The 144,179-nt window shown below is 33.4% G+C and overlaps 2 protein-coding genes across 2 annotated transcripts; one reads left to right on the top strand and one right to left on the bottom strand.

The window, feature by feature from the left end:
* Positions 1-22,462: 22,462 nt before the first annotated feature.
* Positions 22,463-35,451, bottom strand: LOC134274515 (uncharacterized). Its single transcript, XM_062756798.1, has 13 exons — positions 35,442-35,451; positions 33,698-33,813; positions 33,546-33,593; positions 32,755-32,914; positions 32,566-32,633; positions 32,266-32,419; positions 31,996-32,165; positions 31,794-31,905; positions 28,147-28,345; positions 27,957-28,026; positions 27,608-27,831; positions 23,493-23,631; positions 22,463-23,180 (listed from the first exon to the last, which is right to left on the bottom strand). Exons 1-13 carry the CDS (start codon positions 35,449-35,451, stop codon positions 22,929-22,931), a joined length of 1,722 nt encoding a protein of 573 aa, XP_062612782.1. The 3' UTR covers positions 22,463-22,928.
* Positions 35,452-76,344: 40,893 nt separating this feature from the next.
* Positions 76,345-136,295, top strand: LOC134274513 (beta-1,4-N-acetylgalactosaminyltransferase bre-4-like). Its single transcript, XM_062756797.1, has 7 exons — positions 76,345-76,420; positions 127,181-127,325; positions 128,402-128,631; positions 131,518-131,702; positions 134,047-134,169; positions 135,382-135,477; positions 135,587-136,295. Exons 2-7 carry the CDS (start codon positions 127,184-127,186, stop codon positions 135,708-135,710), a joined length of 900 nt encoding a protein of 299 aa, XP_062612781.1. The 5' UTR covers positions 76,345-76,420; positions 127,181-127,183; the 3' UTR covers positions 135,711-136,295.
* The last annotated feature ends 7,884 nt before the right edge of the window (positions 136,296-144,179 follow it).

Here is a 144,179-nt window from a genome sequence, read left to right as displayed (position 1 = left end):
ATTTTGTACATCAGAAGGGGGACCAGATGTCACCTTATATCGTACATCAGTAAAGAGATCAGAGGCCACTATATATTGCACATCAGTAGGGGGACCAGAGGTCACCGTATATTGTACATCAGTAGGGAGACTAGAGGTCACCTAATATTGTACATCAGTAGGGGGACCAGAGGACACCTGATATTGTACATCGGTAGGTCACCTTATACAAGGGTCATTTAATAAATAATGTCTTCGGTGCTCGGAAAGAATTAAAAGTCGATTTTCAATAATTTAGTTATAATGAGTTAACCTAAAATTATCTTTTCATTAAAACACATGTAAGTAACATTTTTTTTTTATCCATTTCTGATTCATTTTCAATTGTTTTTTGAACTCATTTTCTGGTATGAACCTTTGTATACTGGATTATTGCAGAACCTATGATTTCCTGGACTTGTTTCTTCCTTCTGAAAGGCGTTTTCTTAAGTTTGGCAAATGGAACAAGTCAAAAGGCGAAAGATCTGGCGAATATTGTTAATGTGAATGAACATTAACTTTAAATTTGTTTATCCCCAAGACTCTTTTACTCTTCAGGGCTTTCGGGTTTGGACGCTGTCATGAAAAAAATCTAATGTTGTGGATTCCTTATTCTCATTAACCTTTTGATTTTTTTGCCAAAAAATTGCTTTCTACATTCCTCCAGAAATTAAACTGCATCCCCGAATACGAATTTGAACAATAAGACCACTAATATTTAAGAAAATTGCCTATAAATCTATCTTTGTGCTCTTGCAATTCTCTGCTCTTCTCAGACCTTTGATGTTTATGTAAAGTACGTCTTATTGTAAATTTTGTTTTGAGGGTTTTAAGCAATAGATTCAAGTTTCATTATCTGTTTGAAATTCAAATAAACGTGGATAACTACAATTACTGATATTTTTAATAATTGTTCATACATTCTTATACGCAGTCGTTTTCACTCATTTTTTTAAAGGGTTACTTTTGAGTACTAAGCTTTTTTTTCTGTCAAACGTTTTTAAAACAGTGTGAACTACTCCCGAAATGATGTCTATTTTGAAAGAGGGCGTATAAGGCGTGTACAATCCCCCTCTCTGAGACAAAATGTTTTTCAATTTTCAAAATCCACAAAAAAGCTATATTTTTCTAAAATCATGTTCTCAGTAATGTCATCTTCAAAATATTTTATTATTTTTTTTTCTGAACGACTTATCATTTGATAATATTTATTTCAAAGTTGACAGTTAAGCATATTTAGTGGAAAATGGGTTTAATAGAGCTATAAAAAACGTTAACAGTTTTGAATTTTATAACACGAATGGGTCAAGTCTCTGTGTATCATTCTTCGTGAACGCTCAAATGATGGAAATGTAAATGTGAAATCTATTTCACATATCAAAAAAATGGAATCTGAACCCATTCTATATGAAAATCGAACTTTTCTGAAAAAAAAAATTCCGCTTCAACAAACCTGTCCATTTAAATCACACTAAAAGACGCCAACAGTGCATATACTTCGGAGCATAGTGGTTAAAGCGGTTGGTCTTGGACTAAAGCTGAGCTATGAAGAGAGTTCGAATCATACATGAAGCTTTTTCTATAACTGGGCACACAAGTAGCTTTTAAGATACATAATTCTTTTCTTTTTTTCAAATGTCTTAAAACATGAATAAAAAATAAATTATTCATAACTTATTAAAACAATGAAATACAGAATTTGATATGTAAAAGATGATATAAACCATAAAATTTTGAAAAAATACTACTTTTCGAATTGAGAAATATCTTTTTTCAGAGCGATGGGTGTTGCCTCGCCTTGCACGCCTCCATTCTTTGCTATAATGTCACACAAGTATAGTCAATCATACGTTTTTGATCAGTGATTATTTGTTGAAATTTGGCAAACAGTACATTATTTTTTTAATTTTTGTAACTTGCAAGTACGGTATCCATTTTTGATGCCCAATATATATTTTTATCATTGAAATCCACCTGCTCAATTGTCTTTAAAACAAACATTGATTGCAATATTTTTACTAGGGATGTCAATTTTACTCGGACAGCTTAGTCGAATAGTTGGATGCTTTAGTCGAACGATAGTCGAATATTCGTTAAATTTTAATTATTTTTTCGTAACAGTGTCACTTTTTTCACTGTTTGTCTTTTACCAGACAGGTTTACAATATTTAACCTACGCTATCACTATATCATTATACTAGTACAACGAATTTCTGAATTGTAAACATGTACTCAGTGCAATAAAAACTGTACATCAATGTGTATCCAATGTATTTATTTTCAAAATTAATAAATTAGCTGCACGTTTCATCTAAATGCAGGATATCAAACGCCCTTATTTGTTCTTTCTTTACTTAACGGTAGTACATGTACCCCACAATTGAAGCCAATTATTAAGTTCCGCTCTGAGACAAAATGTTTTTCAATTTTCACAGGTAAACAATTAAAGCGCGTCTCTAATGTCATAAAAATTTTTTTAATTTTACTGAGAAAGATTATATTTATTTCAAAGTTGACAGTTAAGCATATGTGGATAAATTTAAATAATGAAATTTTGTGCAAACAATCAATGATTGTATAACATTAATATCAGAAAAAGAAAACACGTTAAATTACTCTCATATTAACTGACCCCGATTTACATGTATTTACGATTTTGTATTAGCTGTTTACTAGTAATTAATATTCTTTCTGAATGGAGTATGAAAGATGTATTTAAGTATGTAAAAATAACCTCATGTTACATTAATGTAAATGTATAAACTACTTTGTTAAATTTACTTATAGATTCCAAGGCTCCCCAACCTTGGCTATAAGGACACACACATATACATGTACTATTTGTAAATAAAAAAATATTAAAAAATATATATATAGATATATTCTTTCTGAATAGACATGTTTGCCGAACATACATCGACGTACATATAATTTCCTTTGAACAGTTATACGATACCCTTAACTTTACATATGAAAATATTGAGCTTCTCACAGTAAATAAACTATGGGCAAATATAAATTCATTGCCTTGAATTCAAAATTACTTTGATGAAACACATCTTTAACGTATAACCGACTAAAGAAATTTTATTGAACAGCCCTCGGTATGATCGAACGATAGTCGAGTACTCGAATATTCGTTGACATCCCTAATTTTTACATATTTCAGTGAGTATTTCTTTGGGATTCTTAACAAGTTTTACAGCAGCTTTAAACACTGGAACCTCTCGTTTAATTTTACTTTTTAAATACTTGAAACAAGTTCTTTACAATTCATTTTAATGCAGTTTCTCGAATACCCTTGTTTTCCAGCTTCTCACAGATAAACTATGTGGTGAAAAGTAGTCACATCAATTGTTATAAATTCATTAAAGATGTAATAATGCGAGAAATTCAAGCTTAGTATTGTATGTCATACAGTTCAGGACATTATTTATTAAACAGCCCTCGTAATTTGTACATCAGTAGGGGGGCAAGAGGTCACATTATATTGTACATCATTAAAACTAATGATAACACTATTTTGAACGACAATGAAGAAACCGGAAGACACAGATATTTTACATCAATAAGAAGACCAGAGGTCATCTTATAATATTATATAGTGAGTCAACAGGGAGACCAGAAGACACCTAATATTTTACATAAATATTGAGACCAAAGGACTCCTTATTTGGTCACCTGAATCAACGCATGTGACTTATTGCTATCAGTTTTTTTTTTCTGGCGTCGTGCGCTGTGCATTGTGCGTTAACATTCGAACATTTTCAGCTTTTCTCTTTAATCCCTCAACCATTTACAACCAATTTTGGCATAAAGCATCTATGGGTGAAGGGGAGATTTTTTAATTCATGGTCCCTGTTCTCCAACCCCTAAGACAAGAAAGTTTGGGCGAAATTACTACAATTTATGAAATCTTTAAAAATCTTCTTTACTCATTAACATCAAGCCGTCGAACTGTTGGCATAATTATTATAAGCATTGACTTCATACCAAAATTGTGAAATTCATTGTCCCAGGGTCAGGGGCCCTGGGGTTAGGACAGGGCTATAAAATTTATATTGATTGATATTCTCCCTCACTTCGTTTGTCCGAATATAAATTAATTATACTTTTTATTCTGTATTGAAAGAATAATCAACTCATATGTATGGAATGCTGCTCGTCAGAACGTTTATTACAAATTTAACACATTTGTATTCATTTCAACACACGTTATTTTTAATCATTAAATAATACTTATATACATACATATATATGTGTGTGTGTGCCTAATTTACTGGTTTCCATTCCTTACACGTTCTATACGAGCGGTAGAGTAACTTTTTAAGCACGCAACTGCTATTTATATGACCATGTCACGTGACATAAAAACCACACAGATCCACCACTCTGTTCACACAGGAAATACCCATAACGACAATAATAATAATTATGAAATGCATATATTCTTTGAAAATATTTCCCTCTGCCCCTGGATATTAAACAAACTAACTACATGCAAAGTTGTGATGAGGAAGGGTATTCTCTCCAAAGTTTTGAAATTCGTGACCCAAAGATCAGGGGTTTTGATGTTACGGTGGGTCTATATAAACTGTAAAGTTTAAATTCATTAAAGAGGCTGAGGGGTGGCAGCCATTTTCAGACTATTTTGATCTCCTTTTTAAGAATAGCTCCATATAAAGATATACAAAAATAATCAAATTTTAAAACCAAAAATGGTATGAAATTTTTCTTTGCCAAATGATAGTTGACAGTTTATGATACCGTATCTAAAAAATAAGTTAAAACTGATGGTTAATTTGTGGTTAATTTGTTGACCCCCAGCCTCCTTAATTCTTTAAAAAAAATCTTCCTCTCTGCTCCTGGATATTAATTAAACTAACTACATATAGTTATGATAAGCAAGGAAGCGTCTTCTAGAATTATAAATTTCAAGGCCCCTGGCTCATTGGTACCATGTTATTTATTTGTAGACAATACTGTAATTGAATTAATGCTTTGAAATTTGTTCTTTGGTATAAACCAATTTTTTTTATGAACAATGGTCCTTTTTTTCAAAATTGTGAAATGTATGACCTCAGGATGAGGGTTTTTGTGGCCAATGAGCACTACTAATTATTGCTAATTATTACCGATTATTTCAAATGAAAGTTTTTAAAGTTTTACAAGATGTTCAGATGACCTATAAGATCCATAGGCCTCTTGTCGTGTTCTTAAGTGAACCTCTAGCATCTCGTTAATATGCATTTTATCTGTGCCCTCTGGTTCGCCCTTGGTTTCTTTTAAGTTGTCTGTTGGTTAAGACGGGTCTAGAATCGTTGATGCTTTATCTCTCTGCATTCATATGATTGTTTTATGTCTGATTTCTTTAAAAATGTACAACAAAGGGGACCACTGGTCTCAATATTTATGTACAATACAAGGTGACCTCTGGTCCCCCTTGTGATGTAAAATATAGAGTGACCTAAGGTCCTCATAATGATCTACAACATAGGGTAACCTCTGACCCCCTATTGATGTATAAGGTGACCTCCGTTTCCCCTTATGATGTACAATATAATCTGACGTCTGCTCTTGTACAGTATAATGTGACCTATGGTCCCCTTTCTGTTGTACAATATAAAGATGACCATTAGTCTCCATAATGAAATGACTTATAAGGTGACCTTTGGTCAACTTATTGATTTACAATATTAGTTTACCTCTGGTCCACCTAGTAACGAACGTTAAAACTGAACTCAAAGCTCTGTCCCCCTACTGATGTACAATATAAGGTGACCTCTGGTCCCCCTACTGTTATCCCCTACTGATGTACAATATAAGGTGACCCCTGGTCACCCTACTTATGTACAATATGAGGTGACCTCTGTTCCCCCTTCTGATGTACATAAAAGGTGTCCTATGGTCCCACTACTGATGTACAATAAAAGGTGACCTCTGGTCACTCTACTGGTGTACAAAATAAGATGACCCCTGGTCCCCCTACTGATGTACAATATAAGGTGTCCTCTGGTCCCCCTACTGATGTCCCCAACTTATGAACAATATAAGATGTCCCCTGGTCACCCTGCTGTTGTACAATATAAGGTGTCCTATGGTCCCCCTACTGATGTAAAATATAAGATGACCCCTGATCCCCCTGCTGATGTATAACATAAGGTGTTCTCTGGTCTCCCTACTGATGTACAATATAAGGTGACCCCTGGTCCCCCTACTGATGTACAATATAAGATGTCCCCTGGTCACCCTACTGATGTACAATATAAGATGTCCCCTGGTCACCCTGCTGCTGTACAATATAAGATGTCCCCTGGTCACCCTGCTGCTGTACAATATAAGGTGTCCTATGGTCCCCCTACTGATGTACAATATAAGATGACCCCTGGTCCCCCTGCTAATGTATAATATAAGGTGTCCTCTGGTCCCCCTACTGATATCCTCTACCAATGTACAATATAAGATGTCCCCTGGTCACCTTGCTGTTGTATAATATAAGGTGCCCTATGGTCCCCCTACTGATGTACAATATAAGATGACGCCTGGTCCCCCTGCTGATGTATGATATACAGTGTCCTCTGGTCCCCCTACTGATGTATAATATAAGGTGCTCTCAGGTCCCCCTACTGATGTACATAATAAGGTGTCCTCTAGTCCCCCTACTGGTGAACAATATAAGGTGACCTCTGGTCCAGTTACTGATGTACAATACAGGGTTACCTCTGGTCCTCCTATTTATGTAAAGTGTTATATATAATGTCCTCAGGTCCCCTACTGATGTTCAATATAAGGTGACCCCTAGTCCCCCTACCAATGTACGATTTATGGTGTCCTCTGGTCCCCCTACTGATGTACAATATAAGGTTACTTCTGGTCCCCCTATTTATATACAATATAAGGTGACCTCTAGTCCCCCTACTGATGTCCCCTACTGATGTACAATATAAGGTGCCCTCTGGTCCCCCTATTGATCTATAGTGTAATATTAGGTGTCCTCTGGTCCCCCTACTGATGTACAATATAAGGTGACCTCTGGTCGCCATACTGATGGTTACCTCTGGCCCCCCTATTGATGTAAAGTGTAATATTAAGTGTCCTCTGGCCCCCTACTGATGTTCAATATAAGTTGACCACAGTTCCCCTACTGATGTACAATATAAGGTGACCTCTGGTCCCCCTACTGATGTACAATATAGTGTCCTCTGGGTCCCCTACTGATGTACAATATAAGGTGCCCTCTGGTCCCCCTATCGATCTAAAGTGTAATATTAAGTGTCCTCTGGCCCCCTACTGATGTTCAATATAAGTTGACCACAGTTCCCCTACTGATGTACAATATAAGGTGACCTCTGGTCCCCCTACTGATGTACAATATAGTGTCCTCTGGGTCCCCTACAGATGTACAATATAAGGTGCCCTCTGGTCCCCCTTTTGATTTAAAGTGTAATATTAGGTGTCCTTTGGTCCCCCTACTGATGTTCAATATAAGGTTACCTCTGGTCCCCATAATGTACAATACAGGGTATCTGGTTCCCCTATTGATCTAAAGTGTAATATTAGGTGTCCTCTGGTCCCCTACTGATGTTCAATATAAGGTGACCACAGGTCCCCCTACTGATGTACTATTTAAGGTGACCTCTGGTCCCCCTACTGATGTCCCCTACTGATGTACAATATAAGGTGTCCTCTGGGCCCCCTACAGATGTACAAATAAGATGATTACTGGTCTCCCTACTGATTTAGAGTATAAATCTTATGTAAAGTGCATTATAAGGTTTCCTCTGGTCCCCCTACTGTTATTCAATTTAAGGTGACCTCTGGTCCCCCTACTTATGTACAATATAAGGTGATCCCTGGTCCCCCTACTGATGTACAATATAAGGTTACCTCTGGTCCCCCTACTGATGTACAAAATAAGGTGGCCTCTGGTCCCCCACATGATGTAGAACAGAAGATGACATCTGGTCTTCCTTTTGATATACAACATAAGGTGACCTATGGTCGCCCTAAAGATGTACGATATAAAGTGACCTCTGGTCTTATTAACTTTTTATTACCTCTGGTATTCGCATAAAGATTATGGAAACAAGCGGAAGTCTTATATTGTCCATCAATAAGGATTTCATACTTCACAAATTGTAGTATATGAATGAGACAAAGGTAATCTTATGTTGTACATTATTACGATGTTATTGAAAGTTGTAAGTAGGCAATAATTTAAAATCATGGTATGTGTAGAATTATTTTTCAAATCCTCTCAAAAAAAGAATTGCGACCCTAATTTTTTGACCGAGGAAAAAGTGCACAATTTCTCCGAATTCTCTAAATGTACATGTATGTAATTGGAATTTGGAGGATTAGTCAACTTGCTTGTCTTCAAATACAGTATATGTATCCCAAAGTTAAATAACAATTGGTGCATTTTTAAAATTTTATTTCCTTTTTTTAATGTAGTTTTGATGGGTTTATGAATTTGATGTGTTAATTCCAGGGAAAGGGGAGGAGAACTCCATGCAGCCCCAAACTTTGTAATACAGGGTGTACATTTTCTTTGTAAGATAAATAAAAATCAGGGATTTCCGGCAAAGAGTGTTAAAGTGATGAGGTCGCCTATTTAACATGACCTCATAAGGAAGACAAAAGAGACATTAAATAATTTATTAACAAATAATTATTCCATTATGTTAAAGGATTGGTGAAAAGTCCGAGCGAAATGAAAAGGGGATGGTAGGGGGCAAAATCTTCACACACACCCCCCCCACGCTTGTTAGAGATCTGCGAATGCAGACGTACGTCGTTTACTCTGAGTCGCTTACTATTAGCTATAGTAAGGAGATCAGAGGTTAGGCACTGTGTTATATAGATACTATAACCTTGCATGGAATAATAAAATCATAGGGGAGACCACAGGTCACCCAACATAATCCATAAATGTTAAACTCTATAGTTAATAGGCTATATCATATAATATTGCAGTTAATGTTGCTCAGCAACCGCCCTCCCCCTCTTTGTTTTCTAATACCCACCACAGATGGTTATTCCCTTGACAAAAATAAATTTTCTGTTTTTTTTTTTTACACTGAAAAGGCTTCACAGTATTACGATTTATTCTATTTTCACTTTACGTAAGCAACGCACTACATTTTGTAGCGGAGTAAACAGACCCGATAGACTTAAACCTGACATAAAACTAAGACAATTCTTCTAAATGATGTGTCTGTGACTTATCTCAGTCTTAATCAAGATACCTCGTAAATATGCCCCCGTTTTTTAAATGAACGAAAATCTGATCATATGCTTATTGTGCAACGCGGGAGAGCAGACTGAATTCAAAAGTCACTTAAGGTTGTAGAAACATATGTTTGATAACGTAGTGTAGGAATATTAGACAGAGTTGTTTTAAAACGAAAGACACAACTATGCGGTTCCATTGCGAAAGAAGATTTTGATAGCTTTGTAATATCTAACTTCAATTGATTTTCACTTTCTATCGATTACCTTTGCTCATGAGAAGTTAACTGTATTGAAATTCGTTCATGAAGTGGTTTATGTTAAAAAAGTAAATCGATTCCCTAAATGTTAAAGAGGAAGTTTTAAGTTTATGAATGGTATTTATTCACTTCCCTTAAATAATAGACGCTATCGACGGTACAACTTGCAGATTCTGGCACCATTAAAAAAAAAAAAGAAAAATCGCAAGTTGCTATTCGATGGTTATGGAGGCCGTTTCAAATCAGATAATGATTGTCCTGGAAAAGCTCAAGATGCCAGAATATTAAAACATTCATTTATTTGTTAAATTATATTAAACTTTTTATCGCAACTTTCTTCATAAATACTGTGAACGTACCATCTTATTGGGGACGCTGCATATCCATTATCAAATTTTCTAATGACACTTTTTAAAAGGAAATCATGGTCAAGTACATGGTCCAGTACAAACTCAATACCGGGTATAATTACAAACATTCAAGCACGAATGGTTATTGAAAGTACTTTTGGGCGACCAACATCTAGATGGAGAAAATTATCCAAAAGATTTCATGGAAAACTTCCGTTTTTAGTAGTCGTTGTCAAAGCATGTTGTGTATTAAATCATTTGACTGAACTAGGACAGGCAGCTTAGAGGGTATTGAAGATTGGACAAGGACAATCCAGATAAACCATAACATGTTTTGGAGACGTATCGCATAATGCAAACACAGGGGCTTTGCCGCATACTTGTAGTCCTTTGTAAAAGTATTATAGACATGTATAGTGATGTAGTAAATTTCTTATAACATGCACTTGCTGGTTTTTAAATAGTTGCATGGTTGTTATATGGTGTTTGAAAGCCGCAAAGACAGTACGTAGCAACGTTAGATAGCAAAGTCTCTTATGCATTTCCGACTGTCGTTGATGTCCATGGCATGCCATACAAGCTAATCAGTGATATCTTATATAACATTGATTAACTAAATGAATTCAATTTGTAAATATAGATGAAGGGCTTCAATATATAAATGGTGCCTGTTTTGGAGGGTAACATCTCCAAAACAGGCACCATTTATTTTATTATACTGAATGTCTTATTGATTAAGGACGTCAGCAAAAAAAAAAAACCGTCGATCGTCTTTACGTTCATGTATAGAAAGATTTCACATTCACCGGTTCACTAATCTCTTTATTGTTTGTTTGATACTCGAATTAGAGTCATTTATCATATAAAGCTTCGTTATTTCTGGCTCGCAAGCATGTTTCTTACACTCGCAAGCATGTATCGTCTGTCGTTTGTTGTTTTCAAGTAAGCTATATCGGACGCAAGCTTTTATTGACGTCAAGTTAATTCCGGTTCTTTCAAACGCGCGACTGACGTTTTGAGAATTCTACGGTGAACCGTACGCGCATAATTTCTACGCATGTGGCATTACCGTTGTGTTACCCGTTGTCACGTGTGTTGCTAAGGCTCAGGGTAATCGAACGGATTGTTAACTGCGTCTAAACCAATCAGATTTTAGTATTTAACATGAAAGTATAATAATATAAATTATTGTATGAAGCATTCCAGTTTGCCGACTGACATAGACCTAGCAACAGTCAAGAGATTAAGAACTTGACCTTCATGTATATAGCAAAATTTACATTCAGTTATAATTATCAAGGAATCAAAGGCACCTAAAGGCTCTCAAAGAGCCATCACAGGGAATACCACATCTGAACTCAAGCCATTTAGCCAATAACAAATTACGCATGGACAATGTCTTTAACTGCCATAATTAGTTTCATATTCTAAGTAAAAAGGAAGTCCGTAAACTATGTTACAGTGAATTACGTAGATCATGATTTTTATTGATTATGATCAATATACTTGAAATAGTCAAAGAATCTTATCGAGGTGTAAAATTAACATGGATCATGACTTACTGACACCGCTTATCATAGGGGCACGTATAGAAAGGAAGTGGACGCGCGAGGATGATTTAGACTACTGTTGTGGCGTAAACAATGCAATCAACTAAACCGTGAATATGCTTATTTCTGAATGAGTAAAACTATTTCATCGTTAATAATGTTACATTTATATTGAAATCCTATTTTAAATTGAAACTTCGTTCAAGGTCACTGCACATCCATTGACCAGTGGCACTCTGTTAGTGAACTATGAGTCACAATGGACTAAGGGGAGAGAAGATATCCTCCGGACAAGGATTTTTCAGCTATGACCTTAATCTTAGACCTAAAACATGGTTCAAGGTCACTGCACACCATTTACCCAAAGGCACACTGTGGGTGAAGCATGAGTCACAATGAACCAAAGAGAGAGAAGATATGCTCCGGACATGGATTTTTCATATAATCCTGCTATGGCCTTGACCTTAAACCGGGAAGCATGGTTCAAAGTCACTGCACACCCTTTTCCCAAAGATATTGTGGGAGAAGTATGAGCGACATTTGGCCAAGGAGAGAGATGACATGCTCCAGACAAGAGTTTGCAGATGGACAGACTGACGATTTTATGTTGTTTTACGTCCCATTCAAGAATTTTTCACTCATGTAGAGACGTCACCATATACCAGTGAAGGGCTTCATGTTTTGACCTTTACTCGGCAGTCAGGGTCATTGAGAATTCTTTATCGTGCCAACGCCTTCAGTGACACGGGACCAAGGTCTCATCCGAAGAACCTGCAACTTTCACTACAAGTGCCGACCGCATGGCGAAGGAACAGTTGCTACCAGATTTTTATCGACTTGGATCAGTCGCGGCCGAGATTTAAACTCACGACCTCCCGTTCACGGAGCGAGCTCTCTACCAACTGAGCTACCGTGGACGGTTGATGGACAGACGAACAGACTGATCACTATAGGGCACCCGCAGAGCGAGGCCCCATTAAGTAGTAATTCGGAATACACTATATATAGTTTTGCCTCATCAAATCACACCTAGTTAATTTTGGTCCACTGAAAACTATCTATAGGGAAGATATTTTCCTTTCCCAGGAACATATTACATCCAATTCCATTTGGATTTTATCGAAGAAAGTGTTTAATTCCCGTATAGTAGAATCACCCCTACTAATGTTATTGTGATTTAAATTCAAGACACGTGGTTTGGATTTACCTATTCAAAGGTTATAGGGTAGAACCGGTTTTATAAATAAAATTGGTAGTAAACAGGAAATTGCTACAGTCTGCTTCTTCTGAAAGCATGTCCTGTGAAAAATGTGTTTCCACATCTTTCCGAAAGACTTTCATGATTTTCAACAGAAATGGGTGGCTTAAGGAGAGGGGGGGGGGGATAAATAACAATTGATACATCTTATTATAGTTTACTGAAATAATTGCAGCTCATTAGCGACCGATACGCTGGTAAAAAAAATGTGAAATATCATCTACACTGGCAAACCTTTGTTTGCCTTATATGGCTATTTCTTTTGATGCGCACAGGGGAACTTACCACGAGCAACTGAACAATTGTTGATTGAATACGTTTACGCCAAATACGTGTTTACATGTTATTATACTTCGAACACGTGGTTCAGGTCAATCTATGATCAATACCAGAACCCCTGACCCTGGGGCCATAAAATTCACAATTTTGGAAGTGGCACTCTTGCTCATCATGACTATGTACTTAGTTTATTTAATACCCAAAAGCAGAGAAGAAGATTTTCAAGGAATAATGCATTTTCACTATATTATCAATAGAGCTCCACCCTAACGCTAGAACCCCTGACCATGGGGCCATAAAATTCACAATTTTGGAAGAGGCACTCTTGCTCATCATAACTATGTGCTTATTTAGTTTATTTAATACCCAGAATCAGAGAAAAAGATTTTCAAGGAATAAATGCATTTTCACCATATCATAAATAGAGCCCCGCCCTAACATCAGAACTCCTGACCCTGGGGCCATAAAATTCACAATTTTGGAAGAAGCACTCTTTCTCATCATAACTATGTGCTTAGTTAGTATATTTAATACCTAGGAGCAGAGAAGAAGACTTTCAAAGAATTAATGCATTTTCACTATATGATCAATAGAGCCCCGCCCTAACACCAGAACCCCTGACCCTGGGGCCATAAAATTCACAATTTTGGAAGAGGCACTCTTGCTCATCATAACTATGTGCTTATTTAGTTTATTTAATACCCAAGAGCAGAGAAGAAGATTTTCAAAGAAATAATGCATTTTCACTATATAATCTATATAGCCCCGCCCTAACACCAGGACCCCTGACCCTGGGACCATAAAATTCACAATTTCGGAAGAGGCACTCTTGCTCATTATAACTATGTGCTTATTTAGTTTATTTAATACCTAGAAGCAGAGAAGACGATTTTCAAAGAATTAATACATTTTCACTATATCATCAATAGAGCCCCTCACTAACACCAGTACCCCTGACCCTGGGGCCATAAAATTCACAATTTTGGAAGAGGCACTCTTTTTCATTATAATTATGTATTTAGTTAGTTTACTAAATACCCAAGAGCAGAGAAGAAGATTTTCAAAGAAATAATGCATTTTGACTATATAATCTATATAGCCCCGCCCTAGCACAAGAACCCCTGACCCTGGGGCAATGAATTTCACAATTTAGGTAGAGGACTCAATGCTCATTATATTCATGCCAACAATTTGTCTGCTTGATGTCCAGGAGTAAAGAAGAAGATTTTTAAAGATTGTAATAATTTTGGTGGTTTTAGCCCCACCCCTCAGGCCTCAGGGGGGCGGGGACCATAAAATTCACAATTTATGTTCCCCTTCACCCATAGATGCTGTATACCAAATTTGGTTGAAATTGGTTCAGTGGTTTCAGAGAAGAAGCTGAAAATGTTCAAATGTTAACACACGACACACGGACGAAAACGGATAGCAATAGGTCACCTGAGTTACTCAGGTGACCTAAAAAGCTTTCTTGCCATAAATGAACACAATGCCACTGAGAACACAGAAGTGAAAGATTGCCCACTCAATAATAACTGTCACAGGGCCGCCCAAAAGTACTTATATTAATCAGACCTCAGTGATTTCCCAGACGCACTCGTCAGTTTCCGCAAGATGTCCAAAAGCAATACCACCAATTCAGGTTCCAACAACTTCCGTTGTACAGGAGGTTCTGCCATTGTTGACAGCAAGTGCAAGGCAATCCATTGCACCAGCCACCCCAAGAACACTAATTTCAACTTCCTCAAATGTCAGCACCACTCCTGTTCCTATCCTATGAATCCATATGATTGGTATGCATTTTAATAGTGCAATTGAGCAACGCATTATTTATATAATAGTGTTGTGTTTTGCGTGCACTATGCCTAAATAGTAGTCAGGGTTTGACACATAGTGTCCGGCTCGTGCACTATGTGTCAAACCCTGACTACTATTTAGGCATAGTGCACGCTCCGGCTCGTGCACTATGTGCCAAACCCTGACTACTATTTAGGCATAGTGCACGCAAAACACAACACTATTGTTATTATTATGCTGACTGTTGTTACTGTATAAAAACGGCAATATTTTCTTCGTTCCCAATGTTTCATTACCTGTAACACTCGTCTACTCTATTATGACGTCACCTTGTGCAACATGTACGTCATACTCTTTTTCTTTAATTTTGAACGTATAATCTACAGATAGTTTTATGCCCTGTTCACACGGAGAGTTTAATTCGCAGTAAATTAATGCGAAGTAAACTAATGCGAATCAAACTAATGCGAATTAAATTGCGTTCACACGACAGCTAATGCGAAGTAAACTAATGCGAATTAAAAAATTTTACTTCTGCAGCCCGGCGTCAGCACGGTTATTATGACGTCATTTGCAAATCACGTCACTTTCTGCAGAAGCAGATCCATTTGACATAATGTCACAATGTTGTACACACATTTTAATGATTAACAAAATTATCCTTACTCAAATATAGCACTAATACCTATAGCTGACCATCGACAATTGGTATTTGACTAAACTTTGCCATTACGCATGCGTCAGAATTTAATTCGAATTAGCTTCGCTTAGCGTTCACACGGAGCTAATGCGAAGTAATTTAATGCGTAGTAAACTAATTCGAATTAAACTAATCCGCATTAAATTCTCCGTGTGAACGCAAAGCGAAGCTAATTCGCAGTATCTTTACGTTTAATTCGAATTAAACTCTCCCGTGTGAACAGGGCATTAGAGAATATTATTTGAGTGAAGGAAGGGGAGTTGCAAGAAACTATTTTAGAAGAATTATTTTGTTTATTTTTAATCGAAAGTGTGAAATATTTGAAACTAAGTTTATATAGATAACGGCGTCTGTGGCGTAATCAGTAGCGCGTCGGACTGATAATCTCGGGGTCGTGAGTTCGCTCCCCGGTATGGGCGTTGACGGACGTTGTCGGATTTTCCGGGGCTATATCATGGAAGAAGTACGATACTTGGTTTAGGCTGCGTAAAGAGGGAAATTCTGTTTCTTCCCTGGGTGAAGTTGACTCAGAAGTATGGTTTATGTATATGAATTCTGGTCCAGCTTATAATGCAACAAATTCACCCAAACCAAATAACGGTAAATTTTACATTACAATTTCATGGGTTCTTGTACATGTAGAAGCACAGGTGTATTCGTTGTTGGGGTACCAATCCAATGATACATTGCATCACAACAGTCCCAAGCACTGTGACCGCTCTAACATTTCGCCCACAAAATACGGTCAGTTCCAAATTAAAATTGTGATTGTTATTGATAACATTATTCTGAACATCTTTTTTTGATATTGCTTATCAAAATATTTCTCCTTTTGGAGATACAATGCCTCAAATATTTGATATCCTGACCCCTTTATACGTAATATATGATGGAAGGTTTAGTTAGACGTTGTGCGACAAACTCGGATGACGTCATCAATTGTTGGTGTTCTTCAACATCATGAGGTCAAATCCAAAGTGTAGCTACAAGTTTAAAACGTGTACAAGCGCGGATCCAGGAATTGAAGTTAGAGGGGGCGCCAAATATAGGCAGGGGGTCTGGAGGCCGCCTTGAGGCCCCCAGTGGGTCCAGGGCAAAGCCCTGGTGGGGGCCCAGGGTGGGGAACCCCGGAAGCTCCTGGATTCTAGAGATTTGGTAGGGTAAAAAAGAGGTGTACCAAGTAGACATATTAACATTTTCTAGACGAAACTGATTTACCCTAACTTTGATAATTTGAGGGGGGGGGGGGCGCCCCCCTAAATCCGCCACTGGTGTAATAAGCAATCTACACGTACGACATAAACGAGTAAAGTTACCGATTCAATTCTTTATAAAGCCTCGTCGGATAGAAATCGACCTTATGGCAAAATTTATCGATTTTGAGATTTTTGTGTTTTTCAATGGTCCATGTAAAACCATTACAAAACCTGAAAACGGAATCAAAATATCTTCATTTATAAGAAAGTTATTACATTTTGAAATTGGTATGTTTGCAAAATTAACTCTGAGCATATCGTGTTTTTTTCACGATTCAATTGTGACGTCATGGTTTATTCTCCGTTGTTCGGTAGGGCACCTGTCAACGCGTAGCAATTCAACGGTCATCATGTCTAAGTTAAAAGAATTGCTTAATAAATGACAAAAACACATGATCATGATGTACATCCCAAAAACTGTGTTAACTGTATTTTAAATCCTTTAAAAAGCGAATACTCAACACCCCCCCCCCCCGATCTTTAATTTCTACTATTCTGTCTTTCGTACCGACAGCTTTGTCTCTATGAATAACTGAACTTACAATAAACAAAATATAGATCTACACTATGCTACTTTTACGTTTGATAAAGCCTTTATCCTCAAAGCTTAAGCATGCAAGTTAGTTAAAACAGTATGTTCGATTTTACGTAATCACCATGTAAAGGAAAAGGGAACCAATGAGATCGAGTCAAATTTTACAGGGATTCGAATTCGATCTCAGAAATACCTAGTTTCTTACAGAAAACACATGAACCATGCGGCCAATAAAATCACAACTTCAATCATGCTACAATAATTATTCTTAAGTTAAATTTTAAAAAACACATCCATCTGTATATACATCGTTGTTACGTGAAATCAAACATGGTGTGATACTAGCCCTGTGTCTAAAAGCAAGTGCATTTTATTAGGATTTTTCCCCAAAAACCGTTTCTACTGCAGCCACATTCACCTTCAGATAGCTAGTTCATATTATATACACCCTCTTTTCCACCACAACATTCTCGCTTGGTTGTAATTGGACGACGGATAGCTCGATAAAAAATTAGCCACTATGTCTTTACATTATTACCCCCCCCCCCCCCCCCTGCCCCCTCCTAGTAAAAACCCAATCGTCTTTTCATCAAATGTATATTATCCATAATGTAGAAAAATAAATAGGTAAATATACATGTACAAATTAATGATTGATTGATTTTACTTAGCGCCGATTCTGCAAGATTTCAGCAATTATCGGCGGGAAATTCTCATCTGTTGCATGCAAAATACATGTAGTTGATAACCTTAATATAGGGAACTAATTAACAATCCATCCTACGGACTATAATTTCAAAAATATGTTAATTTCTCTCTGTGTTTATCAACAAAATATCTCATAATGTACAAAATTTTACTTTAAAACTCAATTTGATGTAAATATTCTAAACTTCATTGTAAAATAAAATAATAATCATCCATCGTTCGTACATTTTTAATTAACTTCGTATGTGAGAGACCCCACCTTAATTTAGAAGAATAAGATTTATAGTTACATGTAGCGGAAAGTCGCGGGAAACATAATCGTATACCCATTGACTGAAATTCTCGACTCAATAAGTATGCATGCATTATTTTTGGAAAATGATTTTTAATTTCTTTTGTTCTTTATAGCATATAGTTTATTATCATCGGATAGCCAAGGATGATCTCATCTTTACTCATCACCGGGTGATAAGTAAAGACGAGATCACTCGTGGATTTCCGACGATGATAGTTAATTTGTTACGCAACATTCTAATGCATTTGAAAAAGAGATTTACATAACGTAATAACAAAATATCTTTATCAACAGAAAAAAATGAAGGGATATCAATATGAATTTCAGAAATGCAAAAATTATAATTTCTTTGTTACCTGGAGTATTAGAAATGCATGCATCGAGGGACAGAAAAATAAAAATAAAAGATATGTTTAATTACGATATAAAACCATGTGCCAGAACATTTTCTTTCTTTTTCAATTCAATTAACAGACTGTTTTGAGAATGTCTTAAGAAATATTTTATTAGGAAATGCCCTGAAACCAATTTTAAAAAAAAGAATAAATAATGCAGCTATGAATTGGATAGTCGGATTCAGCTGGGTGCGTAGTATTCTAAAATAAATTATATCATATTTAGCAAGCGAGGTAGCTTTATATACATGTATGCCGACTTAAAGACCCCCTCCCCCCGGCAAAAAAAACAAAAAAACAAACAAAACATTAACTAGCCTTTTGAAAAAAATAATATGTATGAAGGCACGCGGCGTACGCATCGACAACATTCTGATATCCCTTTCCGACCCAGTCCAACACAACACTTATAAAATTAAAGACATTTCATATTTATTTGTTTTATGATTTTGTAAATAAAAAAAAAATAAAATAAAAAAATTGAGATTTGTAATTAAGTTATCTGTGTTGGGTATCCACCCTCTCTTAAAAAAAGGAGAATTGTAGAAGAATTTCATAATGTAGAGAACGTTTTGATGTTATAAATGAAAGTCTTAGTACAAAACGAAACCATATTCCTGTTATTCACGAACAGGTGAAATCCTGCTCAACATGATTTTTTTTCGGAGAAAAGTAATGGTATTAACGGGGTTCAAAATACTAAACATTATGCTGAATATTAAGAATACCTTTCACAAAACTATTGTTTTTTTTACATCCGACTTTAGAGCAATTTTTTTGGTTTACAAGTATTTAAAATATTAATGACGTAGAGGGATATGTTTTACAAACAGGGTCCATCTTATATTTTCGCTAGCCAAGTTAAAAAAAAAAAAAAAAAATCATAGATAATCCATCGTCCGTATTTTTATAAACTTGCAAAATAAGGAGTGAAATATTTAAGAAAATTAACTTAAAATCTGGTAATGGAAGAGAGACAAATGTTAAGATAGAGAGAAAAAACATCTCTTTTTTAAGGAAATGATTCCCTGTGTTGAGCCTCTTTTTGCGTCAAAGGGAAGCAACTTGCACAATTTACTAGTATCGTATCCAGTCGCTTCGGACAATACGTATTTCCGTTTGAGAATTACTGATATATGAAGAAATTGCCTTAAAAAATACCAGTATTACTTGTTTCTTGATATCTCTTAATATTGTAGTTAGAAAAATGCGTTTTAAAAGATGTTGAATCGTGGCCTTTGTACATTTTGTACTGACTCGATATGCCTAGCTGTTTGTTTTGTTTTGGTTGGTTGGTTGGTTGGTTAATTTCTGTGATAAATTCGAAAATACACGTAAATTCATTCAAAGACATGAAACACTAAAGTATATCTAATATAATATTGCGAATTTAATCGTGAATGATCGAATACATGTGCACACGCTGATAGTAAATGAAGTTGACACACTAGGCTATTACTGCATGCGATTTTCTGTGCCAGATTACGTCTCCTCTGGCTAAAATTTATACTCTTAACTACAATAAAAAATATATTCTGCACTTCCTCAGTAATGCACCATGCCATTTTTTCTTCGTTATATGTCTACCAACTTATTATTTATCTGTTGTTAGAAATGGCCTTACATCTTCTGCTGTTTGAAAAAAAAAATAAGTGTAGATCGGACTCGGCATTCCTCTGGCTTATGTTTACATTGATCCATGGTAACAATAAAAAAAATAAGGCTCTACGAAGGGGAATGCATTTAAAATTTGTTTATTTTATTAGTACATATTTAAAATAAAATGATCCGTTTTTTGTTTTTAAAGAAAAAATCTTTGAACTGAAGTTAACGATGTCTAAAACATTCCTTAACGTGAAAAGCATGTGTAGTAAAAACAGGCACGTAGTATCAGGGGGGGCCTGGACCCCCCACTTTTTCTCCCAACATTACCTTTACTATAGAAAATGTCTATTGTAAAGGTGGTTGGCCCCCCCACTCTCTACAACAGTATATACATTGAAAGAAAATATAGGAAAAAATTGGAAGTGAAAGTAATTTTTTCTTGAAAAAAGTTGGCCACTACCCCCCCCCCTCCCCCCCCCCCACGAAATAGGATTTTTGAGTTTGGGAAATTTATTAATTTTTTTTTTTTTTTTTTTTTTTTTTTTTTTTTGCTTGTCAACTTTTTTTAGGTAAGTAAAAAAAATTTTCTCAGGTTGGCCCCCCCACTTTCAAAAACGATGCTACGTGCCTGAAAAATACCGGGAAATCTTTCTCAACTTTATTCGCTTTTTTCTCATGACGTTGCAAACGATAAGGTCGATTTCTATCCGACGAGGCTCAATTATATTGATTCAATTGAATAAAACAAGAACATTGTAAAATTTTTAACGAATGATGATTTGATGACGACGTCGACGTCCATGTATACTTAGCAATGAAAACTGATACCGATATGTAGTTCCCAATCATTAAGATAAACATTTAAGTCAGTAATTTTCAACAAATTATTGATCGTTAAGAATTTTTTAGTCCCTCTAAGCCCTGAACTTGAGGGACAAGTCCCATTTCATTATATCAAATGAAAGCTCTTTTAATTTTGCACAGCTTCTAGTATAAATGTTTTGACCATACGGTCAGTTGTATTGGCAGTCAAGTTCTCGTCCACAGACCACATGTGCAAATGTCAACTACAAGGGGTAATCTGTTCCAACAACAGTATCCTGCACCAAACCTACTCAAGACCAAGAATCCACAGCCCCCAGTCTATGGCGTCTTGGCTCAACGCCATTAATATTCATGCCCTTTGAAACTATCTCGTCCATTATCCAAACAAAATTGTAGCAAATAGATTAATTAATGGATTCTCGCAAGGGCTTAAACTTCGTTATCATAGGCCTAAATTACTAACTCATAGTAAACTTTTTGTCACAAGTGACCTACATAGTGACGTCATTTTCACATTGTGACGTCACAAACAAGGAGCCTTATACTAGTTCTATAAATAGCATATGCTGAATAAAGTATTTATCTATGTGTGTACCAAATTTTTTTTCTAATCTGAATCGTGGTTTGTAGATATAGAGACAGTTCGCGAACTTTTTGATCACCCCTCGTACAATCAATCTACTTTTTTGCAGTGGGCTTCTTTCTATACAGCATCCTAAAGTATCAACTAACTTGATGAATTTCTATTTGCTGGAAGGGATGCCCATTCTTGTCAGGAACTTATGCCAAATTTTTAAGCCGTGTGCGATGAAGTAAATGTTCCTATTGCCCCCACGGGTCATGATTTGAACACTATGTAATAAAGATTTAACAATAAGTTTCCACTTTTCTGGTCTTTGGGTTTTTAGAAGAAAGTTTCTAAAAAGGGTGTCAAATTTCACCAATTCTTATATTTTCTTCCCTTTAAAGAGAACTGGGCTTTTCATTGGAACAGCCTTAAATTCATTTTACACAAGGATGCTTTGTGGCAAGTAAAATTTGGTCCAGTAGTTCTTTTGCAGAAGTTAATATAAAGAAAAGTTTACAGACAGACAGGCTAAATGAGATCAGAAAGCTTACTTGGGCTTTCAGCTTGTGTGATATTTTAAAGCTCACTTGAGCTTCTAGCTCAGCTAGACGAGCTAAAAAATATAATTATCTAAAAACATACGAATAAAATTAAATGATTTTTATTGCGAGTCAAGATACACTAACATTTAATTTTTGTTTAAACAAGATTATGTTTAAGACAAATAATTAAGGAATGAATTTAATAGCTACCCATTTTATACGGTATAAACTGGGTTGGGGCAGTTTACGCTTTATAAACCGCGACGCTGTTTATAAAAAAGCTGTTCCAACCCAGTTTATACCGTATAAAATGGGTAGCTATTAAATTCATTACTTATAGTTTAATTTTCATTCATTTGATGTTAGAAAAAAAGATGACTGTTCTAACAAAATGACTTTAATTTGTACAAAATTTCAATGTAACATCAGGCGGATTGATACGTTTTTGACGCAAGTCATTGTGACGTAGGCAACCCATTTTATACGATAGAAAGTAAATTTTTTATCCAATCAAATACAGCGTTACAACCAGAATTAAACTATATAAAAATATCTTGCGAGCGATCTTGAGAAATAAATGCATGAGAAACAAAAATGAGGTAACGTCAAAAATTCTGATATAACTTCGGTTCTAATTTACAAACAAGGAAAGTAAAGGGATACGGAGAAAATGACATCAGTCACTGAGAAAATTGTAGATTCAGAAACTAATTTCTACTTCTCTGGCAGAACTTTGATAGGACGTTTTTTGTAGATTCAGTAACCAATTTCTACTTCTCTGGCAGTATTTGGATATGACGATTTTTCTAAGTTTTTAAAGTGTGTATTTTTTATTTTTTCGGATCGAGTAACAAATGAATGACTGATGTCATCGACCTTGTATGTCTTTGAATTAAATATGTGCTTAAGTTTCAGAAATACAGACACAGAGACGATGACTATTCCAGCTATTGCACCCCCAACTGCTCCACCAATGATGGCCAAATCCTGGGAACTCGGTAAAGAACTCTGCAACAAATTAATCTTTATACAAGTTCAGTAAACAGTTAAGTAAAAATCACATGAACCTTTCCTTAAGCATATATGAAATATTCAATTCTATAGCATTTTTGGTTGTTAGTATATGGAAATGAATGTTGTAGTTGTTGCCGAAAAAGAGATAAGGCACACAACATTTTACCACTATTTTGGTCTCTGGCAATTTGAACTAAGCAGTATACTTATAATTTACACTGTAATGGACCCTATTCAATAAAGGTTTCTCGAATATGCGTTCCAATTATTTGGTACAAGGATAACATTCGTGACTAGCATACAAACCTCCTGCATAATGGGATTTATGGAATCCATTACGATGTTGTCAGATGAGACCTCTGAATACAAGGTAAATCTACATTGAGAGATGAAGCCCTCACCATCAATAGCACTGAGAACAACTGATGGGGTACAGCAATCTCCTCTGAAATTTTTTTTTTAATTTACTCATGTAAGTAGAGATTCTTGGTGTATCACAACATAGGACGACTGTTAAGAAATTAAGACATTTAATGTCGACAATGTGGAACAGTGAATGAAATGGAAATGGTCTCGCCTCGTTCTAGACCTGTAACAGAAGATGCCGGCACAAAATATATCTATCTTTGCAAAAATTGTTTTAAGGTGCCAAGTGCAGGATTTTAATTTTATTTAATTAAATTATACTGGGTGTTTCATAATGTCTGTAGATTACTCTTGGAAAGTGAAGGGTACATGTATAGTGATTTGGATGTCCATCCGTCTATTACGCTTTTGGGTACCCATCTCTTATCCGCAATTCCTCATATACCAATGAATGAAATTTAATTATCTTTGTTAAATAGAACCATTGTGCACCCTCTGTTTTACTTTTGTCCTCCGCTTTCGCGAAAGCGAGGGGACATTGAATCTCATTCGTCCGTCATAAAAACTTAAACCTTGGTCATATCTTTTGAATGAGAAGAGATGGGGCTTTCATATTACATATGTATATAAGCTGTGACAAGTCCTTTCTAAATAATTATGATTTTTGACCCTGTGACCTTGACTGAAAGTTTGACCTACTTAAAAAAAAAATAAACATTACTTTGAATTGGCCAAAGCTTTTGAAAGAGAACAGAAAGGGTTTCTAAATTATATTTCATATTAATTATGTATATTACCTGTGACGAGGCCTTTATAACTACACTATGATTTTTTTACCTCTTGACCTTGAATTTGACCCACTTTTCAAAACATTGAACCTTGGTCATAACTTTTGAATGAGAGGAGATAAGGCTTTTATATTAGACCTGTGTTTTGCCTGTGACAAGACCTTATAAATACACTATGATTTTTGACCTCGTGACTGACTTACTTTACAAAAAATGAAAGACTTAAAATTGGCCATAACTTTTGAATGAGAAGGGATAAGGGGCTTTCATACTAAATCTGTATTTTAGCCGTGGCAAGACCTTTCTAAAATTTGATTTTTTTTACCTCGTGACCTTGAAGTTGGACCCACTTTTCAAAAACTTGAAACTTGCTTATGACTTGTGAATGAAAAGACACAGGACTTTCTTATTTGCTTTCTAAATACACTGGTTTTTTGATCTAGTGACCTTGTCCTTGAACTTTGACCAAATTTTTAAAACATGTTAATTTATCCTTTTAACTTTTGATTGAGAAGAGATGGGTTTTCATATTTGACACATGCATTTTCTGTGACAAGATATCTCCGAGCATGCTATGATTTCTGACCCCTTTACCTGAATCTTCACAATTGACTTTTTGTAAAACAAGAGGCCCAAGGGTCACAACGCTTACCTGAGCAACTAGCTAGGTAAAAGAAAAATCAGTTCAGTATTAAAAAGTTTAAATATAATATAAAAGTGGGCTCGAGGAAGGAAGGGGGGGCTTAAATCTACACTTCCTAAGAATGCTTTTGAATTAATACGACACATAATGGCTTTGTTGTTTATTCCATTGTATTTCTATGTAAAACTCGGATACCAAATTTTGGCCCCACTCTACCCTTGGGGGTCATGATTTGAACAAACTTGAATCTACACTACAGCTTAACGCACTTTTTAAGCTCACATGGTTTTTCTCACAAATTAAGGTCACATTTTTGTTATAAAAATTACCATTTTCTAACTTCAGTACGATGAAACAGCCCTACGTAATATTACATATATAATGTCAAGGACATAAGTCCTTTAGAATCATTATCTTAAGTTTCTGAAGTGGATGTATTAAAAGGGAATTAATCAATAAATGGTACGATGTTTCTACTATAGGATTCCACCATAGGTTTTTACAAATTAAATAAAACAAGCTTTTATTGATATTATGTAGTTGAAAATTTTTGATTTTCTTCTTAAAGGTGAGTATTTTTCAAAATTCTTTGTTATTTACCATACTCCTCCTGGTTTTGTCGAAATGCAGCGCCGAAAAATGATAACATTGCAGAAAGAAACCACACTTAAGGGTAGGATATTGAAGTATTGTTAATTTTTTTAAAATAGTATATTCTTTCTATGAAAAGGAAAATTCTATTGCATTTACGGTTTGACCCGTTAAAATTTTGCATTGGGATTAATCTTTCACGATTCTAGATTTTAGAGGGTAACTCTGAAAAATGCCACCTTTTTAGCACACAAATCAGTCAAACAGATGAAAAATACTATTATCATCCCGCGCTAAAGAGTCAGAATATACAGAAAATACAAGTTATACAAGCTGTGTTGTGCCCGTGTCTACGTTTCTGAAAAGAGATACTGCTTTCAAAAGAACGGAGAAAACGACAGCTACAATTGGCAAGGAAGAACAAAAAATCAAATGGGAATAGTTGCTATTTTTCAACCATGAATATATCAAAGTTTTATTAACTTATTTGTGTAAATTATGTTAATGTAAATGAAATAAAACTCAAATAATGTAAACAAGTACCTTTAAAATGCATTTTGTTGTCTCTCTACTCAACATTTTATTATGGCAATGTGACCTTAATCAGTGCGAAAAACCATGTGAGCTTAAAAAGTGCGTTGAGCTGTACTTGAGGATGCTTCCATAAAACTATGACCAATGACAACTTTGCTGTTCTCAAGAAGAAGAATTTTAAAGATTTTTTTCTATGTAATCCTATTTTGATCACCCATGATGGCCCCACCCTTGCTTCAGGGGTCATGATTGAACAAACTTGAATCTTCTCTACCAGAGGATGCTTCCATATACATGTAACTATGACCAATCATGGCTTTGCTGTTCTTGAGAAGATTTTTAAAGATTTTTCCCATGTATTCCTATTTTAACTTTGTGCCCCACTAACCCAGAGGGTCATGATTTGAACAAACTTGAATCTACACTTTGGGAGTATGCTTCCATATAACTATGACCAATGACGGCTTTTCTGTCTTTGAGAAAAAGATTTTTAAAGATTTTTCCTACGTATTCCTATGTTAAACTTTCATACCCCATTATGGATCCACCCTACCGGGTCATGATTTGAACAAACTTGAATCTATACTACCAGAGGTTGCTTCTACCTGAGTTTCATCTTTCCTGGCCCACAGGGTTTTGAGAAGATTTTTAAAAGATACCATAAATTTATCAGTAATTCATAATTATCCCCCCTTAGAAGAAGGCCTAGTCCTTCATTGGAACAAACTTGAATCCCCTTTACCCAAGGATACTTTGTGGCAAGTTCGATTGAAATTGGCCCAGTGGTTCTTGAGAAGAAGATGAAAATGTGAAAAGTTTACGACGACGACGACAGACAACGGACACATTTTGATCAGAAAAGCTCACTTGAGCCTTCGGCTCAGGTGAGCTAAAAAATCAACTTCGGTGATAACTTTAGAATGACATATAAAAAGGACGTTCATATTTGACACAATACTCCATAAAAATGACATTTCACCCACAAAGACACCGAAAGCGAGGGACCACAATTCTTTGAATTTGCTTGTTGATCCAGCAATTATTTTGGGTTTCCCATAACAAAACTTTGGACACTTCCATTCTTTCTATGATATTGAAGGGTATCCATTTCTTATAAACCACTCCTCCTATAACAGTAAATAGAGTTTAATGAACATTTTACGGATTCTTTATTACATAATTCCATTGTGACCCCCTTTTTTACCTCTAGACGTGACATTTATTTTTCAGATCAAAACATGGACTTATTATAGTAATAGGGGATATCATTTAGTGAGTTCAGTTCACAGTACCTCTAATTTTTGTAGGTCTATCTATAACCTACAGGAGAGAGGGAGAAGGGGGTAAAAAGAAATACCTAGCAATCCCCAAAGCTGGTTGTGAAGATAAACATGACATTAATATCGTGCAAGAATTATTTTACTCGCGTTTTGTTTTTGAGGTGATTTAAATCTTATAAAATGACTTGTTTTAAATATTTAAAAAAATTAAAAGTATACCTTAGTGAAGCATCCACAGGACCAGAAAAAACTAGGAGTGAACTGTGTGTCAAATTAAAAGAAGAACTGGACACAGACATAGAACTTAAACCTGTTCCGGAAAAATTAAATTCAGCTTTCCCTTGCCACACAACATCGCCACAACTACTGTCGTTAAAAGGTTGATTTCTGCATGTATCTTCATTTAAAGTCACAAAACACGATGGACGTGTGGCAGATGATACCTTAAAATGTTATGATTAAAGTTTCAGTTCCAATACCGATTTCCCCATTTTTGTTCTGGTAAGCATTGATATAATATATACTACTAGTATTTGAAAAGCAGAATGGTGTTTATACATATATCTACCATCATTTTCTTGGTAACAGATTGGAGCTCTGCTGACGTTTCCTTGTCCTGCACCGATATCTGTAAAGTACTATTCAAAAGGGAAGATTTTAGTCATCTCTTTCTATTGTTATTGCTCTCTCCCCTTTTAGTTGTGATGAGATATTATGGTAAATAAAAGAAATAAATCGATTAAAAAGAGATACATTACACAATAGTCGAAGGGATTGTTCCTCTTATATTAAACGATTCCTCTGTAATTTCTCCTGGCTGAATAACCAATGTTAAGGATCTATTTCCAACAATAAAACCCCGGTCATCAGACACTGTCACAACAATAGTCTTGTTGGCTGCACCATGGTTGGTGATTGTGTATGGAATTTTTTCCAATTTTGAAAGCGACAGATCTCCTAAAAATTTAGCATAATAGTATCAATAAGTCAGAAATAGAGAATAGACATTAGTGCTAGTTGTATAAATAAATTGTTTCACTCTTTTTCAGACTTTGTAAAACCAGAAGTCTCTGTCGAGACTGAAGCTCTACTGGTTTGTACTTATAGCAAAGGAAGAGAAAAGTTCTTAAGCAGTTGGGAATTGAAACTTTACCACAGCAATAAAAAGAATAATGATCCTTGATTAAGTCTCTTTATGTTCTTAGTATAGTCTATTTGCATGCCACATTATATTATAATCAGACTTAATCTGCAGGAGGAGTAGCATTTTGAGAGTTTTTAACAGAAATTTCTATTTTTAGTTACCATGGCAACACCGTTCATCGAAATCAAAAACCGATATACAGAATTATGTATCTTAGTGAAGTCTACTTGTGTGCCAAGTTATATTGAAATCAGACCAAAACTGTAGGAGGAATAGCATTTTGAAAGAATTTCACAGAAATTTCTATTTTTAGTAACAACGGCAACACCGTTCATCGAAATCAAAAACTGATATACAGAATCATGTATCTTAGTGTAGTCTACTTGTATGCCAAGTTATATTGAAATCAGACCAAAACTGTAGGAGGAATAGCATTTTGAAAGAATTTCATAGAAATTTCTATTTTTAGTAACCACGGCAACACCGTTCATCGAAATCAAAAACCGATACACAGAATTATGTATCTTAGTGTAGTCTACTTGTGTGCTAAGTTATATTGAAATCAGACCAAAAATGTAGAAGGAGTAGTATTTTGAAATAATTTCACAGAAATTTCTATTTTTAGTAACCATGGCAACACCGTTCATCGAAATCAAAAACCGATACACAGAATTATGTATCTTAGTGAAGTCTACTTGTGTGCCAAGTTATATTGAAATCAGACCAAAACTGTAGGAGGAGTAGCATTTTGAAAGAATTTCACAGAAATTTCTATTTTTAGTAACAACGGCAAAACCGTTCATCGAAATCAAAAACTGATATACAGAATTATGTATCTTAGTGTAGTCTACTTGTATGCCAAGTTATATTTAAATCAGACCAAAACTGTAGGAGGAGTAGCATTTTGAAAGAATTTCATAGAAATTTCTATTTTTAGTAACCACGGCAACACCGTTCATCGAAATCAAAAACCGATAAACAGAATTATGTATCTTAGTGTAGTCTACTTGTGTGCCAAGTTATATTGAAATCAGACCAAAACTGTACGAGGAGTAGCATTTTGAAAGAATTTCACAGAAATTTCTATTTTTAGCAACAACGGCAACACCGTTCATCGAAATCAAAAACCGATACACAGAATTATGTATCTTAGTGTAGTCTACTTGTGTGCCAAGTTATATTGAAATCAGACCAAAACTGTAGGAGGAGTAGCATTTTGAAAGAATTTCACAGAAATTTCTATTTTTAGCAACAACGGCAACACCGTTCATCGAAATCAAAAACCGATACACAGAATTATGTATCTTAGTGTAGTCTACTTGTGTGCCAAGTTATATTGAAATCATACCAAAACTGTACGAGGAGTAGCATTTTGAAAGAATTTCACAGAAATTTCTATTTTTAGCAACAACGGCAACACCGTTCATCGAAATCAAAAACCGATGCACAGAATTATGTATCTTAGTGTAGTCTACTTGTGTGCCAAGTTATATTGAAATCAGACCAAAACTGTAGGAGGAGTAGCATTTTGAAATTCACAGAAATTTCTATTTTTAGCAACAACGGCAACACCGTTAATCGAAATCAAAAACCGATATACAGAATTATGTATCTTAGTGTAGTCTACTTGTGTGCCAAGTTATATTGAAATCAGACCAAAACTGTAGGAAGAGTAGCATTTTGAAAGATTGTTTACAGACAGACAGACGGACAGACAGACAGACGGACGGACGACGGACGCATTACTATCGCATAAGCTCTTCTGGTCTCTGACCAGTAGAGCTAATAAGAGAAAAGACAAGGAGCTGATCAAGGAGTGTTTGTAATATTCAGGCCTACTGGCAAAGCTTATGTAAGAATTGACTCACTCGAAACAGAAATGAGAGTGAATAAACTCGTAGAAAAAGGGTGTACTTCCTTTCCACAAAACAGGCACGTAGCAACAGGGGTGGGGGCACTTTTTTCCCAACAATTCTATGTACATTGTTCATTGAAACGTTAATTGGCCCCCTCACTTTATAGTACAGGAAAATATCAGGGAAATGTAGTATTGAATGCGAAAAAATTGGTTATCCCTTGTCAACTTTTTCAGGCAAGTCAAAAAAAATTCCCTGGCTGCCCCCCCCCCCCCCCCCCCCCCCCCCCTTTTAAAAACGATGCTACGTGGCTGCGCTCATAGAACAAGAACTGTCTAAAAGGGACAAATGCCCCCCCCCCCTTTCCGGTAGGAGAAGATGTCAAGTCACTTATACCGGTATTGGTCATCACAATCTTTTTTAAACTTTTAGAATGAAAAAACTAATTATTGATCTTTATATATCTTTTAAAAATGAAACTATGAGTAGCCTAATAAAACATCAATACTAATGATAGGGACACGATTTATAAGTTTCTCTTTTAATCACCTTGAACTTGAACAAATGATCTTTGGTCAAAGTCGTGACACATCCTCGGGTCATAAGCTATCTTTGTATAAAATAGGAACCCACCAATTTCCTCCATAAAAAAGGATATGGAGCAGACACAGACTATGGACTTTTTAGAGACTTTGAACTTGCATATATGACTCTTGTCAAGGTCATGAAACACACTCAGTTCATAAGCAATCTTTGTATGAAGTGGATTCATGTTTTCTGCTTAAGGAAGATATGGACGAAATATGAATTTTAAAACTTTCTCTGTGATAATGAACTTGCACAAATAACCTTGGGTTAAGGTCATGACATATTCTCAGTTCATAAGCAAAATCTTTGTGCAAAATTGAAACTCACCAAGTTATGTTAATACGTAAGAAAAGTATGGACCAGTCAAGTAAGAAATTTTTCTTTCAGTGACTTGCCCAAATGACCTTGGGTCAAGGTCATGACACAACCTTAGGCATCTTTGATTCTAATGCCCTTCATAAGAAAGATGTGGACCGGGCGCGTTTGCACATACATACGAACAGACAGAACAAGTAGATTCCTATATACCCCCCACCCCCACCCCCACCACGCAAAGTTCATTTGTAGGAGTATAAAAATGTTTGAATCTCATAATAAATACAATAAGCAGTATCCGTTTAACATTTAATAATGGATTCACATATGCATATTATGTGTCGGTGGATTGTTAACAGATTGGCCTGTTGGCTGCGTCATGCGTGCAAATGGTTACATCTGCCAAATGCCTTACATGGAATCAACTGTGATCGGCGCTATCCTCTTTTAATTTTGATCAACTCTAAGCAAAATTTCTAAATAAAAGATAAAAAGTACTTACCGACAAAAGGGCGCATTGTGAGGGATACGTCTACAGAAGTGATGACATGTCTAACGGAGCGAACGAAAGGATGACCAATAGAATCTGTACCATGTAACTGAATTCCTGATACCTAAATGTTAAGGATTTATGTGAAACCTTGTAAATAACTATCTAGTAGATATTTATAATCAACTCAACAATGATAGAAATACAATAGAACCTGTTGGACAATCTTGGTTTTGGCATAATACTGGAGGCTTGGTGAGGAGCTGAGAAGACTGGCATTCATTTCTCGGATGGTCCTTCCTGCTTCGTCCACTAACGTAAGGGAGGTCACAGTATAGTTTGTAGGGGGATTTTGTAGTGATGTAACAACTAAATACTCCTTGCCTAGAAGATATGATTTTGCTTCAGATTAAAACTCAATTCTTTATTATTTAAGTTCATTTCGGAAATTACATTAAACAATCAATACATGACGAATTTATACCCGATAAAGGGTTTCCCTTCACTGGGAAAGGGATGCCTTCCATTGACATCTCAAGTAAAGATGATGTAATATCAAACGAGCTATTAGATGTGATAGTCACATTCCACTGATTATTACTAACTTTCTTCAGATTCCAATTTCCCTTTTCTGGGGACTGAAAGTATAAATTGACATTATATACTTTGTCTTTGCATCAATTAAAACTTTAATCGGAATCAAAGCAGTCGTTAAAATTAGAATTTTAGATCATTATTAATTTAGAGGGGAATACGGTTTATTTAAATTTAACGAGATTCATACCTGAATTGATATCAGTAACCCTGTTTGTTGTACATTTTTGTCGATAGATCCAAGTAAAACCAATGTACCTGTTGAAATATATCATTTAAAATTCTGTTTTTTGAAGTATCTGACGTAGTAAATTAGCATAGTAATAAACTGTTTTAATAAGATATTTTCACTTTTAAACATTAGGGATTTTTTACTTACTGTTTGGATTGCTCAGTTGTATATCACTTGAATTTGTTGTTCCATTAATTTCAATATACAGAGAATATACTGAATTATCAACTTCTATTGTGAAATTGCCATTGTCATCTTGGTCGATGGTTCCCCATTTGATTATAGATGTAGATGATGGTAGGTTACCCTGTTTGTTTGCAGATAATTTGTCATGCAGAGAAACCAAATATTTTACATGTAAGTGTCTTACTATGTAGAATATTTTTAACCTGTACTATTTACTCATTTAATTAGTTTTAAATATTGAGAAATTTTCAAAAATCAAACCACATACGTGCGCGATAAGCAAAATTTAAAACATTAAATTATGATTGATTCACGAGTCCATTGAATAGGACAAGAATTTAAAAAGTTGTGAATTTTGTTTGATTAGGTAGATGGAACTTTCCGCAGTTAATTCAATATACATGTATACATATATACATAAACAAAAGCAATAACAATTGGATCCATACAAGTCAGCCATAGTACGACCCAATGATATGTAACATATGCTGACAAGGCCTTAAAATGCCGACTTTAAACGATGATTTTGAAATCCATGTAACTTCAACTTTCATGCGCTGAAGTTCCAACAAAAATATTGTTTCTGCTAGATTTCAAACTCAATTTTTAAAATTTCTATTCAGAGTTGTACAGTTATGAGAAGAAATAAGAGTCCCTCAAATCTAATTATGTAAAACATGTACTAGTAAGCAAATTTACCTTGAACTGAATGTTTAAATATTTTTTTACACTTTCTATATACAAATACTTACCGTGTTCAAGGTTTCGGTGGAGTTACTTTGGATAATATTCAAATCGTTCTAAACATAAAACAAGAAATTGTGTACTTTCATATTATTATACAAACGAATGTTTGTCTAATTCGGAAAAAAATATTCACATGTTGAAACTGTAAAAGAATTACCAGTAAATCTTCTTCAACTTTTGAAGCCAACTCTGACGACGATGAAAACCTTTGAACATCGCCACCCGTGGTTTGTGCTATACGATCATACACAGAGGACTGACGCTTATATCTTTCTGTAAGAGATCAGATCAAAACGTATATTTTGGGATGCTCACTCCTCCATGGCAACTGATCCCAAATCTAATGTTTCTGAAGTCCGCGTTTGCTCTGCTCCTATTTTGTATTGTTTTTTTTGGACTTTTTATCTTGAATACTGTTCGTTTTCTCCATATGTTTCATTTAATTAACACCAGTAGATGTATCAAATATAAGTAGTATAAGGGGTCCCGATAGATACTGCATTCTGATTGGCTGAGAGAAATCACGTGATCAGTTTTGATTGGTTGAGGGGATAGGTGGGTCAACTGAGTGCAGTCCTAACCCTAACCCCTCTAACCCTAGCCCCCTAACCCTAACCCTAGCCCCTTAACCCTAATTAACCCTAAACCCCTAACCCTAACCCCCTAGCCCTAACTAACCCTAACCCTAACCCCCTAACCCTAACTAACCCTCACCCCCTAGCCCTAACTAACCCTAACCCCCTACCCCTAACTAACCCTAACCCCCTACCCCTAACTAACCCTAACCCTAACCCCCCCAGCCCTAACTAACCCTATCCCCCTTAGCCCTAACCCCTTTTTAACCCTAACATATTCCCTTAAATACGGGGTTGTTTACATTGTGTTTTTTACATTGGTACGTTGGTACTACGTTTTGTTTATGGACACAGGTAAATACTTGGCAGCGACTCAAAAAAAGAATGTGATTATGACGTCACGCTTCACAGTCTAGACAGCCCTATAACCGGTTTGAACTGGATTTCCTCAAAACACTAACAAAAGACAAAACAAAGAACACAGATTTTATTCAATTTTTTACATCTCTTCTGATGATGATGATGATGATCTATCCTCAATCACTCAGTTTAACACCCCCATGTCCTTACTGTTCCATCATTTCTTTAATCTGGGTAAAGGGGATGCGACAAAATAGATACTGTGTATAATTTTCTTCTTCTTTCTTGGTCCTCATTAAATCTTCAATGCACTCTTCTAAATTCATGTACCAGAGACCTTTATCCAGAGTTCCAAGATCATTTTGGATCTCCCAATTGTATTGCTGATAATGATGCTTTGTTTTCACCCTCACTCTAGATCCTGTTAGGCGGCATGGGATTTTCACTCTTTTTTCCAGCCACACTATTTTTTCTGGAAAGATTTTTACAAGAAATCCCTGGTTAGCCAATGATTCTTTCCTGAAATCCTTCATGAATTGTCCTGGATGATTTTAAAAGTAATCCATGGCCACTCCCAGTTTAGTTTTCATCCAAGATCCACTCTTGTCAGTATAATCCTCAATAAACCAGCGATACCTTGTTTCCATACCTCCGACTTGATCACTGAAACTTTTTTTTTACCTGTGTTCACTTCCAAGTACTCACACAGAATGATCCTTCATATCCAGCTCTGGTTTATATAGCATGGATTTTATTTTAGGGGCCGTGTGCAAAAGAAATATACGTTTTACCTGCGTTTTCTTATATACCTGTTTCCATCATCTATAAAGTGCCGTGTGCAAAAATACTTTTTTTACCTGCGTTTTCTTATATATACCTGTTTCCATCACCTATAAAGTGCCGTGTGCAAAAACTGAGGGTCGTGTGCAAAAGAAATATACCTTTTACCTGCGTTTTCTTATATACCTGTTTCCATCACCTATAAAGTGCCGTGTGCAAAAACTTACCTGTGCATTATGACGTCATCCACTGTATAAATACGGTTTTTCTTTCACTCTGGGTTCATTTTACCTTCAGAGCCATCAGCTGATAGACATGGATTCTACTAGAGAAAAACAGGTACAGGCTAAACGAATATTGAAACGAAAAAGTACCGAGAGAGAAATAGATTTACCACCTAAACCCATTTCTGAGTATTATCATATGAGACTAGCTCAAAAAAGGACCTCTCCAAAATTTAAAGCGCATGAAAATAGATATATCGTTCATTTCGATGAATTTCCAGAAGAAGAAGAAAACACAGCTTTCCTTCGGCGATTATTCACAAACATGTTACAAGACTTCAAATCGAAAATGCAGTGTAATCCTAACGATTACCTCCGTCTGAACCTTCATCACCATTCTCTGGAATCAGACATTTCGTACGAGTTCATGCAATGTAAAGATTTAAACGAAGACGTCATTTAAAAAAAAATACAAGACGTGCAACAATCCAAAAAGGAGTTCAAACTGAGCGACGGCTCCACGGAATTCGATCTGCTTCATATCGAGAATCCCCAGGGGAGTGGTGGAAACAGAAACAAACATTTACAAGTGGATAAAGAAACTTTCAAGAACAATAAACGATCCATCGTTCGGATCGTCAATCCCCATGATAAATTTTGTTTGGCTAGAGCCATCGTCGTCACTCGATTACACAGTCAGAAACCCGAACATCCAGACCCGGAATGGGAAAAACGTTGGCTCCCTATGAGATTAGGAGATAGACAATCCTTGGATCAGAAGAACCAAGCCATAGCCCTCATGGAACAGGCCGGATGTGATATCACTCAAGCTTGTGGATATACAGAGTGGACGAAATTACAACAGGTATTAGCTCCTCAGTATCGACTGAAAATATTTCAATTCAAATCTACTTCCACTAAACTCTGTTTAGAGCGCATCTTCAAAGGCTGGGGAGATGGAACTTGTTTGAACATATTGTTAGACAACCGTCATTGCGATGCCATCATATCGATGCCGGGAGTGACGGGGAACCCCTATTACTGTGATCATTGCGACGTGGGGTACAGGAATGTCACAGACCATCGGTCCAAGTGCCCTCATCGCTGTACCTTTTGTTTAGGACAACACCCTAATTGTCCCGATGAAGGGATCGAGATTAAATGTCGGGAATGCCAAGGAATGTTTAAGAACAGGACCTGCTACGAAAATCATTTAAGACCTCATGGTAAGAAAACCACTACTACTGTCTGCAATTTAATTACACTCAACCACTTGCAATATTTATTATATTATACTGAATGTTTTATACAAATACATATAACAGTGAACCGTGCGCGCATAAATTCTGCGAAGTCGCTATTTTTTTGGAATATCACCCGTCGTCAAGCACTATTGACTGTTGCTACGCTGGAGGGCGTAGCTTCATTATTCAGTGGGTAATAGTGTTTTCTAGCAAATGTTTGACCAATCAGTTTCAACTTATTTAAAGAAAGTATAATATATATGAATGTTTATCTCTTCTTCAGTCTGTGATCGTAAACATGTAAACTATCAAAAGATTAAGGTATTTTACCAGGCATTTGTGCAAGATACTAGGTGATTGTGTTTCATACCAGGGGTATAAAATACCTTTGAAATATCTTGAATTTCCAATATAAGGAAAATTGCATTTTGAGTTTTCTTGACAGATTAATTGATTGTATATTGTTTAACGTCCCATTCGAGAATTTTTCACTCATACAGAGACGTCAACGTGTGCCGGTGAGAGGTTTCAAATTTAGACCTATACTCGGCACTCAGGGTCATTGAGCAGTGACGGTCACGGGACCTACGATTTTAAGGTCATATCTGAAAGACCTGTGACTTTCACTTCTAGTGCCGAGCGCTTGGCGAAGGAACAGTCAATCCCTATGTTTACTCTTTTGTTTGACGCGCCTCCTCGAACGAGAATAGAACCCGGGCCTCCCAATTAGAAAGCAAATGCTCTACCCCTATGCACCCGTGAGCAGTTTTCGAGAAAGAAAGACTGCTCTTCGCGATGTGTTTTGGGTCTTTTTCGGTTGCTACTGTTGCTTTTAAATCTTAACCTAATTTCACTTTTGTACATTTACTACAGGCGTATGTCAATTTGACATCCAATTTAAATGTTAAAATTAATTTAAGACTATAATGACAATAGACAATAATGAAATTCATATTGTTGTCCTTTCGGTTTTCCAAATACAGATAATTTACATTTACCTGCTCTTGATTGAACATTATGTATCTATGAGAGGAGGAGTTAACATCTTAAGGATGGATCTAAAAGTAAACTTGATGAATAGCAGTGACTTGCATTTAAAAATACGAGATTACTGTTTTCTATCTTCCTATTTTTCTGTATGGTACAAGTACATTATTTACAAAGGTTTTAAACTTCTGAACCAATCCATGTAAGTAAAGAGTATTTTAAATCGATGGTTGACCATTTAACGTGTTCGAGCAAGGTGTTTTAGTAAGCACAAAACATGCTACCAGTAAGTCAACTGACGGATTTAGTATTCACAAAATTACTTGAGGAAAGAGTGAGATGTGTATTGTTTCATTATGTATATAATTAGTAACATTAAGTTTCTTGAACATTCCAGAGTGGTCGACATGTTCGGTCATTTGATCTAGAACATTCTTAAATTTTGAGTATGTCCAGATTGTTCCAGTAATATCATGTTTTAATAATTTCTAGAATATTCTAGATTTATGATACTATATAAATACCCTGTCAATTCGATGTATATACAATACTTTGTCGTATAAGCACTCATTGAGATATAAATGGGATATATATTTTCACTGGGACATTGTGTGCAGAAACGGACACTCTGATGTATGTATTTTTAGATTCTTGCTAAGTTTGTACTTTATGTTTGATATATTTATTATATATTACTGTAAATAAATTATTGTTAAGTTTAAATTGTGTTATTGATCTTTGCTGGCATTTCGGGTAATTCTGACCCATAACAGAATTGGGGGCTCGTCCGGGATATAGAATTTCTTGCACTTTTGCAGTTCATTGTCAGAATTTTGTTAATTAAATTGTTAAATTTGATTATAAGCCAGCAGAAATCAACATGGTGTTTTCGGTCACAGACTTTCTTAGTTCACCAAGTGTTCAGGTTTTTGATACGTTAAAAAAGGATGACTTAATCGCATTAGGTTTGCATTTTGGGTTAGATGTTAAATCCTCTCAGAAAAAGCAAGACATTAGAATTAAGGTTGCAAACAAACTAGTAGAAGAAAACATCTTTGAAAAATACGATCTTCCAGAATATACAGTTAAATCAGAGTTAGGCTCTTATAAAATGGCAGAATATCAGTTTCAATTAGAGTTAGAGAAAATGCGATTTGAAAGAGAAAAATTAGAAAAGAGAAAAGAGAAGAACGAGAGAGTGAACGAAAATTTGAATTAGACAAATTAGAAAGACAAGAGCGAGAAAGAGAGCGTGAAATGAACTTTGAATTAGAGAAATTAAAATTACAGAACCAACCAGAACCGTCAGTTGTCAAAACTGAATTTGATGCAGCAAAAAATATCAGATTAGTTCCAAAATTTCAAGAAAAATCTGTAGACAAATATTTTCCACAATTCGAAAAGGTAGCAGAGAATCTTAAATGGCCACGAAATGTTTGGTCAACAATGTTACAAAGTGTACTGATTGGAAAAGCAGCTGAGGTATACTCTGCACTAGGGGTAGTTGAAAACTTGATAAAACTTTTGCTAATTTGCGCCAAGTCATCCTGGTAGAAGAGTTTAAGGAATGTGTTCCTCAAGATTTGAAAACACATTTAGAAGATAAGAATGTGAAAACTCTTGAAGAGGCAGCAGTCATATCTGATACTTATGCTCTGTCTCATAAAAAGAATTTTGTTTCAAGATCTCAGACTAGCAGTAATTCTACCAATTCAGACACATATAAAAAGAGTGGTTCAGGGTCTCAGTCTTTCACAAGTTCCCAGTCTCCATCCCAAGGTGGTTTTAAGTCCGGTTCAGGACGTGTTGAAGGATCGTCTGGAATAGGGTCGCTTCCTACTTGTAGTTATTGTAAGAAAAAGGGTCATCTGATCAGTGAATGCTTTAAACTTAAGAGAAAAAATGATTTTGATAAAACTCAACCACATGCTTGTGCGGCAGTTAGAGGTGATAGAGAAGCCTTAGTTTCGATTTGTTCTGACACTCCTGATGTCCAGGGTTCACAGTCCAGTTCTATTGATTCTATGGAGGATTATAAGCCCTTTATGTCTCAGGGATTTGTTTCACTCGGTGACTCTAGCGAAATAAAACCTGTCCAGATTTTGAGAGATACTGGTGCTGCACAGACGTTATTGTTAGAGGGCGTGCTTCCTTTGTCTGAGCAGACTTCTACTGGTGGGTCAGTTTTATTACAGGGTGTGGAGCTAGGCGTCATTGATGTTCCCCTGCATAGAATTAGTTTGAAGTCAGATTTAGTTACTGGACCTGTTATCGTAGGTGTTCGACCTACTCTTCCCGTTCCAGGCATTTCTTTGTTGTTAGGCAACGATCTAGCTGGTGGAAAAGTTGTACCAGATCCTATAGTTTGTGAGAAGATCACTCCAGATGTCATGTATAATGATGAAGATGATGACATTTATCCAGCCTGTGCTGTTACTAGAGCGATGGCCAGAAGACGAGAAATGGAGGCAGACCATACTCAAGCCTTTGACGAGACGAATTCCTCTGTTGATATTGATTTGAATGACACTTTCTTATCTGACCTTAATGGCACTCAAACAAACATGGAACCACACAATATCAAGAAGCAAGAGAAGAAAGAACTGTTACCAAAATTTGGTGGTGAGGATGATGAGTTGCATCCACTAGTTAGCAAAGGCAAGGACATCCTCAGCCGAGAACGTTTACTCTCTGAACAACATAAAGACCCAGATATCATTCAACTTAGTAAGAGGGCACTTCCACCAGAAGAGGCTACTAAAGTTGGAGAATGCTTCTATATGAAAGATGGCATCCTTATGCGAAAATGGCGACCACCTGATGCTTCTCCAGATGAAGTGTGGCGTGTTGTTCACCAGATAGTGGTCCCAGCTGCTTATCGTCGAGATGTCATGAGTTTAGCTCACGATACACCTATGGCTGGTCATTTAGGTATCAATAAGACTTATAATAGGATTTTGAGTCATTTTTATTGGCCTAAGCTAAGAAAGGATGTTTCGAAGTTTTGCAAGTCATGCCATGTCTGTCAGATGGTAGGTAAACCAAATCAGAAGATACCATCTGCTCCTCTCCAACCCATTCCAGCTTTTGAAGAACCGTTTAGTCGAGTATTAGTGGATTGTGTAGGACCTTTGCCTAGGACCAGATCTGGAAACCAGTATTTACTTACCATTATGTGTACATCCACTCGATTTCCTGAAGCCATACCTCTAAGGAATATAAAGGCAAAGAGCATAGTTAAGGCCCTAACCAAGTTTTTCAGTTTTGTAGGAGCACCCAAGGCAATTCAGTCGGATCAAGGCTCAAATTTTATGTCGGGGTTGTTCCAGCAAGTCATGCATGAGTTGGGTATAAGGCAATATAGATCAACTGCTTATCATCCTGAGTCCCAGGGAGCGCTAGAACGTTTTCATCAAACCCTAAAAACAATGCTGAAGACCTATTGTTACCAATATGAAAAAGACTGGGACGAAGGGGTTCATCTTGTGCTATTTGCTGCACGAGAAGCAGTCCAGGAGTCTCTTGGGTTCAGTCCTTTTGAATTGGTGTTCGGACATACAGTTAGAGGTCCTTTGAAATTGTTGAAGGAAAAGTGGCTGACTGAGACTAGTGATCTTAATCTTTTAGATTATGTGTCTGATTTCAAAGAAAAACTTTACAATGCTTGTAAATTAGCACAAGAAAATTTGAAGAATTCTCAGATGAAAATGAAAATGTGGTATGACAAAGATGCCAGAAATAGGGTGTTTAAGCCAGGTGATAAGGTTCTTGTATTTTTACCTATTCCTGGTCATCCTTTACAGGCCAGATTTTATGGCCCTTATGAAATTGAAAGCAAGATCAGTGATGTAAACTATGTAGTTAAGACACCAGGTCGACGTAAAGAGAAACGGGTTTGTCACATTAACATGTTAAAAGAGTATTTTGAAAGGTGTGACCGAAATTCTGTAAAACCAGTTTCCACTTTAGCCAATGCTAAGACTGTTCAAAATTATATTGAAAGTGATACGAGTGTAGAAATGAATGAGAAAGATTGTAATCAGAGTGTTCGTTTGAAAAACTCAGAAATTTTGGCTGATTTTGATGCCAAACTTGGACATTTGAACATTCACCAAAAAGAACAAGTTAAAAACTTGATGAATGAGTATCATCAAATCTTCTCGGATGTTCCAAAGAAAACTAATGCAGCTTGTCATGATGTTATAGTTGGCGACGCTCTGCCTATCAAACAACATCCGTACCGTCTGAATCCAATAAAATTGCAGTACCTAAGAAGGGAAGTGCAGTACATGTTGGACAATGACATTGTTGAACCTAGTAAAAGTGATTGGAGCTCACCGTGTATTCTTGTACCAAAACAGGACGGTTCTTACCGATTATGTACAGACTTTAGAAAGGTGAATTCTGTTACCAAAACTGATTCATATCCAATACCTAGAATCGATGACTGTATTGACAACATTGGAAATGCGAAATTTGTCAGTAAATTTGACCTGTTGAAAGGCTACTGGCAAGTACCGTTAACAGAAAGAGCAAAAGAAATATCTGCTTTTGCTACACCAGATGGACTTTACCAGTATAAAGTAATGCCTTTTGGCATGAAAAACGCACCGGCTACATTCCAAAGGATGATTCACTCCCTTCTTCAAGACCTTGAGGGATGCGAGGCCTACATTGATGATGTCGTCATATATAGCAACACATGGGACGAACATCTCCGAATCATGCGTGCTTTATTTGACATTTTAGCTAAAGCAAACTTAACTGTGAATCTTGAGAAGAACGAATTTTGTCATGCTTATGTAGAGTATTTAGGTCATAAAGTAGGTCAAGGTTATGTTACACCCATAATGGCTAAAGTGGAAGCTATTGCAAAGTTCCCGATTCCTACAAACAAGAAAGAATTAATGAGGTTTTTGGGCATGGCTGGGTTTTACAGAAAATTTTGTCCAAATTTTTCCTCAGTAGTTAGTCCACTTACAAATCTTTTACAAAAGAGGGTTAACTTTGAATGGACAAAGGACTGTGAAAAATCCTTTCATAAAATCAAATCTGTCCTTATGAGCAACCCAGTTCTGTCAACTCCAGATTTTTCTAAGCAATTTAAGCTTACTGTTGATGCTAGTGATGTTGGAATCGGGGCAGCTTTGTTTCAAGAACATAGTGATAATGTAGATAGAGTTGTTTCTTATTTTTCAAAGAAACTTACAAAATGTCAACGAAATTATTCTACTATTGAAAAAGAATGCCTTGCTTTGTTGTTAGCCTTACAGCATTTTGATGTTTATTTGAATGTTACTTTGCATCCAATTCTTGTATATACTGATCACAACCCCCTGACATTTTTGCATAAATTGTCAAACAAGAATCAAAGACTGACTAGATGGAGTTTGTTGTTACAAGAATACAACATAACAATTAAGCATATCAAAGGCAAAGACAATGTTATTGCAGACGCCTTGTCAAGAGTATCGTAAACATACTAGATTTTGTATTAATGTACATGTTTTACAATTTAAGTTTTTCATTGACATTCAAACTTTTTAAGGGGGGAGGTGTTGTGAGATGTGTATTGTTTCATTATGTATATAATTAGTAACATTAAGTTTCTTGAACATTCCAGAGTGGTCAACATGTTTGGTCATTTTATCTAGAACATTCTTAAATTTTGTGTATGTCCAGATTGTTCCAGTAATATCATGTTTTAACAATTTCTAGAATATTCTAGATTTATATTACTGTATAAATACCCTGTCAATTCGATGTATAATAATACTTTGTCGTATAAGCACTCATTGAGATATAAATGGGATATATTTTCACTGGGACATTGTGTGCAGCAACGGACACTCTGATGTATGTATTTTTAAAAGTTTGTACTTTATGTTTGATATATTTATTATATAACATGTAAATAAATTATTGTTAAGTTTAAATTGTGTTAAAAAGTGGGTGACCTCATTATCGAATGAAAATGAAGAAATTGTTATGACCCCGCCTTAAAAACAGATGAGTTCATCGTTAATACACACTTTTATTTATTGTAATTAAGTAAGAATGTAGAATAAATGTTTCATATATTCTGCAATTAAAAGAAAAATGTCAGTTTTGAAAGTTTATTTTGACACATTTTCGCATATCTTTAAATGCAGTCATCTTTTATAGATAACGAAAACATACAAACCAAATACCCGAGGAACGTATATCTCTGACCTTAATATGTAATATGTCTATTTTAAAGACACATGAATGGGATAAGATAATTTAATGAGCATTAAAAATTTAATAATATAACTTTGATTTCATTTTTTTTTTTCAGTAGGAAGAATCAATCCAAATATCACCCCTGTATCATATATGGAGGTAGCCCAAAAATATTTATGGCTCAGCAATGGGGGACACTACAAGCCAAACTGTACTATTTTGCAAAATGTGGCTATAATTATTCCATTTCGAAACAGAGAGGCCCAGCTTTCTATATTTTTGAATAATATCCATCCTGTTTTATACCGTCAACAAATTGAATATACTGTTTATGTTGTAGAGCAGGTGAGTTCATGTTTAGATGAATTGGTGTTTTATATCTTTGGTCAAGATACCCCTGATTTTGTTTAGTTCTACTTGTTAGGCTACAAAGACCTTTTAACAAAGCAAAATGATAATTTAAAACCAAGGAAATAATAAAATGTTTAAAGTAAAAATTTTAATGATTTTTTAAATTTTCATTTATTTCCTTTTTATTTCCTTTTTTTTTTTTTTTTATAGTTTTTATGGTTTAATAATGAAACGATTATTGAAAACGAGAAACTCGAATTAATCAACCTGTACAATTTCAAGAAAACAATTCGGATGTAGAAAAAAGTATTCACATGCATATAAAAATGCTTTGATCAAAATAGCTGTTTAATTGGTTCACATGTTTGTTCCTGAAATAAAGTTTTAATTAAGCAACATTGACACTAAGCAAATTTGTTTCCTCCATCAAAATGGTTGTTGGTGGAATCTTTAGGGGAATCTTTGACTTAATGGAATATATTTATTAGTGAAACTCCATGTACTAGCATCCTTGGTTACTTCTTACCAAAATCATATAATCAATCAATTGAGTTTATAATTCTAAATTCGCGAGAAAATTTTAACACTCCAGGTATGAGAAAAATTGAAGTGTATAAAGTACACATCTTTAGAGAAAAATTCCCATTTATAAGAAAATTTTGTGCTTTGAAACATACTCAAAATTGAAGGATAATCAATTAAAATGTAGCAATTTAATTTTAAAACTATTAAAAGAAGATGCATTAGAAAGATTACCTTAAAACATCTACCTTATTAATTAAATATATTTTGTAGAATTTGTATGGACCGGGAATCAATAGTCTAACGCCCCCTTTAATCAAGTTCACTAGAAAAATTATTGGGAGTTAAATTCAATTAGATAGAACTTTTTGATCAGCTCTCGTATTTTGCAGGGATTTTTGTGAAAATGCTAGAATGTACGGACGACAATATGAACAGCCCCGTGTTTCCTCTTTATCTGAAGATTAGAAGTTAAACATATTGAAGAAAATTGATTTGATATAATTTAAGAGATATTTTTATAAATAACTAACACTTTACTTTCAACAGATGTTCAATTGCCTCCTTAGGTTGGACAATTTGCAATATTAAATAATCCTCGTGGTAGTTATTTATGCTATATACGCTGTTATAAATATTCTAAACAGCATATGATAATGCTTTTAAGACACGAAGTTGATATCCAAGAAATGTGCTTATTTTCCTACTAGCGAATTAAACAGAAATAATGATTACACGAATAATAATCACGATTATGTACAGAAGCCCATATTTGACATATCAACTCTTTTCCTTTAAATCCAATGTTTTATGATTCGAGTATTTTGTAAAAATGGTTTGAATTCTTTTAACGTTTTTTTTTTTTTTTTTTTTTTTTGAAATCGTTATAACGAATAAAATTTGTTATTGGAGATTTCTTGAATTCGTTTTAACGATTCTAAATTCTAGATTCGTTATGTTTAAATTTGTTATAATGAGTTATTTTAAATTCAATTCGTTCTAGCTAATTTGACAATTCGTTTTATTGGATTAGGCTGATAACAGAGGGTTTAATAAAGGGAAGCTATACAATGTCGGATATACCGAAGCAGCAAAGCGCAACCATGACTGTTTTGTATTTCATGACGTCGATCTTATTCCAGAAAATGATAATATTTTATATGGATGCATAAGAAGTCCTATGCACCTTTCTCGAGCAATAGATAAATTTAACTACAGGTAAGTTTATGAAGTTAAAATTAATTTTAAAATTCAGGCTTTCAAGAATGCAATGCTTAAAAATGAACAGACAATACTTTCAATCTCTAGTTGATGAAATTAAAAAGAAATTACCAAATATTCATAAAAACCGTTTAGTTTTTAGAGTGTCCAGCCAAGTCAAGTGTCATTTGGACAATGATAAGGCACTATTCCCAACAATTTCAATTTCTTATTATGTTCAAAATATATAACAAAATGTTTCACTTTTCATGCCACTGGGACAATGAATTCATGGAATAATTTACAAACAGTTTTCAAGACTGAACCTAAAATATTTCACGAACAACAAAAAGTTTCTTGTTTTGTTTTCCTAATTTTCCCTATTTTATATATATATATATATATATATATATATATATATATATATATATATATATATATATATATATATATATATATATATATATATATATATATATATATATATATATATATATATATATATATATATATATATATTCAAAAATTATTTTTCCTTGGTATAGGGATAAAATAAAATCCAAATTCAAATGATAAACTCAAACTTTTATCTAAAGCGCTTTCGCCCCATGCCGGCTCATCAGTAGATTTGAAATTGTAAACAAGTTACATTATGACGTCATTCTCGTGACGTTATGTAGGCAACGTTAAACATAATGACTGTGACGTAATAGTAATCACAGTTAAATGAGGCGCACAGATAAAGTTTTACAGTTCATCTGATCAAAGTTAAGCGCCTATTATAAATGTACAATAATGGAGACATTTTATATAAAATGTACATAATAAAATAATTTGATATAAATTCCTTTTAACAGTTCAATTTTGGTTTAAACAGATTTATAAAATATTGTTCTTTGGCTTTCCGTAATTGTTCATTTTCCTCTTTTATTTTGTAAAAAGGAAATATATAAAAATGTCCTTTGCCACAAGAATCAAAGTGTTCACTACATGGCGTGTTTCGTATGGTCGGATCCTTAATCTGTTGTTTGTGCACGCGAACACGGTCGGCTAATTTGGTTCCGGTTTGTCCTATATAATTTTCCTCACATGTAGGACACGTCATACAGTATATAAGGTTTTTAGATTTACACGTCATAGAAGATTTAACGTCAAATTTCATTCTGTTTTTAAAAATAATGGTTTGTCCGGTTTTTAAAACTTGACAGGTTCCGCATCGTGGATCCTCGCACTTAGAAACCATCGGTTTCTCGGGGTTCGATGTAAATTTAGCAGTGGTAAGAATCTTTTTCAAATTGGGAGGTTGACGCCTGCTGTGTAGTATATCCTTTGGTTTAATAAGGTCCCTTAATGTTTCTGATTGTTGAATAATAGGGAAAAATTGTTTGGCAGTTTTAAAGATGTTGTGATTTCTTGGGTTGTGGGTTAGAACAAAAGGGATCTTTTCGTTGTTCTCCTCTTCGTGATGTCTAATAGTACGTAATTCGTTAATGGGTATTTCCTTTGCCTTTTGTATAGCAGCCTCAATTAATTTTGATGGATATTTTTGTCTAGAAAGAAAAATTCTTAGTTCACACAGTCTTGTATTTCTGCGATCCTCATCAATAACAATAGTACAAATTCGCCTGGCCATATTGAATGGGATGTTTCGTTTAGTATGGGAGGGATGGCATGAGTTGAAAATCAAATATTGATGGGAGTCTGTGCTCTTGTAATACAGATCCGTTATGATTTTTCTTCCCTCTTTTATAATAAGAATGTCTAAAAATGGCAATTTGTTTTCACTGATTTCCATTGTAAAATGCATACTTTCATGGAGCCGATTTAGAATGCTGTTAAACTGTTGTAGATCTTGTAGAGATTTTGTCCAAAAAATAAAACAGTCATCTAAATAACGAATGAAGGCCATGGCAGCACTACAATTTTCAGGAAATTACATTTAGTTACTGGTTATAATCGTAACAAAGGTTACCGAACTAAAAAAATTGGGCGATTTTGGCAACCCAAATGGCAAATGGCAAATACATGTAAATGAAAATCATAATAAAATGGGCAAATACATTGGGCGAATTTGACAACCCAAATGGCAAATGGCAAATACATGTAAATGAAAATCATCAGGAAATAGGCAAATATAGAAATGAATATGAAATAGACAAATATACAAATAAAGCTGTTAAGCAACCTACTGGCAAATAATACATTGCAAATGTTTCATCCTGTCTGACACAAATAAGCAAATTGAAATTTCACACATATTGAAAATAATTATGTACATTAGTAGCGAGTCCTGGGAACAGATGCTCACTAAATATAACCCTATTTAAGTTCAGCTAAAGATTGCGGCAATGGACACTATGTGTCCACCGCCACAATGGCGGTAGCTGAACGCTTATGATTACCCCCCCCCCCCCCCCAATAAATTAACATTGCATACCAAGACAAATGAGTATAAAACAATTGCATTAGCTACATCTATTGTGTGTCTATTTTAGTGTGCTTTACATTATTTAGTCATTGAAATAGAGTGCCATTGCCATTAAAGCCCACCCTTGGCATTATAAAAATTATGCAATGCTTTCCTCAAAGTTTCAACAAATATCTCATTGCCTTGCTCTAACAAGTGCACCCCATCCTCTTAAAGTAGAGTATGATCAATTAAAGGGAACTCTGGGCAACAAATATAACCCCCTTGATGTGCCAACAACAAAGCTATAAACTCGAAACCCGACTTTAGTAAGAGCAGGGTTGTCCCTAGCATTACGCCAAATCAATCTAGGTAATATCTGAGACCAAATAATTTTCAATAATTGGTGTTTGGTAACAGAACTAAAATTGAATCAAAAGACTTATTTATGCTATAATGCAAAACACATAACGGAATTTGACCAATGTCGTTGCCATCGCAATGTAGAACCAGATTATAATTGTGGGATATCTTCATACCTTAATATTAATTTGATTTTTGGGAGGAGATGTCACCATCTCATGCCGCCTTTTCCCTGCCACCAGATATTAGCTTTCAATGTGGATAACCCAAAATTGGACCCCCCATTTTCTCTAGCATAACCAAAGTCTCTGTCGAGACTGTAGCTCTACTGGTTTATACTTAAAACAAAGGAAGAGAAAAGTAGCAGTTGGGACTTGAAATCTTAAAACAACAATGAATAAAAAATTATCCTTGCCACTCATCAATATATGAAAACCGATGCACAGAATTATGTATCCCAGCACAGTCCACCCGTGTGCCAAGCTACCTCGAAACCGGACCTAACCGCAGGAGGAGCAACATTTTGAAAGAATTTCACAGAAATTTCTATTCTTTGTAACCACGGCAGCACCATTCATCTTAATCCCAAAATCATGCCATAACATTAACGATCCAAATACATATTCTTACACCCTCTGAAATATTTGTGAACAAAAATGATCATATTTAAAATAAGATTTTGCATAAATGTATTAGAAAAGCTATCAAGCTATACTGCTTGAGATGTTTAAGAAGTAATACAACCAATTGAGTCTTTAGCCATCAATGAATTTGAGGTTGGTATTCTTATTTATCTCTTGTAAGCTTTTGATCCCCAACGACCTAATTCTTGATATAATTGGCAATCTAGCATCTAAAGAACTTTGCAATCTTGACATGCCTACCACCATCTTTTTCATAACAAAGTCTCAAGTACCATCAAATTTACATTTAAAGCTTTGTACCTGACATGTTCTTACCGTAGAATGTGACAGATACTTTAATGGTCAACTAGCCATAAATTTTATTACCTATTTTTCATCAGGATGCCAAATCGAATGTGACCTACAAGATAATAAGACAAGCCTTGAACTGTATATTGTTTAAACTGGAACAAGCTAAAAAATGTGATGTCCCTGATTACTTCAGTACCAACCCATTCACTTGGCCTCTTAAAATACAACCAATGATTCTTAAAGAAAGCACCACAACCTAATTCTGAATTCCATGCACTATCAGTAAATAATTGGAGTTGATCATCATCTACTCAGTCAATTTGTGGAAAGTAACAGCAGCCATTGAACAAATCTAAAAAAAGTAAGCCACACTTTCAAGTCCTCCTTAACCCCCACAGAAACCCTGATAAAGATATGTGGTTTACAGACCCCTTGCATGATGTCATAAATTATGCCTAGTGAATGCCCGGCCCAACAGAGTGACACACAAACAAAAATTCAACAAACCTGCAAGAGCCTTAAATTCCCTTAGAGTAGCCTTCTTTCTTGACATAAAACTGTTGACCAAATCCTTTAAACTATTATACTTATCAACTGGGATTCTTAACATCATTTCAACCGAATCTAACTCAAAACCCAAAAAGGTCAGGGGAGTGGAAGGCCACACTGTTTTATCACCAGCTATTGAGGGGACACCTACCTGCTCGCATAGCCCAACAAAGAATGACATGAGTTCATCACATGTATTCCTACCTGCCTTACCAGGAAACAAAAAATCATCTAAGTAATGCACCACAGATTTCTGTTCAGAGTGTTGCTTCAATATCCATTCCAAAAATGATGAAAATTCCTCAAAAGACTACAAGACACCACAAAATATTTATTTAAAACCTAAAAGCTCAAAGATCTGTCGGGTAAACAGGAAGCAACCTAAAGACTTGAACATATGACTTAAAGACTTGAGGTCCATTTTACCCATCAAGGCCCCTTTACACAACAAACTTTGTTACCTAACCGCATCATCTAATGAGGAATAATTGACTGAGGAGAAAGATGGCTCAATAAAGGAATTAACACTCAAGTTTTCCGGTTAAGATAAATGATGAATCAACTTAAATGTTCAATTTTTTTTCTGTACTAAACCTACAGGTGAATTAAAGCCTAAGACTTGGAAAGGGTCTTGAAAGGAATGGGCCAGTAACTCTTCCAGCATTAATTTTTAAAACTTTTTTTCAGAATTCCAAGCTCATTATCTCTAGCTGACTTTAAATTAAAACAATTAGTAACTACCCTTTGTACCATTGTAATTTAGAAACCTTCATAAAACCCCTTTGGCAAAATTTCTGAATCCTTCCTATTATAATCAGAGTTTTGTAAATAAGCTGCAAGAACTTCTACTTTAACTGGGGAATAACATAGGTCCTGCAGATTGTTGTGCACTAGGGAATCATGCTCAAGGCTGGGGTGGTCTTGATGAAGGTCCCTGGTTACTGTATTATAATGGGTATCTTTGACCTGAAAAATCTCTAGAAGCATATTGATATTTAGCAGACGGACCTTTTTACATGGATGAGGCCCGCTACAGTTCAAACATTTATGTAATTTATGGCACTGATGTTTTACACAAACCCGATAATTGTTATAGTCAAAGCATTTAACACCCCCCCCCCCCCCCGGAAGGTTTTTGCATCGGACCAATAAACGATGGTACCATGTACAGTACCTGAAGCTCCTGATCAACTATTCTTCATGAAACACTTGCATTTCTTGCAATTCTCATTTGAAATTGCTCATTATAAAACTCCCACCTAGTATCTGACAGCCTACCTGCTAGCCCCTAGGCAAACAGTGTAGATGTATTTAAACAAGCCAAGAAAGAAATTCTGTGGGGTGTACTGTGGCATATACTGAAGAGAAAATTAAAAATGCATCAGTCCACTGCTGTACATTTGTAACTTTAACTGTAACCCTTTCAGTTCAATAACTACTTGACCATTAGAGACTGTTAGTGTTTGCTTATCAACCCTCGGGACCGGATTGGATAGAAGCTGTCCTAAATCAATGTATTCGCCCTTAACATTTTTTGATTTATTCTGTAGCATTTTCCCCCAAACTACCGCACATACCATCGATCTCATTACCTATTGTATCAACATGATTGGCAGTCTCTACACTGACATCAGATTCATTGCTGGAACTAGTGGAAAAAGTAACCACACTTGTAGTAACCATGGTAAAAATAATGTCTGTACAGGGTATGTTTTCCTCTGACGAAACTTCTGTAGATTCGACTGATCCCACTTTTTGGTTTAGGCCCGCTCGTAGGTGCTGATTTCCGCTTCGCCGGCTTGGCAGCGGGTTTAACTCTAGGCATTTTCTGAAACTACCGACTTTGGAATAAGAAATACAATATAGAAATAGGCCTAACAATAAAGTTATTATTATTATTATTATTATTTTCAATATTGTCTCGGCGTTACGACTTAGACAATTTTTTGTAATAAAATCATTATTATTATATTTTGCTCAAATATTGACTAAGCGTTACGACTTTTCTGTTTTATATTACGCATGTGGTTTTTCAAAATCGAAAAACATCCGAAAAGTCATGTACATAATTATGCAAATACACACGAAAATAAAAAATTGCTAGAAACGTTCTCCTTAAATTTCATGCATGACATGAATTTTTTAACACAATATAAAATAAATAAACAAATTTTTATCTTAAGATGCAGGATATGTCTGCCCCCTTCATTCTCTAACGGAAAAGGAAGTCCCAAGTATTCGACTAAAATACCAAAAGTTGAAAGAACGGGGAAATACTAATGACCCGATAACCCTGAATAAGGGCCTCTCTAATAACGCGATTTAATTTTCAGCAATTAAATCGAATTATTTCTGAAGTGCGCGTGTATTGTTTTTTTTTTTCAGTTTATTACTATGCAATGTAGTTTTTCAAGTGATGTTTAAATCACTACAAGGAATTTACTTATAAATAACTTGACGTCCATTTCCACCTTATTCGAGAAAAGAAGAAAAACAAATCACCAGCACAATAAATGTTCACATATTGTGACTATAGTCGGACGAGTTTTTGGAATTCTTACTGAACTACAACTTTCTGATTCGATGTTATATAGATTAAGTTTTTTTTTTTTTACACACAATTACATTTTACACAGTATTTTCAATTTCACGTTAACAAATTAATTTAAATAAATCCTTGTGCTTTCTTAAAATAGTTTCATCTACATTAATGAATAAAAATGTTCAATAGATGTTTAAATTTTCCTCCGTTTACGTTGGGCTTAGCAACAGAGTTAACATAACGCTCAGAATATTGACTGACAGACTAAATAAAGTCTACGAAAAAATCAAATACAAAAAAAATAAAAAAAATAAAAAAAAAAAAAAAAAAATAGAGTATATACGAATAAAAAAGTACACCATATTCCTTTCTCCAGCTTAAATATTTGAACACAGTTCAGGAACAAAAGAATAGAAATTGAAATAAAGGATAACTGCACTTAAGGATATGCGAAATATGCGTCAAAATAAACTTTCAGAACAGACATTTTTCTTCTAATTGCAGGAATGATCAACATCTAATCTACAACTTTACTTAATTACAATGAATGAAATTATGTATTTACGATGTACGAATCTGTTTTCTAAGGCAAGGGTCATCACAATTTCTTCAATCTCCATTAGATAATGAGGACGCCCACATTTTTTACTGATTCTATACATAGTCAGCGCATGTTTGTCTATTGTTCTCCTTTTCACAGTAGTTGTATATTTGCATGAGTAATGTTGTGTTAAAAGGAGATTTATAGACAAACATGCGCTCATGGTTTTAAAGAGAAAAAAACTGCTTCTTCTTACACTCGCTCTCTCTGTTCTTACCAAGGGCTGTGATATGTTGAATATTATAATTCATCACGAGACATCTTTCCTCCAGTAATTTTGTGAATACTAAATTCCGTCACGTGACTTATACGTAGCATGTTTTTGAATACCAGCCTATCTAGGACACTGTGTTCGATGACGTTAAATAGTCAACAATCCATTCAAAATATTCTTTACTTACATGGAAGGCCTCATACGTTTTAAACCTTTGTAAATAATGAACATGTACGATACAGAATAAATAGGAGGATGGAAAATAGTGGTCTCGTATTTTTAATACATGTTTTTGTTATTCATCAAGTCTAATTTTAGATCCATTCCTACGATGTTAGCTCCTCCTCTCATACATACACAATGTTTAATCAAGGGCAGGTAAATGTAAATTCTCTGTATTTGGAAAACACTAAGGTCAAAAACATGGAATTAGTTTATTGTACTACAGTCTAAAATTATTTCAATCATTTAAATTCGGCTCCAAATTGATAGACCTCTATAGTAAATATACAAAAGTGAAATTAATATAAAATTTAAAAGCAACAGAAACGATTGAAAAAGACCCAAAACACAGCCTTAAGTGTAGTCATCCTTTAATAAAAAAAACCATAGATTTTTGCAAAGTGTACTATAAAAAAAACAACTAAAGTGGATCTTTCAAATCTAATTCTATGTCATTTATATCTTACTATAAAGGGCTAAAACTTTAAATAATTATAAAGGAACATGAAGTGCATTAAAAGGATATATTCGTTACTTAAATAAATCAATAAAATAATTTATTATTATACTTCGTCGAATTCAAAGATTAATAGTCTTGTTATTTTTAGGAACTAGATGATCTTTTCAATACACACTTTGGGTTGGAATCAGCTGCCAATTCACACTCAGATTTTGAGGAAAATCGTTCAACAAGCAATCAGGATGAAACACCCTTTGATCCCAATAGATTAGACAGAATACGCAATTTTGTTCTCTCTCAATCAGAAAATGAATCGTCTGACTGTGAAAGAGAGAGTGAAAATGAAAATGACATGCCTTCAGAACTGAATGGCATTGAACGAAATTGTAAATGTGGTCAGCGTTGCTTTTCAAAGTTTGAGAATGCCGTAATTGTTAGAGAAATGGAAAAAGATGTTAAAGGTTTATACATCATGGGTTCTATTAGCATTACCGGGTCTTCTGTCACTCGAAAAGGATCAAGATCTCGAAATTCGTACCACTACAGTTTTAGAAATGTGGAAATTTGTAGATCGACTTTCTAGTTTTTGTTTGATGTGGGGAAAAAGTCTCTCTCTAATATCTTGAAACATTATTCAGCAAATTGGGCCGTCCCTAGACGACATGGAAATCAGGGTAGAAAGCCAAAGCATGCTGTCAATTTTGATGATGTACAGAGAGTGGTAAATTTCATTTTGGGTTACGCCGAGGACCAAGGCCTCCCTCTGCCCGCCGCCCCCAGAGGTCGGGATGATGAGCCTCCCATTTTTCGTCCTTGTAATTCTTACAAAGAAAGGCATTCATGGCCAGTACAAGTGGGCAGGTGATTCAGATGATGTAAGGAAAGTAGAATACCACACTTTTACAAATATATGGAACTCCTGTTGTTCTCTGTATTAATATATGCAGTCCTCGTTTTGATGTATGTCATCAACGTGAACTGCCGAGAAAGAGGGTACTTGATGCAAGATCAGAAGAAGAGAAGTTAGAGGCCTGAACAAAATTTCAAAGTCACATCGATTTGGCACAGAAAGAAAGAAATCTCTACAAAAACCTGGTTAAGGAATCGCTGAAAGAATTGCAAGGTATCAATCGCCAGGAACATCACAACCAATCGCTATCCTCAGACTTAACCAAAGTGCACTATACATTCGATTTTAGCCAGAGTGTTGCTTTGCCTCATCATGCACGTCAAATGGGACAATTATTTGTTCGGGGAAAACGAAGAGTTTTTGATCATTCTTCAATAACAAACAAAGGTATTCTCTACGACAACGGAAGAGAGTCTACATGGAAATACTATGACTGGAAAGAGTTTTTGGGCCGTTTCTTCACCTCGTTACCTGGTATTTTAAAATACCACTCTTTCCGATTTCATGCGGACTTTCAAGGATTTGTATTTGTAAAAGAAAATACTGATTCGATTGAGAAAAAAATCAAAATATCAAAACCAGATGGACTTGAGCAGATTCTAGGAAATTTTCCTACGGAACTTGCACCCCTCGGAATGTCTAGAGAAAGAATTCAATATCTTTATAAGAGGGTCAGACCATATGTACGTCCAAGATGTCAAGATAATTTATGCCCTCCAGCCCAGACTGAAGAATAGCTTACCTAGGCTATTTATATTATTTGTTATTAATAACACAATATTTATTGATTGTTAAACTTTATTTTTTGAAAATAAAATTAATGCAAAAGAAAAACAATTTATGTTTAATACAACAGGATCTCAGCGGGGTTGATGCGTGACGTTTTTGATGTCAAAATACAGGATTCCAACGTTTTCGCCATTTTGTACTCCCTTTTGTAATCATAAAATGAAGCACTTATTAATAAGATATACAAATAATATTTATGCCTTCCATATGATAAAAGTGCAAATTTAAAACCAAGTTTCCCGCAGCTCTGTTATTTTTCAGATTGAATGAAAAGCAAGAATGAGTATTGTTGTAAATACATGTATGTCATTTATTAATGACACAGATGAAACACATGAAATTTGGGAGATCCTATGACTTTCTACAAATTGTATCTACACCTTGTTATGGATCTCCCAAAACTTAAAATAACATCATGACAATACAAAAAACACAAATATATCAAACATTTAAGCTGAAAAATAAGGTGGCAACAAACAATAGGCCACCAAAAATCCAACTACATTGGATTTCCGCCAACCAAGGGAAACAACTCGTGTACATGGACAACATAGGAGAAAAAACTTAATAACCTTAACATATATGTTTAAGAAAAGATTATAGCTCTGTATACCTGAATAATAAATGATGACCAGCAACCCCTGTAGTATAACTTACCACATTTTAATTGCATTTATATAAATCACGATAAATGATAAACAATATTTCTAGTACAAAGGTTTAAAATATTTGTATTTATGTAATAAAACAACATATCAGCAACGGTTAACTACAATTGATTAATTACATTGCAAACAGTAAAATAGACTATACAAATGCTTTGCAGTAAACATTCCAAATGCCTGAGTCCTTTATTTCATGCTCCAATTTGTTATTTACTCTCTAATCATCCATTGCATATGACTGAAAGTAACTCAGTGGTTATAAATTGTAGGGGGAAGGGGATGACAGACCTCATCTGAACCATCTAAATCTGACCTAAGGACAACCTACATGAACATATGTTTACAGCTTATCTGGGGACAACTTACATGAACATGTCAGACATAATCTGACCCATTTACAGCTTATCTGGGGACAACCTACATGAACATGTCAGACATAATTTGACCCATTTACAGCTTATCATGGGACAACTTACATGAACATGACCGACATAATCTGACCCATTTACAGCTTATCTTAGGACAACGGGTCAACCTACATGAACCTGACAGGCATAATCTGACCCATTTATAGTTAATTAAGGGACAGCCTACATGAAGCCTACATGAAGATGACAAGATTAATTTGACTAATACAAAATTGATTGCAGGACGACCTTTATAAGCAGATGTTTTGTGTTGTACTGTTATCATTAGGAGAGGGTGGTAGACCATACCTTATCAATTCAATCAATCGTGGAAAAAGAAAACCAAACTACTTGAGAGAAAGAGTAAAGGATCCTGTCCTTCTATATCTCTTGACTGCATCAGATTTCCATCTACCCATACGTTGAAATGCATTTTTAGAAGAACCCAACCTAGCTGCATGAGTTGCTGCCCCAATACAAAAAGCATAACCTTTATAATTTTTTTATTCAAACCCATGAATGTAATACTTGCTTCTAAATGTTTTGAATCAAATGACTGTGAAACTGGAGTGCCATCAATAAACTGAAAAAGGGGTCCCCTTTGAATGTTTAAATTGGCACATATACTCAAAAAGGGCAAACACAGGAAAGAGTTCTTTTCAGATTGGGCCTCTAGGTAGATGGTAACTGACTGACCAGATTGATAGTTTTTGTGTGTGACATAAAATTAAACTTACAATTTTCAATTTTCCTTTCTCAGTTTCAAAATGTATGTTTGACCTTAAAAACACTTGATTCATAGATTGCAGTGTCCTAACAAATAATTCTCCCAATCTAAATTTTTTTTTAAATACTGTAAGAAACAATGCTCTTAAAAGAATTCGGTTATTCCAAATAGAGCTTCTAAGACGTATAGCTTCTATAACTTTTGTAGGAATTTCCCTCATTATTTGGAGTCTTGAGGCTGTTCCTTGGCATAATTTTTGACACCTTAACAATTTCTGAACAAAAAAAAATTCTGAGATGGGTCTGGCAAATTCAAAATTTTAAGAAAAATTAAATGGCCGAAACACGTGATGCCAATGTGCTTGGTGAATAATAATTGAGAAAGTCTGTCAGCGAGTACATTAGATTTTATTGAAACATGATAAGCTCTAAAGTGAATATTGCACTGCATTGCCACTAGTACAAGCCGACATAATAATTTCATGAGGTTATGTTCTCCAGATGTTTATTTATGACCTCTATTACTGCTTTATTGTCAAATAAGAAAAGTATTTTTTGTTTTGAAGCTTGTGCCCACATAATTCTAAATGCAATAACAATTGGAAAAAGTTCTTTGATGCATATTTGACATTGTATAAGGGCATCAGGCCATCTATCCGCAAACCATTTTGAACCCAAAACTACAGCAAAACTGTGTGACCCTGAGGCATTAGTAGGCAGATTTAGATGTTCTGAGGACATCCATTCTTTATTTAGGAGGACAGATTTTTCATGAAAATGATTTATGGTATATGACCAGGAAATATGACCAGGTAGCTAAGTCAGCTCTCGCTTCCCCGCTATCTTAGCATATCGTTTAGAATCATCAAAACCACATGTGAGATTGATTAAACGCCTTAAGAAGGCCCTACCAGGTACTACGACCCTCACATGCGAAGTTAAGAAGACTTATGTGCTGACTGTAATTCTTTCAATGAGACCTTTTTGCACTTTTTAAAAAAAAATTTCATATGGATGTCTGTATTCCATTATCCCAGTATCTACTTCTATCCAATAGATAATTATTTTAGTTGTAGGTGTCTGCATTTATTGCATCTTAAAAGGAACCTAATTTGCCTACATAAGAATATAAACTGGCTAGAACATACCTACACTTTGATGAATTTGGTGGGCCCAAAAAGGAAAAATTGTCCAGGATATGAGAGACCCCTGCTGCTTTAAAAATGTTTCCATTGTCCACTATAGTGCACAATTTAATGTTTCAAAATTTGACAACTGCTACTTGCTCCCATTGGTTCACATATATCATAATATTAAAATGAATTTTTTCAATGAAAACCTAATAGATGGTGATCTAGAGGGTGAATTGGAACTATTTGATGTCAGACTTTGGCATTAAAATATCTTGACCAAATTTTTTAACCAAACCTCCAACATTAATCCAATCACAGTGTACAGCAGAGAGCTCTTTTGGAATATTGGCATCATGGACTGGTCTTTTGGACAAGACAGGTCATGAATTATTCCGAAATTACCTGAATTACCTTTTGACAATAAACTTAGGGCCACAGTAGGGGTGATATAATAAAGTGATCTAATGGGGGTGCAAGTAATGGTCCAGCAATTTACCTTTTGCAGACCTGTTTCTGTGTGATCATTGATAATATTTGGGTGCTCCCTTGCTGATTTATGATTACTTAACATATCGGATATGATGGGGTCTGCAACACAACCCAGGCGAAAATCCTATTTAAAACCCTGCACTAAATAATTTGAAAAGAATCTATCATAATGAACTAGAAATTCACTTAATTTGTTTGGGTTGACTGGTGTTGGAAGTCAAAGACCCCCCAGTGGTTGTTGACGCTTTGGTTGTTGAATGCATTTTATGCATTTTGCTCATGAAAAAACAATATTTTAACAAATTTTGGGCTTCACTTGGGGATTTTTCCAAATAGATTGTTGTGAATATCAAAATCAAAGACGCATCTGTCCACTGATTAATGGACAGAGACGCCCTCGCCTTTGTTGCATTTAACTGTATTGTAACTGATCCGGCAGCAGTGTTAAAAAGATACTGGATCCTCTCACTGCTGCAGCAGCACACGCAAATCTAAATACTGATCTTCCCAGATTTTTTGTTTCATGCGTTGTGCTACTGCCGCACCAAGCGAAATCCCATCAATGTTGATATGCTATGTGCCATTTTTTGAGGTTGCTGGCTCACCTGAACTTAATAACTGATTGAGTAATTCTGATATATTGCTTGTAGCATCTTAAGAAGGTTCCTTCCACCAGGTTTGACACTTCACTCTGATTTTTTAGACTCTTTCCTCTTCTCCAGGTTTCATCTGGCCGTCTCTTTGGCATAATTAAAGCTGAAAGAATTCCATCTAGAATATAATTCATGACTATATATTTTAAGCAAACTACTTCATGTTTTTTCTGCTGTTATGTTGAAAGGTATCACCAACATTTTAGGTAATGACCTTTCATAATTGCATCCTTTGATAATAAAATGATGAAGATTTCAACAACAGTGGCTTCATAACTGTTACATTTTACTGATAAATCAAGGCATGGCTTTTTTTTATAAAGACTTGCTTTTGATCTTGTATTGAATAGATAACAGTTTAGTTATACCTTGAGACAGCCACATGACTTACCCAGTACTCACTGAGAACCAACTTTGATACAGCAACATGGAAAACTTTGACAACATGTATACTGCTAGTTCACATAGCGAACCAATAACTTTGAGACAGTAAAATGGAAAACTTTGACATCATGTATACTGCTAGTTCACATAGCGAACCAATAACTTTGAGACAGTAAAATGGAAAACTTTGACATCACGTATACTGCTAGTTCACATTGCAAACCAATAACTTTGAGACAGTAACATGGAAAACTTTGACATCATGTATACTGCTAGTTCACATTGCGAACCAATAACTTTAATACAGCAATTAACATGGAAAACTTTGACATATGTATACTGTAAGTTTATCCTGCGAACAATAACTTTGAGACATTAGCATGGAAAATTTTGACATCATGTTCTGCAGGTTTTCATGTAGTAATATATATCTAAAAGAAGTATATAATATTTTTTTTTACTTGAATGTGTAGAACAGAAATCTTTCTAAATATCTTACTAGACATTTGACTCTTGTCCTATACATATGCATCCATTAATTTCCATGATTTATGCTCATATATCATGTATATCATTATATCAAACTTCAAATTAATTTATACTGGCCTTCGCCTCCTGCAAGAGTTGACCACCGCATCTTTGATACTATTGAGGTTTTGGCCATAGGTACTGGATCGGTACTGCATGATTTTGTAGATAGGTGAACTCCATCAGGCACTGTAGGTTAGTCCCAGAACTCTTACAATCTTTGTGGGGGGTCGAAGAAAAGTTCATTACCTCCGTTTTGAAAAAGGCAAATGTCAGGGGCTGTGGAGAAAGTACAAAGTGTTCACAATGTCGCCAAACCCTTAACAATTAACCCACATTGGCCACGGATCAACAATGAGAATCCATTTCGGTCAAAACAAAGATTTTTGTATCACATATTGTCTTTCATATACTTGTCCATCCTTCTAATGTACGAATGGCCGATTAGCGCAACCCTCGTCGTGTCCGCTATTTTAAAACACCCCCCATGTACCCAGGCTCCGATGGAGTCGAAAAACAGTCACAAAGCGAATCCGAAATATCATCACTTACATATGATATCAACTGTGCATAAAGTCCTATGCACTGCTAATCTACTGATTCTTAAGCATTGATCAAGATGAATAATCCGAAATCGTTATGTTTTTCTTACAGAAAAAGGTGTGTACAAACACTTGCAGCATCCACCAGCGATAACAATCGCGTGATATCTCTGAAGTTAGCTAACGACTAATCAACGCAAAGCCCCAAAACCTGAGACTATGGATTACATAACGTCCTATCTCTGAAACCTGATATATACATAAAATATACTACAATCACTACATTCTAACCACAGAAATGGAAAATTACATATATATGCATAAATCATATTATTATCAATAATATTACATTATATATTCTGATTCCTTGCGTTTTCTTCTACCGGAATCAGCAAAAATCTGAATTTGTGATTTTTATGTCATAAGACCCCTTTTTTCATACACTGGCTCAGATGATGTCGTCAGTTTCATTTGTCGAAATTCCGAGATAGGAAAAATCAAGGAAATAAATTATACATGTGAACTCACGTCGAATGTACAGTTGAATTTTGGAAAATTTATTAATGTTCTCCCTAAAGTCACTGTTTTCATGTACAGTGTAAATACATGTATATCGATCGCTGCATAAACAACAATGATCGATCCCCAATCTTATTACTTTATTGGAATATACAAGGGTCGGGGCTTATGGCGGCGAGATTAAAGCGGGGTCCGCTTCACGCATCAGTGCGTAAATCGGTCCCAGAAAGCGAACGCCGGGTTCGCTCTAGCGGACCCAGAGCTGACCCCCGAGCCAACGCGGAGCGAACCGGGAGCGCACCCAAGGTGCACCCAGAGCGGTCCCAAAATTCTGAAAGCGAACCCGAAGCGGACCCCGAGCGAACCTGGGGTCCGCTCCGGGTTCGCTCTGGTGTTAGGTTGTGTCCGGTCGATACTGTATGTCTTCCCAGAGGGGTTTTTGTTTAGCTTTGACCAATCTTATTACTTCCGTTAGATCTGAGTCTTTATTTTTAAAGCCTTAATACTATTCACTGGTTTGTCATTTTCTAGAAGTATTCTATTTTCTTCTTGTCTTGAAGGGCTTATCCCAGTGGGTGGAGAGTTTCCCCGAGACCTTTTAGTAATAGCAGAGTTTCCAGGTACAAAACTATTTATGTTAGGACTAGCAGTTAGATCATTTTGTTTGATTACAGAAATCATTTCCCTATTTACTTGGCTTTGGTTTCCATTGGGAGGTTCATTTTGCAAGTGTTGATCGAATGAAAATTTGTCTTCTGCTTTACTACAATGCTTATAGTCTAAATCTCCCATGAGACAAGGTCTGCGGGACAAAGCGTCCGCATTATTATGAGTGCGACCTATCCTGTATTCAATTTTGAAATTGCATGAAGACAAAAATTCGAACCAACGTGCTATTTTGCCCTCTGTTTTTTCGAAATTTAACAACCAAGTTAAGAACCCATGATCCTTTCTTACTTTGAATGTCTTCCCATATAAATAGTGGTGAAAGTGCTTTATTGAGTTTACACTAGCTACATGTAGTAATTCCCTTCTAGTGACACAATAACGACGTTCAGCAGCGCTGAATGTCTTGCTGTAATAACTAATGACTTTTTCTGCTCACCCCTGCTCTTGGGAAAGAACGGTTCCCAAACCTATGTTAGAGGCATCAGTATATCTAAAATGAAAAGCCTTCTTCATTAGGATAGGAAGGAATGGGAGAATTAGTTGATGCTAGCCTTAGCTTGTCAAATGCTACATTGCAATCATTATCGCAATTCTGACACCAATGTTGCCGTTCCGGGGTTTTCTTCCTTGAGACAACTTGTAGGTCTCCCAATTCTGTATATTGGACAAAAAGAACTATGAGTCAGTATTGAAGTGCATAAAAATTTATTATTGCTTGTTGTATTTAATTTGCACGATCTCTTTGAATGATTATTCTTATTTCTAACTCCCATAGAAATATTATTTCTCTCCCAGAATTGGAATAAAATATTCTGAAATGGGAGAATTATGTTTAGGGAATTTTATATAAATTTAAAAAAGCATAAAGGTATGTATCTTTCCAAAATATTGGGAGTCATTGGCAAAACAATTATATTATACATGTAGTCAGATATAGTTATGAGAGAGTTATTTTTTACCACCCACAAATTTTCTCCCACAGACCAATTCAATTTGAATATTAAAAATTAATATTGAAATATGATAAAAAATTCACCGGCTTCCAAAAATTAATTCATTATGTAATAGTAATTACCCAGCGACTATCACCCCCAGACATCCTGGCGATGCGATGATTACAGAGGAATTATCTAGCTCTATTCTACTCTACTCTGAATGTCGGTCGATTTGTGCTGGCTTATATTAGCATCTGGCTCGATTGTCGTGACGTCACGACAAAGTGAAAATACCCGCCATGTTTGTTGTTTTTATGATGCCATGCTGATCGAACCTACGAAAGGAAACAAGCACCCTAAGGCGCGGTTAATTACTGTGGGAAACATTGATAATACTTATCGCTGATGGACTTTGTAAGCATAAATAAAACAATCATGAACAATATTAAAGCGTGACTTGGGAATGTAAGATGTCGAGGAAATTCGGGCGTCACTAATTAATGACCTCGTCCCAATTCTAAACTTGGTAAAGATAATGTTGTTGATGAAATTAAACATACAATAAATTAAACATTAATTTGTCGCTTTATAGTCCAGTGTATTGTAGGGAGTTTGTGTTTAACTTGTACTATGTATTTCCACACAAAATGTTATTCATAGTAACGGGAATATTTACGGAACCGTAAGAAAATTTTTCAGTAATGATAGAATGAGCTTATTATCCAATTACATTTAAAATTCTTCTTAAGAACTATATGGACAGGAAAGATAAAACTTATGGGGAATTATGCTCAGGTAGTGTGAATTTAAGTTCAAATCATCATCCCGGGGATAGGGTGGTGCCACAATTGCTGATCAAAGTTTTACATCGTAAAACTTATAGGAGAACTCTTTAAACATCATCTTCTCAAGGGTCAAGAAATATGAAACTTATGCTGAATCATCCTGAGGTATTGTAGATTCAAGTTTCTTCAAATCATGATCCCCTGAGGTAGGGTGGGACCACAATGGCCTATCAAAGTACTACATAGGAATATATAGGACAAATCTATTAAAAATCTTCTACTCCATTACTTCAAAGTCATGATTAGTGATATTTAAATGGAAGAAGTGTAGAAATAAATTTGTTCAGATCATAACCTCCAAAAATAGGGAAGGGTCTCAACGGTGGATCAAACATTTACATAGGAAAATAAAGAGAAAAATCCCAGGAGCAGACAAGCTATGTTATTTAAACAATAAAATGCTTTCTTTGTTTGTTGTTACTGGAATGAACGGAAGCAGCTGTTGCAGAAAAAATACATAACCCGCGTAAGCGGGTTATGTAAATTTTTTCTGCAATAGCTGCGACCGTTCATTCCAGTAACAACAAACAAAGAAAGCATTTTATTGTTTATATTTATATCTGTTTAAATAATCAATTAAAGTAAGACTAAAAAGATTAATTATTGTATTAATGATGCGAACGTCTTTATACGTTTCATTGATGGGACAGCCACTGATTTAAGAAATCTGTACAGGCGACCTGCCTACTGTAGTTTATGCAGTGATGAACGCAATGGTGTTTCTTAAGAAATAAAGGAGAAAATATTCAATGGATGTAAATATAATGACATATAAGCATATTCATGTATTGCAGATTTAAATTTGTTCAAATCATGACCTTTTGGGGGTAGGGAGAGAAACAACGGGAATCCGATTCAAATTATCACGAAGGAATATATACAAACCAAATGTTTAAAAAATCTTTAAAATTCTCTTTCTCAAGAACAACGAAGTTACCGTATATCCGATTTTTTCGCGATGATCTATTTGTCATATTTTTTGCAATCATTTTTAATTCGCAAAATATAAAACACGCAGAAATTATGTCAGCTATAATGTGACATAAAACATAATCATTTGAACAAATCGTCAATCCTAAAAAATAACTTACGCAAAATATAATCAGTACTACTCTACCCCTTTTTCGCAAAATTTCGAAAACGCGAAAGAAACGGATAAACGGTATAAGCTGTATTGATGTGGAGGCATTCTGAAAAAAAATTAAAATTGAAGACCCCTCTCATTTAACTTTCAATTCTGATCTGAGATTTGTGCCTTTTTCAGCCTTTGTGCTCAAGTGAGCGATGTGGCCAATGAGCCTCCTCGTGTTTTTTGTTATGTCATTTTTTTTGCTCGATGAAAACTTCTCAATGAAGAAAAATCAAAGATGAATTTGAAAATGAAACTTAAAATACTCAGTATATACATAAACTTAATAAACGCTTTAAAAAACGATTTGCATTATTCATTTCAAGGAATTGTAATAAATTGTTACATTTTATATGTTCATAAGTGTTGATCTAAATATGAAAAGAAATAACCTTCGCGTTTTTTAACTAGGTGTATGTAAATGGATAAATAAACAAGTGAAAGAATATATACACAATGTCTGAGGCTAGCTTATCAGTTAAATCTGAATAATATGCTTGTTGTTGCAGATAATTGTATATAAGCAATGATTTTTAATTAAATTCTTATTACCTTGATTATCCAGCAAATTCTTTTTACACCTCGTACTCGGTGTGTTCCCGTTTTGCACACATTTGGTAATTAGGTAAAGAACAATAGGTGTGAAGTGTGTTTTGATAGCAGTTATAGTCTTATTTCTGGTTTGGATTTACCTGGATTTACCCGTGAATACCTGATTTAGCTTAATATATCCTTAAGAGGTTTAATACAATTTTATAAGCATTTTATTAATTTGATTATATTAAATAAATTATTAATATTTGTTTAGTATTAATTAATTAAGTCCAATTTCTTTTAAAAAAAAGAAAACCATTCAATCTTGATAATATTCTTAAAGAATTAAAGATATAACATATAATAAAGAAAAAAGTGAATAAAAATTAATTTGAAAATAATGCCCAAGCCAAGAACATGTTAAGATCATCAGATAATCACATACATTAACTTTGTGTTTATTCTCTTATTTTCTCACTATAAGCTCACCTTTCACATACTTACTAAGTATGGTATATATAGACTATAGCAATTAAGTAATTATCTCACCTGGTCCAATTCCCGTTTTCACACATTTTTTAATTACTTGTAATTCAAATGTGTGAAAAACGGGAACAAACCCTCGTACTCAAAGCATCCCAAATTATTAGGTGGAATTTATTTGCAAAAGGGAAAGGACATATAAATCACTTTTTTGGCTGAAAAAGATTATGAAGGAAGCTAAGGGAGGTAATTCAATTTTTATAACAGTCGAAACTATTTGAGGGCATAAAATTAATTTAAAAAATCAAACCCTAACTTGATTTTTCGGAAATATACCCGGTATTTTTTTATATCTTAACTTTAAAGATATCAATTTATTCTTCAAGGAACCTATGTGTGTGCCATTACGTTGCCACTGAAATCTCTTTTTTTTTCATGTCCCATTCATGAGAAATTATTCTGTTAAAAATCAACAAGAAAAATCCATAGCTTCCAAAATGTCAGTAATTGTACATATTTAAGCAGAATCTGTACCACTTACGAAAATGTGTGAAACTTGATTGTACTCAAACATTATCCTTCAAAAAGCATATTTCTTTTTTATTACCCCCGCGTGCATAATAATGTGTCATTATTCATACTTTACGTGATTTTCCAAAAAACACGAAAATGTGTGAAAGGTGATAATTATTCAAAAGTTACAAACATTACTCAATTTTTGTAATGTCAACGTCATATCTTATTTTAATTGATAAATAACAAAAAACACTTACCAATTAATTTCCCATAGAACTCTGCACATACCTTACACCCTCCCAGTAATTTAACTAATTCCCTTTCTTATAAATCTCTGATAATATTTGAAAGTTCGTTCTAAGCACTTACTAAAAACACGGAAAAAATATACTTGCCGTGGCGTTTATAGGTCAAATTTGCAGTTATTTAGAATTGACCTCCATCGGCAGTAAATGACACCCTGCCCAAAATATCAATCCCCACTCCAACAATCTCCTATGGTATTTTTATATTTTCTGTAATATTCCTACATTCCATCATTTATTTCAAACATTAATACTTTTACTTTAAAATGAAAATATTAACATACCTGAATTCAGCCAATCAGGTAAATCCTACCCATTTAATACTCTGCTTCATCTTGTTCAACCAGGAAATGATGTAAACTTCCGGTGAATTGGTACTCTTTTTTCTATACTTACATATTTACCTATCCCAGAATTAGTCAATTTTGTAATTTTTAAAGACCTTATACTTACCAATATATATGTGTGAAATTTGAGGCCTGTCACGTTAGTGTAAACTTTGACCATCTTAATGAATGACTACTCCCTGCTGCAAGTACTATTCCAGTGAGTGAAAAACTTTCATTCCTGCGATGAGATGTGGATACAGTTGTGACTCTAATAAATAAAATAATTATAAATTCACATGATTTTGTTTTTTGGAGTTAATATAATGATATAAACTCACATTTGTTTCAAGTTTTTCACAGGGGTTGATTCTACCCAGAATAAGAAAAAAGCTCCAAAATTTGATAAGTCATAGCTAATTAAGCAAAATTGAAAGGTTTTAAAAAGACGGAAATAGAATTTTTTATGCTTATGCAAAGGAAATTATATAAGACTCTGATATACTAATAATTGATTCTTATCTAATCCGTCCTGTTGCTTAAGTACTTACAAAAAAGCCCAGCCCCCCCCCCCCCCCCCCCCCCCCCCCCCCCACCCCCCTGAGTGAAAGACACTTAGAGAAATAGCATGTCCCCCTATTATATATGTTTACAATTAATTCTGACAATAGAAAAATCAATCTTTTTGAAAACAAATCAAAGTTCAGTATCTGATAGTCTTATACAGTGCAACCATCAGCTACATAATTGAATTTCATGCTTTGAAAAGGGGAATTCAGATTAATTTGTAAACAATCAAGAAATGCAATAATTGACTTCAAACCCAAAAATGTACTACACATTAAGAGGCTGGAAAGTAAATAAATAAAAAATAACCCTGCTGATCAGACACCAAGATCCCCTGGGTCCAAGGAAGCTGAAAGATGAAAGTCCTCTATAGTGTTCAAATGAAAATGAATCAATAAAGTTAGTCAAACTAAGCATAAGTAATAAAGAAAACAGCAATATTTTTCAAGTTCCCTATAGAATTACTAAATTACATATCTTTTCCATTGATGAAAAAAATGGATCTGTCAAGGTGTTTTACAATATTACTTGTAATCACATGTAAATATTAGAAAAGTCAAATGTGATACATGTATTTCAATGCCATTCCAATAATTTGAAAAAAATACAATATTACTTGTAATCACATGTAAATATTAGAAAAGTCAAATGTGATACATGTAGTTCAATGCCATTCCAATATTGATGAAAAAAATCACCCCGAAGCCTAAGGTCACAATAATTAAAATGTTGTCATGTTTTCACATGAACACCACTAAAATTTACATGCCAAATAAATCTGGTTAACAGGACTAAGGGAAATAACTCTAAGTAATTAAAAAGTCACCATCCTAAAGCAGTAGAAAATGAGTTGCACACAGAGTCACCCTGCTGAAACTACAAAGAGCAAAAAAGGGAAAACATAAACCTTTGTGTAGCTACAATATAGAAATAACAAAACTACAAATTGATCATCCCGCAGTTCAAGGGAAGGAATCCACTTTTATGACCACATATATTAAATTTTTCGACATGAGATGTCAATATTTAAGAGGCTGGAAAGTAAATAAATAGAAAATGCCCTCCTTTCACATGTTCGTTCATTTGACACCACAATAGGGAGAGAGTACCAATTAATTTCCCATAGAACTCTAAATGCACTTTTAAGAGCCAAATAAATCACTCGAAAAGATACCAGACGTGCTAAGTCGAAGAAACTAGATAATAATTAACACCAGGTCACCATCCTACACTTCCATAATGTACGCATATATAGCAAACTAAATAAACACACAGTCACATGTACATGCAAAATACATACATAAATTTATGTATACATACAAACATCATCATAAGAGCAATTTGATACATTTTCTTAACTTACATTTATATGTGTGAAATTTGGCCATGTCAACGGTACAGTGATTTACTAATGTCTGGTTAACTAAGGGAAATCTCTAACAAGTACCCATGTCTAAAAAGGAAAACCCAAATCACCTCTATACCCTAATTCAATTCCAGAAAAATAAATGATTCAAATTTTTTCAAATTTTCTCTCCAAAATTTCTTCAATATTCAAATTACTAGTTAAAAATAACTTTTCATAACTTTTGGTTCACTTTACATTTTAAAAATTTGAATCTCTATAGGGAGAGAGTACCAAACCATTAATTTTTGATACATTTTTGTAAACATATCAAGAACTCTACACATTAAGAGGCTGGAAAGTAAATAAATAAAAAAATACAATATTCAAATTACACCCTCCCAGTAATTTAACTAATTCCCTTTCTTACAAATCTCTGATAATATTTGAAAGTTCGTTCTAAGCACTTACTAAAAACACGGAAAAAAAATATACTTGCCGTGGCGTTTATAGGTCAAATTTGCAGTTATTTAGAATTTACCTCCATCGGCAGTAAATGACACCCTGCCAAAAATATCAATCCCCCCTCCTACAATCTCCCCTGGTATTTTTATATTTTCTGTAATATTCCTACATTCCATCATTTATTTCAAACATTAATAGTTTTACTTTAAAATGAAAATATTAACGTACCTGAATTCAGCCAATCAGGTAAATCCTACCCATTTAGTACTCTGCTTCATCTTGTTCAACCAGGAAATGATGTAAACTTCCGGTGAATTGGTACTCTTTTTTCTATACTTACATATTTACCTATCCCAGAATTAGTCAATTTTGTAATTTTTAAAGACCTTATACTTACCAATATATATGTGTGAAATTTGAGGCCTGTCACGTTAGTGTCTTAGAAACTTTGACCATCTTAATGAATGACTACTCCCTGCTGCAAGTACTATTCCAGTGAGTGAAAAACTTTCATTCCTGCGATGAGATGTGGATACAGTTGTGACTCTAATAAATAAAATAATTATAAATTCACATGATTTTGTTTTTTGGAGTTAATATAATGATATAAACTCACATTTGTTTCAAGTTTTTCACAGGGGTTGATTCTACCCAGAATAAGAAAAAAGCTCCAAAATTTGATAAGTCATAGCTAATTAAGCAAAATTGAAAGGTTTTAAAAAGACGGAAATAAAATTTTTTATGCTTATGCAAAGGAAATTATATAAGACTCTGATATACTAATAATTGATTCTTATCTAATCCGTCCTGTTGCTTAAGTACTTACAAAAAAGCCCAGCCCCCCCCCCCCCCCCCGAGTGAGAGACACTTAGAGAAATAGCATGTCCCCCTATTATATATGTTTACAATTAATTCTGACAATAGAAAAATCAATCTTTTTGAAAACAAATCAAAGTTCAGTATCTGATAGTCTTATACAGTGCAACCATCAGCTACATAATTGAATTTCATGCTTTGAAAAGGGGAATTCAGATTATAATTTCTTTGTAAACAATCAAGAAATGCAATAATTGACTTCAAACCCAAAAATGTACTACACATTAAGAGGCTGGAAAGTAAATAAATAAAAAATAACCCTGCTGATCAGACACCAAGATCCCCTGGGTCCAAGGAAGCTGAAAGATGAAAGTCCTCTATAGTGTTCAAATGAAAATGAATCAATAAAGTTAGTCAAACTAAGCATAAGTAATAAAGAAAACAGCAATATTTTTCAAGTTCTCTATAAAATTACTAAATTACATATCTTCTCCATTGATGAAAAAAATGGATCTGTCAAGGTTGGAATGCATGTTTTACAATATTACTTGTAATCACATGTAAATATTAGAAAAGTCAAATGTGATACATGTATTTCAATGCCATTCCAATAATTGATGAAAAAAATCAGAAGCCTAAGGTCACAATAATTAAAATGTTGTCATGTTGAAATTCTACATGTCTGGTTAACAGGACTAAGGGAAATAACTCTAAGTACAAAAGCTGGAAAGCAGTAGAAAATGAGTTGCAAAGAGTCACCCTGCTGAAACTACAAAGAGCAAAAAAGGGAAAACATAAACCTTTGTGTAGCTACAATATAGAAATAGCAAAACTACAAATTGATCACCCCGCAGTTCAAGGGAAGGAATCCAGATGACCACATATATTACCGACATGAGATGTCAAGACAGAAAATGCCCTCCTTTCACATGAACACCACTAAATGCACTTTTAAGAGCCAAATAAATCACTCGAAAAGATACCAGACGTGCTAAGTCGAAGAAACTAGATAATAATTAACACCAGGTCACCATCCTACACTTCCATAATGTACAATGTACGCATATATAGCAAACTAAATAAACACACAGTCACATGTACATGCAAAATACATACATAAATTTATGTATACATACAAACATCATCATAAGAGCAATTTGATACATTTTCTTAACTTACATTCCTCCTTTGGCCATGTCAACGGTACAGTGATTTACTAATTTCTATCCTCTCTAACCCCCCATGTCTAAAAAGGACCCAAATCACCTCTAACCCTAATTCACCAGAAAAATAATTCAATTTTTTTCTAAATTTTCTCTCGAATGTCTTCAATATTCAAATTAATAGTTAAAAATAACTTTTCATAACTTTTGGTTCACTTTACATTTTAAAAATTTGAATCTCTATAGGGAGAGAGTACCAATTAATTTCCCATAGAACTCTGCACATACCTTACACCCTCCCAGTAATTTAACTAATTCCCTTTCTTATAAATCTCTGATAATATTTGAAAGTTCGTTCTAAGCACTTACTAAAAACACGGAAAAAATATACTTGCCGTGGCGTTTATAGGTCAAATTTGCAGTTATTTAGAATTGACCTCCATCGGCAGTAAATGACACCCTGCCAAAAATATCAATCCCCCTCCTACAATCTCCCCTGGTATTTTTATATTTTCTCTAATATTCCTATATCCATCTTTTACTTCAAACAATATTTTTACTTTGAAATGAAAACATTAACGTACCTGAATTCAGCCAATCAGGTACACCCTACCCATTTAGTACTCTGCTTCATCTTGTTCAACCAGGAAATGGTGTAAACTTCCGGTGAATTGGTATTACAATCTGTCAACGAAATGCCAAGATTTTTGACAAAACTTACTTTCACATATTGCATCATAAATTATGAATGTAAAACTTCTATATTCGTCTTTAACATGTTAAATAAAAGTTTATTTATGAGAATTAGAATCAGATATCGCTTTTTCACCTAAGGGAATATTTCTCGGCAGGATATTACGAACGTGAAAAATTTTTTTAATGCATTGCCGATAAACATCAACATGATTTACTTTTCACAGACAAACAACTTGCAGTATTAACACATACAAAGAAATGTGTGTTAATCTTCTTGTGGACAATTTTAATCAACATTTGAAAAAAAAATCACGTCCCTCCGCTTCCGTACTACTTTTTAGACGTTGACAGATGTATAAGTGGAACGATAACTCTGGGTAGAGATTGTCTTTTTCTATATGATGCACGATTTTCTGCTACCGGAACTGATTTGAGAAATCTAACTAACGATAGAATTGATGGAGTTCAAAATTCCGGAAAAGTTCACTACATCTTCCGGTAATGGTATGGAAATCATTTCCCTTAATTCCAAAGTTAAGATGTCTTAACTTTTTAGATACAAAATGATATCCTATATTTAATGTTTCCCCTAGAATAGGATAACCGTTGCGTTTCGGTATAATAGTAAAAAAGAGAAAAATCAATAAACTCAGTTTAGGGAAACATAATAAGAAATCAAGTAAAACCAAAATGTTCCCCAAATTCGTCTGAGGAGCATAAAAGGTACTCCTGTAATGGAATCTAAAACAATAGGTCCAAGGGTCATATCGCCTACCTTAGCACATCGGCTAGGAAAACGCACAAATCAGATCAGAATTGAAAAGGGGGTAGGGGAAGGGGGCTTGAATTCTAATACTACTTGAGAATGCCTCCATTGAGAATACAGCACATAACTTCTTATTAAAGAAAGTTCCTGAGAAAAAGATTCCTATAAATTTTTTAAATATTTTATTTGTATAAATTACTTTGCAGTGATTTAAATTTGACTCCCATTCATTCCCCTCACTACCCCAAAGGGTACTCATGATCTCAACAAATTTAAACCTTCAATACATGAGGATGCTTACAAATCAATATGACTTAACTTATATCGGTAGCTTTTCTGTTATTGAGAATTTCCCTTTATTTTCCTTTGTAAAACTTTGATCTACCATTGAGACCCTTCCGTACCCTTGGAGGTTATGAGTTGAACAAAATTAATTCTTCACTACCTGAGGACGCTTCCATATAAATATCACTAAGCATGGCTTTGCTATTATTTAGAAAAAAAGATTTTTCAGAATATATTTTAATATAAAAATTGGATCCCTCATTGTGGCCCCACCCTATCCCTGGGGGTCATGATTTGAACAAACTTAAATTTACACTACCTGAGGATGCTTCCACATGAGTTTCATCTTTTATGACTCAATGGTTCTTGAGAAGAAGATTTTTAAAGATTTTCCCTTTATACTCCTATGTAAAACTTTGATCGGTCACTGTGATCCCTACTTACCCCCGGGGTGATGATTTGAACAAACTTGAATGTACACTATCTGAGGATGACTCAATATGAGTTTCATATTTCCTGTACTAATGGTTCTTGAGAAGATTTTTAAAGATTTTTCCTATATATTCCTATGTAAAACTTTGATTGGCCATTGAAGCCCCGCCCTACCCCCGGGGGCCATGATTAGAACAAACTTGAATGTACACTACGTGAGGATAATTCAACGAAAGTTTTATCTTTCATGTCCCAATGGTTCCTGAGAAGATTTTTAAAGATTTTTCCTATATATTCCTATGTAAGACTTTGATCGGCCATTTTGGCACCACCCTTGCCCAGGGGTCATGATTTGAACAAACTTGAATCTACACTACCTGAGGACGTTCCACATGAGTTTCATCTTTCCTGGCCAAGTGGTTCTTGAGAAGAAATTTATTTTAAAATTCCATTAATTTTTCACTAATTTATAATTATCTTCCTTTGGAAGAGGATGTGTCCCCTCATTTGAACAAACTTGAATTCTCTTTACCCATGAGATACTTTGTGGCAATCTTGGTTGAAATTGGTCCGGTGGTTCTTGAGAAGAAGATAAAATGTGAAAATTTACAACGACGACTACAACGACGACAGACAACGGACAAATTTTGATCAGAAAAGGTTACGTGAGCCTTCAGCTAAGGTGAGCTTAAAAGGAAAACCTGAGAGAGTAATGCACTTCCCTGAAGGAATGATTCACAGGTTTGTTTTGAAAATAAACTTTGACTCAAATTTCGCATGTCATTGAGTGAATTCGTCTCTTTTGACAAAACACTTTTGTTTACATTAACAAATTATGTAATAGAATGAATTTCTCATATGTTTACCTTCACTGTGCGACCAGCAAGTCGCTAACCTCTGACACGGAGTTTTCTTAAATTTTAAAATTCCAGACTGGCATTGAATTCTTTGAGGAGAAGTTTTAATTTAAAATGCCAACTGCACTTACCAAAATGATTTTGTGAATTGATACTTTGTTTTCCTTTTGCTGTATGTTGCACTTAACATGACATTTTAAAGTGATACATGTATTGCATTTTTAAAAATATTTCATAAAGGAAGGGTTTAACTCTGAGTTAATGTGTCGTTTATGTTTTGCACTGTAATGCATTTTTAATGCTGAACATGAATGCGTCCACCATTTTTGTTCGCATTCTTGCTATATCTGCAGACCCAGATAATTATACGTTCAAAGGACAGGACTTAGTAACTGTGTAATCAGTCGACGCCGATGCAGAAGGATGTATGCTGCACAGCACTCGATAGCAAAAATAATAGCATAGTAATTTGTCTAGTGCAGGGCAGTAAGTTACCAAAGAAACTTACAATTATAATTGTACAGGTCGGTGCAGTTTACAAACAAACGCAGATACACGTAACTGCAATAAAATGTAAACAAAAACATATTGAAAGATGAACAGCATGAACACGGGTGGCCCTTCCACGCCGATACCCGTGACAATTAAGCAGTCAGGTGTTATGAATGCGAAGAGTATACCTTGGTGTTGATGTATCGTAGATAATGATATTAAAAAATCGGTGATTTTATTTTGAATTTAGATAGCAAATATTACCTTAATGTTTGATTAATCTCGTGTTTTACTTTTCTAGTTCATATACACCATACTTAGTATATAGCTTTTTAACTCTTTTTGAAAACTTTTTATACGGCCCCTTATTTATCGAAGTACAGAGTACGAGTCCGAGCTCGTGGCGCTTTTAGCTGGAAATGTCTAATAGGAACTATAAGACAAATCATTCATACCATGGTTTTCTTTGATGCAAAAGAACTCCATTGCTTTATGCGTGTTTTTATCGGTCCCATCACTGTGACAAATTTTGCCTCGCCCCTAACTATTTGCATATGAAAGATTTCATTATGCTGGTCTCAACTATTGCCTAGAATTAAGAATTAAAAGGGTCTTTCTGGAGAATTCTAAATTCTTTGTTGCTGCATTTAAAAGCTGGATGTTTGCCAGGGACACACAGTGCATTCGTTATTTAACGAAATTGTTTTCCCTCATATTATGCCAAAGGACTTAATTAATTCCATTTTTCTGCAAAGAGTTCTCAATACTGGTAAGTTTTTTTTTCAAGTTTTGGTATTTTGTGTTTTAGTAAGTATTTTTGATAATAAAACAAATAGGACTTTATGTAACCCTAGTGATCTGGCTAGACTGCCGCAATAGTTGAAATATAACAAACAATGTATACTGAGTGAGAATTGTCATTTATTTAATGACAATAAGTATATAACACAGGTAAAGTTAAGGGAAGATCACCGGGATATTTCCTGAGTACAAAGAACAATAAATTTGGCAACGGTATCTCCCCTGTTGCAAACAAACATTACTTTGGCAAAAATATTTTGACAAATAAAAAGTATATAAACCACAAAGTTGTCAAAACAAAAAGCTGCCACCAAAAGCAAACTGTTTTCCCATTCTCTCAAATGATATAAGCTATAAAAATCGTTTTTCTTAATTATTTCTATGTCCGAAAAGATAATTGTTTTTTATCGAAACAAATTAAGTATTGAAAAAGTTCACACATGTACCTTTTAAACTGAGGAAATAAAAGTATAAGTCTGACAACTTGGTATTTTTGGTAGTCATTGCTATTCATGAATAACAAAAGTTATTGTTTGTTTTTTATGTAATTTTTTAAAAAAGGTTCTCTGTAGATTCTTTTTCGAACCTTCGTATTAATAAAAAAGGAATAAAAGATTTTTTGAGAGCACCGACAATTAATTTCCTGTCTTGTTCTAAGTTTGTTTGTTTTTTTTCATTTTCACATATTTAGGTAGCTTATTACTAGATCTTTGATAAATCAAACTTTCAAATAGTTGTTAAGGTAATTCCACCCTCGTATGATGTCATAGATATTTGCAAAAACTGTTATTAATTAAAATTTACACCCAATATAACAATATCTTTTGAAAGAATGTTTTTTCAGTAGGTTTGATGATAGATATTGAAAAGTAAAAAAAAAATTTAAAATGTATATATTTATTTTTTAATCAATTTTTCGATCTTTCAAAAATGCTAACTAGGGCAACAAGTATTTTATAAGTAGCAAGTATTTCGGAACTTTCAGCATCAAAGTTATGTATTTGAATCAGTTTTTACATGATTTTTATAATACTGTTGACAAAAAGATGTACAATTTTTAATGTTGACATATACAGCTCAACACTCTTTTTAAACTCAAAAATCAAGGTCACATTGTTATAATGTAAAATTGTGTAACATGACAATAAAATATATTTTTAAAATGATTTATAACTTAATTTTGATCATATTCCATTCCTTTAAACATAATTCACACATAATAATAGGTAGGATTTTTATATACTCTTTGATGATATATTATGAGAGTTTCCAAATGTTTTTTCATGGTTTCTCGTCAAATGCAATCATCTTTATATCCGTTAATTTTAAAGCATACTCTTGCCTTGCCTTTATACAGAAACAGTGCAGTTCATGTAACCTCTGTATTTTCTATACATTTTCTGTACATTTATATGACACAAAGGCGCAAGATGGAAGAAGTATTTCTCATCTGTTTTCAATGTTTTTTGACTGGTTTCAATGTTAAAAGATGGCATTTTTCAGATACCTTCCAACGCAAAATGTGAAATTTTCAAAGTAAATGTAATTTTCTTTACAAAATTTACAATTTACTATGTTGAAGATATTATTATCCTATCCTTTCACATAATTTCTTCATGCATTTTTGTCATTTTTTGGCGCTGCATTTCTACAAAACAAAGAGAAGTATGGAAAATGTGCGAAGAACCTAGAAAAATACTCATCTATAAATAATAAATTTGAACATTTCAATCAAAACGTTTCAAAGAAAGTTCGATTAATTAATTTGTAAATACCTATGGTAGAACCATACACATTTAGCATCACACAATTTATAAAATAATTTCTTTTTAGCTCATTGACATTCAAATCTCTAGATAATGATTGTAGAGAATATGCATCTTAAACGTAAAATATTTAATAATATAACGAGTGTGTCTCGTACTGAAACTCGATAATTTTAAGTTTTATTGCAAGAACAATGTGACTTTAATTTGTGCGAAAATCCATGTGAGCTTAAAAAGTGCGTTGAACTGTACTTCTGTATATACAGTCCCTGAAACGTTCTACTTTCCCATTTTCCCGTTCACTCACCGTTCGTTCACCGTTCGTTCAGCGTGCGTTCACTGTTCGTTCAGCGTGCGTTCACCGTTTGCTCTCCGTTCACAGTTTTGCTTTCACCGTTCACCGTGCGCTCGCGTTCACCGTTCACAAAACGTTCACCGTTCGCTCTTCGTTCCGTTTACTTTGCGTTCACCTTGCGTTCACCGTTTACTTATCGTTCAGTCTTCATTGTCATTCTTTTACTGCTTATTAAGGAAAAATAAGAAGATTTTTTTTTGATACAACAGATATCTGAGAATGGAGGGTCTCTCTCTCTCTCTCTTTCTCGTACATTTCTCTCTCTTCAATAAAAACTATGACAGCACATTACTTATTTGGTTTTCACTCCCCTTTCGCTTTACGTTCGTTCACGGTTCAGGTGGGAAAGTAGAACGTTTCAGGGACTACCGTATAAGTGGAAATTTTAACGGGACGCAAATTTAGCGATTTTTCCTTAATATGTAGTAACTTATTTTTAGCGAGAGGTAATTTTAGCGACTTTAAAATGCTTACTAAAGCAGCTATTACAAATAAAATGCAATTAATTTTTAGCGGTATTCAATTTTAGCGATCTCATGATCCTTGCAAATGTCAAAACTAAATCCTCGCTAAAAATTCTACTTATACGATATAATGTCTCCAGTCTTAAATGATATGGCAATTTATATCTTTTTGCAGTAATTGGTAAATTTAAACTATATCTAATGAAAAAAAAAACACAGTTTAAGTACTTTGAACCATTAAAATTATGAGGATGGAAAAACCTTAATGTGTATTTGATACTTGCGTCACTGGAAATCGGCAGGCATTCATCATACAACAATGACTTCATATTTTTCGATTGGGTTTTATATTACCAGAGATTCGTACGGAAGAAAATTGCCTCGATTCATAAGAGAACGTTTGTCAAAAATGCAATGATAAAATCTGAATAAATAATTTTTTAACAAAATTTTGATAAAAATAATTTAGAATGCTATGTTCTTAATTTTAAAAAAGTGGTCAAACGCTTACTAACTGGGATCGGGTAACAGAGTTCTTCAGTTTAAAAAATTATATTACTACTGTTTTGTAAAAAGACGCGAACAACAAAATAACAATTATTATAATGCATTTTGAACTTTAATATAAGAATTTATTCATAATCGATATCATCTTGCGATTCCCCCCTTAAATATAAGCTACAACATAAATGGAGCCAGTAAAAAGTTTCAAATTTAAACCTTTGCCCAGCACTAAGGACCATTGGAATTGCCAACATATAAAGTAACAAACATCGAAAGTAACACTCGTAGGTTCTCACTTTTTGTGTTGCATGTTGAGTAAAGGAACAGTGACTACCATCTTTCACATCTAAGGTTTGACAAGCAAGTCAGGAACGAGAATCGAACCGAACCTTTCGACCACAAAAAGAACATAACAAATAACTTCAGCAACTAGTCACTGCAAAGAATTCTGTTTCCTTAAAATTTTAAGATTTTAAACTTTTAGTTATCTAAAAAAAAAGTTACCTGTGAGTGTATGATTGTTTAGTACTTTGTCTGAATTAAACTTGCAATAATATTTCTATTGAAAATTAAAAGTAGATTTTTAACGGTTTACGTTTACATTCACACAAAAAATATTAAATCACACCCTAGTACCAACAGACGGCAGAGTTGTTTTTCACTTTGACAGTGACCTAATTGATAAAATATTTTTTGACTATTTACAACATTCATTTACTTTAGTTTGGTGGTTTTCTTGTTTTGATCTTACCTTCACTTTTTTGTTGAAAATAAAGCTATGATTTATTATTTAATCAAAACAAGAACAGAAGAAAGTTCATTTTTAATTGTTGTTGAAGAAAAATTGGTCTAAGAAGGATTTGGAGATGTCAAAAAGTATTCAATATCAAAGTCCATAAAACAGTATAATTTGAAAAAAAAAGAGCAGGGCAAACAAAGTCTTCAGTATACATTGCTGCAAACATTGCTGCAAATTTGCTGCAACAAAGTTAAATTAAAGAAACCCTGCAATCTTCAAAAACCTTTGTTTCGACAAGCTTACAGCAAAAGAGGTTTACTGCTAACCTGCAGCAAATATTATACATTTATTGCATGATAGTGGGGAAATATAAAGACTTATTCAGCCAATAAAAATCATATTTCCCGAGGGCCTTGCCCGAGGGGAACATTATATTTCTTGGCTGAATAAGTCTTCATGTTTCCCGAACATTCTTGCAATGAATTGTTTATTATACCGAAAAAAGCAAAACCTTTGAAATAAACATAAACTTTCAAATTCGGCACCGCTCTCAAATTCACTTTCATTTTTACGTAAAGTTACTATAAAACCCTTTGGTCAACACATTATCATCAGTTTTGTGACGTAAACCAGGCTATTGTGACGTCTACATCTCTCGGGAGTTTTCGTTCAACGAACGAGAACTATATTGCGGGAAAATACACTAGGTGTTCCGAAGAGGTGGAATATGATGAAAAGCGTGCCGACGGCCGGGAAATATGAAGTTTTACGGTCCGATCACGTAATAACCTAAAACCAATCAGATAACGCGTTGTTTAGAATATTTATAATGAGGTATAGTAATAAATTTTCTTATTAACGATATAAAGACACTAGTAATCTACAGTGTTTAAAGACAAAACTCTACTAAGCTATAAAAATTGGAGCTCTTAAACATTAGAGGTGTGCACAGGTCCCATGCATGAAATACTGAGCATCCCCTGCCAACAAACACCAGCGGTTTGCTCCAGGTCATGATCGAAAAAATAAAAAAGGAAAATGCCGTCGACAATTCAGTGTGTAAATAATGGCATAACAATAACAATTGAAAAAAAATCATTCAGCATTTGAATCAATATCATAAATTTTATTCGCTGACAAGGACATTTTACAATACTAAGGGAATGATGACTTGAAACAAGACTGTGGATATTCTTGTTTTATCAATTTGTCAATAATTTACCTAGTTTTAGAAATTTTCGAAAAAAAACTTATGTAGAGCATACTCTTGCGTATCGAATAAAATGAGAGTTATAAACCCTGTATGTATGTGATGAAGGTAAATTGCTGTATAAGTAAGGGAACTTGATAATTGAGAAGTAAAAGTCATCACTTTTCTAATAAAAATAAAACAAAACCATAATTTATCTTATCAGCCAGATATAGTGTGCGGCAATATATTTACCAGTACCTACTTCCATAGTTATGCATTTTTTGTAATCATTTAAAATAAGACAACGATTCAAATTCATGTGTTTCTTTTACGATACATGTAGCATACAGACAAAGACCTGTTTAAAAGTATATAGCGAAGATATGACAATTAAAATGCTCTATAAACAAGAAAAGACTGCACAGTATTTAAGTGCCAGAAAAAAGGTGATATCTATCGTTTTGGTGTTTTTGCGTATGTCAAGGTCACAGCACTTTTATTTTTAGCTGAAACTTGTAAATAACATTCAACTGCAGCATGCAATGGTGAGAAATATGTTCTAACAACTTTTTTAAAACAATATATCCAAATGTTCGGTCTTCTTACATTTATTCCTGACTATTGGAAACTATGGTAGTTTATTAAACTTTTTCTGCGCGTGCGTACAATAGGGAGGAAGAAGCTAAAGCAATATTTCGTTATGGGGCAATCTGAAATTATTTTTACTTTTATTTTCCCCATAAATATAGATATTGTTTAGGTTCTGAAACCTGTAATTTTTTTTACATTTAATACTTTTAGGAATTGAACAAAAGGACGAGTGCACTTATGCTATAAGAGTTGGATCCCTGTGTTTTGCGCAAAATGAAATCCCATTTTCTTTAAATTTAGTTTCATAGGAATTTACCGATGTCTTAAGAGCAGGATTTGGTGTGTTATATTACATGAAAGAATTAAATAATGCCGAGCAAAAGTAGCTTTTGAGACGCGGGTCTAACAGTTTTGTCTCATTTCTATTGTCATTCATATTCATACTAGTTTTCAACGACATTGATTACATCGAGTCGCAACTTGGCCATTTTTCTAATTTGCAGAATGTGTATTTAAATTTAAACTTGTACATATCCAACGGACAATGTAGACTAAGTTGAGGCTCATATCTAATTTTTTGAAAAGCCTACAAACCACCGTGAAGTTAGCCACTGAATGAACAGGTCCACGAGTGCCAACGATGGATATAATAATTACTTTACCCGTGACATTCCACGGTTCGATACGCCAAACCTTTCATAGAACATTTCATTGTGTTTGTCATTTGAAGTTTCTATTTGGACAGTATTTATCGTACTTCCAACTTCAAACTATGAAAGATTATGCACAAATTTTGATAAGATTCGAAGATAATGTGTTTCTTATTTAACTGTGTATTTTCCGTCATGAGATTTTGAAAGAAATCTGGTATTGGTAGTGAAATTAGTAAATATAGGCTTATGTCGCCCCATTCCTAAACACAAGAGTCATTTATTATTTGTGCACCATGAAATTACACAATCTCTCTGCACCATTTAAATTCGTAATGTAGCATCTGATTGCAGAAAAATCACATGTGCAATTGTTTACATTCCACATCAATGCAATTTAAATGTCTCCACCTACAGTACCGACCAGACCAACAGCAGTCCCAGCTGTCCAGGAAAGCAGTCCCAGTGGGCGGGTTTATTACTTTAACGGAGCTAACTCAGAAATTAGATTTGAATTAAACAATGGAACTATAAAAAACAGCTGAAATTCATCTTGAGTCGTATGCCAGGGATCCTTTCAATTTAATGCGAGGGTCATATACATGTGCGCATAGAAACAATTTGAACTAATATTTATTAAAGGAAGAGGGCTTTCACACCTACATAAATGAATTACACTGAACATGAATATTTCATCACAATTATCTGGTATATTAAAAATTCAATTTCTTATTTTTTGTGATTGATACTGGTTCCCATATCTTTTTTCTTATACAGTAAATTAAACTTGAATTGATTATTATCCACCAGAATAATCTTTGAATGGATCTTATCATTACAGACCAAGGCCAATTTCCATACTATCGGGATACTCTAAAGGCATTTTTCTTCAGTATTTAGGCTCTTGAAAAATTCTTTGTTAAAATTGCCAAGTATTATTTTCAGTCATGCTTATTTTTACTGACATGTCAATTAAATTTTTGTTATTTTCTCTGGCTCTATAATACACCTTTTTTATTGGTAAATGTTAGTGTGTACATCTGAAATTACCAGAATGGAACCCTCAGATTATGTTCAAAGTTGATTAATCCTGAAAGAAATTTATACAGATTTAATTTATCATTTTTTTTGCATTACATAGGTTGAAATGAGAGTCATTATAGAGCAGCATATTCAGCATATTCAATGATTTTTAACACTAATTCATGTACCGAAATAACATGCATGATTGATTTTTCGCCCAAAGGCGATTGAAACCGCAGGTGTTGATACCATTTTATTTATACACATTATTGGCCAGGTAAACACAAGCAAATGAAACATGAGGCCCATGGGCCATATCGCTCACCTGAGCACCTTGGCTAGGAAAAAGTAGAAATTGATTTATAATTGAATAGTTTAAATCCAAAAGAAGTCTTATGACCTATCATGGCTTTTCTATACTTAAAAAGATGATTTTTAAAATATTTTCCTACATGTATATATTTCTATGTAAAACTTTGGTCGGCCATTGTGGCCCTGCCCTACCCCCGGGGGTCACGATTTGAACAAACTTGAATCTACACAACCTAAGGGTGCTTCCATATAAATATGATCAATTTTGGCTTTGTTATTCTTGAGAAGAAAAATTTTGAAGAATTTTCCTATAATTTCTATGTAAAACTTTGGTCGGCCTTTGTGGCCCCGCCCTACTTCCGGGAGTCATGATTGGAACAAACTTGAATCTACACTACCTGAGGATGCTCCATATTAAAATGATCAATTATGGCTTTGTTATTCTTGAGAAGAAGATTTTTTAAAGAATTTTCCTTTGTATTTTTATGTAAAACTGCCATTGTGGCCCCGCCCTATCCCCCGGGGGTTATGATTTGAACAAACTTAAATCTACACTATCTGAAGATGCTACCATATAAATATGATCAATTATGGCTTTGTTATTCTTGAGAAAAAGATTTTTAAAGAATTTTCCTATATATTTCTTTGTAAAACTTTGGTCGGCCTTTGTGGCCCTGCCTTAACCCCGGGAGTCATGATTTGAACAAAATTGAATCTACACTACCTGAGGATGTTTCCCCATAAGTTTTATCATTCTAGGCACAGTGGTTCTTGAGAAGAGCCAAATTTTCATTAATTCCCAATTATCTCCGCTTGAATGAGGGCGTGACCCTTCATTTGACAAACTTAAATCCCCTTCACCTACGGATGCTTTGTTGCAAGTTTGGTTGAAATTGGCTCAGCGGTTCTTGAGAAGAAGTCGAAAATGTGAAAAGTTTACAAAAGCTTCGTAAGGAATGCCCAAATTAGCAATATAAAAACCCAAGTTTAAAACAAAATAATTTAATTTAGTTTGTTACATGCATTTCGATTGGTTAAATAAACAGAAAATATTTGTATAATCTGGTTAGCTCTGTTGCCACGCCCCCTTGACAACCCCCGCAGGAACTATTCATGTATATGCATGTAAATATTACATATGCATATACCTGTTTGTTTACATAATGGATGTACCTAGGATAGCAAAGCAAATAAAATTCTTTAAAAAGTATAAATATTCTTCACCTCTTTTTTGGTAAATTAGCTTTATTAAGGATTGATGTGGGTGAGTAATGTTTTCTGTGACATTCGGCCACAGAACGTCTGCTTTGTTTACAAATATCTAAAACATGGCATCAAACTTTTATCTGAATTACAATTTAGATCAATATCTTGATAAAACAACAAACACCAACAATGAAGATGATAAAGAGTTAGAGGCTCCGGAATTCTTCCTTGAAGAGGAATTTCAACTTGAACAGGTTGTATCTAAATCATTAGAGGATGTCCTTGAGTAATTGGATACAACATTTTCTGTTGAGAGAAAAGAGAACTTTGCTTGACCTAAATATGATAATTCATCTGGCCAAGCTAAGAGGTTCAAAACAGCAAATGAAAAGGAACTTGCTGATGTACAAGAAAAACGGCAGTCACTGTCTAATAAGAACACCAAATAGGGAGTAAAATTGTTTCAAGGTAAAACAAATATAAGTTGATAGGGGTAAAGGAAGTTAATATGAGGGGTGATCAAAAAGTTTGCGAACTAATTGAATTACTTCCATAAAAGAAACAATATTTAGTTTCAATGTTGAATATGTTTTAAAATAGTCCTCTCCGATTTTAATGCACATCTGCCACTGTTCTGCACTTTCGCGAATCACGTTATATTGGCGGTCACGTGACCTCCTCTGTAGGGTTCTGTCACAAAAGCAAGATTTTTCTGAGTTTTATATTTCTTTCCATGTAAGTTAATTCTTATAACAAGAACAATTATTCATTTGTCAGAAATAATCAATTCTTGGCAACAGAATGGATGAATAAGAATATTCTTTCCAAAAATTAGCATGGCGACCATCAAAACCCAAATCTTCTGTCTCGGGAGAGACGTTACATGGTGGATAGAGAATGCCTCCTTTTTATCATATCTAATGCGTTTAAAATCTAAGGTAAACGATATCTTAGGAATTTACAAATTATATTATTGTTCAAATATTCAACTATTTTTGAAAATGTAAATTGAAGTACTAAAGTACAGTGATAGCAAATGGCTTAATTAAAAATACATCTCTTTTCAAACTTCCTTTCACTGGGCAAAATAACAAGTACAATGTATCAATTTTAACCATCTCCCTTCCTTCACTGAAACGATCAATCCAATCATTGATTGAATTTATGGGAAGTCATTTGTCTTCATAAACTATGTGCAAATTATTATACTCTACTTAAAAGGGATTTATAAGATTTACCATAAATTTTACAGTCGTTTGTTGAACGATAGAACTGCTAAACCATTTTTCATCACAAGTGAACTACAGAGTGACGTCATTTTCACATTGGGACGTCACAAACAAAGAGAAAACTTTACTCAGCATATGCTATTTAGAGAACCTGTGTATGGCTATGTGTGTACACATTTTTTTTTCTAATCTCAATTGTGGTTTTGTAAATAAAGAGATAGTTCGCGAACTTTTTGATCACCCCTCGTATATAAATACACTATAATTTTAAGCGCTTTCTTTAAGCTATCCAGGTGTTTTCTCTGGTGTTCTGACCATATTTACTCCCCCCTTTTTTCTACATTGGAGTATGGAATCACTAGGATACCTAACAGACCATTTCTGTCAGTAATTTGAATACAATCCTTGGTAGATTTTATGCAGAAGCATATAAACAGCCAGACAAACAAAACCTAGTCAATATATCGAATACCATGAAAAATATTTCAAATCTTTAATATCAGCACTCAACAGATATCTAAAGGACTTTGGATGGAATTTTGATATTATTAGGGGAAGGGACTTTCGCACAAGTAACAACCACAGGAACCTGGTATTATGTAATTTACAATATTATTTTTACTTATTTTTACGTATAAAGATATACCCTTACCTAATAATAATTTAATTCTGTTTGTATTCTTGTCTCTCATTGGTTGATTTCCAAAAAGGAACGCATAACATTTTGTATAATCTGGTTTGGTATGGGGACACACCCCCTTGACAACCAGCTGAATCATCTGTATCCATCAATCCCCTCATTTCCAGTCCTTCGGATTCATGAAAAATTCCAGATTTAATGAATGTACCTTTAACTTCAAACAGTTGCTCGATCTTACCTCATGTAAACAAGCATCATGGCTGCTAGATCTATGTATCAGTTTTTACCTCCCCTTGCTTCCCATCACTTCCGTTACTACGGTTGTATTATTGCGCGGTAAATTTGAACTCATAAAAACAACACAATTTTACATCCCCAGTTGTTTAATTATTTTAAAATTAAATTATAAGGAATGACTCTAATTCTTGGCCAGATTATTGAGTATAATATGGTTTGGGTCAGTTTACGCTTTTTTATAATCCGCTTCGCGGATTATAAAGCATAAACTGACCCAAACCATATTATACTCGATAATCTGGCCAAGAATTAGAGTCATTCCTTAAATAAACAAGGTATCCATCGGGCACCATCTTCAATTTTCCGGTAACATCCACTTGTATTTTCGTCTAAACTCCGTCAAAAAAATTCCCTGGAACCATATTCTTTCTGTGGCCAATCTTTCGAGGTCTAAACATATGGACAGTGCAACCAGAAGGTCACACTTAAAAACATTAGAAATCCCTTATCAAAGTCGGTCTACTGCTTCAACAATACAAGAAATTGCTAGAGGGGGGGGGGGGGGGCGGAAGTTTACATCAATATGCAAATGGGAGTGTTGTATTTGTCAGTTTTGGGTGGATCTAAAGCGGCATGATGTAATTATTTGAATTTTTAATGATTATTTCGATTATTGAAATGGAAAAAAATCAAAATAGGAAAAATAAATCGATTTTTTGTAAATATCCATGTACATTATACTATATTAATCTTTACAGATCATTGCGTTCAACAATCTTAATAATTTGAGGGGATGCTTGAAATAAAAAAAAGAAGAAAAAAATCATTTAGAGCTTTTTATACAGTTTGAAAGAAGCAATAGACAGCAAGCCATCAAGTTATAGATTTACCTAGCATATGCTTAATTGAAAAAAACGGGAGAGGGAGGGGTCACTCTAATAAAAAATATTTAGGCCTAATGTTCAAATATTAGGTTATGCATGTTATATGTTTAATCTGTCACCAAAAAAAAAATGGTTTGGATAATAAAGATAAAAATGTTGCCATGCCACTACTTTATTGCAATACATAAAATTTCAGATCTTAACACTCCCTGAAATAGTTTAAGAGTGGCATCCCCTTCCCCCTCACATACGCGCGTACATACTTTAACTGGATTTATTATCCAGCTATATCGAGGTTGTATTACTATCCCATAGTTTGTTTTTGGAATCAGAAATAATTTTAACGGGTTATTTTTAAAAAGAAATCTTACAAATATATTGACCAATCAAAAAAGGGTTTTCCCTAACAAAAAAAAATTAAGTCGAATATAAACTTCCGGCCTCCCTTTAGCAAATTCTTGCATTGTTGGAGCAGTAGATCAAGTTTGACGAGGAATCTTTAATATTTACAAGAGAGATGCAGACTTCTGGTTTCACAGTCCGTAAGTTTAGACCTCGATAGACTAGCCAAAGGAAGAGTATAGTTGCAGGGAATTTATTTTACGGAGTTTAGGATGAAAATACAAGTGGATGCGACCGACGAAGAAAATTCAAGATGACGCCCGATGGATGCCTTGTTGCAGCCCAGGGGACCGGGATGGTCTATACATATAAGTTTAAGTGTTGGTGTATGGGGATTGAGGTGGGAGAAGTTATTCAGAATTAAAGGTTTTCTAAACATAAAAAGATTGTTAATCAGAATGTTTTCCCTTCATAAATTATGAGATACATGATATATTAACTTCCATAAAGTGAATCTGTAAAAAAAAAAAGTGTCTTGTTTCAATTTGTTTTTTATACAGCCAACATTTATTTGGGGAATTGATCAAGTTTAAAAGGGTATCGTTTTTGTTCGATTTTTATCCGACGATAAGTTTTCAAAATATTTTCAACTATCATCTCCATCATTTAGACGCTTGCCTTTTTCTCACACATCGAAGCGGTTTGATGATCAAGACTCATTTCCATTGTTTACTTTATATATTTTCCGGACGACAATTGATGGTTACAGCAATGTTTTCTTGTTTATTATAAGGTGAAGGTATATTTTGTATTTAAAGAAATATAAGTAACGTCAGGTGCTCGTGCCTTCACGCACAAGATTCTACACGTTAAACGATTTTATACGATTGGTAACGCAAACGAACAGTTTTTGAAAAATTTAAAAGGATAGAATAAGATGTTTCTGGTATTACATGCTTCTGATACTTAAACAAGTCCCACAGAGAAAATATGTCCCACATGAGTCCTACATGAGTCCCACGGCAAAAGAGCCAATAAATACAGATAACAAAGGGTTTTTTGAAAGTACATGCGATTTATATGATCATATTTACAATAACATATAAAAGTTTTGATAAAATGTACTTTAGTACTTTAGTGCGTTAAATAGACAATTGTAAATTTTAAACCACATTCAAGAGCTATTTAACTCTTGACTGAAATCTAGAAGTATTAGGTTATTCCAATATTAATTATTTTAGATTACGAGGGTTGTCCGGTAAAATCGTGGACAAGTCTTCAAGTGTGAAAAATAATCAACACTGCGTTCTGAAATTTTTACTACTCTTTAGGACATATTTTATGAATAAACATAGCAGATTTCAGATAGATATATGCATAAATAAACAAATTATGAGATTTTATGTATTGTATTGCCTTACGACGCAGAGATGAGAACGTCAAAGTGTCTAAAACAGCGTCACTTTCATCTTTGCTAGAAATAAAGCTAGATGAGTCCCTCTATAATTGAGGAATTTCATTGATGCACGAACTCAGATCTCCAAAAACAGTTGAGAAATCAATCTGGCACACACTTGGGATCTTCTGAAGATTTATCATAAAGTTTCGGACAAAATTCTCACAATTCTTCCACTAAATAAACAGTATTACATCGACGGTCTACAATGACAGGGTCTTTTGCTATTACAAAAGCAGTTTGTCGGTATGTTTTGTACTACCCGGGAACTCGATCAAAAAATACTTCGCTAAGAAAACTCCCATTTTATTTGTATACGAAAGATCTATCTGCAACCATGTTTTGATTTTTTTCTACTATATTCATTTAAAATCTCTGATGGTGACATCACAACATCTAAATAAAACTGAACTGCTCCCCGGTGCGTCGTAATGTCATCAAACGTCGCCATTTTTCATGTGTTGTGTTTCTCACTTTCCCATTTCGAATGCTCTGAAAACTCTCAATAATTATCCAAATGCTTTGAAAATTTTAAAAAGATGACAAAATAGATCATGGAATCGAATTAGCATAATTTGTACCCCAGTCCTAAAACTTAAAACTTTTATTTCGAATTAATACTTGTGTACTCTCTAGTAAAATCTTGTTTTTTTTAACATGCACCGTAGGACCATACCCTATGTACATTCAAGCTTGATAAAATCTTTATTTTTGTCTATATTTTATCTAAAAGTTATGATACACTTAAATAATTATGTTACTGAAAATTCAGCTTAGCGCGCCTATTATTTTTCGAGAAAAACTCTTTGTCAACGATTTTACCGGACAACCCTCGTAGAAAGATTTATATACGTAAATATTCGACCTAAGAAGATTGATTTTCCCCCTATAATTTATAGAAGATTTAAGGAATAACTGTCTTATTTTTGATTTCATGATGTGATCAATCGATTGGTTTGCGTGATAATTTGGATAAACGCCGAAGACGTTTATGCATAAAACTATCACGCAAGCCAATCGATTGATCATCGTCATGAAATTGAAATATCTGACAGTTATCCCTTATATTTTTACATGCTTTGATTCCGCCGATCCATGTGCTCCAAGCCCTGCTTCTGTCTAGCTGTTTGTCCCGCCCTGCGCGTGATTTTTTTAACCGCGCCAAAACATTGATGGGGAAAAAAGTACTTTTTACAATTTGTAATTTTATCTCGGACAGAGACATTGGAAATGTACGAGGGGTGATCAAAAAGTTCAGGAACTAATTGAATAACTTCCATTAATGAAACAATATTTGGTTTCAATGTTGATTATATTTTAAATTAATCCTCTCCAATTTTAATGCACATCAAACACCGTTCTGCGCATGTGCGAATCACGTGATATTGGCGGTCACGTGACCCCCTCCGTAGCGTTCTGTCACAAAAGTTGAAAGATTTTTCTGAGTTTTATATTTCTTTCCATGTGAGTTTATTTTGATAACAAGAACAGTTCTTTTGTCAGAAATAGTCAAATCTCGGCAACAGAAAAGGTGGATAAGAATATCCTTTCCAAATATAAGCATGGCGACCATTAAAACACAAATCTTCTGTCTCGGGAGAGACCTTTATTCAAGGATAGAGAATGGGTGCCTCCTTTTTATCATATCTAATGTGTTTCAAATCTAAAGTAAACGATATCTTAGGTATTTTAAAATCATATTATTGTTCAAATACTAACTATTTTTCAAGTGTAAATTGGAGTCTTTGATAGCCAATTGCTTAATTAAAAACACATATCTTTTCAAACTTGCTTTCACTGGGCAAGATGACAAGTATCATTTTTAACCATCTGCCTTTCTTCACTAAAACGATCAATCCAATCATTAATTAAATTTATAGGAACTCATTTATCTTAATAAACTGTGTACCGATGATTATATGATACTGTAGAGGGACTTCTTAGATATACAATAAATTGTAAAGTCGTTTGTTGACTGAGTTCCACTGAGAAAACCATTTATCGTCACAAATGACCTACCTAGTGACGTCATTTTCACATTGTGACGTCACAAACAAGAAGAAAAACTTTATTCAGCATATGCTATTTATAGACTTTGTGTATGGCTATGTGTGTGCCGAATTTCATTCTAATCTGAATTGTGATTTTGTAGATATAGAGATAGTTCGTGAACTTTTTGATCACCCCTCGTATATATTTACATATAAGCGGGTCATGAGTTTTCATTGAATTTGGATTACATAATGTACAGTGAGGAGGATAAGATTGAAGATAAAATTAAAATTCACATTTATATCAATTTTTCCAGGTGTTAATTTCTAAAATTCAACAATTATTTTACGAATCATTTTTTGTAGAAATTACAAATTTAAAATAATTTAAAGTAAACTCCATAGATAAACACTTATAAACGAAACTCAGACAATCATGTCGTATTATTTTACATTCGCCGACTAAAAATTTATGCAAGTATTAAAAATTATTTATTTGTTTGTAAAAGTACGGATTTTTGATATATTACTTTTAGAAATACCACATAAACATAATATACGAGGGGTAATCAAAACTTCGCAAACTAATTGAATAACTTCCAAAAAAGAAATAATATAGGATTTCAATGTTGAAAATGTTTCAAAGTTGTCCTTTCCGATTTTAATGCGCATCTGCAACCATTTTGCCCATGCGCAAATCACGTGATATAGGCGGTCACGTGACATGCTCCATAGCGTCTTGTCACATAAGCTTAAAACTTTTTCCGACTTTTATATTTCTTACCATGCTAGTTAATTTTCGCAACAAACACAGTCCATTTGTATAAAATGACCTAATCTCGGCAATAGTATGGGTGGATATCCATTAGCAGAATGAGTATGGTGACCATCAAAATCCAAGTCCTCTGTCTTTTGAGAGTCTTTTATTTCATGTGGATAAAGTATGGGTGCCTTCACTTTATCATATCTGATACGTTTAAAGTCTAAAGAAAACGATATTTTAGGGATTTGATAATTATATTATAGTAAAGATATTCATCTATTTTTCTAACTCTAAGCTGGCGATCTTTCATATCAAAAGAAAGGACACGTCTCTCTCCAAGTTTCCTTTCAATGGGCAGCAAAACAAACATCATTTTTAAACATCCCCCCTGCCTGCATTTAAACAATTAATCCAATTAATGACAACACTCTGGCAAGTCGTTTGTCTTCATAATCCGTGTACAAGTTATTATAAACTTCTACAAAGGAATTTCCAAGATATACGTTTAACTTTACTGCCGTTCGCTACTCGAACACGACCGAGTCAACAATTTTTTTGCACAAGTGATCGACCATATGACGTCATTTTTACCTTATGACGTCACAAACACGGGGAAAAACGTTCCATTACATATGCTATTTATAGAACATGTGTATGACTTCATGTGTGCCAAATTTCATTATAATCTGAATGGTGGTTTTGTAAATATAGAGATAGGTTACGAACTTTTTGATCACCCCTCGTACATCGAAGAATAAAAAAAATGTTAAACATACGAGGGGTGATCAAAAAGTTCGCGATCTATCTCTATATCTGCAAAACCAGATTCATAAAAAAAAAATTGGTACAGACATATCCATATACAAGTTCTATAAATAACATATGCTCTATAAATTTTTGCTTTTTGTTTGTGACGTCACAATGTGAAAATAACGTCACTATACTGGTCACTTGTGACGAGAAAATGGCATTCTCAGTCGAACTCGTTCAACAAACGGCTGTAAAATTTATGGTATATCTTTGAAATCCCTGTAAAGAAGCGTATGATAATTCGTGCTCAGTTTATTAATACCAATGTCGTCCTATAGATTCAATCAATGATTGGATTGTTCGTTTTAGTGAAGGAAGGGAGATGGTTAAAAATGATACCTGTTATGTTGTCCAGTGAAAGCAAGTTTGAAAAGAGATGTGATGTTAATTAAGCAATTTGCTACCAAAGACCTCCAATTTACACTTTGAAAAATAGTTGAACACTTTATAACAATACTACAATGATCAAATGCCTAAGATATCATTTACTTTAGATTTTAAACATATTAGGTATAATAAAAAGGAGACACTCATTCTCTATCCACCTTGAATAAACGTCTCTCCCGAGACAGAGGATTTGGGTCTTAATGGTCTTTATGCTTATTTTTGGAAAGGATATTTATATCCACACATTCTGTTGCCGAGATTTGACCATTTTTGACAAATTAACTGTTCTTGTTATAAAAACTAATTTACATGGAAAGAAATATAAAACTCAGAATATTTTACCTTTTGTGACAGAATGCTACAGAGGGGGTGACATGACCGCCTATATTTCGTGAATTGCGCATGAGCAGAACGGTGACAGATGTGCATTAATATTAGAGAGAATTAATTTAAGATATAACCAACACTGAAACCAAATATTGTTTCTTTTTTGCAAGTTATTCAATTAGTTCGCGAACTTTCTCATCACCCCTTGTATGTACGTTTTATGACAAAAAAGAACAAAATATTGAACTATTTAAATTACTATCTTGCTTATATACAAGCGATAATTACTTCGTTCTAGATCTACTTTTACTTAAAATGTAAGTCGTTCTTCATTTATTTTATTTAGATTTTTAAAAAAACATACAAGCGAAAGGCATATTAAACAAAAAGAAAAAAGAAAAAAAACGAAAGAAAAACATTCCGATAAAAATTTACAGAGCGAACTCTACGCGTTTCTTAACGCACAATCACGCACGATTAAACCACAAACGATGGAATCTGTTACTTCCACGATCTCGCACGTTACACGAACGATTCTACCCGAATCTGCCCTGAATTTTAGTCCATTTTGACGTCCAATTTAGCTGCACTTCTGGAGAAAACGATTATTGTGACATCGTACATTTGTACGCCGTCGATGTAATGTGTCATTGTTACGTCGATATTTATTTCTGTGGTTTACGGCAAAGGCTGAAAAACTCACGATTTCACGCGAGTTGTTATATGTATGACCAAACAAAAGAAAGCATAGAATGTAATCCACCTGGCTCTACTGCCTTGGAAAGATGAGACAGAAGATCAGGCTATCACGCACGTTAAACGAACTATTCTATTCGATTGGTTTGTCAACATTACGTTGCAGTCACTGTATACATATAACCAATATATATAACAGCCAAAAATGTTTTGACGAGACTAGAAGCTTATCAGACATCTTACGAAAGTAACCAAAAAGGGGGATCAGTCATTGCATTCACAGTTGCACTACCGTAAATCTGGAAATTTTTACGTCGATTTTATTTTGCGAATTCGGGTCAAAATGGTGTTGGTTATAAATTTTACGTTTCAAAATTTTGCGAATTACCACTGCTTTGTCTACATTTTCTTATTGGTAATTTATTTTTAGGAAAAATATTTTTGCGAATGCAATGAATTCGCAAATTTGCTAAAAATTTATCTACAGCAAAAATTTCCAGATTTACGGTATTAAATTATTCAATTTTATTGAGATTTCAGTCGATAAAACCCCACAAGATACCTCAAAGCTACTTTTTCTCGTATTCGCTTCCGTAACAATACAATACATTACAATGGACTTTTAAACTAGCAAAGGGGTTCCAAAAAGGGAAATTTAAAAAAAATGAGAATTGTTATTTTTATTTTGAGGCATGGCGTCAAACATTCTGGCTAACGGAAAAAAAGAGCGAATGAGAGGTACGAATCAAGCATAAACAGTTGCCTTTCTTCTCATGCTACTGGCTAAAGTTACATGTATATTAGAATTAACTCTATCATAAGATAAAGAGAATTTTTTTATATTACGGATATGATTATTTTCAAATTGAATTTTATGTTATATTTTTGGAGTTTTCATTTGAAATCCATTGTAAATGTGTACTAAATTAATTTATGAAAGAAAACAAAAAAATTATCTTTGAACCCGGGATGTATATTTAGGGAAGGGGGTTCTCACATTTATGATATATAGCAATAATACATGTTTCTCAATGCAGGTTTAATATTTTGCAGAAAATCGTATTTCAAAAAAGTATTTCATATTGCTATTACATAGAGTTATCACCTCTGACAATATTTTTATAGAAGATTAACTTAAAAGCCATTCCTCAAGTGAAATATAAGAATTTTTTTGCAACTGGAACTCGTGAACATTTAATTCTAAATGTTTCGTTTTTACAAATTAAAATGCAATGCCAACAGAAATTGGAAGTTACCCTTTTACTCATGAATGCAGCGTTGATGCTGTGTTTAATTAAGGGAAAAACTCCTTTCTACAGCTTGTAAAAACTAAACTCACACTCTTTAAAATCTGTGTGACATGCTTAATATAAAGTGTCTTGTATTAAAAGTGTGTTTTTGAGAGAGAGAGAGAGAGAGAGAGAGAGAGAGAGAGAGAGAGAGAGAGAGAGAGAGAGAGAGAGAGAGAGAGAGAGAGAAAATTCTTTTTAATATTTAAATTATAACATCATAGAAATGAACCAACATTTATAGGGTAGATATATGGTAGAAAGTATATCATTTTTGGTGATGTATTAGGTGGAGATGTTCACTCCGATTACTTTGCGCCTCTTTTCATTAAAAATGCTTTACACTTCTTAAAAAAAAATCTGGAGAAGCGTTCGAAAAATTTTGAAGACGAGAAAATTGTTGATATAAGAAATGAATGAGTTTTTTCATTAGTCACCAATTTCTTTTATTATTATTATTAGTAAACGCACATTTCAATAATATTTACTATGGACTTTTAAAGTTGGTGCCATTAAAAAAAAATTCCTGGCGACTACATTTATATGATAAAGAGCCAGCTGGCGCCTAGTTTTTTTTTTATGCCATTTAACTGGCCCGAACAAAGCAGTTTCAATTGAGGGGGGGGGGGGACAACAACATATTTTCAGTTTAAGGAAACTGCTAAAAAAAGAAAAAGAAACCAGGCAAAGAAAAGACCTTTTCAATTGAGGAAGCACAAGCATATAGTAGCTGTGTTTTCTATACAGTATTTAATTTTTTTTTTTAGAGGGGGGGGGGGTCGTCTATCAGTTCCTACGGTCATGTACCATATCTGTTGTTAAACTTTATGTGGATTATTTAAAAGCTGAAAACCAAGCATTTTAGAAGGTGGAGAATTTTTATCAACTTTTTGTTGTACTCAAATTATGTTCCACTAAGTCATTTAAGAATATCAATTACAAGATAAGCTTTAAACTTAAACGGTACGTTTGACAGACCAGAGAGTTTCGACCGAAGTTCCAATACAATATACAAAGTAAAACTATAATCTAAATTATAACTTGCTTCATATCTAAGGAAAAAATATAGTGTCCTGTTATAGAACAAGGAAAGACTGATTCAGGTACACTGACAAAAAAGATATGAAGATATTCAAAATGTGAAAAATATGAAAACGTCGAATGCATGATTCATGGAGTCGTCAAGGCATTCTTCAAACGTTCCTGCACACAAACTAACAAATATACAAAGGGAGGCGGAAGATCTAATTTCATTTGGAGAACTGGGTCAAATATTACATGTAGTTTGTATACGTTTAATCACCGACGCACGACAAACGTGTTTCCTAACCCAAATTTTCCTCTATTTGTCCGCTTTCATAAAAACATTGTAAGTGATTACAAAAAATGACATGAGAAATTTTCAATTAAAAAGTGTTTAAACACTATCAATTTTTAGTTTTAATTATAAAATCTCAATTTGACCATTTTTTCAGAACAAAATTTGCAATTTGACTTTATTCTATTCTTATTTTGTTTCATTAAGAAATCAAAGTTTCAGCAGAAATATAGTTTAAGGTAAGCTCAAAACATGAAGCCACCAAAGAAAAGCAAAGAATGTTATAAATAGTCAAAAAATATTACATCAATTAGGTCTCCGTCATAGAAAAAAACAACCTTGTCAGATCAACAATACAGGAAATTTAGTTTTTATCTTAGGAGGAGAATTTTCATTCTATTTATTAATACATATATATATATATATATATATATATATATTTATTCTTTGAACTTCCTCCTCAATTTTAAAACAAGCTTGGTGAACAGTTTTGAAGATTGAGTGTTTATTTGAGTTTTTGATTATATCATTTGGCGGTATATAACCTTCTCTGAGAAATATCATAGAAAGAACATTCTACGTTTTAATACTTATAAGGGTCTGATTTGTTTTCTTTAAAAAATGATAGGAATATAAAAAATGCGAGCCTATGTCTAATTAAACATGGCTTAAAAATGCCAGTTATTTCATAATAACTGTTTACATGTAATTGATTTAAGGATTCAAGTTTTAATTTTATTATAATTCTGACATTCATTATTATACGTGTTTATGTGTGAAAGTTTATGCAAGTTTTGTTTTTCCTCATGAGAGTTTGTATACTGAGATCACAATGTTGAATATCGGTAAATAACGTCATCCGATACCAAGCTGATATGAACATAATTACGTAACTTTTGATGTAGAACAAAATTGGACAAAATGATATTATTTTGTTAAGTTTTAAACCTCCTTCTAAATCAGATCAGCTGTGGACCTCAATAATCATATGGTGAAATACAATACAATAATTATATCTCTACTCATTTTTCGTTTTAGAAGAGATTGATCGTTAAATTTTGAAACTTCTCTACAAATCGTTGTGAATGGACTAACACCTGTATGTTAGTCAAATGAGCTAACCCTTGATTCGGAAAAAATCTGGGTCATTTCCCTCCACTGACTGTCATTTCTTTCCCAAGTGATTGCCTTCTACAAAATAGATCATTTAATTCCTAAACAAGGTTATTTACTCCATAACAAGAATTTTTCATTTCACAATAGGGATATTAAATCCCAAGCATAAATTATAAACATGAATTTATTATTTAAAAATTACTTATTCAAATCTATTTTTTAACCCTTGAAACATTTTTACTATACTAGAATATGCATGTATTCATGTACTATAACTGGAATATATATTTATATACCAATATATATGTTATTTATTTATCTCTGTACGTTTGTCTGGGATCTCCTTGGTAAGGTAGCTTATTTGTAAATAGTAGTTATCTTCGTCATTAAAAAATGACAATATTCATCAAAGTGTGTCTTGTAGTGTTTTGAGGAGGTAAAAATTAACAAAGCTGCAGGATCAACAGGGAACTAGTTTTCACACATTCTTTACAATACAGGCATTTGCCTACCATAAGATAAATGGAGGGCATAATCATGATAATGTTATATCTTTTTTCTTCTTTAAAAATATACGATTATTGTTGAATTGTTTTAAAGAATTCGGTGTCTGTTTTGTTTTATTAACTTTTGTTTTACATTTACATGATCGATTGCAAAAATTAGATTGATTGATTAAATGTATGTTGTTTAAGGTCCCATTAGAAATTTTTTACTCATAAAGAGACGTTACCATATGCCGGTGAAGGGATTCAAATTTTAGACTTATGCTCGGCATCCAGGACCTTTGAGCAGTGAGGTTTCTTTATCGTACCAACGCCTACTGCAACACGGAACCTACGTATTTAGGGTCATATCCGAAGTAATCATGACTTTCACTTTTAATGCCGAGCGCTTGGGGAATGAACAATCACTACCTATGTTTACGTCTTAGGTTTGACGCAGCGCCGCTAACTAGAATCAAACCGGTCCTCCCGATCACGAAGAGAACTGTGTACCACTAGGCTACCATGACCGGTGTCAAAAAATTACAAAATTGATTGGTATATAAAAATATGTTCTTTGTATATCTTTATCCACTTGTTTGATGCTTTTATCAAATGTATTTATGTAATGTATCAAGATGTGTTTGTGAAACACTGATCTCCCTGTATGACAGCTTGTATTATGGCGAGTTGTACTGTGTAAAATGACATTTTGAAGGTGTTTGCCACCCCCATGCAAACTTTTTTGGTACTGTACAGATAAACATAGAAGCAATGTTCATGCAGCAATTTCACAAAATTTACCAAAAAAGTTGAGTTAGATAAAAGTCCTTCTCCCTCTTTTCCTAATTTTAAATTGAATTTTAGTGTTTGTGTAGTTCGCGTTTTTATTTGTTTTCGGGAGATAGTTCCGCCCTCCTCTCTCAAAAATATCCTGTGTTAGAGTAAATTAACAAACATATGTCAATATGTCTTTCTTTTGTCTATTTTTTATTTGAAAATGTGTCAGTCTAAGACAGATAGATATGGCCTAATATGACCGTAGTGTGGGAATAAAATAAAATGACGTCGACATATCCTACTTTGAAATGGTATTGGAGAGAATAAAAAAGAAGACTAAGGATTTTTGGAGAGATATTACCCGAAACGTTTTTGAAGCTAGTTCTTGGTTAACCATAATCTTTTAAATGTTACTTTTGTATAAGTGTAATATTTTGATAGTCTTATATCTGTGAGTTAGTCATATGAGCTTATATCCGCTCGAAAAGCTTTTTCCCAACAATTATCTGTATTCCTATTCTTTTACTTTTGTATCGGTATAAAATAAGAAGTTTAAAAGAATACATTAAGGGAGTTAACAAGAATTCAATTTCCCACAACCAGGTCTATATTTCCTTTGGTCGTGGGAAATAGTCTAGGCCTTGGGGACCTTGAATCTTTCTAACACTCTAAATGATATACAAGTAGGGAATGGGTACGAGGGAAATAACAAATTTATTGTTCCTACGAGGGAGGAAATAGCTTCCTGTCGAGGGAACCATAAGTTTGCTACTTTCTGAGTTCCCATTCCATAAATGTTGTATTATACCAAAACAAAAAGCGAAATCTTAAAAAAAAATTACCAGATATTCCGATATTGAAAAAACTCTATGAATGCATAATTACAAATGCATAATGCATGAGATTTAACAGACCATATGATAACTAATGCATCGTGTCTGAGAACAATAAGTATAGCAAGTTGACATTGAAATGCAAGTTGCAATTATACACAAAATATATAATGCAAACTTGTAAGATATGGTGGGGCGGGGGGGGGGGGGGGGGGGAATGGATAATTATAAAATGTCACACAAAAATGAGTACTTATGAGTAATAGATAACAATAAATATCACAATTGCTTTTGTTTTTTTTTCTGTATCTTAAGTTGACTCAGTACCAATGAAACAAATTCTTATTAAACAGAAAATTAAATAAGGGTGCAACAAACATGTACATAGAAGACCTTACATATATTTACAATATGCTTGTGGTTCTATAAATTGTCTTGATTATTTGATAAAATAAAAACAAAAAGAAAAAAAAAAACATTATACATATGTATGTGTGAACAATTGTTTTTGACCCAGAGTAGGAAGCATTCCCTAACAAAGTAGTTTACCGAAAATAATATCATAATTCCCATAGAATATCATAATCAACTACAATTTCGATGAGAACCTCATAGAATTTTTTATGAAATGCTTTTTTATCATTCAATATATTATGTGTGATATGAGTTTAAATAAAGGTGCAATGAGTTTTCTTTTAATTTTTCAATGTCTCTGCCACATTAATGGTCAACTAAAAAATAGGTCAAAAACATTACCCGATACCATATCTGATATGAAATTATTAACGTAACGATTGGTTCGGAACATTTCAAAGAATGACAGAACAATAGCTTTTTGTTAAAATTTAAACTAACTTCTAAATTTGCAAGGGAAGAATTCTTGTCATTTTGGATCACAAATTGATTTTTGTTTCATTTTCGAACTTCTTTTTTCCTTGATGGTGGGGGTATATAAAAAAAATTTAAAAATCGGATACTTATAAAATAAATTTCTTATGCAACAATGTCTATATGCATTCTCCCGATTCAGATTTTTTTTTGCTGTTTAATGTTCCTTATAGATTTTGTAGGTACTAATTATCGCCTCATTGAATGTTTTCAACCTTTTGATTGGTTTGTTTTGAAAGGTTTTTTTTTTTCAGCTTTGCTGTTTGACCCTAATATCCCCTCTCAATGACGCACCTGATCCTACATGAAATATTTAGGTGGCATTTCTCTTTTTGTTCTGCTCCCAAGTTGTGTTGTTTAAATGGGCTTTGAGCTTAAATACTGTTCTCTCTTTCCATATCTCAATTGGTCTATTAATATACTTTCAAGAATGTTTTTTTGTTTTTGTTTTTTTTTTGCATATTGAGACGCTACAACTTGCTAATTGAAGATTTTAAACCTTTACTTGAAACATGCGGACTTTGAGCAGATAATGATCATTTTTTGGGCCTGCTTATGATAAATCTTCTTGATGAAGCCATAATTGGCATTTTAAAAAATAAAATAATGAATAAATTAAATGGAAACTCTTCCCAATGTCTAAGTTAAAAAAATTGATCTACATTGGTTTTGCATATGAAGAATGCTTTAAGGTACAAGTAGTACAAAACAACCATAGATGCTATTTTAACATATTTCTGAAAAAATACAAGAAAAAAATAATATTACTCTATTGACAAATTGACATTAATGAATGATCTTTGTAAGAAAAATAAATAAATTTTGGCATAGTTTCGGCCTATTTTGTGAAAAAAATCAGAGATTCCTATATGTTGGTCTTTTTGGAGCTTAAATTTTAGAATGTGTTTGTGCTATCTAAATGCAATAAACAAATATGTAACATTCTCTATAAAATGTATTGTAACTTTTGTTCCATAAACAGTACAGGGCTGATATTTGGACACATATATAAGGAGTCTGGCATTCTTTAAGTACTGTAAAGTTCAAGGTTATATCAAGAGATCAGTAGTCAATTACTGTAATGTCATCTACTGCATATTTTTCTAAATTTTTTTTTGCCATTGATATTTCTTTCATCAAGAAATATATGAACCATTGGTTTAATTTTCTCATTTTTGCATATTTTTTTCTACGTCCAATTTGAACCATTGTTTTTTTTTTTTTTTGTTTTTTTTTTTTTTTTGTTTTTTTTTAAAAATTCATTAATACGTGTTTTGTTAAGAAAACAGAATACTTAAAGTGTTGGACATTTACATGTGAATTTTCAATTCCGACGCAAGGTATGTTCAATTTTTACATAATATTTTAATAAAAATTTTCCAGTATCAATATAACTTACTGAGTTTAAGTAACAAAAAGATTGTCTTTATAAACAGTATTACATTAATCTGCAATAAATCAATCAATATTGTCGCAATAAGCCTCATTCTAAGGGCGGAAATCTGATCTGCTAACATGGGTCTGATAGGCCATATTTCAAACTACATGTATGTGGGCAATAAATGTATGGTTGAACTTCTTTCGTATAATTCGGTATTGTGATTTTTTATATCAAGTATGAGGTAGACGTACGTCGCCACCCCCACTTAGTTTTTGTGAAAACTTGAAAAATAAAATTTTCATTAATTGACTTTAATGTTTAACCTGTTTAATAATGTTATGGATATTGTACTTCAGATGTTCTTATTTCATTTCCCTGAAGGATAACAGCAGCGAGCATGCACAATTTACTGATTCCTTTTTTTGGGGGGGTGGGGTTAAAGTTCACAGGTTTTTAGGTCTTGTTTTATTATTAAATATGCACATTGTACCTTATCGATACATTAAGATTTATCGACGACTTACTGTCAATTAACTTCTGGTAATTTCCATTCCTTTCTCGATATGGTTTATACTGGTGAGCTTGAGATAAAAGATACAACACATTTGACACATCTATTTCATATTTGGATATTGTATATGAAAAAAACATTAATGGTAATCTAACAATCAAACCTATGATAAACGCGATTATTTTTACTTTTTTTTCGCCAACTTCCCTTACTTTTGCGGCAATCACATGCATACCCAGTTCATATATCTCAGTTGATTCGATACGCAAGCATGCTCTACGTATGAACAATTTCTAAAACTAGGTAAATTATTCACAAACAATTTGATGAAACATGAATATCAGCAGTCTTGTTCAAAGTCATCATTTCGTTAGTTCTATACAGATTTTATTGTTATTTCCCGATCATTTTGCCAAATTATACTTGACCCTACAAGAGTTACATGTGACACAGATCACATTTTATGTAATTTTAAGGAAAATATTTTTAACTCTGGTATTATAAGCACTGTTATTAGTGATCATTTTTTGACATTTTGTAGTAGAAAAGTCCCAAAGGGCCATTTCGAAATTCACAATATTATCAAGATAAGGTGCTTGAAGAATTATTCCATCGAATCGTTACAGTTTCTTTAAAAAGTGTAGATTGGAGTGATTGTTTAAATTCATCGTGTGTCAATAAAGCTTGGTCTATTTTTAAACAAATATTCACCAATATTTTAGATACTTTAGCTCCTGTTGCTGAAATAAGGGTCAAGCAAAGAACAGAGCCATGGATGACATGATATATTTTAGGTCTCATTAGAGATTGAGATAAACATCTGTATTTATATAGGAAGCATAAAAGTTAGGAAGACAATAAATTAGTTTGTTAATTGAGAAATCAAGTGCAGAGAGAAGTAAGGAAAGCTCGATCTTCCCTTACCAAAATACTCACCTTCTGGCAACATCTTCTGGCATTATTGCCGCAATATCATAGCAACATTCTGGCAATACATTGCCGCAATATTGCGGTTATATCGTTTTTCGTATGTAAATTAGATTTGCTGCAGTATTGCCGGAAAAGTGTTGCGGCATTATTGCCGCAATTTTGTAGTAACATTCCGGCAATACATTGCGGCAACATCGCAGTAATATCGTTTTTTTCGTATGTAAATTAGATTTGCTGCAATATTGCCAGAAAAGTGTTGCGGCAATGTTGCTGCAAAGCAATTGCAGTACATGTATTATTTCAGCTTGTGCTGCAGCAATATTGGGGTAACACTACAGTACTATACATAAATTGGTAATTAATAAAAATAATGATCTATCAATCTCACAATTAACAAACTGTGCTGAGGAACATAATAATCAATAGAAAGTCACAGAGTCAGCAAGAATAAGCTACTTCTGCTATTCTTTGAACAGATAGAAAAAATATGTTGATCATCATAATAAAAATCATATGCTTGTGAAACACTATGCGCCTGGTGGCAGCAAAGTTCAAAAAAGCTATCTTTAGCATATAGGTCACAGTCAAGGTCACAAGGTCATTGATCTTGGTGTCATTTGAAAAGAACATAATTAGTGGAGTATGCAGTCTCTATCTCCTATCGTTCAAAATTTATGGCAGAGGTTTCAAAAAGGCTGTTTAAAGTATATTGTCACAGTAAAGGTCACAATGTCACTGACCTTGGTTTTATTTTAAAATGCTAAATTAGTGAAGAGTGCATACCAAATAAAGAGTCTCTATCTTTTATGGCTCAAAAGTTATGCCAAAGGTTCGAAAAAATATATTTTAAGCCTATGGGTCACAGTCAAGGTCACAAGGTCATTGACCTTGGTGTTATTTGAAAATCTTACTTGGTGGATTACGCATACTAAATTTGAAGTCTCTATCTTTCATGATTCCAAAGTTATGGTGAATATTCAAAATGCTATTTTTATCATATAGGTCACAGTCAAGATCTCAAGGTCATTGAGTTTGGTGTCATTTGAAATAACTTAATTAGTGAAGTATGCATACCAAATTTGAAGTCTCTATCTCTCATTGGTTCGAAAGTTATTGCAAAGGTTAAAGTTTACAAACAAACAGACAAACAGACAGGACAATAACAATGTGTGACCCCGATCTATTGAAGCGGGCGCATGTGTATAGAATCAATATCAATATGCCACTGCGAAAATATCCAGTAATTTTGCATTAATTTTCAAATAACCTTAATTAGCTACCCTTTACATATTCCCAAATGCCAATCAGTATAATGTAGCATGTTTGTAAATTCCAATATATATATAAAATCAACTTTCTTTCAGGTATTCAAATTTATGCAATCAATTATTATCATATATGTTCAAGCATTTAAATGACAACATGCAACACCAGGATATACAGACATACAAGTCTTGACAATGTATACATGCATCACAAGCACTAGTTGAAACACATATAATTTTATCTCCATATAATCATTCTTCTTAAAAAGAACATGGTTTAGACTCACCAAATCTGATCACATGGAAAAAGACCTAGTAGATATTCCTATAATTCTGCTGAAATTCTTTTTTCTGGCTATTCCACATTATGCAGTCTTACTACTTATCTTGTCTAATCCCACTGTACACAATTAAGAACTCTAATTAACTTGATACAAGTCAATAATGAAGCAAAACATGCTCGCCTTTGATTTCCCTCCACTTTATCTAAAAAGAGGGAGTAAATGACTGAGCATGCTCAACAAATGGCTCATGGGTAATCCTAGATGTTGCCAGAGAGGTTTTTTCTGGAAGTATTGCCAGACTGTCACCAGAAGTTGTTGCAACTAGCGGTGATATTTCACAAACCCAAAAAGCTTGTTTCTGGTGACAAAAATGTGTTGCTGCAATGTTGCCGCAATATAACAGCGATATTGCTGCAATATATTTACTTTGATAAGGGTTCTTAATTTAAAGACAAAATTGAAAAAATAGTTCTGAGCATAAGAAACTATGGCAAAAACGCAGGAACATAGGATACAAATATAAACAAAAAAGTATTGAAAATATTGTTTTAAACATAGATGGTATAGTACATTTTTTAACTGTTTTTACCACTATTGCATAAAAACTTGTAAGCAAGTTACCTAGTCCTTCTCATATTTTTTCTGTCACATCAAGGGTAATTAAACAGTTTTATGCAGAGAAAAACATAGAAAACAAAACTTTTGTACTTCAACTTGTGTCTGAAAGATTTTATATATAAAGAACTAAAGAGTTTGAATGTTAATAAAAGTACTGGTTTAGATAAAATACCAGCAAGGTTTTTAAAAGATTGTGCTTTTTATATTAAGGAACCTATAATGTTCATTGTAAACAAATCTATAACCACTGGTACTGTACCAGAAGATTTTAAAATGGCAAGAGTCAAGCCTCTATTCAAGAAAGGAAATTCCCTCAAAGTTAGAAATTATAGGCCTGTTAGTATACTATGCATAGTATCAAAGATTTATGGAAAAATATGTTAATGATCAACTTTTAGATTTCTTAAACGATAATCACTTGTTGTATTCATATCAATCAGGTTTTAGAAACAAACAGATACTTGTTTAACACAATGTTAGATTTTATTAAAAACAATACATCCAAAGGGCTTTTTACAGGTATGGTAATGTTGGATTTACAAAAAAACTTTTGACACTGTCGACCATGCAATTTTATGTGATACGTTAGAAGTTTTAGAAGTTTTATCCACTGAGCGGTTCCAATCTTATCTGTCTTGTAGACAACAACAAGTTCATGTCAACAGTACTTCATCAGATTTTAATTCTATAGATTGTGGTGTTCCTCAAGTTAGTATCTTAGGACCTCTTTCATTTTTAATATATGTCAACGATATGAATGTCAGTATTGATTGTGACTGTAAATTAATTCTATATGCTGATGACAGTGTTATTATATATGCACACAGAGATCCTGCTATTTTTGCTCAAAAACTGGGCATTGTTCTTGACAATTGTTCTTCATTTAGGTAAGACAGAATCTATTTTATTTGGTCCTTCAAGAAAGCTTAAAAGTATCACAGATTTTAAAATTTATGTAATGGTCACATTATTAAAGGTTCTGAAAGTGTTAAATATTTACGAATCTGTATTGACAAGTTTCTTTCTTGTGAAAATATTGTTTAAGCATCATACAAAAAGTAAATGCTAGACTTAAGTTTTTATACAGAAACGCATCTTCTCTTAGTACGCAGTCTAGAATGACCCTATGTTCTGCCTTGATGCAATGTTATTTTGACTAAGCTTGTTCTTCCTGGTATTGTGGAATAAATAAGTACTTAAGCACAGATTACAAGTAACCCGTAACAAAGTAGTATGGTTCAATTTAAACCTCTGTCCTAGAGAGAATATTTCTAATGATATCTTATCAATTAACAATGGTAATTTCCATTCCTACGTCGATGCCAAGTATCTTGGTGAGCTTGAGATAAAAGATACCACCGAGTCTGACACATCTGTTTCATATTTGGATATTTTTCTTGAAAAAGACGTTAATGGTAATCTAACAACCAAGCTATATGATAAACGTGATGGCTTAAACTTTTCTATCGTCAACTCCCCTTACTTATGCAGCAATATACCTTCATCACCTGCATACGGAGTATATATATCTCAATTGATTCGATACGCAAGAGCTTTCTCTACGTATTAACAATTTCTCAAACGAGGTAAATTATTGACAAGCAAGTTGATGAAAGAAGGATATCAGCAGTCTCGTTTAAAATCATCATATCTTAAGTTCTATGGTCGATACATTGACCATGTCAGCAAATACAATTTATCATTGAGTCAAATGCTGACTGACGTTTTTCATACACTTTGTAAAAGACTAAAATATGCTCAGCATTCTATTACATATCAGTCAGTAACTGAGTTCATTATTTCCATTAATTTTCCCAATGTAAGAAATTACATGTATACAGTGTTTCTGTTCATGTATAGTCCATGTGTAATATATTTTTACCTATATATGTGTTCCTCTGACATCATAGTGAAGTAATATAAATATCACTAAATAATTTAATTTCACTTGTATCAAGCCATTTCATTGGCTGAATCATTCAGAGGAACATATAATATTTTGGATAACATAACTTGCCTACGTCACAATGAGGAACGTCAAAAATGTATTACTCCGCTTGACGTAACTTTTAAAATAATGCTCAGTTTGAAGTCTTTTTCCGGAGTAAATATTGTCTCATTGTCTACACTGGAATTAAATTATAAGGAATGAAGCTAATTTCAACTTATGTTATCCGATATAACAAAACTTGGGGCAGTTTACGTTTTTTTATAAACCGCTTCGCGGTTTATAAAGCGTAAACTGCCCCAAGTTATGTTATATCGGATAACATAAGTTGAAATAAGCTTCATTCCTTAAAGATTGTATTATAAATATAAGTAAAAATTGTTATCCTATACAACAGCAGACATGAACAAAATTGGGTATTTTTGGTATAGATTATGCCATCGAATGACAGAACAATAGTCCTTTGTTGATAGTTTTAAATTTCAACAACCTTAAAACTAATATAAATACTGTATAGGGGGAAAATAACTCGCGGTGTTAATATTCGCTATATTCACGGTGTTCATGAATCCGTGAATTCAAGAAACAGTGAATAAATTTTCAATAATCTCCATGTTTTATTTGGAAATTTGAGAATAAACCAGGATAGGTTTATATATATGTACGTGCTCTACATGGTCATTTAAGTAATTACGAGCAGTAATTGTCATTCAATTATTTTAATTATCACGCTGTACTTTAATTCTAATCAGCAGATAATAACCTGTATTTGTTAAAAAAAAAGCTGTTTTAATAGCCAACGCTACATGTTTAGTCAATCAAAACACGTAGGTCATGGCATTGATTACCCGTGCGTAACTAATGTTACCACGTCTATTCGTTACATGGACCTGCATTATCATGCATATTAATTTTTATCGACGTTTAAAAAACATTCAAATAACTTTCGAACTTACTGAAGATTTTGGAAGGAGATTATTTCGTTGACCTACATTAACAAATTTATTACCAATTAAAACAATTTTTAAAAAACTGGCGGCCTATTAGCCTCTTAAATGTTGTATATAAATTAGCCTCAGGGTGCATTGCTGAAAGAATTAAAAAATTCTTAGATAAGCTAATACATGGGGACCAAACAGGATTTATTAAAGGTAGATTTATTGGCGAAAATTTTGGACTAATATATGATATTATGCACCAAGCAGAGTCAAGAAACATACCTGGTCTCTTAATGTTTATCGACTTTGAAAAAGCATTTGATACCGTTTCATGGAACTTCATAAATCAAACACTTTGTTTCTTCAACTTTGGTCAGTCAATTAGAAATTGGATAAAATGTTTCTATAATAATGTAAAGTCCTGTGTTATTCAAAATGGGATTGTGTCTCAGTATTTTTACCCTGAAAGGGGTTGTAGACAAGGTGATCCTATTTCACCGTACCTTTTTTTTACTTTGTGCAGAGATTCTAGGTATTTTGATAAAAAAAAATAAGGATATTAAAGGTATAACTATTGATGGTGACGAATACAAATTGTCCCAATATGCAGATGATACATCTGTTATTTCTGATGGCTCTCCAAGCTCATTGGATGGAATTACAAGAGTGTTAGATTATTTTGCATCAATCTCGGGTCTAAAAATAATTTTTTTTAAAACTAAATTAGTCTAGATAGGAAGTAAAAATTCTCAAAAGATGTATTTCATCACTCAAGATGGAAGTTTGATCCCAGTACTACATCCTTTGATTTACTAGGTGTTAAGTTTTCTGTCGATTTACCTGACATGGTAGATATTAATTACAAATTAAAAATTGAAGAAATTAAAAAAAAACCATGTCACAATGGAAAGCTCGCAAACTTACTCCTCTGGGAAGACTGACTGTAATAAAAACATTACTAATTCCTAAACTAAATCATCTTGTACTCACTTTACCAAATCCTAATGATGATGTCATGAGTGCTTTTGAAAAAGCTTTGTATAATTTTCTATGGAATAATAAAAATCATAAAGTTAAGAAAAATGTAATGATTCAAGAGCAAATATTTGGGGGCTTAAAAATGATAGACTATCAAAATTTTGTTACATCATTGAAATCTAGTTGGATAAGGCGGGTTATGAGCTCAAGTGCAAAATGGGTTAAATTACTTGAAGCAGAATTAGGAATAAGTATAAATCATCTTTGGCTGTTTGGAATTGACTTTATTAAGAAACTGAGTAGAACCACGAAAAATAAGTTTTGGAAAGATGTTTTCTCTAGCTGGTGTCAAGAAAATCAGGCTAAAGCTATAGCTGTTTAAGTCTTCTCCAAGAACACATATGGAATAATCCAGAAGTTACCATTGGTGGCCAGTCAATTTTCATCAAAAGTTACTTTAATTCGGGCTTAGATTTTATCAATGATTTCTTAGATTTAAATGGAAACTTTTACAGTTTTGATTTTATTCAAAATAACTTGAAGGTAAACAAAAACTATGTTGAATATGCCGGACTAAGAACAGCAATTAGAAAGAGACTATCATGTTTTAAGAATTATGAAATAAAGCTAATGTCTAGACCGATGCTTCCATCCAGCCTTGACATTTTCTTAAAGAGTAAAAAAGGGTGTAATGATATGTATAATGTTCTCATTAGGAATAAAAAAGGCGATATAACTTCAGTTATAAAATGGAGTGAAAATGGGGAAGAATTTAGTGAAAAGTACTGGGAAAAACTTTTTGAGCTACCTTTCAAAACAACCCAAGAATCAAAATTTCAATGGTTGCAATTCCAAATCTTACATAGAATAATCCCTACTAATTGCCATCTTTTTAAATTAAGACTTATTGATTCACCATTATGCTCCTTCTGTGAGAAGGATATTGAAACTATTGATCACCTTTTTGTTGAATGTTCTGTTGTAAAAGAAGTATGGTTAGAGATTGAAGAATGGATCTTGCAAAAAGTGAACAAGTCTGTTTGTTTTGATAGACAATCAATTTTATTTGGTAAATTTTTAAACCGAAACTCCTACAAGTTAGAAAATCTACTTATTCTGATTATAAAACAATGTATTTTTGCTAGTAAGTATGTTAAAACTATAAAATTAAACGTTGAGACTTTGAAAAATGTTATAACTGAGAGAAATAGAGTACAAAAATTTCTTTTGTTAAAAAATTGTAAATATGATGAATTTGAAAGACACTGGCAGGAAATAGTTGAAAAACTTTAAAATTTTCTTTCCATTACCTGTTCAATAAAGTGTGTGCCCTCTCATCTTTTTCTCTCTCACTTTCTCATTTCTTTCCCCCCTTTCTCTCCCCCCTCTCTCCTTCAACATAAACTTTCACACTATTTTTTATTATGTCTTTTTTATTTTTGCTTTATTATAAACCTTCTTGTATATATATTTATATATACGTCTGTTTCATATTTGTGTAATTTGTGTGAAAGTTAAAATAAACTTAAAAAAACAAAAAACAAAACAAATTTATTACCATCCAGTGGTTTTTCGCCGCGTTGATGTTGTATTGAAGATCTTGGGGTGTACATGCACTCATCGTAATTGCATATAGGAAAGTCATTAGACGTTCATAGTCAAGGACGTTTTATAACTGCACTTGTTTTAATTAATTGTCAATTATTTATTAAAACTAACATTTTTATATTAACATACCCTGTTGATGTTGTTTACATGTAGCTAAACGGATATAGACAAGGGAGGTAACTTTTATTTTATATCGATTCCGCGAATTCAAGAAACCGCGATCGTGTCAGATGAAAGAAAAACGTGAAAATTACAACCCGTGAAATTAATCCCCTATACAGTATCAGTAAAGATTTTTATCCTATGCCACAGCAGAAGTGAACAAAATTACATAATATTTTTGGTATTGAATATGCCATCAAATGACAGAACAATAGTCTTTTGTTGAAATTGTTGATATTTTATAACAACCTTAAAACTACACAGGTAAAGTTGCAACGTATGTTCACCATATGTTTTGAGAACCATATGTTGATCATAAGTTAAACATACGTTGAACATATGAATTTTCCACAGTATGTTTAACATATGTTTAAAACCTATGTTGAACATATGTATAAAACATATGTTGAACATATAGCCGACTCAGAACATATGTTGAACATATGTTTGTGGTAACCATATGTTTAACATATGTTTAACGTATGTTCAACATATGTTTATTTCAAACATATGTTTAACATATGTTTTGAGTTTGACACTTTTTACAATAAAACATCTCCAACGTCAGGAAATGTTCAACAGCTATATTTTCTTGCCAACAAAGTTGAGAGTTACCTTACAATTTAGATAAATTATAAATTAAATTCGTAATAGACTAAGTTCAGTAATCCACATTAATTTCTGGAATACAGTTTTGGGTAGGCATACCATTCGTAGTTTCCCCCCCCCCCCCCCCCCCCCCGGCTTAGAAAGAAATCCTGGATCTGTGTTTGCTTTAAAGCTTAATATAAATTACACGAAATTTATTTTATGTTAATTCTGAACAAAGGGACTTCAACATGTTCAAGTAAAAAAAATAATAAATTCAAAAACATAATTATTTAAGCATTGAATTCATATTTTTGGCTGTCTTCGGTCCTATAACACACCTGGCCGTGCCAACAAATTGAATACCGCGCGTTAGCGCGGTATGATAAATTTGTCGGCACGGCCAGGTGCGTTATAGGACCGAAGACAGCCAAAAATATGAATTCAATGCTTATATTTACATTTTCTAATTTTCCTTCTTATTAATTGCTATTGTCTGTTTGAATTCTCGCGATTCAGCTTTTGTTGCTTTTCATGTTTCGTATAAATTTTGCAATTGCCGATTATCGCATCAATATATCGTTTTATACCCCTACAGTAATTGTGTGTGTGTTGAATGGTTCTCGTTTTTAAATTACCCTTTTTTTAATCCTTTCTCCTTTCTATGACGCAATTCATTTGTTTTTTTGTTTTTTTTTTGCAGTTGTTACCCAGTAGGTGCTATATCTAATATAAAAACAGCAGTTGGGAGAAATATGGAAAGCGTTGGGTTTAAAGTTCATATAAATACAAAAAGAATACATTTCTTCTGTTTAAAAACATTATACAGTTAAAGTATATCACTGAGAGGGTATGCAATATTTGTACCCCCCAAAACAGAAAACGATACTTAAACCCGTGGATTTTTCTATGATATAACTGCTTTCCTATACCATAACAAAACAATCAATTAAACATTCTTTTTTATGCGTGATTATAAGGTCTTCATGAGGAGAACCATTGAAAATACACATGTATATCGGTCACTAGGATGATAGTCTAAAATTAAATAATATATTAATTTCATAGAACCACGAGAAAGGCATTGCATTTGAATAACTTTAAAGGAGACATCTGAAATTCTTGTTTCATCAACTTGTTTGTGAGCTTCATTTTAGAATTTTATCATACGTAGAACATGCTCTTGCGTGTAGAATCAACTGTGATATATACATTCTGTTTACGCTGAATTAAAATAGATCGTCCTAAACTGGTTACTGGCATGTATAAACAGAATGAAATCTTCTTTAGTGATGCGTCTGTTGAATAATGAATAAGGTGATAGATAAAAATGAAATAATCATCTATGATATTAAAATCAACGGTAAATTCTAATGCATGACCTTTTATAAAGTACATATATGTACACCAGTTGCTGACAAATCTTTAATTTCTCAAGATAATTAATGATACTCTGGCAGGCGAAAATGTCATCCTTAGAACACCGAGTTTTTACGACCCCCCATCCTCCACCCCTAAAAACACATCGAAAAAGGGTATTTAGGTAATTTAGCAAGAACTCAACATTTTTATTTTTTTCTTTGGTACACAACATAATGAAATGCTCTCTGTTTCTTACTAAATAAAACCTTTGCTTTTTGTGATGAATCTGATTTGAATAAGTCGCCCTCCTTTTTTGCACACTATTTTCATTCGGTAAACCGACTAATCTGATATCAGAGCTGATATGAAAACAATTACCTAACTAGACATGACAACAATTACCACGCAATTTAGATAAAGCATGTCAAATTTTACAGAAAGTCAGTCTTAAGAGTCATCTAATCTTTTTCCGTCGCTAAGTCATCCAAAGATGTTTTTTTTTAAATCACCTGCAGCGTAAAACTGATACTGGTATGGTAAATTAACAAGAAACAGGAAAATTCTAAATTTCAAGCTTCATTTAGACAAATGTATGTTATCTCATCGTACCTTAAGAGGAGTTACAGAAGTACAAATATCTCAAATGAAACGTATTTCAAATATATTTGAGGTATATTTCTGCTAAAAGAAGTATTATATCTTAAATTATGGGTTAAAAATTCATTGATGATCGAGCTTCATTTATAACCTACACACTAAGGAACGGGGCTTTGAGGACAGATGATACAAACAATTTTTTTCTTTGAAAAAGATTTAATATCATGTCACAACTTTAGAAATGTGGATGGTTTTTAGAACCCTTTCTCCTAAGAACTGGAATATGAAAAAGACTTGGAAAATATTAGTAATATTTAAATGAAAAAACAAATATAGAAAAATCACATTCAGTAACGGTTTACAGGTGAAAACAAATTTCAGAATATGCTAACATGGTGCTAAAAGTGTAATATAAACTTAAGAAAAATAGACCAAGCCAGGTGAATATTATTAGGAAAAGCTAAATGGTAAAAATCATTGTTATTGTTATTTTTTTTGTCATTTTGATCTTCTTCTTAAAATTCAACTGGCTTGGTATAATTTTCTAAAGTTTATATTACACTTTTAGCATCAAGATAACATATTCTGAAATGTGTTTTCACCTGTAAACCCTTACTAAATGTGATTTGTCTATATATTTGGGGTTTTTTTTTTTTTTGAAATATTACTAATATTTTCCAAGTCTAATTGATTTTCCAGTTCTTCGGAGAAAAAAATTCTTAGAACCATCCACTTTTCAAGACTTGTGACATGATATTAAATCTTTTTCAAAGAAAAAAATTGTTTGCATCGTCTGTCCTTAAGGTAGGATTCTTCTCATATTTCTAATATCTAAAAATTAATGAAATTTTCACAGAATCAAGAAGACAATATGTTTAAGTGATAGTATAAGTGAAATTAGATTTGACCGTTTTATATTAGGGGCAAGGTCAGGTCAAGGTCATTATCTTTTTCCTTGACATTAAGAATACAAAAATACTGTTGCCAATCATGTGATACCTACTTCTATTTCAAAAGTTTAAAGATTGTTCTTTTTGCATAAAAACATATTACTATATCGGGTCTATAGCATGATATTACCAAGTTTACATAAATAATTTAACTTAACTGGATATTGCCTAATCCGAATTTTCTCTGTTTTTCTTAATTTTTTAGGATATATTAGTTATTTTCATATGCTTCCTATATTTAACTTTTCCTTATTTTCACATATAATAAAGAGGTCTTATAAATGTACAAAATGATACAAAAACAAAAAGTTTTGATCGTTTACTAAGAGAGAAAAAATACTTTTTATGGATTTTTGGCTCAAATCTGCACTTTGATAGGAAGCGTTTAAAAGCTAACAAAGTTCTAGTTTGTTTGAAAAATCATATTTATTTGATATATTTTTAAAGTTTAGTCCCTCATTATTAATTTAACTTACATTTTAAAATAACTCCAAGTCTTAGATTGTGTAAAAGTTATAACTAAATTCATCGTTCTATTATAATTTTGAGAGGCAGAAAAGAAGATATTTTCATACGCCAACATTCCGCCAAAAATATAGTCCCTGCTAGTTTTCAAACGCAGTTTACCATTTCTATTTAAAGTTGTACAATTGTGATGAGGGAAGAAAAATATGGTCTTTTAAATTCCTTAAACCTCAATATATAAGACATATAAGCAAATATACTTTGAATGTTTTATCTAGTTAGAAACCAGAGAAGAATCCTACCTTAAGTTAAAAAAAATTCAAGTTGATCAAATAACGTTTATATATTTTATTTATTCAAACAGTAACTGCCAAATAACAAACGGTATCCGAGTTCAAAATTGCATTTGACAACACAAAATAGGAGTGGAACAAACACGAATCTACAAACTGTTTGCTGTTTCTTGCTCATATCTAATTCTTTTATTTAAATCAGTCACCTCTCTTTTCGCACACTGTTTTTATTTAGTAAACAGACAAATGTGATATCCAATCTGATATGAAATCTATAACCTTACTAGATATGACTACAATAACCTCACAATTTAAATAAAGCATGTCAAAATCTGACAGAAAGGCAGTCTTAAGAGCCACATATTTTTTTCTGTCGATAGATCATTGCAAGATTCTTAAAATAGTCATTGTATGAAACTGATACGGATTGCCTTCTTGGGCGGTTATGTTAACAGGACAGGGAAAATTTTAAATACCATGCTCCATAAAAGGACATCATTTTCTACCCTTAGACTGTAAAAGTACTTTTTCCATGGGGTCATAATTCCGCGGAATCTCAATTTCTGTTTAATCTATATATGCCTTACATTTATATTATATACGCTTGGACAAATTTCTGCGGAAAATGTGTGTCCGCGTACATAGTGAAAATTAATACCACGCGAAAAAAAGTACTTCTACTGTATATCCATCCTATAATAAATACCATGAAAATAATTCAAAGCACTTTAGAGTAGAAAAGGATTTATCAGGAGAAATCTTTAAAAATATAATGATCCGAGCAGTAATCAAATAACAAGAGCCGAGCTCGTTGCAAAGGAACGAGTAGGTCTTCCGTTGGAGCTGTGTACAGAGAGTACATACCTTGGGTCAAGGTCACTGCACTTCTTATGTGAACAACCTTTCTTCTCAACATGAGCCTCCAGTGAATCTGAATTACAAAGTTACGCTTGAACATTTTTTTTGTGTCAGTGACCTTGATTTGCCAGAAAGACCTTTGATTAGGGTAATGACACTACCTCTAATCATAAGTGATCTGTTTAAAGTAAGAGCCTCTAATGATTTTCATTTACTAAGAATTTCGCCGCTGAACTATTTCGTGAGGGATGCTGAATGTAAAGGCTACGTTCAACTATCATTCCATTGAACAAGAATGTTTACTTCGGAATATTTCTTTACAATTGTTCGATTTTCGTATCAATTTATAAACGTAAGTTAAATTCCTCTTAAAACAGAATTAACATCTGCTGAAGACAAATTGAAATAATTATTATATAGATGTTTATGATTATCTGCATAGGTCTATTTAGAATATGAAACTTTTTTATAAAACAAATTTTTACCCATGATTTATTTAATTACATTTTTATTCTGAAATCAGCCGATGAAGATGTTTTAAATTCGCATCATCTCGTTCCATTTCGTCACAGATCGGAAAAACAACTTTGAGGTATTTTAAAACATCACCGGCTTTTAAATTCAAACAACATATGCATGGAGTTCACAGGCACTTATACATATTCGTATACGGGGTACCCCTACCTATATTTACCACAGGTAGGGGGTACCCCGTATACGAAACAAGTGCCTGTGTGACAGATGATGTGACCAGACTCAATGGGATTCTCATAAACCGATTAAAAGACCATCCAAAATAGACAATGCGTGGGTACTTTAATGGTAGTGTTTATGGAATGGTCAACGGTAAACGAATGAAGTTTGACTTGTTGGACAATGTTGATGAAAAGATTAAATAGTGTAAAGTTATTTAGACAACCCGGAATTTTAAATTCCATCCATGTGATTATTCCGGAACTTTGAAGTCCATTGACGCCGAAGTTTTTGCTATTACCTTCAAAATTAAAATTCCGGTTGTGTATTTTTGCCTGTACGCGAATATGGCCCATTGACAATTTTCGAGCTTGCCAATTTTTGAACTGTTTGAATGCTTTTTACAAACTTTTTCCTGTTTTACTACTTCTTTCCTTCCTACTCTATCTTTCTCTTAACAACTCAATTCTGTGTTTACTTAAGAATAATTTAATTTAGTCTAAATAGTGTAATTTGATTGGACTAGACAGTCATATGACTGTGTTTCATATAGTATAAAGAATGTATGTATAGAGCCACGCCCCCTTGGCAACAGTGAGCCGGAACTACTTTTTACCATAACTTCCTGTTTACATTCCAGTTTATAGTAAAATGTTCATCATTTTATAAAAAATAATAAAAATATTTAATGAAATTCTTTTAATTCTATTTTTGTGTCATCTTATACTAAATTACACAATTATTATGTAAATAAATAGTCAAGGCACTAATAAGATGGAACTATATGAGTTGTGATTTGTTGTCGTCTGCACAATGGCAGATTTTGACATGCTGGGGGTAGGAGAAAATGTTGAAATTGAAGAAATTGATTGGGAAACCCTTCATCAAATCTTTGATGGGGAACTTGATGTATCAACATCTAGAAAGGAGGCTGAGGAAGAGATGGAAATGGTTTTAAATCCTATAAAAACAGAGGAAACCATGCTTAGAGACCAAGACTCAGACTGCAGGAAAAAAAGATTCAAAACTGTTAATGAAACAGAGCTGTAGGAATTGAAAGAAAGAAGGCAGTCAAAAGCTACAAAGTTTAATACAAAGTGGGGAGTAAATTTGTTTCAAGGTAAATGCATGTTTTAAATATTTTAAATGTAAATTATTTCAAGTCAACAACATTTTTAATATCCAGATTGGGACTTGAACCCAAATTCCCCACACAAATTGCATGGTTGCTTTACCATTAAGCTATCTGGATTTATATGAAGTATGACTTGATAAGTTGATAATAAAAAAGGTCCCCCTTTTTTGTAGAATGGAGTGTTGAAGCTTTGGGACTGCCAACTGATTTCCATAATATTTCCCCTACTGAGCTGAACAAACGACTAGAAAAATTTTATGCAGAGGCTACACCTAAACCCAATGAAAAAAGGTCACAATATATGACAAAAGAACAAGCAACAGAATACCACAGTAATACATACAAGAGCCTAAGATCAGCAATTAATCGCCATGTTCACGACATTGGACGTCAGTTTGACATAGTGCGTGACAGAGAATTTAGGGGTAGCAGTAATGTCTTAGACGGAAAACTAAAAAAAGAATTTACAAGAAGGGCTCTCTCGACCAAGAAAGCACAAGGCTGTTATTCCAAAAAATGATCTTGATAAAATTTCAGCATACCTTTATGGAGATTCAACTCCAAGAAAAGAATGTATGCAGTACCAAATGCAGGGGAACACTGTCCAGTCAATTCTTTAAAGCAATACCTCTCAAAGATGGACCCTACTGCAACATTTCTTTTCAACAGATGTTCAAAAGAAGCGTTATCCTTTCCAACTACAGAGGAAATTTGGTACACTAATGTTCCTATCAAAAAATACCAATTCACACGTTTTATGGCTGACATTTGTAAAAACGCAAAATGTGAAAATTCTTACACTGCACACAGCTTACGTGCAACCTCCATACAAGGCATGAACGATGCAGGATTCGAAGTGCGACACATAATGCACATGAGTGGCCATAAAAACGAATCCTCTGTAAGGAGTAATAGCCGAGAATGCGCTACTTACCAGAAGGAGTCGATGAGTAGAGCTTTATCCAATCTGATCGTCCCACAAACGGAAAGAAATGACACTGTTCAGGTTACAGGATCCAGTCATGCCGTCACATGTAAACATCCTGACGTCTCAGCCCAAATAACAACATCTGCAGAAATCATTCAGTCTTCAACCTTTTCCTCTGGATTTATATCCAACTCGTCCTTTCATCGATGTGTTTTTAATTTCACCTCCTCCAAGTAGATAAGTCATAACCTGCACTTGCTTAACGCGTTGTTAAATTCCGAAAAAATGGCCGTCGATTGGGTGGATTGAAGCTCGTCGATCTCTAGATCACCTTGTTACTAGGATGACGTATTCTTACGCGGTTGAATTTAAAATTGTATAATTTTTACGAAATAAAATTTGTTATTTTGAAATATTTAGTGTTGGAAATTAAATTATAAGGAATGAATTCTTATTTTTTTTATTTTATACGATATAAAATGGTTTGGGACAGTTTACGCTTTTTTATAAACCGCTTCGCGGTTTATAAAGCGTAAACTGTTCCAAACCATTTTATATCGTATAAAATTAAAAAAAATAAGAATTCATTCCTTACACTACTGGCTTTTAAAACCCCTGTCCGTATGAAAATCCCCTGTCTTTCTCTGTATCCTACAGCATTTTCACAGTAAGCTACGGTATATCTACAGTATGCTACGGTATGCCAGCTCTGTATATACAGTAAATCTCTGTATGCCACTGTATGTATCCCCAGCATGCTACAGTTACATACAGTAGGCCCCGATACGCCTACAGTATGTCACTGTATGGCTACTGTTTCCTACAGACAACTACGGTAAACCCCAGTATATGCCCCAGTACGCCCCTGTATATGTTCATTGAAGCAAAAAGAAGAAGTTTACACACTCCCAGAGCACTGTACGGTTACCTAAGGTGTGGGATTATCAATTTTGTACACAGAGTTACTTACCTAAGAAATTTTTGAACAATATTTAAAACTCATGGTAGTTTTTTTTTAATTTGTTCTTTTATAACTCTGAAATAACTCTGAAAAATTAATAAACCATTGCTACAAAAAAATATTTATCTATCTATTTTTTTCATAAATTATGTAATTATTTTTTTCAATTAATTTATTTATTATTATTTTCTTTTTTTTTCTGGAAACACCTATTTAATCCGTAAGATAATTGGAATGACTTTGTACCTTTTGTGGTAAAAAAAAAACGGCCGGGGTAATGCTGCATTTTGGAAAATTCTTGTTTTTTTCAATTTATGATGTTCATTTAAAAAGAATTAATCTTATTAACTGCATGTAATTAATCATTGCATAAAAAACTTTTCTTATTTCTAAATTGAATATACAAACAAAATTATTAATTGTATACCCGAAAGTTGGATTTATTTGGCTTATTTTATGTAAACAAGTTTACGCTAAAATGTCTCTCAAAGTCTTTTTGAATCATATTAAAACTATTTTTAATTATTTTACTTCCGTGTTGGATATCAAAATAATCGTCTCATCATGCACAATCTTAATTCGTCAATAGCTTTTTTGATACTTTTATTTTGTTTAGTTTGACAAACATCGGTTCTCATATAAAGAGAAATGTTATTTCAAACAGCCGCAGAGTGGACACGGTCGCTCTCTGCCACAAAAGAAACAAGGTATAGTGGTCAGTGAAAAAGACAATAGGTGTCATTACTGTGTACCCCGTGTCACTGGTAAACAATCAATGGCTTTGAAGTTCTATCATAATCGTGTTAGGGTTTTGAAAACCGATTTTTTTTTCAATTAAAACAAAGTAAAAATATGAAATTGCAATTGACAAATTAGAATTGTGCATAATGTGACGATTATTTTGATATCCATCATGGACGTAAGATAACTAAAATTCGTTTTAATATGCTTAAAAAGTACTTTGTAGCATAGTTTAGAATAAAAATATTTATACAAAAAACCCTTAAAAAATTGCATTTTTGATGATATAAATAATTGATTATTTCGTTGTATTGTCAATTTAAAAAATATAAATAAAAAGATTGACATTTTTATGTTGATTGATTAATAATTTATTTTATTTATTTACCATGTATTTATTTTTCTAACACCTGTTTAATCCATCAAATACTTGGAATGGCTTTTTTAAACCTTTTGTAAAAAAGAGAGAAAAAAAACACAGCAAATGTAATGCTGCATTTGAGAAAATTCTAGTTTTTAAAATTAATTCAATAATTGATTTTTAAATGGTTAGTGGATAAATAAATAAAACTGATTAAAAGCACGTATTTAATCAGTATTTAATCATTGTAAAAAAACAATATATTTATCTATTTATTCTTAAAATTGACGAGACAAACAAATTAATTATAATCCTGAAAGTTGGATTTATTTGGCTTATTTTATGTAAACAAGTTTACGCTAAAATGTCTCTCAAAGTCTTTTTGAATCATATTAAAACTATTTTTAATTATTTTACTTCTGTGTTGGATATCAAAATAATCGTCTCATTATGCACAATCTTAATTCGTCAATAGCTTTTTTGATACCTTTATTTTGTTTAGTTTGACAAACATCGGTTCTCATACAAAGAGAAATGTTATTTCAAACAGCCGCAGAGTGGACACGGTCGCTCTCTGCCACCAAATAAACAAGGTATAGTGGTCGGTGAAAAAGACAATAGGTGCCATTACTGTGTACCCCGTGTCACTGGTAAACAATCAATGGCTTTGAAGTTCTTTCATAATCGTGTTAGGGTTTTGAAAACCGATTTTTTTCAATCAAAACAACGTAAAAATATGAAATTGCAATTGACAAATTAGAATTGTGCATAATGTGACGATTATTTTGATATCCATCATGGACGTAAAATAACTGTAATTTGTTTTAATATGCTTAAAAAATACTTTGTAGCGCATTTTAGGATAAATAATTTTTATATAAAATAAATTAAAAAGAATCAGGGGGGAGGGGGACTTATATAATTGATTACTTTGTTGTCTTGTAAAGTACAAAAATAAATAAATTATTTATTTATTTATTTTGTTTATTTATGTATTTGTAGATTAATTTATAAACAGAATAAATAAATAAGATAAATTATTAGTTCATTTTTTTTTAATTTTGTATATTTAAAGTCATTTATTTTATTTAATTTCCACTTACCACTTCACCTTGTTTATTTTGTGCCGTGGCTACTTTGCACCTCTGCATTTGTCAAGAAATAGATTGATTTGTTTTTACAATGATTAATTTCATGCCGTTAATTAATTTTATTTTTTTTAAAGAAAATGAATCAATTTTAAAACTACAATTTCCAAAATGCAGCATTACCCCTGTTTTTTTTTTTTAAGAAAAGTTACAAAGTCAGACCAAGTATTTTATGGATTAAATAGGTGTTCGCAAAATACATAAATTAATTAATTAACTAATCAACCAATTCAAAGAATAAATAATTAATTTAAAAAATTGAAAAATAAATATTTTTTGAAGCAATGATTTATTAATTTTTCAGAGTTATTTCAGAGTTATGACAGAACTAAATAAGTCTCTTAACAAATAAAAAAAATATAACTTTGTGTTTGTATATTTGTTCAAAAATTTCTTAGGTAAATAACTAAATGTACTTAATTGATAATCCCACATCTTAGGTAACCGTACAGTGCTCTGGGAGTGTGTAAACTTCTTCTTTTTGCTTCAATGAACATATACAGGGGCGTACTGGGGCATGTACTGGGGTTTACCGTAGTTGTCTGTAGGAAACAGTAGCCATACAGTGACATACTGTAGGCGTATCGGGGCCTACTGTATGTAACTGTAGCATGCTGGGGATACATACAGTGGCATACAGAGATTTACTATATATACAGAGCTGGCATACCGTAGCATACTGTAGATATACCGTAGCTTACTGTGAAAATGCTGTAGGATACAAAGAAAGACAGGGGATTTTCATACGGACAGGGGTTTTAAAAGCCAGTAGTGTTAATTCGTACAGAAGCTCCAGGTTCCGTCAGAGGTAAATTTCTTAATTATCCATCATTTCTTTGAAAATATTATCAGCTAATTAACTGTCAAGGATTGGGGGATATCAACAAAGGAAGAGATGTTTTTAATTATCTAATGGGAATTATAATATTTACTGCCTTCAGGACACTCATTTTACACCTGAAAGGACATGAAATCAGATACATGTGGGGTTTTGACTGTTACTTTAGTTCTTTTTCATCAAACTTTAGAGGTATAAAAGATGAAAATATTGTATTTTTAGTCAATGACCAGTTAGTTTTAGAAACACGTCTCATGGAAATTAGAGGAAAATGTATTTCATATTCGTCTTTTAAAAAAAATCCAGACTTTTCAAAGAAGAAAAAGTTATAAAAGAAATAAGTTCCATGGAGGAATTTTCACATGGTTATGTGCTGAAATCCTTTAAAGGCATCAAAGGTATTCATTTCATTAATGGGGAAAAGAAAATTTCAATGCTTGCTAATGACACTTCTCTTATATTAGATGGCAGTATGAAATCTTCGCAATCAAGTTAATTTAAGTACCCTTAGAGATTTTGCAAAAGTGTCCGGCTTACATATAAATTATGATAAAACACAAGTAATATGGATAGGTAGCAAAAAAGGTAGTGATGAGGTTTTATGTAAAAATCAATTTCTTGAGCGGGGAAAGAAAAACTTTAGGTTACTTGGTATTGAATTTGATATAGATTTGCACTTTCAAGGAATCTCAGATCAAAGTTAGAAAACATAAAGAAAATGATAAGGCATTGGAAACGTAGGAATCTCACACCTCTAGGACGATTAACAGATACAAAACTGCAGTGGTTTCAGATCAAATTAATCATAAAATATTAGCAACATATTCCTTTTTACATTAAATTAAGAAAATAGATTTATATGGGTGTTCTTTTTGTGAAATGAGACAGAAACTATTGCACACATCTTCTGGCAATGTGAAGTAATACAAGACTTATTGAACAGTTTTGATAGTTGTTTCAGAAAGATTCATATTAATGTTGTATATTCAAAGAAAGAATTCATATTGGAATCTTTTACAAAATTAGACAAACTTAAATATCTCATTGCTCTTCAAATTAAATATTTTATTCATAGAATGAGATGTAGTGCTTAAAACATCTTCTCGAATAAACTGATATCCTCCATCAAATATATGTATGAAACAAACAAATGTATTGCATATAAGAACAATAATCATGTGACTTTTGACGAAGCCTTGAAACCCTGGAAGAATATGTTTATGATTCTTTTTATCTCACTATCCCTTCTCTCTCTCTCTCTTTTCTCTCTCTCTCTTGCTCTATTTCCCGTTCTCTCTCTCTCTCTCTCTCTTTCTAATAAAAAAATTACAGAAAATGTAAATAAAAAAAAATAATAATATTTTCGGACTATATGAATTTCTTGCAATCTTTGTACAGTTTACGGAAGTTTCATCGGGTCTGATTTTCGTAATGCCTAAGTAAGGACAAAAGCAACAACGGGTTACTGAACAGTGTCTAGTAAATCTCCCACCAAAGAGCTTGTTACCCGGTGTCAAACAGGGTTTGGAATGGTTTCCAAAGAACCGTGACGATGACGTTGACGCGAAACAGAGTCACATTAAGGTCAGATTATTCGTACGTCCTGCCACCTGTTTCATCACCACCTTTCTATCATAATCAAAGTACTCAGAAGTACAGAGAGCCGGGCTCATTTACAGAGTAAAATGAATTTCTAACATGAATCATACGTTTATATTGTATTAGCAGATAAATAAAAAGAATATCAGATTAAAAATTCTTATGAAAATGTTTTTTTTTAAACTAGCAATATAAATTACAAGACACTGACAATGAGTTTTCGATCCAAATACCACGGTCCGATTTTGTCAGAATCAAAATTAATCTGGTACTACGGCTGAATGTAAACAAACAGGCCAGTCTGGTTCCCTCTCCTGTTTTTCCTCGTTAGTGTAGAGAACTACGATAACACTGATTATCAGATATCCTTACGCTAATAAACAATGTTCTTTGACTTAAGACTGAAGTTTTCAAAGTCATTACTACTAATGTTTATTTATTTAGATAAAACTTCGTTTTATTAACGTTGCTTTATTTAGCGTTTGTATTATCTCAGAAGCGGTTGAAAGTAAGAACTATATTTTTACCCGTAACTTTAAAATGGCGACTATGGGGTTGACATCCTGTCTTGAACAGGATGACATAAGCCGGCAATTGCTCTTTGAGCAATAAGCCCGGCTAAAAACAGCATTTAATACAAAAGACTATCTTAATCATTTTATTCAACCCAAAACTGAAAGAAACCAATTGCGCAATTTGGGCTTTTGAGTCGGTAAACTTTATGTTGTATTCCTCTCACTGGCGCATGCGCATGACACTTGACTAATTTTCTGGCTAAGTTACCTATGCCCAATATACCTATGGTTTAAAGGAAAAAAACTCGGATGAATTCCATGCAAAGGGAAATAAAGATACTGAAAAAATAAAAAAGAAAAATAAATTTAATACAACTCAAAAGTTTACCCTGCGTTTCTTTTTCATTTCAGTATATGATATTTGGCCTCCTTAGCGTCAGACACAAAAACAGACGCGCACAAAATTTATATGCATAGTAGGTCTCCTTAGCTCCTGACCTATCGCTTTGCCTAATATACATTCCGGTAGAATAGTTAGAAGAAACAAACTCCACTTACTTTCTTAGAGTTATCACAGAAAAAAACAACAACAAAAAAAGAGAATCGGATGTTCTTAAAGCATATCAAACTAACGGGCAGACGTAAAACCAGACGGACGGATCGACATCAAGTTATCTTAATACCCTCCCATTTTTTATTTTGAGGGTATAAATATTTCTATATTGTTTGTTTATTGTGGATTATATTTTATTCTATAGAAATATACGTTTCTTCCACTTATTTTCATTTTGTGATTTCAGAATATGCAGATGATTGTAAAGCGGAATAGATATAGGCATTGGCGAGAAAACATAGTTCATCTTATATTCTTGTTCTGTGCAACGTATTGGTCTGTTTTCCTGTATAAGTTGGTCTTCTATTGCAAAACGTATACATCGCTGCTTGGTACGTATTCCCAGTTTCGCGGTAGGGTCAGATGTTGTTTGTTGTGACTCTAGTTCAAATCACAATCGAAGTTTTCATTTTGTAAATTATATGGTCGATACAAAGACCTTGTCAGGAATTACAATTTATCATTAAGTCAATTTGTCATATTAATTGTCATGCCATTATTTACACACTGGGTTGTCCATGGATTGTTTGTTATTTCCCTATAATATCAAGGAGCACAGGGAGGGTGTGACCGGTCGGCAGGGGACGCAGACTCATCCGTATCACCTGATCCCACCTTTGATGTTTTAAAGATCCGTGTTTGTTCCGCTCCTATTTTGTAATGTTTAATTGACTTTTGAGTTCAAATGCTATTCGTTATTTGCACATGTTTCTTTGCACAATTAAACATGCATATACGTATATCATGCAATAGCACTGACTTTCCTCACGTTTATACGTAAAAGTAGTCTAAAGAACAGTAAAAGTATTCAAGAAAATACGGATCTTTACATTTTTAGCTAAAAAGTTTCTGTTCTTGAATAAAAACTATGAAAATTAACAAAATGATTTCATTATTAATTTATGATATTCGGGGTACTCTTCTACTTCGAATTTCAAATGCAACATGGTTGATTTGAGGAAAATTTTATATGGGTGGCCAGGAGATAATTTAAGAGCTTTTTCAACTTTTTGAGACAATAGTTATGGATATTAGGCTAGGATTATGTTTCTTCCATCTAAAAGTGAGAGGAAACGAATGACAATTTTATAAAGACACCAACAGAGCTAAAACTGCAAGAGTCTTTACTCAGAATAATATCAAACGAAATCAATTTAAGTTATTGTTTCTCAAGGCATCCACAATGTAGTGTGGTGCATAGATATGCAACCCGAATAAACAACTGATGAAATTATTATTCATACAATGTTACAGTATCTTTTCTTAGAATAGCGTACCTTAATGTGTTATGAAAAAGAAACCTTATAATTAATGAAAGCATACCGTATTGAATGAGATTCTTTAGTGTATTTATTTAGTAATAAGGTTTTTTTTTAAATAATGATTGTAATTTCTTTTTTTATCACAGTTGGAAACTTCAGTGTAAATGTTACCCCGGTATCATATACAGAAGTGGCCAATAAAATTTTTTGGATAAGCAGTGGAGGACACTACAAACCAACCTGTACATCTGTGCAAAATGTGGCCATAATTATCCCATTTCGGAACAGGGAGAACCAGCTAGCTATTTTGTTGAACAATATCCATGATATATTATACCGCCAGCAAATCGAGTACTCCGTTTACGTTGTAGAACAGGTATTAATTTGCAAATACAAACGATAACAAATACTGACAATGCTTTTTGATCATTCCTTGGTCAAGATACATAATTATGCTCTTGTTTATTATAATTTGTATACCTATATACAAGAACAACATTATGATATTTTTAGGAAATAATGCAAGGTTGGTATATTTTGTACTTTTAAAGGAATAAATTGTGAAATAAATGTTGAACAAACAGTTTCAATGCAAACATGTCTATGTAATCTTCAGAAAAACGAAAGTGAAAAAAAATATAAAAAGGCATGCTTGCTTTTTTAAAAGCTTATGCAATAAGATCAACCTAATTTTTTTTCTTATGACTTATTTATTGATAAAATTTGATGTTTAAAACTTCTGATTTTGTAGAAGATGCAAATTTCATTCGGGATTCTTTCAGAAATTATAGACCACAAAACTTTTGTAAAATATTGATTTTCAGATTATTCTGCATAAAACATTTTCGAATATTGAATTGAGCAACGGCTTTGAACATTATTTTCTCAAGAAAAATAACGCCTAAAATGAAACAGTTATGGCTTTTTTCTGTTCAAAACTTTAAAATAGCATTCTCTGTTCAGAGTTGTCGTTCCCGCTACGCTCCCACATACACCTCTTCCAACGCTCCTTGTACAAGATTCTTGTACAAATTTAAAACGGTGGAAATTTGAAGTTTAACGAGGCCGAGTCTAATTTGAGTGCGCATATACTTTGCGCAGCTTTTAAATTTCATGCAGTCATTTGTGCGACAATAAACCTTTGCCAAATATTTCAATTTTAATAAAAACTGAACATTATCTGTAACCCCTACTGATCTGAAAATGTGATTTTACGACAATAATTTGGGAAAAACGCTGAAATGGCTCTGGATAATGATGTCACCATTTTCGGATTTTGTAAGCAATGCATGACGCTGAAGAATGACGCATGACTCACGTGTATGTTCTATGGATATCATACTAAAAAATGATAACAGAACATCCTAAGAAACATACAAGCGATTGAATATTGCTAAATTTTTTTTATCAAAAAATCATATGCGCCGATAATTCATCTGCACCGATATATGGCAATTTTAGAGGTATTTGGCTTTGAAAAAATAAACATAGTAATGAATTTCTAGACCAACCTAGATGGTGAACTTTTTAGAAATTTCTCTGTTTGGTGACTTTTTATGATAACTTTCATGTACTTGAATGAAAAAAAAAATCTCTAAGGCAGAAATACAAAAATGGGGAAAAATATGATAATCTGGCGCTTTTAAAACAATAAATATATCAGAAAAAAATTAATTATCAAAAAATTATCAAAATCCCTAGCGCAGAAATGATTAGACTCAGGCTCGTTAAATAGCAATTACTCATTGTAATTATCGATGAAGATGAAAATTTATCATTTATATTATATCTATAGTCCCTAAAAACGACTTTTTTCAGAGTTTTAATGAACTATTTTGCGGAGTAAAAATTAAAATCTTAATTAAAAAATACTTTTAAGATGTGATAAATTGAAATAAATAATGTTTTCTGATAAGAAATTTGATTAAAAACAATCATTAATAAAACATTTAATCTTTTACAATTTTTCTAAGAATCTTGTAAAACAAGCGTTGACAAAAGTGTATGTGGGAGTGTAGCTGGAAGGGTAACTCTGGATAGAGAATGTTTAAAATAGTTCAAAGTAATGACGCATTATTTCCAGAAATATCCTCCTGGAATGCCTATTTTTTACGCTTTATTACACCAATATAAATGTACGCTACTAATATTCAAGCCAATTTCAAAACTTTTTAAAGAACATCACATAATCATGGGTCCTGTGCCTGCTAAATATTATTCTATTTCATATATGTATTAAATAAATTCCCCAATTGATTTTTTGTAATGCAAACTGCAGAAGATCTAACTAAAGGCTTCTCTAGATATTGCTTGGAAAAAAGGTTTTAAGGTCATAGGCAATGTAGTTTGAACTTTATTGGGTTCTTCCCTGGAGTTGAAGAGTTCCACTAAATGAAGGACCTGTGTGCAATATCTATAATGTCTATGTATGGATTTGTACACCTCTTCTAAAACATTTTTTGATAAAAAAAAATCTAAAATTTTTGTTTGGTACTTTTTATACATTTGTCTTTGAATAATGCATAGATTTTCAAAATTTGGTATCTTTTCAAATTCCTGGTAACGCATACTGATTTTTTGTCTAAGAACATGTGATGGTATTTTAAGTTTAAACTTAGAATATCTTGAAAAATTATCAGTAGGTAAGGTACCTTGCGTATGTCCTTAAAGAAGACAGAATTTATGAATAGATGGGGTTGACCTTTCACACTGTGACATAAAAAACAAAAGTGGTCTGCGTGAAGCCATAGGGAATTGAAAGGAATTGTATTATGAAATTTCATTGAAAGCACTCAAAGGCCTCTCAAGAATTCGCACGAAAAAATAATAGTGTAGTGTAACAGACAGACCGAAAGATAGACAAATGGTTGAACAGAAAGACCGAAATCACTAGTCTCCTTTTTCAGTGAAAGCAGGACCCAAAGAAAGAAAGACGTTATGCGTGTTTATACTTTGCTGTTATGCGGTTGCTTACCTGGTCAATAGGTTAACTGCTTAGTGTCAGATTGTTTTCCAAGCTTAATTTGTACAACTTTTATTTTTAAAAATAGACAGGTATTATAACTACCTTAAGCTTTCAAAATATGGACTTTAATAAGGTTTTTATAGGTTCATGTTTTAAAGGTCTTACTAAAAAGTGGAAATGGAAGTCAGTAAATTGAATTTTATTTGAATAAATATTATATTAACGAGTCAAAAATCAGTAGACAAACACATAGTTTGTCAACAAAAAATATCTAGTTGTTTTCTTTCCTTATTTAAGGCTGATAACCGAGGGTTTAATAAAGGAAAACTCTACAATATCGGATATACCGAGGCAGCCAAGCGCAACCATGACTGTTTTGTATTTCATGATGTCGATCTAATTCCAGAAAATGATAATATTTTTTATGGATGTATTAGAAGTCCTATGCACCTATCAAGAGCAATAGATAAATTTAACTACACGTAAGTTAATTATTTTTATTTTAAATTTCATGCTTCTTAAAAAAAACGTGTTAAGATATTGATAACTTTTTTTCAATCTTCATTTGATTAATAAGAAAAAGAGAGGAGCATGGTTTTTTTCAGACACTGTTTAGTTTAAAGGCTGCAGGCTTTTAAAATCGAGTACTGTTTCGTTTGATTCATGCCATAAGGCCCCGCATCCAATTCTTTTGGCTCCAGATCTTTAATTTAACTTTTTTTAAATTTTGTATCTCAAATTAAAAATCTTTTCCTGTTTATGCCACTGAAAACATATTCAATTATTTGTCTTTTCGTCTTGAAGTATTTTAAAAATGACAGTCGAGAACTAATGATCTCCGATCCTCAGCCAAGAAGGATAACTCTTTAATTTATAATTTACTTCAAAATGCCTCGAAAGGAAGCTTAAAAATTTAATCTATTCATGCAACAATTTCCATATTAATGTGTATACCTTTCAATGTACTAAACGTTTCTTCGTTCTCAGAGAGGTTCTTTTAAAACGTTGAGATTTTAACCCCACAAAAGTATTCTAAATTCACATAATTTGTAGTAGTTTATAGAAAATTGATAGGACATCTTTATATGCTATGCATTGAAAAATGGTCTAAGCAAATAAAGAGAAACAAAAGTTCCTTATGTGTATAAAATTGTGTAATATCTTAAGAAGCCCAGATATGTATGATTGTTATGTCTAAAATGAGTTTGTTTGAATTGAAAAATGCATAGTAGATGTTTTTATTTGCATTTCTTTAGGATTTATTTGGGATTTACTCATTCCTCTGTATAAAGTAATATATATTCAAAGATGGATTTTGAAGAAATATCGTTGGTAAAAACAAATTATTTTAGAATACAGGAAATGTAAATATTTGCGAAAGGATACATCTATGTTTAGTAATTTTCTTTAAAATAAAAAATTTTGAATTCTGTAGGGAAATGTCACCAAAAATATCACTTTTCAGCAAAAAGACTTTAGGCCAAACTAATTGCTTGAGTGGTTTTATCATTAGTTATTTCACATCTAGTCTATTGTAATGTTATTTTGTTTGAAACAGCACGATGCGTAATTAATAAAATGCAAAGAATTCAAAATATTCAACTAAATAAGATTTAAATTTGAGGAAACTTCACAGTTCAAAAACAGTCTATTCTATCTTCATTGGGTACCTATCAGATCTAGAGTATTATTTTAAAATTCTTATTTTCATGTACAACTGTTCAGTTGGCAATGCAGGTACCGGGATATTTGACGGTACATTTGTCAAAGCAAACATCAAATCAAACAATTCGTTTTTCTTGAGATTCCGAAAGTTGTATACAGTACCATTTAATAAAAGGAAAACTTTCAGCGACAGGAGATTTTGTACAATCGGACCAAAACTGTGGAATTAACTGCCTTTATACATAAAAAAATAAAATATATTCATGAATTAAAAAAAATAAAGCTACCTCTTCAGGGACTTCAATGCTTTATTTTAATTAATACGTTCCAGTAACCATGTGTATTTGTATATATCATATGCAAATATTTATTACACAGACTTTTTACAAACCATAGAATACGTTGATGTAAAAAAAAAAATAAGCGTTTAAACAAATAAACCAGTTTCAGTTTAATGAAGTATACATGTACTTGCACCATTGCGTTAAATAGTTGTTACCTTCTCCTATAAATCAATAAAAAAAAATAAGGAGTCACATTATTGCAGCTTTTAGTTTGCTACATATATACATGTAAAAAAAATTGAAACGGGCTATGAATACCAGATTTGAAACAGAAACTGGTTACTGACAGGAACAGGTTGATGATAAAAAATTCATTGAAATATTTAGATAGAACAAACAGTATTAAAGCTCAAAACTTCATTAAACAATGCAAATAAGGAACAGAGCAAACGCGAACCTCATGAATATCAGAGGTGGGATAGAAGAGTTAGCATCCCCTGCAGACCGTCTGGAAGAGTCCCTGTGGTCCTTGTCATGATCAGCAAATAGCGAAAAAATCTGTGGAAAATTCAGTTGTAAATAATGACCTTACTCTTTGTATGAAAAAGGTCATTATTTGACAAAATGTTAGATTTACTACTCAATATATTAGGCCGTCATTTTCAAACTCAATGACATGGTACAAATGCAAACGGTGGATGTAACATAAACCTAATCAAACTCCAATTTTCAAAGGTCCGTCTTACCATTGCTGATATAATTTTTAATTTGAACATTGAGTAAAATATTTTATATTTTCCTGTATCACTTTCCATACTTCTTTGCTTACTGAGAAAACCAACGATAGTAGTGAAATGTGTATTTGTATTCCTAATAGACTTCCAGATAACAAATTAATAGGAGGCGTTTCTGCATGGAAGAAAAATGAATTTGAAATGGTCAATGGTTGGTCAAACTTGTTTATAAACTGGGGTGGAGAAGATGACGATATGAGCTACAGGTCTGTGTCTTTCAGAAAGGAATCAGCAATTTATAAACATTTCATCCTTTTATTGTTATTAAAAGTAGTATATATGTATCAATAATTGAAGTTGAAATGCTTGCATTTTTTGATTAGTTGACATAAAAATGCTTTTTCATTCATTGTGATATGAGAAAATATTTTGGGAAAATGTATATTATCTATTAGCCAGTATCACGTTTTTATTATAATATCACAGTATTCTCTTTAAAGGGGCATGGGCACAGTTACAGCTAAATTTTCGATATTTATTTTTCCATTTCTTCAAATATCTAACTAGGGTCTTTCTAATGATCATCAAAAATTTGAACCCCAGTTGTCCAGATACAAGAAAGATTTAGAACTCCAAACCTTTGTTATGTAAACAAGGCTGGTGTCATGTTTTTGTTTACCCAGGTTAATATTCTAATATATGTTCGTTCAAAGTACATGTATATAATTTCAAGCAAGAGTTAATTTTAAATACGATTCGACAATTACTATTGATTTGTTACAAATATGATATTTTCCATTTGTAAACAAAAACAAGGAACGAAGAACTTTAAGTTCTGTATCTTGTTTGTTAATCATCGAATGATGTTCAAATTTTTGCTTATAAATAGATGATGCCTTAGTTAGGAATTGTAAACATTAAAATTGATTTTAAAAAATCAGTTGAAACTGTGTCTAGGCCCCTTGAATGAAAGATGTTGCGATAACGAACAATATTCAAGCTCAACAGTCCACTAAACAATATAAATTTTGAAGTAAAGCAAACATGGGCTTCTAAAACGTAAGAGGTGGGATCAGGTGCCATGGAAGAGAGTGTATCCCTACCGACTGGTCACACCCACCGTTTGCTCCTTGTGATGATCGGGAAATAATGGAAAAACGTCGATAATTTACTGCGTCAACAATGGCCTACTAATTAATATGGAAAACGCCAGTGAGCAATTTATGAGTTCTACACAATACAATCGTATTATACTTGAATATATTTTTAATCATGTCTAAATCTGAGGGCATGTTAAAACTCATCTACATTTTAGATAAAATAGCAAAAGTATCAAGTGTTTTTCTCAACTACTAGTACAACTGTATATCCTAAAAAAAATTTTGGATTTATATTTTTTTTCAGAAATTTGAATTTGGAACAGCCAAAGCAGAGCATTAATTGACAATGTATTAGCCAACATATATTTTCATTTTTAGGATTATTGCCAATGGACTGAAAATCTATCGTTTTCCCAATTCCATTGCTAGATACAAAATGCTTCGACATCCTCAAGCAGTTGTTAATACTGCAAGGTAATGTAAACGTACATTAATGTGTACGCTTAGTTTGCTAAATTGAAAAGTAACAAAGTATGTTTCTAACATTCTACCAGAACTGAAGACCTTTTCTTGCTATTTGTAGATTTACCCTACTAGAAAGCAGTTTTGATCGCCATAGAAGAGATGGCTTGTCCTCCTTACGCTATGCTGGTGTTAAAATAACTGAGTTTAAATTATTCACAAAGATTTCTGTTAGTTTATTGTGATGTCTAAATAAACTTGGGAAAATGTATATTACCTCCTAGCTAGTATCAATTATTTTATTATATATTAGTGTCCTCCCTAATGATGATATGGAGACAAGGAACAATATTCAAGCTCAAGAATCCACATAACAATATAAATTTTGATGTAGAGCAATTAAAACAAATACAGAGTTTGTCTTTGCTAATAACATAAAGAAGAAACACCAACAAATAAGATACATTGTTAAAAGAAATGTAAATTACACATATATTAAAAGGAAAAAATGCATGAAAAAAAGAGGGAATCTATTTGCTCAAACATGTGATTGTCAGCTAACAGTGTAATTTTCTAACATGCATTTAAAATATTTTTGTGAATAAGAAAGTCTAATTTCTTGAGGTAGTTTGTTCCAAAGATGTACAACTGGGTGGTGAAAAGAGGACTTGAATATGTCTGTACGAAATTGTATTCATACATCTGTGACTGTAATTATAAGGTCTACATGTACAATATGTTAATTTGTATATTTGTATATACCTGGTATATAATTATTAAAATTTATATATCTGTCCTTAATATCTAGAAGGCCATGGAGAAGAGCACTAACCAGGTTACCGTCTTTAAATAAAGTATAATTATTATTATTTTGGTCTTCCGTCTTTAGCGCAAGACCATACTGTTGTTCTTAGGTTTCTCTTCCACTATTTTTATTATTGTTTGTTTTTTCCTACCGATTTTGGATTTAAAAATACTAGACATGTAATTTCAAATTTTTGATGACGTCACTTCTGGTTTAGAGATTTTCGAGATTTAGTGATTTTAGAGGGTAATTTTGTCCGCAGCACTTCTTAGAAAAGCACATGAGATTTTCAATGATGATAGAGCAAGGTATGTAAATTTGTACTATAAAGTTCATTTTTACCAAGTGCTACATGTACACTACACGTCGGCGCTCGCTATGGCCCGAAAAAAGTCATATCGCAAATTTCAAAAGTGCTAACTCCCTTTCTACAATATCTATTTACATAATGTACACCTCTCTCAAGTACTCTCGAGCTCGTGGTTGATACTTGTACAAAGCGTGTTGGACCGAATTATCTTGCAAATTAAATTGGCAGTATAAATTAGCTAAATTTTCGATAATCTCAATTTCAGGGCTGTGGAGGGGGGGGGGCTTTTAAAATAATTATAAGAATGTTTTGCTTTGAAAACAGTGAAAGAATATGTTGGAAACACACGGTAAGTAATATTTTGAGAAGAAAGTTTTAAAAAACATGGAGAAATAATTCAAACAGCGTTTTTTTTTTTGCGCACTAAATATACAGTTTTTTTCAATGGATGGCACTGTAGCTCTCCGGTCTGTCAATATACATTTTTTCGGAGAGCTACAGTTCTGCAACTAAATTTGTGATTGATCTATGCTTGAGTAGACCATACGTCAAAAAATGCAGTAAAATTTTAATTGTTTAATGTATAAAAAGAACCATGGAATCGGATACAAAGCTGACGGACTGCATGCAGATAACCTGAGATGTTAAGTTTTAAAAAATATATACGATTCTTTAGTCGAGTTTTTTTTTGGGGGGGGGGGGTTGAAATGTAACATTTGAGTTATTAAATAGCATTATGTAAAAGTAACTAAAAACCAACCTTAGGAAATACAAAACCAACTTAAAAAGTATCAGGAGAGAGTCATGTATTTGAAAAAAAAATTAAACAAGCCCCACCTCCACCCCACCCCCTTCCCCCTCCATTCATATACATGTTTATACCCGGTACACAATGTATGTTTTTAAGTTTGAGCTGGTTGCTTCTGACTCGTATCCAACTAAAAACAAATCTAAACTCGCCACCGATTTCTAAAAATATTGTAAATTGTATACAAGGACAGACCGCTGTTTGAGGCCGGAGAGGGCGTTAAATGTTTTAAAAATGAAAAAAAAAACTACGCTTTACCATTATTCATTTTTTTTTTCAAGCTATTACGAAAGAACATCTGACACTGCACACATTAAATGTATAATATGCATTCATTTCCTACAACAATGTAATTGTTGCATAATGCTTCAATTCTAGCAAAAAGCAATGTACATCTATATTCATTTACGTTTAATATGCACTCTATACAGATTGAAAATAAAGTAACAGTACGTATAAGGGTTGAGGCAAATCATTCACAATTTACTTGGGAAAAGAACAGAGGCATACAAAATGAAGATTATAATTCTATTTCCGACTCTCAGTTTTCAAAGTTCGTACATGAACTAGAAAACAATTATTTTCAAATAATAGGTTATGAGAAATGTCTTTGACACATTTGATTTTTCATTTCATGTATTTAATGACATAAAGGTTTGGCGTTTCAGGAAGACAAAAATATCCTAACAGTATGTATCTGAATTCTCTAAACAACAAGATCTAGATAGCAATAAAATATACGAGATTTGTTTTAGGTTTTTAATTTCTTGATAAAGGCGTTAAACTCTATATTTCATGGTCTTCTTAACAGAGTTTCAGACTAGCTGATTATAAGTAAACGAGTTTGTTGGGGTATATCATGTTTTCTTTAGAAAAAAAAATCATACAGAATGGGTTCAGAGTATACTTTTATTTTTAAACAATGTATTTATCTTTCGTACATTGTAAATACATACCAGTATGCAAAATGAAAAGTTTACCAATTCATATTCTGAAATAATTTTGATGGCTATAATTCACCCATTTCCACTACCTATACTTCACAGTAAATTAACCAAATTATCAATCAGTGCACGTGCGTAATTTAAGGAATAGTTATTGTATATTTATTATAGTGTATCCTGAGTTATTTGGACGAAGGGCGGTGACGAGTGCGAAGCACGAGTCTCCGCCCTTCGTCCAAACAAATCAGGATACACCGTAATAAATATTCAATAACTTTCTTGTATCATGGCCAATCAAACGTCATGTCACAGATTTTCAGCATGATTTTTAATTACACCAATAGAAAATGTAGTTTTTGTCAGGTGACCGCATGGATAATCTCTCCTTTCTGTCAGTATTTTTAATAAACATTTTACGTGCGTATTTTCATGAGAAAGGACGTCGGATTGCAGCATCCCAGCACCCCCCCCCCCCCCCCCAGGATTTTAGAGTGTGGTGCAAAGTGTTTTTTCCTTTCAGCTGTATTTGGAGGCCCCTTTTAAATGTAGCTACGGACTTAAAGTGGCCGGTGTGTGATTCTGTGCATGAGTGCTGGGGGCACCGACCTGGAGCCTCCCCCTTTCAAAAATTGCTGGATTCGTCCCTGGATTGTTGATGAAATTCACAAGAAAACCTTTGGATATCAAAGAAGAAAAATTCGAAGTTGAGGAAGCTAAATTCAAGTGTTATTCGAAAATAAAGAAAAAAGATACCCGTTGATCATTTACATATTCGAGAGTTGTCGTATTCACGAAAACGCTGTGTCAGGGTCAATTACTCTTCATCTGTGGATGCAGTACAGCGTAAGCCCTATAATACAATAGGTGGGATATTTTAATATATTTCTGTGTGTGGAATTCATGTCAAGCATTTGATTTCGCTTTGCTGTGGATTGAGTATTTGAAGAGCTCCGTAAAATCATTTCGTAGCTTGGGATAAATACGTACTGTAATTTATGTGAAAGACTTTTATTTCGCTTGCAGAATTATTGCATTTGTATTACAAAGCCCATTCATTCTGTTATTTAGATTCAATATACAGGGTGTCCGAAAACATATGTTACACTTTTAAACCATCATAAAAATTTTATGCCTTAAGTTACAATAATGAAATTTAAAATGTATGATTAAAAGTGTAACATATGTTTTGGGACACCCTGTACATGTAATTTAAAATGTCGAAATCACCTTGGTGTTCAATAATTTATTTACACGGCACAGTTTTTGCTGGCTCCGCCCATATACACGGCCCAGTTTTTTATGGATACGCCCATCGGTGTATCTCCAGTTATTGTACACTTGACTTCAAAGGAAAAAAAAACAGCCATGATACAATTGATTTTACATATGGAATACTTATTGCTTCCTTATAAAGTTTTTGTATGACCGTGAACTTTTCAAGAATATTTTTCTTTCTTTTAAGGAAGTAAATTTCATTTTTAGCTCACCGGAGCCGAAGGCGTCCGTCTGTCTGTCTGTAAACTTGTCAAATGTTCGACTCCTTCTCAAGAACCGCTGGGCCAATTTCAACCAAACGTGCCAGTAGCATCCTAATTTGAAGGGAATTCGAGTTTCTTCAAACGAACGGCCACTCCTCATTAGAGGCATGTTTTTAAGAGGCAATCTACCGAAAAACCAGGCAATGGGTGGCACATCGCATGTCACGGATTTTAATTATTTTTTGCATGTAGATTTATTAAAGCAAGTGTTTACACATGACAACATCAAAAAAATTTTTAGTGGTCATCTAGTCCTATTTTTGGTAAAGGTCTAATATTAAGTGCCAAAAGGTCAACATGAGGGTAAAAAAAATACTACGTTTTTATATTGTTTTATATGAAACAGATACTCAATAGCTGGAAGTGTCAATCAATATTATTTATAGCAAAGACTCTTATCTTTTATTTTATAATGAATGACTCCAAATTATATTTCTTTAGAAAAAAAAATATGTAATCCAAAATTGAGTTTAGCAAGTGACTTTTTGAATTATGTGTCCAATTTTTGATACGTTATAAAATCCAATACATTACTACGACAGAATTTTTCCATGTGTTTTATGAAAACAAAGTACAAACTTTTGAGGCACTTAATAAAATTGGTGGGAACGGGTATATTGAGAGAAATAAAACGAGTCAAATTTACCTATTATCTATAATTTTTCCCAAATTAAACCGATCCCGATCGGAATTATATAAAGAAGAAAATACTATAACTGTATTAACAAATTTGGCTGTTTTGTTGAAATATAGTTTAAAAATTACTTTATTTATTTTTATGCATGTCTTATAGATGGCAGTCGCCTTTAGTTTGATAACTTTATCAATTTTGCATTATTTCCGATCGGGATCGGTTTTATTTCAATCGGGATTGTTTTTTACTTGGAAATTATAAATATTTCGGCTCCTCATTTTAATTTATCAGAAAAATAAACCTATCTTTCATTTCTTTTAATTTAGTCAAATATTTTTAAAATAATTTTATCCATAGATTGAAATGTTTATATTTAAATTGCTTATGTCTTTTACTTACATAAGATTACATGTAAAACATCTGATTTCCTGATACTCGGTATATTATAAGAAAAAAGAATTTATACATGCATTATGCAACAACTAAGAGCAAACAGCCTATAGTTTCCTTAAATTTCTTATTTCCAAGTATTTTTTTTTTTTATTATTATTTTCTCAGGAATTAAAAAGTTAAATTCTATCAGTGGCAAAATTATTCTTGCACGTACCTAAAGCCAAATACAGAAACTATTTTTATGCACGTACAGTGTCGATCGGCTTTATCCAAGTTTTTTAACCTGTCATCTGTAAAAGCCTTTCCCCTATATCTTCCTATTTTACAAAATTTAATTTTATATAAATAAGAAAATGTTCTTTCATGTATAGCCTAATTATTTAAGAGCCCATAAATCGCAATCAAAAAGCAGAAGGGAGGGAGGGGGGGGGGGGGAGGTGGCATTGTGGCATCATTAAAAAAACTGGTTTTATAAATACTAGTATGTGAAAACATTTTTAAAATGGTCAACATAGTCGCATGTTTTTACTCCATTATTAAATGTAAGTATGTGATTGTTTCAATCGCCAAATTATAAAGAAAATGAATTAAAAAAAAGAAATGTTTCACTAAATTATCTCCCGTTTTAATGCCCAATTGAGGTGGGGAGTTCAGCAGTTATTTTCCTCAATGTATGTATATATCTTTATAACTTATTTTTCAGTTTTTTTAAAATATATTTTTAATCGTACCGGATTGATGATTTGACTGCATAGGTATACATGTACAGTGTTTATATTCAAGTTTTACAAATATCTTGAAGTAGATTTAACCCTTTCGCTGCCAACGTAAATTTTTGAATTGCCAAAAAACGTAACGTCACACGTAAATGACGTTACAACAGTTGTGACGTTATTAAAAATTGCGGGTTAAGGTAGTATCAATGACGTAAATCGCACCTGCGTTATTTATGATTTTAACAGAGGAAGATCCTGTTTCAGCGCATGATCTGAGACAAAGTATTTTTTTTATTTAAGGAATGAATTTAATAGCTGCCCATTTAATACGGTATAAAGCGTAAACTGTTCCAACTCAGTTTATACCGTATAAAATGGGTAGCTATTAAATTAATTCCTTATAATTTAATTTTCATTCATTTAATGTAAGAAAAAAGATGATTGTTTCAACAAAATGACTTCAATTTGTACAAAATTTGAATGTAACGTCAGGCGGATTGATACGTTTTTGACGTAAGTCATTGTGACGTAGGCAACCCATTTTATACGATATGAAGTAAATTTTTTATCCAATCAAATACAGCGTTACAGCCAGAATTAAATTATTTAAGAAGAGAGACGTTTAAAAAAAATGTGTTGTCTGAACATAACGTCGTCTCCAACACGTACCTCTAGGGTTGCACGGTTGATTCCTTATTTTTAAATTGTATCATGGCTGCTTTTTTTTTCTTTTGAAGTCAAGTGTACAATAACTGGAGATACACCGATGGGCGTATCCAGAAAAAACTAGGCCGTGTATATGGGCGGAGCCAGCAAAAACTGTGCTGTGTAAATAAATTATTGAACACCAAGGCGATTTCGACATTTTAAATTACATGTACAGGGTGTCCCAAAACATATGTTACACTTTTAATCACCTATAACTTAATCAAATTAAAAGCATTCAACAAATATATTTTGTCAACTTATAATGTATTAGCATACATTTTATCTGACAAACTTTCGAGAACTTTCTATTCAAGAGTCAGGTAATTATGATGTCCTAATGATGTCATCATATTTTGATATGGAACCTTCATGTGAAGAGCCGGTAGATATTGTAAATTTTTACTATCGGTCTAAAATTGCTACTTTAGTCATTAGTACCATAAGAAAACAACATCTTGTTATGAAAGTCCTCAACGGAATACTAATTCACATGTTTATGAAGGTATTTAAAGTTAAACTGTTGGAATATATGTTATATTTACAGCTTGATAAATAAAAACTTCAGGAATTGTGTTCAAACAATTTCAATTCAATGGACGTCATATGGAACTTGTTGTGAAATGACATATGTTATTCTAAAGAAAAAATATAGATGATTAATAAGGGAATTTTGGCAACTGTATGCTTCACAAAAAAAATTATAACAATGTTAATATACATTTTAAATTTCATTATTGTAACTTGAGGCATAAAATTTTTATGATGGTTTAAAAGTGTAAAATATGTTTTGGGACACCCTGTATATTGAATCTAAATAACAGAATGAATGGGCTTGGTAATACAAATACAAAAATTCTGCAAGCGAAATAAAAGTCTTTCACATAAATTACAGTACGTATATATCCCAAACTACGAAATGATTTTACGGAGCTCTTCAAATACTCAATCCACAGCAAAGCGAAATCAAATGCTTGACATGAATTCCACACACAGAAATATATTAAAATATCCCACCTATTGTAATATAGGGCTTACGCTGTACTGCATCCACAGATGAAGAGTAATTGACCCTGACACAGCGTTTTCGTGAATACGACAACTCTCGAATATGTAAATGATCAACGGGTATCTTTTTTCTTTATTTTCGAATAACACTTGAATTTAGCTTCCTCAACTTCGAATTTTTCTTCTTTGATATCCAAAGGTTTTCTTGTGAATTTCATCAACAATCCAGGGACGAATCCAGCAATTTTCGAAAGGGGGAGGCTCCAGGTCGGTGCCCCCAGCACTCATGCACAGAATCACACACCGGCCACTTTAAGTCCGTAGCTACATTTAAAAGGGGGCCTCCAAAAACAGTTGAAAGGAAAAACACCCTTTGCACCACACTCTAAAATCCTGGGGGGGGGGGTGCTGGGATGCTGCAATCCGACGTCCTTTCTCATGAACATACGCACGTAAAATGTTTATTAAAAATACTGACAGAAAGGAGAGATTATCCATGCGGTCACCTGACAAAAACTACATTTTCTATTGGTGTAATTAAAAATCATGCTGAAAATCTGTGACATGACGTTTGATTGGCCATGATACAAGAAAGTTATTGAATATTTATTACGGTGTATCCTGATTTATTTGGACGAAGGGCGGAGACTCGTGCTTCGCACTCGTCATCGCCCTTCGTCCAAATAACTCAGGATACACCATAATAAATATACAATAACTATTACTTATTCTCACAAAACAATCCCTTTATTATAAAATATATACCGAGAGATTGATACTAAATTGAGTTATGAAACCAGAGACCTAAATACATGTCCATATATAAGGACTAATAGTCCTTGATAAAACTAAA

This window comes from Saccostrea cucullata, unplaced genomic scaffold, assembly GCF_032062105.1.
Source record: "Saccostrea cucullata isolate Sc308-1 unplaced genomic scaffold, CSIRO_AGI_Scuc_v1 ctg719, whole genome shotgun sequence".
NCBI lineage: Eukaryota > Metazoa > Mollusca > Bivalvia > Ostreida > Ostreidae > Saccostrea > Saccostrea cuccullata.
The sequence above is the reverse complement of the archived record's forward strand: the minus strand, read 5'-3'. Positions and strand labels throughout refer to the sequence as shown.

Bases quoted from the DNA above. Each gene is read 5' to 3' on its own strand.
- LOC134274515 (XM_062756798.1), bottom strand. The intron at 27,832-27,956 runs GTAGATATATGT...TAACATTTTAAG, and splicing joins CTGTTACCAAGAAAATGATG to GTATCATCTGCCACACGTCC. The intron at 23,632-27,607 runs GTATACTTTTAA...AAAAAATTTCAG, and splicing joins CCTGTGGATGCTTCACTAAG to AGGAGATTGCTGTACCCCAT.
- LOC134274513 (XM_062756797.1), top strand. From the start codon at position 127,184: ATGCAGATGATTGTAAAGCGGAATAGATATAGGCATTGGCGAGAAAAC. The intron at 128,632-131,517 runs GTATTAATTTGC...TCCTTATTTAAG, and splicing joins CCGTTTACGTTGTAGAACAG to GCTGATAACCGAGGGTTTAA. The intron at 134,170-135,381 runs GTCTGTGTCTTT...TTTCATTTTTAG, and splicing joins GATGACGATATGAGCTACAG to GATTATTGCCAATGGACTGA.